This window comes from Heteronotia binoei, chromosome 10 (assembly GCF_032191835.1).
Source record: "Heteronotia binoei isolate CCM8104 ecotype False Entrance Well chromosome 10, APGP_CSIRO_Hbin_v1, whole genome shotgun sequence".
NCBI lineage: Eukaryota > Metazoa > Chordata > Lepidosauria > Squamata > Gekkonidae > Heteronotia > Heteronotia binoei.
This window is the reverse complement of record NC_083232.1, coordinates 79,985,690-80,129,868: the sequence shown is the minus strand read 5'-3', so window position 1 is coordinate 80,129,868 and position 144,179 is coordinate 79,985,690. Positions and strand designations below refer to the sequence as shown.

Sequence of the window (144,179 nt, the reverse complement as noted above, 5' to 3'; positions counted from 1 at the left end):
GGGGCAATAAAAATCACTGTATCTTATCCATTCTCGCAAGCTCCCTTTGGGTCTATGATATTTCATCAAGCGCTGAACACGCATTGCATTTATCATTTTAACCGTATGGACCATTTTTCATTATTTTTTTGAAAAGCTAAACTTTTCAAGATGGTGAATTCCGCAGGATAAAGCTTTGTGGGTCTTAATTGTGCCACTGGACTCAAACTTAATGCCACAGTCAATTACTCATAATGAAGCAAATTTTTGCAGAACGGCACACGCAAAACGAAAACAGAGGATTGAGTCTTGAAATAACTGAACTCCCCCCCTCCCCACACTGTGAAATGTGTGCAAGAATTTTGAAATGTAGGGATGAAATGGCCCAAATAAGTATTTTCTGTTGGTCTTGAAGCTTTTGTTGCTTTTTAGCTTTTATTGTTTTTATTAAGACTTTCCGATCTGATATTGAAACAAAGGAACCAAATTCCACAGGCAGTAGTACATAATCCTGTAATCCACTGCTGAAAACTCACAGCCACAGCTATATTGAAAATATTGTTAGTCCTCCCCCCATATTAAGCTTATGGGCTAATGGGCTAGGGTTGCCAATCCCCAGTTGAGGGCAGGGGATCCCCTGGTTTGGAGGCCCTCCCCCCACTTCCGGGTAAGCAGAAAGTGGGGATGGGGGGAGGGAAATGTCTGCTGGGCACTCCATTATACCCTATGGAGATGGGTTACCACAGGGTATAATGGAGAATTGATCCGTGGGTATCTATGGCTCGGTGTGGGGGGGGAGTTTGCTGTTTTTTAAGGTAGAGGCACCAAATTTTCAGCATAGCATCTGGTGCCTCTCCTAACTCCCGCCGCGCAGCATCAAAAAGACTGGATCAGGGGTCCAATTCTATGAGCCCAGGGCCAGCTCGCCCACTAGGTAAACTAGGAAAGGGGAGCACCGAATTGGGCCCCCCTGTGCCCAAGACAGCCACCTAGTTTGCCTGTCTTCCCACCACTGCCACCAGCCCCCGCCCTTCCCTTCCGCCACTCTTCCCCACCCCAGCTTGCTGCTACAATGCTGGGCCCTACCAGCAAGGCAGCTGCACGTTTTTTGAAGGCAGCGCTGCAGGAGGCTTCTCCCCCCTCCTTTCCAGAAGTGAGGGGGAGCAAAGCGTCCTGCAGCGCTGCCTTAAAAAAACGTGTGGCTGCCTCACTGGTAGGGCCCAGCGTCGTCGTGGCAAGCTGGGATGGGGAAGAGCAGTGGAATGGAAAGGAAGGGCAGGGGCTGGCGGCAGGGGTGGGGGTGGGAGGCAGGCAGGCAGGCAGGGTCCAGCCTCGTCGTGGGGAGGGGAGGAGGAGAGTGGTGGTGGCGGGGGCATGCTCACACATGCAAGAGATAGAGCATGGCGGGGGGTGCTGGGCAGGGAGCCTGCCTGGGGCACCATGCACTCCAGGGCCAGCTCTATATGAGCCCCAAAAGAAGGTGTAAAAGGAGTGTGTGCCCCCCTTTAAATGTGAAGGGCAGAACTCCCTTCAGAGTTCAGTTGTGCTTGTCACAACCTTGCTCCTGGCTCCACCTCCAAAGGCCCCAGATATTTCCTGAGTCGGACCTGGCAACCCTATAATGGGCTCAGCTGAGTTTATCAACCAAAAGACTGTCAAAGTTTACATGATAACTTTATAAAGCAGCCCTTGTGACTCCCAATCCCACTTTTCTTAGTACCAAGGACATGCAAAGGCTGCTAATAGGAGCCAGACCTTGCAAGCAGCAACAGCGCTGCTTAGCAGTATACAGCCATGGACAGCTAACCATTTGGCAGCCCAGTCTGCAGAGACCTGGCCGTTCCCACTAGAAGACTACAACTCCCAGCACCCGTCGCGGCTCACAGTAGATAGGCAAACATAGCGTCCGAGGAGATCCGGAAGGCTGGGGTTCATTGCGCAGCCGTAAACTTCCTTCTGTTTCTTTCCCCTATAGGTTTGTGTTCTGGCATGCCAGAGATGGGAGGGGGGGCGTGTCCTAGCAACGGACGTAGTTGCTGTCCCCTATGTCCCTTTATATGGAGCAGGAAGGAGGGAGGAGAGAAGGGGACCCTTAAAGCAAAGCCAGACATCTCTTCGTTTCTCTGTCATCAGCTCAGCGCATAGTTGCTTGCTATAATAAGCCTGGGTATATCAAACAAAAGAATCCTGTCTTCTCCTTTGCCCCTTGGTTGCATCTACTCCGCTGTCCACGCTGTCGGTGGGCAGTGAAAACTTCAGGTGTCCAAACAGAAATGATGCTTGAGTCCATTCGTGTCACTGGTGAGTATCGCTCTAGGTTTGGAGGGTTTGTTTCTTGCACTGTAAGCAAAGGGGACTGTGTGCAGTGGGCCTTAGAGCAATTCAAAAGGAGCCCAAATGCATCCACCTTAGAAGGACTTAATCAGTTCTTATGGTCCCCCTCACCGAGATCTTGGCAGAGATAGGAGTTAGCTTTATTGAAAATGCTGTGTGTACATTTAGCATGGTTGTAACAGAATTTATATTTTCTGTTTTTAGAGAAATAGACTTTCCCCCCCTTTGTTTTGCAAAGGGCCATTGTCAAAAAATTGCCATTAATGTTTTTGGATGAATATACTTTAATTAATGTGATAAAGACTTGGAATACCCCCCCCCCATATGATAACACAGCTATCAGCAATGTGTTTCGGAATATCTCTTGTCACAAGGAAAGCCCTGAAGGCTTTGTTTGCTGTCTGTTAAAATCAATGGCGTTGAACGATGCAGAGCTGCCTGGAGGCGTGTGCCTTTCAGGAGGTTCTTGCTTTTCTGGGGGCTGTCATTTTTTTTAACATGCCGTACCCGAGCAGCTTGGATATAGAGCAAGAAAATATCAGGCACTGCAAGAAAAAAAATTATAATATTCAAATGAAAATTAGTAATATTACATACAGTTTTGGTCTGGAATCAGTCACATTTGAGGGTTAAAATTTATCAGTAGATCATGCAGGAAATAAAGGATGAGGAACCAGTCTGCAAAATACAAACTGACTCTGTTTGGAGATTTAAAAACTGTAGGTTTTTTTTTTTTAATGTGGTTTCTGATTATTTGCTAGAGTCTCTACATGTTGGACAGATAAACGCCAGAGGTTTAAAGGGATAGATAATTCTATTCCTTCTGTTAGACAACTTTTGTCCAATCTCAGATAGCTACCTGCTTCAATCCATTTTTGCCGCAGTTTTTGGATTCCTTCTGTTTTTAATCTTTAACTTTTTTTAAAAAGCAAGTTGATAGCCCTCAGAGATGTTTGACAGTAGAACAAAGTAGGAGTCAAGTTTCACCTTTAAGACCAACAAAGTTTTGTTCAGAACGTAAGCTTTCGTATGCAGGCATACTTCTTCAGACAAGGGGATAAGGTGTACAGTGGGCTGAAATACATGTAGTTGGTGGATTAGGAATGCAAACTGATACAAAGCTAGGATCACATGACAAAACAATGTAACAAATTAGAAGGCCATTTGGTCTGGATAGCCATAAAAGATAATAAAAGTTGGTGTTGCTGCAAGTCTAGGTAAACCAAAAGGACATGTACGGTATTTCCTTTCACAGCTTTGTGATTGCTTCTGTTTCTGTATGAGCCTGCTTTGCTCAAACCCCTGCCTGGAGGCACCCCGGCTTGTTATTTCAAATAGCAAGCAGACCTGATGTAGTCAGTTTCAATCATGGAAGGGGAAGAGCAGTGTTCCCTTTAAGCTGAGTTAGTCTCAACTAGCTCACATTTTTTAGCCTCTGGCTCACACATTTTTGTTTCAGCTCAGGAAAAAGGGACCCGGAACAAACTAATTTATGCAGTAGGTCGCAACTTTAACGCCAGTAGCTCACAAAGTAGAATTTTTGCTCACAAGACTTCACAGCTTTGAGGGAACGTTGGGGAGGAGCCTTCTGGAAACCCATTTTTTTCCACCCAATTTATGGGTGAAACTGACCAGATTTGCTGGAAGGGATTCCAGCCCATAATGCTAACCCCCCAAACTAAAGTTCCCAGCGAGCAGATCTATTTGTGAGTAAGTACACTCGACTTCCATTTTATGTGGCATACTGGAGTAATGGCAGCTAACAAGACCAGAATGTTTAGATTGGGAATGTTTTCTTTCAGACTTTGTGGTTATGCATACCTACAAGATAGTAAGAATTGGTAATGCACAAGTGGGGAACTTGCAAGGAATTGTAGGGGAGAGTATGCTCTTCTCCATACTATTTACTCTTTCTGCTCACCTGGCACCCTCTCCCTTTCCCTTGCTTCCTTCTCTCCTTCCCACTCACTGACCAACCTTTCTTTGATCTGCCTCCATCAGCTTTATTTATTCATTTACTAATGATTTCCTCCATTTATACCCCACCCTTCTCCCCAATGGGGACCCAAAGCAGCTCTCACAACCAGTAGGCTAGGCTGAGAATGAGTGGCCCAAAGTCACGCAGTGTGCAGTAGAAATTCAAACATGGGTCCCCCCAATCCTACTTCAGTGCTCCCTGTAAGCAGTCTGTGCTACAAGAACTTTCTGGTTTCCCTCCTGCTATGTTTACAACCTTGTTTCCTGAATATCAAGAAAGAGTTAGATAGATTTACAAAGGCCAGTTTGAAAGGTTCAGAAAAAAGAGCGCATTTCTCTTGTCTGCTTTTAAATCCTCTGGCACTGCCTCAGATCTTAGTCAAGCCTAACATTACACTTGTTTCCAGGAAACACATCTGTTTAATAAACACCTCTCAATTCCATTTGCACCAAAGCTTTTCTCATCATGTCAGCCCTTCTTGAACCTGCTGTCCATCGGGGCTATATGATTCACAGTAAAAACAGCAACCCAGAAATGCAGCCTTCCAAATCGTTTTACAAAAAATCCTGGAGAGTTTACACAAATGATTCTAAAATACTAACATCATGATTACGTATAATACACAATGCATAAATACAAGAGCACAGTCAATTCTAAAAATTATTCAAAACCATATAACATTCCTTTAACATGCAATTCAAAATGGATTAATTCTCATTTCCCTTTTTCATGTTCTTAGGTTTTTGATAGACTATCACTTTCACTTGTTTCATGGGATCCCAAATTTAAGAAGTCCTGTTTTGCTGGATGATTGAGTTTTTCAGGTATTAATCAATCTGCAGTTGTCACATCAACGTCATCAATAGATGTAATTCTCAATGTGACTGTCTGTGGCTATTTAAAGCTGGAGACTAGATTCCTGACCAGACAAGTCAGATCTCTGGACAAACCAGATGAAAGCCTCACGTTTTCAGAAAAAAATTGAAATCTAAAAAAATAGACTGAAGAAAAAAACAAAATAAAAACCTTTAAGAAGAAGATATTGGATTTATATCCCGCCCTCCACTCCGAATTTCAGTCTCAGAGTGGCTCACAATCTGCTTTATCTTCCTCCCCCACAACAGACACTCTGTGAGGTGGGTGGGGCTGAGAGAGCTTTCACAGCAGCTGCCTTTTCAAGGACAACCTCTGCCAGAGCTATGACTGACCCAAGGCCATTTCAGCAGGTGCAAGTGGAGGAGTGAGGAATCAAACCTGGTTCTCCCAGATAAGAGTCCGCACACTTAACCACTATGCTAAACTGGCTCTGTGCCTAAGAGTGCTCTCTTGGTGGCCATGGTGGGGTTGCTACGCAACCACAGCAATATTTCCTACCTTCAAATCTTGGTTTCTGTAACTAAAAGGCAGAATGGAGGCCCCTTTCCAAGACTATATTTACCTTCCAGTCCACTCCTGCTCCCCCCTCCCAAGGAGGAACTCATCTGGGCCAGGGCCAGCAGCAGATTTCTTCCACACAATGTGCATGACTCATCCAGGTGCATTGGTGGCTACCAGGCAACTTGATGCCACACAACTTGCCTGGGCCCAGTGGCAGCTTCTGCATATCTTTTGAGTCTTGGCCAGGCCTGGCAGCAGCCACATCACAAATCAGCTGAGCGACTTGCTGCCATGTACATTTTGTAAGTTGGTCAGACATTTTCCCAGGGAGAGGCTGCCAGGCAGAGGGAAGGAAAGAAAACTGGCCACTGTGGTGGAGCAGTGAGAGTGTGAGATTAGGATCTGGGAGACGACTCAGGCTCACATCCCTGCTCTGCCGTGGGAGCTTGCTGGGTGACCTTGGTCCGCTCACCTGTTCTCAGCCTAATCTGTTGTAAGCTGCTTTGGATCCCCCACTGGAGAAGGAAAAGGGGATATAAATGTCTAAATCGATAATTTTCTTGACACTTTGAGTCCCTGAAAGAAAGTTGAACCAGTTTTTTCTTTCTTGACCTTGCAATTTAAAATAGCCGTGGGGTATGTACTTTTGTTTGACTAGTAGCTTTCCCCTTCCCTTCCAGCTCATATGCTCTCTTGTACAGCGGGACTGCCTGGGCCCTGCAAGGTGAGAGATGGCCTTTAGTTTTGCTCCAGGGTATTCTGACTGCCTTGGTCATAGGAGGCTTTCCCGGGTGTTTGCTAGGAAGGCCGTTTGATGCCACTCAGCAAAACACCTTAGGTGAGCATCTCTGGGCCGACACTGATTAAAATGGCGAAACCTGATTTGAACTCTGGTGCCCTGAATGCTCTGCCAAGTACAGAAGGAATGCTTACCAGCTTGGCTATGAAATAAAACCAGCCCAGCCTCATCAATGTGTAAGCAGAAAGAAGGGATGTGCTGTCATAGGGAGATAGTTTTAGAGGGCAGCCATGTTGGTCTGCAGCTGAAGAGCAAGGTTCAAGTCCTGCAGCACCTTTGAGAACTATAAGGTTTCAGGGTGGAAGGTTTCAAGAGTCAAAGTAGGGAGCTTTCAATAGCTTATAGTGAAAAAATGCTTGTCTCGGTAAGAGGTAAGAAGCCATTTTCTTGGCTTCTTATGAAGCCGTTTTCTGTATTACCTTTTCTGTTTACAGAATGGTGCAAGCAGCTCTAAATACATTTGTCTGCCCAGTAGCTTATATGGATGTTCAAAGGGTATGTGAAGGAATAACCTGATTATATTGCTGAAAATGGCCTTTAGCGTTCCTGCACTTGTGAAATTTGCTGCGTATTGTACAATGAAATACGATCCTTTTTAGAGCATGATGGATAACCAGGCAACCCTCTGAAGAACTCCAGTCTAAACCCATTAATTTCAGCGGATTTCAACAGGAATAACTCTACCTGGAATTCCACCATTTGAGGCAGGGAATGAGCTTTCTTCTGTAGTGAGCAGTGACTCACAAAAGCTCACACCTTGCTGCAACTTTAGTTAATCTTTATGTGCATTCACACTACACTAAATGCGTTTTGCATCCGGATTTTTGCTATTCTTACACAGTAAAAATCCAGATGTAAAACACATAGTGTAGTGTAAATGCACCATTTAAGCTGCTACTGGACTCTTGCTGTTTTCTGCTACTGCAGACTAACACAGCTATTCTGGCAAGGTGCCCGGCCCTCTGTTCTGCAGTATTGGAAGGCAGATATAACATAACTACCTACCTGGAAAGACTGCCCTGTCTGCTAAGAGAGGTTGAAACCTTAGAGCACTTCTTTTTAAGCTGCTCGTGCTATAAGAAAGCATGGGATGAGATTATTATTCTGCTTTTGAAAAAATCTCTGGTCTCCCTGAAAAAGTTAGACTTGATTGTCTTCTCTCTGATAAAAAATGCCAAGATTACTCATCAAGTAGCCAGATTCCATTTGGTGGGATGCGAGGGTGATCTGACTGCGACATCCATCACCCCATTGATCACCAAAGTTGATCTGGCGGGCTAGGTGGGTATCTCCAACCTCCCTCACCGCTCCATGTGCTTCCCTCCCAAAGGTGCGCACTTAGTGGAAGAGGACAACCATCCCAGACAGAAGTATACCATTCTTTGGTCAAGGGTATAAGCCGGGCTTTTTTTGTAGCAGGAATTCCTTTCCATATTAGGCCACGCTCTCCTGATGTAGCCAATCCTGCAAGAGCTCACAGGGCTCTTCGTACATGGCCTACTGTAAGCTCCAGGAGGCTTGGCTACATCAGGGGTGTGTGGCCTAATATGCAGAGAAGTTTCTGCTACAAAAAAAACCCCTGGGTATATGATTCTGTTTGGTGATTGTTAGGTCTTGGGAACTGTACTGTAATTAGATCTCAATTTTAAATTGTTTTTTCCCCTGTTTTAATATATGCTTTGATTTTTTTTTTTAAAAAAAACCCTGTAAATGTGTTACATGATTGGTCAGATGACTGTAATAAAGAATGAACGAACCAGCGACCCATCTTGAGCTATCTGGGATTACACAGTTTGCTTCTTTTGTAACTTTCTCCTTCCTTTGCATAACACAGAAAAACTTCACTGGCCGCAGCGGGAGCTCTCCAAAAAGAGACTTTTGACCCCTGAAGAGCATAAACTGATGCTTCAGAATGAGAGCCCTGTTCAGGAGGACCTCTCCCAGTGCAGCGTCCTCAAGGACATGTTCACCACAGGGACCAGCAGCTACAATGTCCTCCTGCAGAGCAAAGAGAGGAGAAAGCACCTGGTGCAGAAGCATCCCTCGGTGTATCCCAAGCGACACCGAAAGGCCATGAAATCCTCCAGCGTGTCGCGAAATAATGAGCGCTGCAAGCTCAAGGCCCCCCTGCCTTTCCTCCGAAGTGGGTGGTGCTGCCTCAATCGACAGCCCTCCCTCTTTATCGCCAGCCTGGCGCCCCCCGGCAGCAAGCCGCCGCACAGCATTTCTGTGACGGGCTGTGGCATAGGGCCCGCCTCCAGGCCCAAGGTGAAACGGCGTTCTTCCTCCAACCTGACCAAGCCAAAGCAGCTGCCGCCGTCAAAAAGTTATGTAAAAGAGGGCGATGCCACAGGCCGAAAGTTCTGCATCCTCACTGCCATCAAGCCCTCCAACGTGGAGAGGGAGAAGACCAAGTTCTTCAAGTCCAATTACAGCTACAGTCCGCAATTTGAATATGCAAGTCCAGCCTTGTCCAACGTCTTGGCGAAATACAGCCAAGCGTCCGGCACGTTTCTAAAGCAGGTAAGCTTCTCATAGACCACGCCACCCTCACTGCCAGAATCTTTTCCAGGTTCTCCTCCCTCCCCATTGTTTTAAGTCTGTTATCTATTACATTTTGAACTTGCACCCCTTTCTAAACTTGTTCTAGTACCTGCTCCCCCTGCAACAAGCGTCAGCTGTCTGTTTGGTTCATGTGTTTGCCATGTGGCATGTGAGGATCTGTGGACTGGGGTGAATTCCTGTTTCTTTCACTGCAGCAGTGCCCTCCTCCTCTGCTGCCCATCATTTTCAGCTCAGTTTCAGTCCCGTTTAGTTGGCCACCAGCAGGGATAGAATTCTAGAAGGAGTTCCTTTGCATATTAGGCCACACCTTCTGTTGTAGCCAATCCTCCAAGAGCTTACAAGGTTCTGTTTTGTAAGCTCTTGGAGGATTGGCTACATCAGAGGGTATGACCTAATATGCAACGGAGCTGCTGCTAGAATTCCACCCCTGACTACCAAATCCAAGCAAAATATGTGGGTGAGGAATCAACCCTGGTGAACAATGGGATGATAGATGTTGCAGCCGGATCGCCTTCGCATCCCACCAAATGGAATCTAGCTACTGGATGAGTAGTAAAATTCCAGATTAGAGTCTGCTACTCTTAACCATGACACCACACTGGCTCTCCTCAGCCTTTCCAACCTGGAAGTGAGCCCCCCAGAGACTCAGGGCATTGTCTCTGACATTTTGACTCAGGGCTAGCAGCCTGTGGTTAATGGAGAATTTCTCTCTGGAAGAGGTATTAATCCTTCTATTCCTGCACTCATTCTCTCAAGAGAAATTCAGGGCTCAAGATTGGGCCTTGCCTATCTTGAGGGTACTCTCGTCCTGGATGGCCCAGGCCAATCCAGTTGCATCAAATCCCAGAAGCTAAGCAGGGTTAAACTTGGTTAATGCTTGGATGGGAGACAGCCAAGGAAGTCTAGGGTTGCTATGTAGCAGCAGATAGGGCTGCCAAGCCCACAGTCCAGGCAGGGAACCCAGAAGTGATGTCATCGTGCCGGTGACGTTGCGCTGCGGCCACTCTAGGTGTTTCTGGGGAAATTCTATGGTTTTTCCGGACGCTCTAGTCATTTGGGAGGGAAAACTCTATGGTACAATAGGTACCATAGAGTTTCCCCCTACCAAATAGCTAGAGCATCCAGGAAAACCATAGAGTTTTCCTGGAAACGCCTAGACTGGGTGCTGCACAATGTTGCCAGCGCAATGATGTCACTTGCTGGTGAGTCTCCAAGGGACTTGGCAACCCTAGAAGCAGACAATGTCAAGCCTCCTCTGTTCCCACAATAAAGGATGTGTTACAAGGGGAACCAAAGAGGAGGGAAGAAAAACACTGGCTTCTTAATAACTTCCAAATCCCTAGAGGTGGCAGCAGCAGGCATCGTACCCAATCTATTCAGGGTTCTGGACTTTGTTTCTTGACGATGCAGAATCATGGGGAATTGGAGAAGTCAGTGGCTCACAAAAAAAAAAAAGGGCAATTGGGAATGGGAGGCTATTGGGTTTTTGGTGATGGTATTAAGGTTTTTTCCCTTTTGCACAAGATCAACTGCTGTCAGAAAAGGGGATCTCTGCTTTAAATCAGACATTGATATGGCCTTTATTTGAGCTTCAGCATTTTTTTTTTTTACTGTGGCATGGGATACTTACTGTTTCTTTTCTTTGGGGCAGCACAAAATTCAATAAGGAAAGCATTATTTTTTGTGTATGTGTGTTTTAATAATTTGGGACCTGCATGGACAAATGCTATCCTGGACAGGGGCCGGAGTAAGGAAGGGAATTGGGCCAAATGGAGTGAAAACGTTGGCTGGACCCAGCCCCATCTATTAACTTCTGTTTGCCCTGCAGTCTCAGTTAATGAATTAATGCATTGATTTCTTGTTTAATTAATGTTGGAGAGCTGCACATGATGTATTTATAGTGCAGTCCTCCAAAGGGTTACAACCTTCTAAGACTATTGACTTCAGTGAGCTTGGAAGATTGCAACTGTGCTTAGGATGTCGTGGTTAGGCAGTGGCCTGGTTTCTTTGCCCTTGATTGTTATACACGTTGTGGGCCAGAGATGAGTGCAAGGCTTGCCTGGCTTTGTTGACATTGGTAATTCTTGAGTTCTTATTTCCTCTTCAGTGGTATTAGGGATCTGTCACATTTTTTTTTCTTTAGCCCTCCAAGGAGTTCAGATCTGTACATCGTTCTCCATTCCTCATTTTATCTTCAAAGTCTGTGAGATTGGGTGAGAAAATATCATTGGCCCAAGTCACGCAGTGAGCATCATGCTGAGTGAGGACTTGATCCTCATCCAACACACTAACCACTACATTACACTGTTGCCTCCCCCCCGCCCCCCGTGTGGGGTTCCATGCTGATATGTTTTCCTCTAATTTCCCTGACACGTTTTGTAGGGTTGCCAGGTTGACTTACCTGGCCAGCAGGGGTCTCCCAATGTCCTTTTGAGTATTTTTGGGCCTACTTCCAATTTTGGGCCTACTTCCGGTGTGTGTGTGTGTGTGACATCCTGGTTTTTGTGCAAAACTCTACAGTAAATTTGGCTTCAAATGATAGAGTTTTGCCCCCAAACCAGAGCTTTGCTCCTGACTGGAAGTAGATCTGAAACTGGAAGTAGGCCTGAAAAATCCAGTTGGGGACAGGCAAGAGTCTGTGAAAGTGGGGGTTCCTGCATTCCCGCTAGGGAACTGGCAGGCCTACACATGTGGGATTCTGGGATTAGATATGTTTTACACTTGTTTAGAAATAGGATATTTAGGATTATAGTCTTAACATATGCATAGCTGTATGTGTTTCAAGTTGTACCTTTTCACCTTAACTCAGGGGCTTGTTCCTGCACAAATGGGATCCATTTCATTGGAGGGGGCAGCTTTGTAAATACAACAGGCACAGGAGTTAAAGCGGATAAAAGGAAGTACTTCTTCACCCAAAGGGTGATTAACATGTGGAATTCACTGCCACAGGAGGTGGTGGCGGCCACAAGCATAGCCATCTTCAAGAGGGGATTGGATAAAAATATGAAGCAGAGGTCCATCAGTGGCTATTAGCCACAGTGTGTGTGTGTGTGTGTGTGTGTGTGTGTGTGTATATATATTGGCCACTGTGTGATGTAGAGTGTTGGACTGGATGGGCCATTGGCTTGATCCAACATGGTTTCTCTTATGTTCTTATGAGTGACCCCTTCCATTGAAGCAGTCAAGAAGGCCCTTGCAACTGATAAAGCCCCAAGCGCAAAGCTGCCTTCCCAGACCCATGATTGCTGGATCTCACGGCATCTGGGCTGGATCCTGGGGAGGATTTCCACATGCACAAGTGGGGGTGCTAAAATTATTCCTCACTGTTTGCATGCATGAACATTTAGTATCATTTCTGTCTACACACAACACAACACAAGGTATTTCCTGAACACATGAAGCTGCCTTGGACTGAATGAGACTTTGGGCCTGGCCTAGTGAGAGCTGTCTACTCTGATGGGCAGTGGCTCTCCAGGGTTTCAGGTGGTGGTCTTTCATGTCACTTACTTCCTCATCCTTTTAAGCCGCAGGTGCTGGGGACTGAACCTAGGACTTTCTGCATGCTTGACCACTTATCCATGGCTCATCCCTCCTTGTGACACAATTGTAAAAGCAAATTAAATGCAACTGTGTCTTATCTATTGTACATTCCATTGGATGATGGGAAGGTGACTTGGTTTCTTCCTGACTTTGCTGGAGCAAATCAAACATAGACTCCAAAATGACTATTCTTCCCAGTCAAAACTATCATCTGATTGACATTCAGAGCCTCTCTGTCTTGAGTCTACACAGGCAGCATGCTCAGTTTACCTAAGAAAACCCTTTCTTCAAAAGAGGAGTTCCTGTTACAAATACTACATGTGCCACTAGATGGCATGATCTCTTTGTTGCAGTCTCCATGCTGGAAGCCCAGAGTGCCAGTAGAGTTATTTTCCAAATGATTCAAGCCTGTTCCTGTGATTTGTGTTACGTTTGCCAATACATTGCGTATCTTTTGCACAAAGCGAAGAGATCCATCTACCACTACTGCAAATTTATGCAAGGCATCCATGATCTCTCCCCTCCCGCTTTTCCCCCCAAGGAAGCAATCCTAAGCAGATCTACTCTGAAGCGAGTCCCATTAGTTTTTCTACTGGGGCTGACTCCCAGGAAAGTTCTTTTAAGGATTGCACTAGTTGTGACATTAGTGCAAAGGTGATTGTTGTAGATGGAAATCATTCATGCCAAGGAGTATCCTGCTTCCTTACACTCCTTTGGGTAGCAGGCCAAAGCATTTATTTTTTTTACCCAGGCTTTTCAATGAGAGGTTCCATTTTTTTAAAGGCTATTCTTATGGTATGCTTCTAGCCTGAGACTGTTTTATGCATATAATTTTGTTTGTTTTTGTGCCCCTGATATTTTGAGGGAAAGGGGGCATGTTTTTATTGTGTGACGTGTGTTTGTTAGTAGGGTTGCCAGCTGATGGCTGACACCTGGCTGGACTAAGGAGCAGGGCATGGAGGCGCTGTGGCCACAACAGTGTGACATGGTTTCCGGAAGGAACTGGAAGTGATATCTTCGTACTCTAGAAATATCCAAAAATCCTATGGTAAAACCACAGAGTTTCTGGAAATTCCTGAAGTGGTGTGATGTGACTGCTGGTTTTCCCCAGAAACTGGCATCACACCATCATGCCAGCGGTGGTTTTCTAAATTGGTTTTTCTCCCGCCAGCTGATGGAGCAGCAGCTGGAAGTGGGGTCAGTTGGTAGGCGGTCTCCCACCGTAATGTGAGACCAGGCAGCCCTACTTGTGAGCCGCTTCAAGCAAGTCTGAGGAGAGGTGGCATGTACATAAGAAATAAGTAAGTTTAGATGTGACAGAAGCAGATCTATCCAAGCAGCATAGAAAGCATGTGGTGGGGCCTGATTAACACCTGGGTAAGCTGAATCCCACCTGCTCCTGTAGTTTACCTTCTTGCATCCCTTTTTCTTTCCCTTCTCTCACGTAGGTGCCAAGATATAAGCTGGGGGGCAGTGGGGTTGAGTATCCCTTGTCTCTTTTGAAGCTAAAATTGGCCTTTCTCCCTGGATGTATAAATACGTTAATAAGTTTTTACTGAGTTATTGTATATGCAGTTTCTTTTAAATGTTTGTTATCGTTGAAATGTTTTGATGTTTGCTTCCTTGGAAACCCGATTTGGGTGAAAAGGTGGCATAGAAATGTTTTAAATAAATAAAACTGGACTCCCGTATCCCTCTTGGAGGCCCTCAGACATTGACAAAAATGGTGCTGCCAGGTCTGTGTTGGGAAATACTTGGAGACTTTGGGGGTGGAGCCGGGAGAGGGCGGGGTTGGGGAGGGGAGGAGCATCAGCGTGGCACAGTGTCATAGAATCCACCCTTCCAAGCAGCCATTTTATCCAGGGGTGCTGATCTCTGCCAGCTGGAGATCAGTTGCAATAGTGAGAGATCTCCAGACTCCACCTGGAGGCTGGCAACCCTAAAAACAGGCTCTGTGTCTCCAAGAGTTTTGAGTTCACCAGAAGCTTGAGCTTCCAGCGCTGACAGCTTGGCCAGTCTTACCTCCAGCCACTTTTTCATACTTTCCGCTTCTCCTTTGTTAGCATTTGGCAGAAGGAAATTCAATGAAGGAGAGGGTCATGCCAGAGAATAAAATATTAAAGGGGACAGTCTGTTAAATGCAATAAGCAATTGTCCAATAGAAACCAGATCTATGGGATGACTAATGACTGTCATGAATGTCTGTCAAAGTGGGGAGGCCTTGTTACAGAACCGAAGATCTATCACTCTGAATTATTTAGGCTGCTTGCTGGAAAGGACACCCTCTTCCTAGCACACAGCTGGGAATGAGCCTTTTCCTGTTAAGAATCTAATATCAGCAGACAACCAACATGGCAGAATCTGCAGCAGCGGAGGGACCAGAATGTTAGAAATATAACCGGAGAGACCCGGCCTCAAATTCTCACCTTGTCACAAGGGTGATTTTGGGCAGGGAGTGTTTCTCCTCCCCTTTAATCTACCTCACAGGCGGGTTGTGAGGATTACAGGGGAGGGGGCTGTGTTCACTGCCCTGAACTCCTCAGAGGTGAAGTGGCATAAAAATCTAATAAGAGCTCATTTCCTCCCAGGTTCTTGTAGGGTCGGAAGGCAGCAGCGTGTGCGCATGGAACTTCCCTGCCTGCAGCAGCCACATTGACCTTAATGGCCAGGGCAGTGCTGTGTGCACCCCCATATTCTTTTGTGGAAGTGGAGGTGTCTTTTCATTTGAAGTGACTGGGGCAAGCCATATAGTCAGGATCTCCATGTGTGCCTTGGGCCCAGGGCCAGCCTAGCCACTAGACAAATGAGGTGATAGCCTAGGGTGCCGCCTTCTGGGGGTCCCAAATTGAGCACCCCCCCATATGACTCAGTGATGTTATCAGTGTGTGTGTGGGGGGGTGATAGTGCCAGAAGTTAGCCTCGCTTAGGGTGCTACAGTCTAGGACCAGCCCTGCTTGGGCCACAGGTGGTTTGAAGATACTAAGGGAATGTTCGTCTTTCCTTTATGGACAGTTCTGAAATGGAATGAATTGGAAGTGGAGTGACATGTTGCTGAAAATATATAAACATATAAAGGTAACCATTGGTGCATCCAGGTTCCCAGTGGTAAACAGGGTCGGGGTGTTTAGGAGTAGGCCAGGTAGACGGCTGCCTAAGGCACCACCTAGTTGCAGGGGGGGGGGAGAGTGTCCCCTCCCCATCTCCGCTCGTGCTGTCCTCACTCATGCCATCCCTGCCCAGACCTGGGTGGGGGCAGCGTGCAGTGTGCTCGCTCACCTTGGAGGCATTTGGAGCAGCTCCAAACATCTCTGAGGTGAGCAAACTCGCCATGCACTGCCCTCGCCCAGCCCTCCTGGGCTGAACAGGGGTTGTGGGGCAGCGCATGCCTCTTTCCTGGGGCACCGGAAGCCCCAGCACCGGTGCTGGCAGTAAATATCAAAATGTAAGACACCAAGTGACTTTGGTTTGGGGGTCCAGGAGATGGCCCGCTCTGTGCTGCACTTTAGTGCCACCACCGCAGGTGGCCAGAAGGTGATATTGCAACTACCCAAGCTGGCAGAGGATCCAAGAGGAGTCCTACCTAGTTTTGTGTTTATGTTGTCTTCAGTCTGCCCGTTCTTTATTACCTGCTTTTCACTGCAGTCCTAAGTAGAGTTATACTATTCTAAACTGCTGACTCTGTTAACTTAGAAGGAGGTAGCTCTGTTTAGGATTGCATCGTTCTGGACTTGCCTGCCCACTGGCTTCCAAACATCTGGCTTCGACACAAGGTGGGGAAACAGCTGAAGGTCTCATAGTTCAACCACCTGGTTTAAAGGTTGAATTCCACACACCTAAGTTTTCATGCACCTTGCATAGCAATCTCTTGTATATTCATCAATCCCTGTTACCCCAACAAGCAAGCACTCCTCTGGAGTGAGCACAAAGCGCCTTGGCCTCTGCTTAGAAGCTGTCACCTTATGTCACTTAACATCTCTGTGCTTTTGTTTCCTCTGCAGGCCATCAAAATTATGGAGCTGACCCTGCAAAAATACGGAAGTTATGAAAATTTTGAGCTGGCCACAGGAGGCAGCCTCCTTTCCAGAAGTCGCATCTGGAGCCATGTCAGGAAATACATGATGAAAGAAGGCTGTCTGGGCGAGGTTGGCTCACTTTAAAAACATCACCTTCCCCCAGGGAGAATACCCAACACATGCCCCAATCGTAGCCTCCCTACAGCGTAGTGCTCCAACAGGTAGCAAACATTTGCCACTGTGGCTGTCCGCCTGACTCTGGAGAGAGAGCTCCAGTGGTGCAGTGAGACGTCTGGGATCCTTGAACAGAAAAGCATATTGCTATATGATAAACAGGAGCTTAGTGGCATTATATAGGTTTAAAAGATTTTATTCCAGCATAAACTTTCATGGTATAGAGCCCACTTCATCAGATGCATGTGTTAGATTTCTAGCTAGCAGACATATACGTGAAAGTGTATTTTTTTTTTAAATTAACAATGGAGACCAGGGGCATGAAATGCAGGAAGTATAGTTGTTGTTCAGTCACACAATCGAGTCCGACTCTTTGCAGCCCCATGGACAAAGTCACACCAGGCCCTCCTGTCTTCCACCAACCTCCAAAGTCTGCTCAAATTCGTGTTAGTTACATCAGTCACACTGTCCAGCCATCTCATCTTTGCCGTCCCCTTCTTCTTTTGCCTTCTGTCTTTCCTAGCATCAGGATCTTCTCCAGTGAGTGCTCCCTTCTCACAGTATAGGGGGAAACGTAATTCTAAAAATATTAAATATAATCAGGCGTTTTCCTTTACTTTTACTAAGCTAGTTGACAAATTTATAAAGATTCTTAATGCCTCTAATTACAGAAGGGTCTCAACTCCTTACTTGAGGTGGGGACAGACTGTGTCAAACTTTCTGATGAGTTCTAATGCCACTGTTCATCCCCTTGAAGATCTCTTTTGATGTGAATTTTAGTTCAGCATTTTCACAATATATGCGTGCTTCTATATGCTGGAGCAGTGACAGAAAAGAAAAATAGAAATATGACATTTTGCTTTGTTCTGAGTCCCTTTATACATAATACCTGTAAGGGCACCTACCTGTAGTCTTCTGAGATGTGCGCTATGCCTCCTCCTTCCCTTCCTTGTCATTTCCTACTTATTGTTGCTGCCACCAAAAGCTCTCGCTTTAAACGTCTCAGTTGAACCCAAAGTCAGGATGGCTTAGTTATATTTGGAAGAATAACAGAACATCTGTTCCATCAAGATCTAACTTGTGCTGAACCATTTGATTTTCCTCTAGCCGATTTACCTGACTGGCCTCCTGTCCCTCTGGAGGAAATAAAAGAATTAATTACACAGCTGAAATTAGGAAAGGCTCCTGGCCCAGATGCCATTTCTTCTGAAATCTTAAAATTAGACCCAGACTGGTGGGCTTCTCCCCTTGCATCTCTGTTTACAATTGTAGATCGAACTGGCACAATTCCCTTGGCATGGTTGAATGCAATAGTGGTCCCGCTATACAAAAAAGGTGATCACACTAACCCTGCCAATTACAGGCCGATTAGCCTACTCTCCATCATTGGCAAGCTTTACTCCAAACATCTATTAGTCAAGCTCAATCTCTAGATGTTGCAGGAAAAAATTCTAGGCCCCGAACAGCTGAGCTTCTGCAAAGGGAAGACCACTTTAGACCACTGCATTACTCTATCCCATCTAGTCAATAAGTACACTGTGCAAAATAACCAGAAATTATTTGTTGCTTTTTTAGATTTAAAAGGCACATTTGATTCAGCTGACAGGGACCTCCTCTGGATTAAGCTAGATAAACTAAACATGGATAAAAGACTCCTTATGCTTATTAAGAGATTACACACTTCTACCACCTGCCAGATCAAATGCTCATTAGCAAGCAACCTAACATCAAAGATTGCTTCCAATAAGGGTATCAAACAGGGTTGCATTTTGGCTCTCTTTTTATTCAATCTCTTCCTTAATGACGAGGCTATTCAGCTGTCTGGTCCTGACTGCCAGAGTCCAAAACTCGGGGCATTACATGTACCCTTGTTACTTTATGCTGATGATACAGTGCTGTTGTCCTGCTCTAGAGTGGGCTTAGGAGGTCTGTTGTCCCGTTATGTTCTGTATTTTACTAGTAATAAGCTCCAGCTCAATTATGAGAAGTCCAAAATCTTAGCTTTCTCAAAAAAGTGGATACTTTACAAATGGGTTACTGATGGTAAAGAGATAGAGCAAGTCAAGTATTTTAAATACTTAGGTGTTTATTTTCAATATAATGTGACTTGGTCTACCCATTGCAAGTATGCAGTGAAGATAGCTAACATCAGTGCATCTGCCATAGCTCACTTTTTTATGGCAGAGGTAACCAATTTGTGCCAGCTGCCATAAAAATATTCAAAGCCAAAGTGATTTCACAACTTCTGTATGGCATCCCAATCTGGATTGGATCTTATGAATGTGCTATTGAACGTGTCCAATCCAAATTCTTGCGTAAAATTCTGGGCATGCCAAAATGTGTCCCATATGCAGTTATCTGCTTAGAAACTGGCATGTCTTTAATGGTTACTAGTGCATGGCTCATGACCTTCAAATTCTGGCTACGCTTGCACTGCAACTCTGAACCGGGGAGCTATATCTCTCAAACGATCTCTGAATTTAATTTGTCAAATTGGTCAGCACATATTGAGAGAAAAATCAAAGCAATGGGTTTATCCCTAGAACTATTGTCCATGCTGTCCTTCACCACCGCAGTTCAACAAATTAAAAACAGTTTGCTAGATATTGAGCGCCAAGACTTATTACAGTCTGGCTAATAAAACTTGTTTCCCACTGAGTTTTGAGATCTCTCTTAGTACTGGGAAAATGACCAAATATCTATCCGTCTTTCAGGTGCCACAGCAGCGTAGAGCTTTTTCCCTTGCCAGATACAATGCCATGCCCTCTGCCATTCTTTATGGCAGATTTAACAAGACAGCCTACTCAGTCAGAGACTGTCTCTGTGAGCAAAAATGTGAGGAGTCAGTTACTCATATTCTTCTTTATTGTAATTTGTATACAGATCTTCGTCACAAGTATTTACATCCTCTTTTAGTTAGCATGGTTGATTGTTCTGATGCACTTAAGGTCTATAGATTTTTGAACGATACGTCATCTAGTGTCACTGAGAAAGTGGCTAAGTTTCTTTATTCTGTTTTAAAGGCACGCCAGAGGATCTCATAGAAATAGTTTATGTTTATGCTTTTCCTGATGTATATGTATGCAATCGTTCCATTTTATCTTTTTTTTAAACAATTTGCTCTGATTGATATATATATATATATATATATATATATCGGCTTGACTTCGCGAACGAAGATTTAAGAAAGGCAAGCCGATATATATATGTGGGGGTGCCCCTGAGGTAAATGGGTAAATTTTACTCAAAACAAAATAGCTGTTCTCTTAACACAGAGCTTATTTAGAGTATAATGGTGTAACGGTTTCAGTATAGTTCATAAGCGTAATGGTTTCAGATAGATACAGTTCTACTTTCTCTAAAATTCCTTAAACAGACTTAGCCACAAACAAGGCTTATTTTCTAATTTGCCACATAGGCTAATAATTTTGACAAAGCTTAATTTCCTCACTTGCCAATTAAGTTAACAACGTCTACCAAGAACATAGATTTCTGTCACACTCCACAGCACTTCACTCTTTGCCCACGCTTTTCTTCCTCTCTCACTCACACTGAAAACAAACTCTCTCCTCAAACCAGTCAACTCTGCCCCCTAGGGCCCAGCTACCATCCAGTCATGACACACTTTAACCACCCATCTCGCTCTCCTCTTTCTGACTCCAGAGCAACACACATATAAAACCCCAGATTAAAACGCACAAAAATTTCTTACATAGCAAAGCACACAATAACGTTCAAAATAATTGCACATGATGTAGGAGAGTGTACCATGTCAGCTAGCAATAACTGTGTGTGCTGGAAGAGAAAAAATGTTCCCAGTAACAAAGGTTTGAAATCTAGCAATTCGTTTCCAGTCGCAAGAATAGGGAGACCACACTTCAAGGGGAGACCTCCTGATCTCCCTCTCTGTGACCTGTTGAGAGCCTGTGGGAGGAAAAAATGGCAACCATCCAGAAGTAACATCATATTGAACATATATGAAGCTGCTTTATACTGAACCAGACTATCAAAGTCAGTATCATCTACTCAGACTAGCAGCAGCTCTCCAGGGTCTCAAGGTTTTTTACGTCTACTTGCCTGGACCCTTTTTAGTTGGAGATGCCGGGGTTGAACCTGGGACCTTCTGCTTACCACTGAGCCACTGTCGCAGCTAATCGCCAGTGAGATGCCAATGAGCCACTCTAGAATTCAGGCAAAACTCTGTGATTTAACCATTTGAATCCTAGCGCATTAAGGTGAGATGATGTCACTTCTGGTATTCCCCCCCACCCCAATGCCTGCGTTCTCTCTCCTGCCATTTGCTAGTCAGTGGCTGCCTATCCTATATAAGGACTCCTCATCCAACAGAAGGAGTGTTCTTCATGAAAGGTAGTCATTGGGTCCAACCCAACATGTTGAATTTTGAATGCTGGGAAGATGTAGTATTACAGCAACAGAAGCTGGAGAGATAACTGCAAGTCACCTACAGGAAATGAGGAATAACTCTGCTTCTTTTGCCTCATAAATAATTATCATCTGGATACGCCTGAAGAAATTGAAGATGGGTTGAGGCTCCGCAACCACCTATTTACAAAGCCCCCTGGGATTATGACTGAGTCTCAGTTTACATTTTCTTGCGTATCTTCGCACAATCTAGGTTCATTTTTCCATCGGCCTCCTTAGATCAGTGTCATCTAGCATGTGGTTTATCATGTATCCCAATTAGCATTTGTTGTTTCACTTCTAAATGTCTCCTATAATTTCTACTCTAGCTATTTGGCAACGAGGAACAGACATTCTAAATTTACCTGGTGAATTTATTTAATTGCTTCATTCGGATCCCACCTTCCTCCCCAATGAGGACTCAAAGCAGCTTACATCATTCTTTTTTCCTTTTTATCCTCACGGCAACCCTGTTTAGTAAGTTATGCTGAGAGTGTGGTGGGTCCCAAGTCACCCAGCTAAATTCTGTGGTAGAAGGCAGATCTGAACCCTGCATCTTCAAGATCCTATTCAATCCCTATACCTCACTGGCTCTCCATTGTCATGTAGCAAGTCAGAAAGTTAACAGCAGAGTAGCAAATTACCAAGGGGCAGGTCATAAATGTGTTGCAGTCAACTAATCTGGTGGCTCAACCTACATTTCATGTTTATTTAAATAATTCATTTAATGTTTTTTTCTTCAGGCAAAATCAATTCACTACATGTAAATTAAAACTAGGAAATAACATGGAACCCATAATAATTTCCGAAATCCATTGCTTCAGTCCATAAATAAGGCCTCTGCTTTCCAGTGCTGTATTTTCACTGTTCACGTTTATTTCTCTCTGGCTGATTAGATGTTGGGCATAGGTGTGTTCACAGCGATAGAGCTGCCTGAAGCTAACACAATCCCCTACTGAAAGAACTCTGGTCTGGATTGCTGTATTTGGCTCCAGGTGCAACCTTATTTGCTGATCATAGTAATCGGGTAACTGGATATTGGATCTAGGGGTAGGTGGGCTAGGATCTGCTTTAAACTTATGCAGTGTGCACTCCCCCTTATGCCTTCTACTCATTTGCTGGACAATAGGTCTAGATCAGCCCCCTGGTGGAGCATTCCCGTATCAGTTCTGGTGTAGCAAAGGACAGTATGATGATTCCATTGTGAAGGTTGTTATAGAAAAGTTGAAACAGCTCACCTGATAAATGGAATATAGATAGCATGATTTTTTTGTAGATATGCCGGGGGGGAACCTTTAATATAATATAACAAGCCTTCTCCCCACCCCCCCACAGATTGTAGTTCACGTCACTGAAGACTTGCTTTCTCGAGCCTCAATGACAGTCGTGAATGGCCGTCCAACTCTGACAATCAATATTGCCACTGCACGCGAGCATTGGTTGGAAGGGATGTTAAGGCACGAAATAGGTATGTAAAGAAATGGTTATGGGTATTCTACTAGCCATGGAGTTTGCAGAGCTGGGCTTTCCTGCTTCTATTGCCTAGTGCAAGCCCACTGAGCCCCTGGAAATTTAGTTTGTAGGGGGTCAACAGACTCTCAGGAACCACATAAATTAGGGACTGCAGTGGGGTGGTGGATGTCAGCAGAAATCAGCGCCACCCTCTTCTGTAAATGGAAATGTCAATCTGTCAATACAAGAGGAACAACCTGGGGTTCCTACCTTATGTTTGCTTTGTAAGGCTCATGCAAGAATAGGAGACATTGGTTTGGGGAATCAATGAGCAGGATGTAAATGCTTAACGTAAATCCCCTCCTGCTGATTCTCCCTACAAATATTCTCCCCACTGTTATTTTTAAATTATTTTCTTTTAGCTGGGCTCCAAGAGCAGAAACAAGCCTGACTTACTTTATGGGGTTTTTAGAAGGTGTGTGTGGGGGAATTTGTTAGAGAAAATCAACCAGCATAGATAGAGTTAGGCATCTCATTCCACTGTCTTTCTCTCCTCCAGCCTGCCCCCACCCCCACACCTCACATCTAGACAATGTACAGAACTGCCTTTAGAAAGTACAATCCAGCAAATGCAATTCTTACACAATCCTCAGATAAAGAAATCTGAGCTGGAGGCAGGAACTCCAACCCATAGTCCAAATTGTTTGCTTTTTAGTTGCCGGTTGTTTCAGGAAGTCCTGAATTTATTCTCTGTCCAGAGGTACGCTGTTCAGGTTTCTACCCTGTTGGTTGATTGACATGGCCTGTGTATATATATTTTTATAGGGACCCATTATCTTAGGGGCATTAACAACAACAGTCAACCATGGTGCAACTGGACTGGTCGCAGAAAGCATGGACTAAAACCCATCAACCCCACAGAGGAAGGTTTGGCGAGCATTCATAGTGTTCTCTTCCGAAAGGACCCATTTCTATGGAGAGCAGCCCTTCTCTATTACACCGTCTACCAAGCTAGCCGAATGTCCTTTAGCGAGCTATTCCAAGACATCGGAAGGTTTGTCAAGGATCCCAATACAAGGTGGGACTATTGTGTTCGAGCCAAGAGAGGTTCGACTGATACATCCCAACCAGGTAAGCTTGCTTTTCCCGCTTCAACTCAGATGTTTTTCTTGAAATCTGTGGTTCGAATGGGGATCTCGAGAGATCAAGAGAAAAACTTTGAGGCTGGATCTGGCCAGCTTTTTAACATTATCTCATCTAAGTAACATACTACAGTCCACATCCTATGTGCCATTTCCATGAAGGCCTTATGATCCCCAGCATAGTCTGTTTATGGAGGATCCCTCTTCCCCTTCTTTTCACTAGCTGAAAAGCTGATTGAATCCAGGTCCAAGTTAGGACAGAACAAGCTAAATCCTTAAAACATGTACTTGTCATGAAATATGGGAAGGATCTTTGATAAGAACGGAGTTGGGGTACAGACCGTATTTGTTATCCAAAATGTGATTTAAAAAAAAACATAATACAAAGAGGACATGATGGAGATATTTGATCTTCAGAATTACAGTTTGAATTTCTCTAATACTCATCAGAATGCTGAGCTAGGTAATCCTTCTGTGATTCATTACTCATTTTTGATGAAATTTTGGGATTTAAGAGGATTAGAATCCCATGTGTAAAGATGTGCATTTGTAAAGTTTCTATTTCAGTGGCATAGCTATTGATTCCCTTCATTTTATATACTTAGATGCTGGTGCAGCAAAATTTTTTTTATCAAGTTTTCACTCCCTTCAGTAGGATTAAGTTGATTTCTATCAAAAATTTGTCAGATAACTTGGTTGGGAACTGGAAACCTGATAAGCAGCCCAATCCAAAGTATGTTTACTCAGAAGTGAGTCCCACTGAATTCAGTGGGGTGGCTTTCCAAAAATGTGCATAGGAATGGAGCTGTTCTCAGCTAGTGTTCTTTTAGCCATTTTTGAATAAAGCTACACAAGATTACAAAGCATTTCTGCAGATTTTCATCAGCAAATATTGTGCTTTCCCTCCTAAAAACTGAACCACCCAGTTTCTGATCTGGTTCAGACCATCTTCAGAGGCTCTTCTTTCTGCCCTCCCAGGTGAGATGGATGGTCACAAGAAGCAGGGCCTCTTAGAGAGCCAGTTTGGTGTAGTGGTTAAGTGCGTGTACTCTTACCTGGGAGAACCAGGTTTGATTCCCCACTGCTCTACTTGCAGCTGCTGGAATGGCCTTGGGTCAGCCGCAGCTATCACAGGAGTGGTCCTTGAAAGGTCAGCTGTTGTAAGAGCCCTCTCAGCCTCACCCACCTCACAGGGTGTTTGTTGTGGAGGAGGAAGATAAAAGAGATTGTGAGCCACTCTGAATGAAGGGCAGAATATAAATCCAATGTCGTCGTTGTCTTTGCCTTTGCATTTGTTATGGAACCCCCGATTCCCTAGTTATCCCTCTGAATCTGTGGAATATTCATCGCTAGCTGAAGAAGCTGCATCTAGCGAAGTCTTTTTCTGGTTGTGGCCTGTTTTTAATTTAGTTACCCAAAGTCCTGTTGTCCATTTAATTTGAGTACTACATTCAATTTCAAATTCCTTCTGCATCTTTACATTAAAATTTCATTTTTAGACTGCTGTTTATCCTGTAATATTGAATATATGATTGTGAACTTTTATACACCAAGTTCTTTCTGCATCTGAGCTTATTTGCTGCACAGTCGTCCCCCCACCCCCTTTACACGCAATATGATTTGCTGGCCATTGCTCTTCTGGTTCTTCTTTGTTCAAACTACTACTGGTCTGAAAAACGTGGAAAAGGCTCAGCAAAAATCCTGTGTGTAAAGGATATGTGTGTAAACAATCTAGTTACGCGTTGTGTAAATGATCCAGTTAAGAAGCTGAAGTACAGCAACAACTTTGTGTGGAAAAGTCCTATGACTTTCCTGGGCTGCCTCGGGAGCATATTCTGCTGAGCACATGGGATAGAAATGTGCTTAATAAAAAGTCTTGATTTTTTTGTTTACAGGCTGCTTCAGTAAAGATCAAGTCTATTTGGATGGCATCCTTCGAATTCTGAGATACCGACAATCCATTGATTTCTGCTTACTGACAGCCCTAGGAAAGGTGGGTGGAATTGCTGGCTGGTTAAACTACTGGGCGGTGTTAACTAATGTGGAGTACATCTTGTCCTTTAAAAGTATGCTATTAAAGAACGGAAAGTGTTGACATTCAGTGTTATGCTTAGTGCCATGGGGGTTTTCAGAACTGTGAAATTAATTGTTCACAGCTCATATTCAGAAATATTGTGTACATTTTTGGTTTCCACTTGGAAGAAGTTTGAAGAAACAACACATTGTACTGATCCCTTTGCCTGAATCTGCCCCCACTATGGTCTTGTGCATTTCTCAGCCTCTTAACCGGAGATAGAACTTTGTGTTAGATTGTACTTTTGTGCTTTTAAAGCAAAATCAATCACTCCAGGCACTTAAGAGAAGAAAGCTGATAAACCATTTCAGAGTAGCTCTACTGATCCTTTGGTGCCGTTTTGCACATCTGCCCAGGACATTTTTCAAGGGTTGCTGTGAGCTGCCACAAGCCATGCAGAATGCTAAGCGTAACCTACACTGGTCTCCAAGGTAATGAGCAAAGGCATGCTCAGGAAGCCACTTAAAGTGGGAACGGTAGGAGACACTTGTCACTTCCCAGCTATCATTTTGAGAGCTTCTTGCTAGGCTCCTGGATGTAGCAATCATGTGCCAAACTGAGATCCCAGTACATGGATTGGAGAGGCCAAGATTGTGTTTGCAGGATCAGATAACCAATACAAGCATGCTTTAATATGGACCCCTCATTTCCGCCCTCACATGTAGGTTTCCTATGAGGATGTGGAACGCCTTAAGGAATTTGCAGTACTCGAGAACATGAAGGTGCCACACTTCTTGCAAGACCACACCCGGTACATGGAGCACTTGGAGAAAATTATGGAAGTCAATGAGCTGTCGGACAAGGAACTCCAGGCACTTGTCCCTTAGGGTGGCCATGTTTTTTTTGCTTCCGGTCTGCTTCAGAGTAGAACCCAGGGAGTGAAAACTGGTAGAAATGGGATGATCAACCTTATTTTGGTGCCTGGCAGCATCTGAATACTTTAACACTGCCTTTCAAAAAAAAAAAGAAACATTAAGAAAGAAAATTGCAGATATCGACTGAAAAGTCATTTGCTTTCGATTTTTTTTTAAACCAAAAAAGCTACTTATTTTCATCCCATTCTTGAGGTATATGTCAGATTTTGTAATTTTTCCAGATTAAATTATAGATTGAGCACAGACAGCTTCTTTAATAAATCCTTTACACAGATTATTTCATAATTTGCTGAGGAATAAGTTTTGGTTTTTAAAAAAAAAAAATAGTCTCACTAATTCAGCCCATCAGAATTAATTTTTAAGAATTCATTTTCCCCAATGGCCTGATGGTTGGGTTTGGATCTGCAGCATTATATCTGCACAGCTTTCAAAGAGTTAAGAAATTTCCATATGATATGCAATGCCAAGCATTCTTTTAACTCACCCTCCTGTGTCCCGTTTCCTTCATGGGAGGATTATATGTACAGATGCACAATGCTATATTGTTCAGGCCTGCTATAAATAGTGGACTGTTTCTCACTATGTGTTGTCGTTGAACCGTATTGATCTGGTGACTGCTCTTACCTGTGGTCAGTTTCAACTGCGAGGGTCCTCCAATGAAAACGAAAGCTTTCTCAGAGCTGGCCCATTGGTGGTATCGAGAGCAAGCCCTTCTTGCTGATGGACTAAAGCCACACCATGCAGTTCTAACTGTTGAAGGCCTCCCACTGGTGACCATGCGTTTCCAACTCTAGGGCTTCCCATGAGGACAAGGAAGCAGAGGGGAGACCTCGTTACAGCGTATCTTGTTTGTGCATCCATAAGATTATCTTAAAATTATCCAGTCTTGTTCGATAGTTCTCAAATTTGGTGAAGATTACTATAATAATTATTTATACGTGGAGAATTCCTCAGGAGTGCCCTAATAGGGCAGTTCTACTGCTGCCGATGGACTGGACGACAAATTCTCCCATTTTGTATTTCAATAATAGTGGAAGTTTATGGCAGTAAATGAAAGGCACTTGGCTCATATTGTTCGTGGTACTGCAAGCAGGAGTTCTGTAAAATAATTCCTGTCCTTCATAAGCATTTGAAGAAATGGAACTCTGGAAAAGAGCATTTTCTCCCCCTCCCCCCGCTTTCTTCACATAACAATATAGCAAGGGAACAGAGGAACAGAGGAAAGAATGGGATTTTCTGACTTGTGTTTGTAAAAAGCAGGGATACCAGGAACCTTAACATGTTGTGGAGCAAAAGACCTCTTTGTTGTATCATGAGCATTATTTATTAGTTAATAATCATCATGGTATAAAGACTGTCCACAAACCTTGGCCCAGATTGATGTCAGAGCCTAACTACAGATTACACTGTTTCTTCACTTCAGTTCCTGTAAAACAAGATATGCATGGGTTGGTCTGTGTTGAAATGTGATTCTTGGGGACCTGATTCAAGGCAAGGATACACAAACGCCAGTTTTTTTCAACCAGAAATGACACCATGGAGCTGTCATTTGTCTCACAGGCAAACTTAAATGTAGCCTGTAAGTATCTCCAGCTGGGTGGTAGCACCGTCCTGAGATCATTTGCAGTCAAGAGATGGGTGACTGTGGTGGGGGGGGGGGGGGGAAGGGGAGGCCTAAGTTCTCCCCACACCCCATGATCCTGAAAATTAAATTTTAAAAAGGCTGAGAATTCCATGTTCATAACTTCTGCTCTGACCAGAAACAGTGTAGTGTGTAATTTGGCCTTCCTTGCAAGGATGGAAGCGGAGGAAGAGGTCACAAGTATGTTCTCATGGTTACCATTCCAGTCAATTAGGAAAGAACTACAAACCTAAACCAGCTTCCATACATATTTCCTTTGTCAGGGGGTCCCCAATGCAGTCCCCATGGGTGCCACAGCACCTGCTAGCACCTTTTCTGGCATCCTCCAAGTGTTTTAAGGAAGTAGGTTGGGCCAGGTAGGGCTTTTTGCCCAACAAGACTTCTGATTGGCTGTGCAGTGTGCTGCACTGTATCACAGAAATTAAACTGCGTCAATTGTTTTGTGGCTGGCTCTTCCTCCTGAAGCAGCCATTTTGTTGCTGCCCCCTCCATGTTGTGTCAGAATTCCAAATGTGCCCACAGGCTCAAACAGGTTGTGGACCCCTGGCCTACATAGACCATGGTTTGTGTGAGCCCTATTGGATGCATTTGTTTTCATGTGCATATCTTTATTCATCACCATGCATTGTTAATGTGCGATTCTGTCTGTGCCTATAGGGTGATCTGGAGTGCCTATAGGGTGATCATTGAACATCCCAGTGCTCAGGCTGCCAGTAAAGAATGTTTACTTCTTTCCAGGATTTTGGTGCTACATTAAAAAAACAAAAAGGCAGAGCACATTCCTCTTGCACATGTCTAAAGCGTTCAGTAAATGGCAGATTATGCAGGAGCTCTTCTCTTGAGAATACTTCTCATTTATAGATAGGAATTTAAGACTTTAATCACAGATGGCATTAGAATGAGCATGCCACCCCCTCCTACCACAATTCCACAAGTAATTCTCCAACCTTTGCCTGTATCTACAAGTTACTGTACTAAAAAATCTAGTGTCCCGTTGATTCAGTAATGGCATACCCACCCAAAGCAAACTGAAGCACAAGCAAAGGCCGTGCCAGTTTTGAAGTTATAAATACAAGTTTGTAACTTGATCATTTGTAGGAAATACCTCATTTGCCGAGGGTTATGGAAAGTATTTAGAAATGCATCACACCAGCTGCCTGAAAATAGCATAGTGCGTGTGCTGCAGTGATTGGTTAAAACATTGTATGCGTCATTTTTTTAAAGGAAAACTTGGGCCAAGAACACCCCTTAATTTTGTACTGGTGTTACAATTTATCCCTTCCAGTTCAGCCTGAACTCACTGTAGCTGAACTGTCAAATGTTTAGGGTGGTGAGGGTGAGTTCCTGCTTAGCTCGGACGAACGAAATGGACACCCCACTGTAAAATACTTATTAAAGCGCTTCCAAAGCACACGCAGCCTAGTTCATAAAACGCAACCCATGCCCATATTGTATAAATGCCTCCTTTTGTAATGAATTGTTTTGGCAGCTGGGGATGATGCTCTTCAAGATAGCATGCCAGATGTTACTACAGCACATAGTGCAAGTTGTCACCCTAGCATGAAAGTATCAGGGCAGGGAGGAGAATAATACACATTCCTGTTCTCTGGTAGGGTCCACTCCTCGTCCTTTGTGGTGGGAAGTGCCCTCAAGTCTCAATCGACTTATGGTGATCCAGTAGGATTTTCAAGGCAAGAGGTGTTCATAGATGGTCTGCCTCTGTGTAGCAATCATGAAATTCCTTGGTGGTCTCCAAGGCCTTTTTTGTAGCAGGAACTCCTTTGCATATTAAGCCACACACCCCTGATGTAGCTAATCCTTCAAGAGCTTACAGGGCTCTTAGTACAGGGCCTACTGTAAGCTCCAGGAGGATTGGTTACATCAGAGGTGTGTGGCCTAATATGCAAAGGAGTTCCTGCTACAAAAAAAGCCCTGGGGGTTTCCCATCCAAGTACTAACAAAGGCCAGCCCTGTTTAGCTTCCAAAGTCTGATGAAATGGGGGCTAGCCTGGGCTATCCAGGTCAGAGTTCTTTGTCCTTAGTCTCTCTTGTTCTACCCTCTGGATTCTCTTGGTTTGCAGTGCTTAAAATGACCAGGGCAAAGGAGTAAGAGGGAGACTAGCATAGCTGCTCATTCATTGTCCAGGGAATGTAATGACTGAACCTGTGAAGATGGAGGGAACAGCCTGTTATGTTTCACTGGTATTGTTGTCACGTCACTATTGTTTGTCATGAATCAAGCTGAAGAAAGGACTTTTTCACAGCACAATACATTTTGTATCTTACAAGTAAAAGTTGTGATCATCCTTTTGGTAATGGCCTTTGAAGACAACTCAAGGGGTGGCCACAGCATTTGCCTTGTGCAAGGAGCTTGACAACCACTGCCACCAGGGGCTGCTAAGAGCTGGTGGCCCTCAGCCCATGCCCAACTGCATGGAGAAGGAAGTGCCCAACCAAGTCCTGCACTTTTCCACACAAGGAAGGAGGGGCCCAGATGGCTCTTTCTCCTTCTCTCCCTCCTGGTGGGGGGCAGGGCCCTTTTCCTCTCCTAGTTGACTCCTGGTACCATTTGCCATAAAAAGGTTACAATGTGGAGCTTCATCTGAAATAAATCCATATTTGCTTATCTTAATTTGGCCCCTTCAGATTCTTCAGCACCACAAAAAGAGCAGCGAGTGTAACTGCCTTTCATTTAGACCAACACAAATTCCCACAAAGTTAGAAAAGTTCACCGTAGTTAATTACTAGCAGCATTTTATTGTGAAAGATACAAATCACACCATGCACCACCATTTGTCATGTGGATGAATGTCACCCCCCCCCCCCTTTTGCACATGGAAGAACTGTGGCTTGTGAGTGTACAGATCCACAGTTCATCGGTTGCAAACATGGTAGTGATGTTGCTTGTCTTTGACGGCAGGCTTTTTCTTTTTAAAGTCTCTGCTGCCATTTAATGCTTAGTATTCTCCACCTCTTACTCTGGCACACCGTGTGAGCGAACATCCCAGCAGGCACCAGAATCCACGTCCGTCACATTGTGAACTGCAATCAGCTTATTGTTGAGCACAGACTGCGTCTCCTGTTTCTACAAGCGCTTTAGCTTTGTAATGGTGGTTTTGTAACCCTTTCTGGATTGTTTCTATTCTTGTGAAAATCTTGTTGTGAAGTCACGGTTAACAAATGTTCTGAAATAAAGTAAAAGAGTGATTCTGCACACCCCAGAGTCTCATCCCCTCAAAATGTCATGATGTTTGTGTTTGTTATCTGAGGTCTTCTGACCAGCTAGCAGCTTGAGGTGGACAGCAGTGTTGAGTTGTTCCTTTCTGAAACTTGGTAACGTATTCTGTGCTTGAAGAGAGGACGAGAATCCAGTTCTAGCAGATTCAGGGACCGTGAGAATGTCTTAGCATAAGGTCAGACTCTGAGGCATCTCTGTCAAAATAACCACACAAACTCACCTGTTCAATCTGTCACTAATGTTGCTGTAGTAGTTCCAGGATATTTTAAAAGGGTTGAATAATAAGAACATAAGAGAAGCCATGTTGGATCAGGCCAGTGGTCCATCCATCCAGTCCAACACTCTGCCACACAGTGGCCAAAAAACCCAGGTGCCATCAGGAGATCTATCAGTGGGGCCAGGACACTAGAAGTCCTCAAGCTGTTGTCCCTCCCAAGCACAAAAAAACAATCATAACAGATGTTCAAAATATACTTTCCTTCCCCAACAGTTTAGTCTTGACTATCCAAAATCAGGACTTTGGGTCTTTGTTGGCTGAATTCTATATCAAAGAATCACCACTGTGTTCTAAGACACTTATACAAATCCAATATATATTCATAAAGTACGTATGGATACATAATTTGTGAATACAGTTACTTAGTTACCAAACTCCAACATAGTAGCAACACAGACATACTAAGACACCTCTAATTATAAAGGAGCAAAGCCGCAAAGTGAAAGTCCCAGCAAATCGCTGTGTTGAGAACTTGTATAATGGAGGGTCCATTCCAATAAGACAAGATTGTGGATCCAATGTGGCTTCCAGAATTCTCTGATGTTTCAGGATCAAGCCCTTCTTCAAGAAATAGATTAACTGCAAAAATAATGTCTCATTCATTGAGGTCCTGTTTTCAAAATTCATAATGGCATAGCTCTCAGCACCTCACAATTTGGGTAATACAGAGTTATGCTGGGACTTTCACTTTATGGCTTTATTCCTTTATAATTGGAGGTGTCTTAGTATGCCTGTGTTGCTACTGTGCTGGAGTTTTGTATCCAAACTTATCAGCAGTTGGTGTCTGGTAATTAATTGGCTTAAACCACCCAGCACTATCCCACTTTTAGCATTTGACAACAGATCAGAAGATGACAGAATCACTACCAATTACTCTGGAGAACAGCAAATAAAAAGAACCATGCCAATGTTCAAGCAATGTCAAGCTATGGAAAGCATGAGCTCAGATGGGAGAAGTCAGGAAGTTTAATATTCTATATAACAGCTGGGCAGCTAAAAAAAATCTATACAGTGGAGTCTCACAGGACTACAAGATGTGTCTGCAAACCCAGGTTTGAAGGAAGCAGGTCTTTTTTTGTAGCAGGAACTCCTTTGCATATTAGGCCACACACCCCTGATGTAGCCAATCCTCCTGAAGCTTAAAGGGCTCTTAGTACAGGGTTTACTATAAGCTCCAGGGGGATTGGCTACATCAGTGTTGTGTGGCCTAATATGCAAAGGAGTTCCTGCTACATAAAAAAGCCCTGACTGGAAAGTAATGTAAAAATAGTGACTAATCCCCTTCAAATCAGTAGCAGTGACACTGGCACACTGAAAGGGAAAATGCTGTCTATGACAAAATGACAGCAAAAATGTGTAACAGGAACATAAAGGAGAGACTGTGGGACTACAAGGAAGGTTAAAGAGAACTGGCAAGGGCAAAGGATGAAAAGAATCAGTGGGAGAAACAGCTGGAGTGAGGCAAGAACAGGAAAGGTGGACAGGAAGGACAATTAGAATCAGGGATCTGGGGGGAAATGGTACTTTCCCTCCATCATGAGTCTCCCATAGGACTTTTCTCTTGTCAGAAGACTACTATTGTTTTTGTAATAACATTAGGCTATGTCCTTAATCCTTGGCAAGTAAAGCAAATTTCCTGGATTTAAGCCATTTTAGTCTTGTCCGAATATCATCCTTTTTTGAAGCAGCAACATGCATTTTTATTGTCCTTTGGTCACATTATGAGAAGACGAGTCCCTGGAAAAGACAATACTGCTAGGAAAGTTTGAAGGCAGCAGGAAGAGAAGACAATCCAACACGAGATGGATTGACTCTACAAAGGAAGCCACAAGGGCCCTCAGTTGGCCAGAGCTGAGCAAGGCTCCTAACAATAAGATATTCTGGAGGTCATTAATTCATAGGGTCACCATAGATCAGAAGTAATTTGACGGCACTTAACACACACATTTTGTGATTTCATCAACTAAGTAACATGCTGCTTGCCCAGGGATGGGTAAACATGAAAGGCTTAAACCAGATATATTTTTAGGCCTGGAAACCATACAGTTCTTAGGTCTGGAAACATCAGGAGCATCTACTGGGGCAAGAGTTCACGACCCAACCCATGCAGGGAAGGTTCTTTTGTATGAAAATATTCCTTAAGGAAAATGGCATAGGAACAAGACAGAACTGATTTGGGGGAACGCACCTTGAATATTAAGCCAGCATCACGGTTATTTACGATCTAACTTGTAAGATGAATCCATGCTCTGTTACACATTTGAACTGCAGAATCCATCAGTGAATTTACACTCATGTTTTCATGTCAAGTTGATCTTGGAATAGCTATGAGATGGCTACCATCTTAGGCACATTCCCAGGAAGTCTACTGCTTTAGCCACCACTGGGATTCATGAGAGAAAGACTGAGCCTTAAGAACATAAGAGAAGCCATGTTAGATCAGGCCAATGGCCCATCCGGTCCAACACTCTGTCACCCAGTGGTCAAAAAACCCAGGTGCCATCAGGGGGTCCACTAGTGGGGCCAGTAGGGCCTTGCTTGGTCAGGCTATTTTAACCTCACATACAACTGCAGAAGCAATTGTGCAGTTCACAGCATGTTTCTGAGATGCACCCAACCATTCGGGGGAGGTTTATTTTACACTTTAGATGCTAGTTTTAGCTTTAATACAGACTTATAATATAGAGCCTTCAAAATAGAAATGTACGATGTGACCCTCAGGAAAATTAAAGCTACCAACTCAGTCTAAATCCACCTTGTCTTTCCAAATCCACTTGGAGGGAACAAAAAAAAGCAAGTATCCCACCCAGCTGCTCAGATTTCTATTTCAGCTGTCTGAAGTAAAGTCACTTGAACAACCTCCTCTTAAAAAACTGAGAGCAGGGTGAGCTCCGAGCTTCACTTGTCAATCAGACAGTAGTCAGAAATGTGAAACTCTGCCCCCCCCCCCCCCCCCCGTCCTGTTCTATTCAAGACCCTTTGGGTTTCATCCTCAAAGACTCAAAGAGGAAGTGCATCATCACAAGCACTGCACTTGGGAATGCTACATTAGAAGAGGTTTCCATGGATCAAAAAAGGGGTTTAATTTAGCCATTAGTGAGTTGCCACAAACAGGCCACAATTCCAACAAAGATGCCAATTTAAATTCTTCATTTCCATTGAACTAAAGAAAGCCAGTTTGGTGTAGTGATTAAGTGTGCAGACTCTTATCTGGGAGAACCGAGTTTGATTCCCCACTCCTCCACTCGCAGCTGCTGGAATGGCCTTGGGTCAGCCATAGCTCTCGTAGTTGTTGTCCTTGAAAGGGCAGCTTCTGTGAGAGCTCTCTCAGCCCCACCCACCTCACAGGGTGTCTGTTGTGGAGGAGGAAGGTAAAGGAGATTGTAAGCTGCTCTGAGACTCAGAGGGAAGAGAGGAGTATAAATCCAATATCATCATCAGCATCTTTTTAGAGTATTCCTAAGTTTATGTAGAACCCTGGCTGTAGGGTAAGCTTGTGCACGTTGTGACGCTGTACCTTTATTCTCATTTCTACTTAGACTTTCATTCAGGTATTTCAAGGGTATTTCGCACAATACATTAGCAAACAACAAGCTGTCTTTTCAACAGGCCAAGAAACATACTTATTCTGCCTTCAAGGTTATTACACACACTGACTTTGCTTCCACGATTATAGGGCTGTGATAGATACTCTTCAGCCCTGACAGCATATGCGGAATTTGCATTCACTCGATTGGCTTGCCATCAATAAAGAAAGCCCACTCACGCAGTGCGGGCAGGCACAAATTGTATAATATAATTGAAAATGGGTTATGTGACTCCATATTTCTGTGAGCGACTCTCTTTTATCCAGTAAGGTGGCATTTTATAAGAAATCACAGAGATCGTGAACATACAGTATTAAAAAGTGCATTTTATTTGCAGTTATCCAAGCACAAGAGTGTCCACCATGTCTCCATTAAAAAAAAAATCACAAACCACTCTCTGGCAATAAGAAGCCCTCAGACGTTCACAGAGGGGCACAGAGCAGGGGAGGTGGGAAAAGGAGATGTTAAAAGCAGAAGCTGATTCTTGGTAAATGAGAAAAAAAGGCAGTTCTGGTTCACAGTTGGGCCTTGGGCAAAGGGGTCTTCCAACCATCTTTTCCAGGCACGGGAACAACGGTTTGACTTTGCACACCATCATCGTTCGTGTTTCACATTTGAGTCACTACGCTCCACCGTCACCCCGTTTCCATTTCGAATTGTGTCCTTTCTGCTCCAGTCTCTTTCTATGTAGAATTCGGCCAACACTGGGCAATGGCTTGAGGCTACTCCGCCCCATGACCAGTTGTCGGGGATCCAGGGGTTAGTAAGACCTTCTCTCACCACCGCCCAATAACCTGCAGAGATGGGAAATGCAGTGGAAAAAGAGAAGGGTAAAATTTTTTTTGGAAGGACCATTTTTTTAAAAAGCCGACACCCAGTGACACACACAACAAAGCCTTTTGCTCTCTTCCTTCTAATACGCAAGGGAATGGCTTCAAAGGATCTGAAATACTGCACTTCTTTTGAAATTTGACAATTGTGAAATTAATCAATGCTTGGGAGCAGCATTAGGATAACCAGGGCTGTTTTTGTAGAAGAAGCCCAGCAGGAACTCATTTGCATATCAGGCCACACTCCCTGACATCACCATTGTTTCACACAGGGCTTTTTTATAGGAAAAGCCCACCAGGAACTTATTTGCATATTAGGCCACACACCCCGGTACCAAGCCAGCTGGAACCGTGTTCCTCTGGATTCCTGCTCAAAAAAAGCCCTGAGGCAAACTACTGAGGTCCACATGTCAGCTGCTGAAGCTTTCAAAAGAACGGCAAAAAAAAAAAAGAGAACCTAAATAAACTGAACTGAGTGGGATAGAAATAATAAAATTAAAACAAATAAATGCACATGCAAAAATGTATCAAAGTGGCCAGAATACTTCTAGGATCTCTTAAAAATTAGGCATGTGGCTCTTGTAGAAATTAAACTTTCTTTTTAAAAATAAAAGCAGTAAAACACACAGAAGAGTCATATCTTCCAACAGCAGACATATGCACAGGGAAAGCTACAATTGGCCACGCATCTCTTCCCATGTTTACTGCAGCAACTATTAAGTATTGCTAAGGAAAACATTCCCTGACCTGGATAGTCTAAGCTAGCCTGGAAGCTAAGCAAGGCCAGCCATGGCCAGTATTTGGATAGGACACCACCAAGGAATACCAGGGCTGTGATGCAGAGGCAGGCAATAGCAAACCATGAATGTCTCTTACCTGAAAACTCTACAGGATTGCCATAAGTTAGTTGTGATTTGATGGCAAAAAAATAAGAGTAAACCATGACAGTGCAGACGACTTTCAGATAATGTGTGGAACAGGTCCATAAGGAAAGACTGGCATGCCGTTTCCTCAAAGTCCCCTTAACAAGAAGTGCCGTTGGAAATGTAGAAGATGATGATGGTATTGGATTTATATCCTGCCCTATACTCTGAGTCTCAGAGTGGTCACAATCTCCTTTACCTTCCCTTCCCCTCCCACAGCAGACACCCTGTGAGGTGGGTGGGGCTAAGAGAGCTCTTACAGCAGCTGCCCTTTCAAGGACAACTCCTAGGAGAGCTATGGCTGACCCAGGGCCATTCCAGCAGGTGCAAGTGGAGGAGTGGGGAATTAGACCCGGTTCTCCCAGATAAGAGTCCATGCACTTAACCACTACACCAAACTGGCTCTCACATGTAGTGATGTGCTTCATAGCTGGTGATTCTCACAACATCATGACAAACTATGGAAGTCTGATTACATATCCATTCTGAACGTTCAACTTCCTACAGAACTGACAGCTCACCAGTGAATATCTTTTTCAAGCTACGACTGATCCAGATGTTGTCCAGTGACTTCGACCCCTGGGGGTTCTTTGTGCTGATGTTTGTAAACGTATTGGCAGGGATCAGATGATGGAACTTCTCCTTCCTCAACAAGTCACAGTCACTACTGTCTGGAGCTTGACCGAAGTCTCCTAAAATGATCACATCTTTTTCTCCTGTGGGGAGGAATAAAAAAAAAATGGAGGGCTCAGTGATCAACTGAGGAGCAGGGACTTCCCTGTTCACAACCTTCCTGATTCAACGCCACTTTCCTGTTCTACTCACTATCCTTCTCCATACAGAATATTTTCCTTGAACATGGTACATGTTGACTCCTCTCTCTGTATCCTCAGGGCCTCCCTCAACACACCTCTTCTTCAAGGTGTACCCCTTTAATCCTTGATCCCAACTATAACCAAGATTAAGTACATGTAACACAATTTGGTTGCTTTCATATCTCCCTGCCTTCTGGATTCTTCCCCATTGTCGGTTTTTAGACTGTAAGGCCCTTGGGGGCAGACACCTGTCTTTTTCTTTCCTTGTATGGGACCCAGATGGTGCAAAATAAATCATACCAGGTAATATGGAAGAGACAGTGTGATATAGTTGTTAGAGCGTGGTGTCATATTTAAGAGGGCCAGGCTTGGTCTAGGAGGCACAAGTCCACATTCCCACTTTGCCCTAAAGATCTCTGGGTGACTGTCTCTCAGTCTCTTAGCCTAGCCTACCTCAGAAGGTTGTTATGACGATAAAGTGAGGAACAGAGAATGATGCACGCTGCCCCACGCTCTGTGGTAGGATACGATGTACTTGACAGAACACTGCTGTTGACAGTACGTGCAGCCGGATTTCTTCACTTATGTAAAATTATGCAATTGGCTTCTGGTCTCCTTTCACAAATATGCCAAGTACATCCCTCCATTATTCACCATCCTGCAATTTAACAGAAGGCTGGTCCATATTTTGCTTTTCTTCCACCAATAAAACTCTCAAACTCATGAGAGACCCCAAGGCAGAGGGAATGGCTGTGGCTCCCTGGTAGAGCATCAGCTTTGCACACAGAAGTTTCCAGGTTCAGCCCCAGCATCACCAGGAGGTAGCAGGTGATGAGGAACTCCTGCCTGAGAGAGCTTCTGTAACAATGCTGACCTTGATAGAGTTGTGGTCTCCTTCAGTAAAAGGCAGCTGCATGTGTTTGTGAAAGAACATCATGTCTGCAGGGCTCATTTTGTTGCAGGAGCTCCTTTGCATATTAGGCCACATCTCCCTGATGTAGCCAATCCTCCAAGAGCTTACAGTAGGCCCTGCCATAAGAGTCCTGTAAGCTCTTGGAGGACTGGCTACATCAGGGGTGTGTGGCCTAATATGCAAAGGAGCTCCTGCTACAAAATGAGCCCTTATCATGAAGATACAATATTGGGATTGGGGAAAGAAAAGAAATACACTCAGAGAATTAGACAAACACAGAAGGGCAGAATATTGCTCATAAAGAGCATTTTTTAAAAAAAAATACTGGGTTGCTTTATTAAAGGAAGTGGACAGTGTAGAAAAGTTGGCTGCCTGTCGCTTATCACTTAAACAGCACTCAGGCTACTGAATGGAGTTGCTGCAGTATCAGAATGTTCAGAAACATTCCAACTGCTTGAGGAGGAAGGGTCAGTGACTGAATGTTGATGATCAGGCCAGGGGCTTCCCACAAATAATTTTGCAAAAGATAACACCAACCAAAGCCTAGCAGCTACCTTTTCAGCATCTAAATAATACTGTCTCATAATGGCTCTTTTTTTGAAATGTACTTTTTTTTTTTAAACAAGTGATTTTCCCCCTCCCCTACTTTACATTCAAAACCACAATAGGTAACATTAAAAATATATACAGGGGGAGCAGTTGAGATTCTTACTTTTCCCCAGGGTTAACTTTCTTTGATTCAAAAGTCTGGATTGATTTTTTTTTCTTAGCTTAGAACTATAAGCTTCTCTTCTAATTCCTGTACTCAGCTCCTGCCCTTTGGCTATGCACTGCCTGGATTTTTATTTCCATTATTTATGTTGATCTTTGCTGCTGCCTAATTCATTCCCAACATTCTCTTTTGGGCCAAGTTTCCTTATTTGTTCATGAAGCTGACCATCTGAGCCATGAGGATTCTTGGGCTCGCCTACCAGATAAACCTTTGAAGGATATGCTCAAAGGGAAAGCAGAGCCTCAAAAATCTGATAATTTTTGTCAATTAATAAATTGCTACAATTCCAGAAATTTTTTGTAAAAGAGAAAGAAATATTTAACAAGCACAAAAGCAGCTGCCAAGATCCTACTGACTGAAACATTATTTGTTTAAGCTGGCATTTATTCTTCAGGTGTGGGAGAACATTGTTTTTAATACTTGCTGTGAACTCTTAAGACTCATCATTGCTATGCAAAGAGCCAGCCAGTAGAGGGAGCCCAATATCAGTCACAAACCTTCACCTCCGGTACTGACTCAACAACACTTTAATCTCAACTCAAGAGATGTCACAGACAGTACACAGCTAGAGCTTCTCTGCCAGAAAAGGCATTTGAACCCTATTTTGTGCAGCAAGCACCCCCATCTGCAAACATGGGGCATATACTGCGGAACTGACAAGCTGCCAACCTCTATGTGCCCCCTGGAAATCTCCCAATATTGCAACTGATGCCCAGGTGACAGAGATCAGTTCCCTAGGAACAAATGGCTGCTTTGTCTCTATGACATTATACCCTACTGAGGGTTCTGCCCTGCCCCAAACTCTGCCCTCTCCTGAATCTCCAGAAATTTCCCAATTCCGAGCTGGCAACCCTGCACATGATCTACGCAGGGGTGAAATACAATGGCACACAGTCCAGTCTCCAACACAGCCATTTTCTCCAGTGGAAATAAGGCACCGCTTCACTAGGCTTGCACCTGGGTTATGGCCCGAACAGAGAGCCGCTTCAGGTTGTACCAGCAAGGCCTCAAGGGGTTTCTTATACAGAAGGAGGGAAGTGTTATGGTTCTTTCTTGGTTGGTGATTGAGGAAAGCCTTGTGGTATCTGTTTGGTCCCTGATGTAAGCAAAGAAGATGCAGCTTCGACAGTCAGTACAGCCAATTAGGTACATTCCACACCCCAGGGGGGTGTTTCCAGCATGGCACATAATTATGTGATCTTCCTTACTCATATGTAGACAAAATGATATGTGAGCAGAGTTCCCTCTAAGCTGAGTTAGCATGAGCTAGCTCACAGATTTTTAGCCTCCAGCTCATGCATTTTTGTCTTACGAACACAAATATATATATTTTAAAAATTAAAACATGCATAAAATGTTAGCACTCATTGGTTTTAAAGATGCTTCCTATGTATTTCTCCCATGGGATACAGGGAACTGGGCAAAGGAAACTCTGGCTCTTTCTTTCCTTCCCTAGGGGACAGGGGGTGGGCCAGTGGGGAGAGCTTCATCCAATAGAAGGAAGAGAGGCTTGGTTCAGTAGCTCTGCCTTGCGATTGAGAGAGCCTGGCAAAGTAAGCTCTCCCCCCTTCTCCCCAAGGGAGGAGCCTCAGCCAATGGAGATAATAGAGGTTTTGCTCTGTAGCTCCTGTGTGATTGAGCAAGCCTTGCAAAGCAAGCTGAGATGCAGAAGGAAGTGAGATAGAAGAAGAAGGAAGCAGATGACAGCCAGTTGCTCAGGGGTCTGATAGGAGCCCTCTGGGGGCCTGATTTGGCCCCCGAACTGCATGTTTGACATCCCTTCTCTAAGCTGAGTTAGCGTGAGCTAGCTCACAGGTTTTTAGCCTCCAGCTCACACATTTTTGTCTTAGCTCACGAAGGATGACCCCAGAGCACACTCATTTATGCAGTAGCTCACAACTTTAATGCCAGTAGCTCACAAAGTAGAATTTTTACTCACAAGACTCTGCATCTTAGAGGGAACAATGATCAGGAGTGTGTGAACTAACATGCAAATGAGTTCCTGCTGGGCTTTTTCTACAAAAAGGCCTTGTGTGAAACAATGGTGATATCAGGGGGTGTGGCCTAATATGTAAATTAGTTCCTGATTATTGTCCCCCCCCCCCAGTTTGAGGTGTGTGTGTGCCGGGCTGCAGAGGATGAGGGACTCTACTTTTGCACTGATGTGACAAGCAAGAAGGGGGTTGAGAGTCAAGGGGTGGTGCAACATTGTGCAGTGCAGGGACAGGGCATATAAATGCCATCCCTGCTTGCCTTGAGCCTATTCACTGCTGCTTGCCCAGCTAGGGCGGCTTTCCCATCCCTGTTTGTTCCTTCTGTGAGCACGGTATGGAAACTGCCCTTGGGATGCCCCTAAGAATGCAAGTCAGTGGGACTGACTTCTGGGCAAACACACTCGCAGTCATTCTGCAGCTCTCCCAAGAGTGCTTCTCTCAAATGAAGCAGCACAATGCTATTTTCAAGTCCATTTGCATGGAAAGGAAATCAATACCTGTCTAATGGAGAACTATTCTGGAAGCGATTTCCTAGCTCTAAAAATATGCATTAACGTGTTGGGGGTGGAGGTGGAGAGAGCCAACTAAATTCTGACCCAACAGATCTAACGTCTGCTCCAGTAGCTTTCAAGTATGAGTCTGGATCAGGACAATACTTCATTTCCACCCTAAAGGTCGGTGGTCCTGACCAGCAGCACACAACTTCCAGAGCCTTGCAGCTTGAACACATACAACAGACTGTGTGTAGTGGCTTTCTCTCTCTGCACTCCTCTTCTGAAACTGGAGAGGGGTGCTGAATTCCAAAATCAGGTTGAAGCCACTGACCTTGAAAAGCCATGCTAAATCATCCAGCGTTTTACAGCCTGCCGCATTTTTAGCTTTGGTAAACAGTAAATAGCCCTGACCTGGCTGGCCCTGGCTAGACGGATGTCATCAGATCTTGGAAGCTAAGCAAGGTCAGCCCTGGTTAGTATTTGGATGGGAGACCTCCAAGGAATACCAGGGTCATGACACGGGGGCAGGCAATGCCAAGCCACTTCTGAACTTCTCTTGCCTTGAAACTCCTATGGGGTCGCTGTGAGTCAGCCACATTTGACAGCAAAAAAAAAAGTAAACAAAAGGCTAGATCAGGGGAGGCCAAATTGCGCCTTGGGAGCCACATGTGGCTCTTTCACACATATTGGTGCGGCTCTTGAAGCCCTCACTGCCCCCATCAGCAGGCCTGGAGAAGGCATTTCTCTCTTTAAATAAATTCTTCAAACCAAGCCAAGCTGGCGGCTTGGAGAATGCATTTAAAGTTGCTTTCTTTCCACCTCTCCTTCCCCCCAAAATCTGTTTTCCTTCCTTCCTCCCTCAAACATCTGACGTTCATGTCTTGCAGCTCTCAAACATCTGACGTTTTTCTATGAAGCTCTTATGTTAAGCGGGTTTGGCCATCCCTGGGCTAGCTGCTCCAGTTCCCCAACAGAGGCCTGATAACAATGACAATATAAATTATGAGTAAAGAATCTGTCTGAATTTCACCTTCAAACAACAGAACAAGGGAGGGCAATAACGAAAAGAGGAAACACCTTCAAGGGTCCATTTAGCCACATGCAGGTGACCAGAGTCAACTACACTTTCACCTTAAACAACATTCATTCCTGAAGCCCATGGCATTTCTCAGAAAAAAACCTCAGTGTGATGTGCTTCTGCAGAGCCTCTGGATGTTGGGTGAGAGGGATTGCATAAGCACTTCCCTTCCCTGTACAGCTTGCAGCTGCTGTCTTAGGCAATAAACTGCCTAATGTCTACCTACGATTCTTTTTGAACAGAAAAGGCCCAGCAGGAAGTATTAGGCCACACCCCCTGACATCACCATTGTTTTGCACAGGGCTTTTTGCAGGAGAAAAAAAACCCAGCATAAATTCATTTGCATATTAGGCCACACCCCCTGACACAAAGCCTGCTGGAATGGCGTTCCTGCTTGAAAAAAGCCCTGTGCCTATGAATTCACCGAGGGAGTCCAGCACGGGCCCAACATAGAGCAATCCTTGAGTCTGAAAATGGGCGAAGGCTGATGTAGGTTTTTAAATCCAAGCGGACACAAGACCCCCACACTAAGTTCTTTTGTTTTTCATTTGTTTTAACTGCACAGGTTGTGTTTGAAGAAAATTACGGTCTTACCTTTCAGTGTTTCCTGTAAAGTCTGTGCAAAGGCTGCTAATTTGTGGCTATCGTAGTTTTTCACAGCATTTTCTCCCGCGGAGGGCAAGGGGGCCAGATGAATGTTAACCAGCGTTAGATCATTCATCCCCACCTAGATAGGTGGAAGAAAGCAAGCATGAGTGCACAGGCTTTTCAAAGGACTGTCCATAAAGCCAGCCACAACCACCAAAACTTAAATCACCAGCTTAGGTCACAATGAATCACTACAACAGAATTTCTCCTACATCATTGCTCCCCACCCAGAGTCAATCACGTGTATTTTGACATCTCCAGCCCACACTTCTCTAACCTACAGCTCCTTCTTCTGCATGAAAGGCGTGTTTGTTTTATCATGCTGACAGTTTTCATTGAAAAAGAGTAACAATCCATTTGGAACTCTAAATTTAGATCTCTGCATTTACATTTTAAATCTAGAAGAATTCGGGAGAGAGATTCAAATCTCAATACAGTATCCTGGGGCCAATTACTTTTTTTTTTTTGCCTGATCTTACTGGATTGTTGTGGAGATAAAGTTAGGGATATATCCTAAGCCTTTGGAGAAAGGGGAGATACAAATGTGACGGAAAGACAGGAGACCTAAAATCTGTAGTACCAGATTTCTTAAATTGTTTGTCACTAATTTGTCATTTAAAAACACACCCCTCCCCAGTTATTCCCAGTCTTCTGCAATCCTTTTCTGCAACAAAGTCTAACAACTTTTCCATCTCCTACCATCTTTTTGATCTGTAGTTCACTTTGAATGGTCCCCATACTGCAGCTTATGTGAATAACACGAACTGTAACATGATTGCAAACAAAATGTTCATTTAAAGAAACAGCTCCTCCAAGTTCCTGCCACAGCAGGATTTTTTGTTATCAGTCAAGCTCTGTTGCTTTGCTTCCAAGAATTTTTTCCCCCTATAAGGATACCATGATAACACTGCATATAAAACTCATATATGGTCTAAATGGGCCACGATTGCTAATATTTTATTTTGTAAACAACCTGCATAGGGATGTCAACCAAACAGGGCATATATTGAGCTCAAGACCCTTAGTAAAAATTCCCTCTTGCCATCTCTGTCTAGCGCCTTGTTACACACAGCAGTTGTGATGGTGATAATTACATGGCACATTTGAAAAAAAAAATTATTAATAGCCATGGGAGAGCTGAGATTTGTTTATATATATCTATGAGAAATTGCTTTGAATCACACATTTTATTCTGCAGGAGAGGCAGAGAGAACAAGGCTCCTCCCATAAGCCTGCTTGGCCAACTATCACTTGCCCCCGTACTTCCTCTCAGACACCACTGGCAGCCATTTTGGGAAGGGAAAGGAAGTGAGGCCTTCTAGTTGGCCTGGCCAATCCAGCCACTCCCAATCTCTCCATCAATGGTTAGTTACCTTGCTGAAGCCCATCTTTTACGGATCTGCTCTCACTAATTTGGACATAATATTTATTAGCTGCTTTGGATTTTTCTTTTGAAAAATCAAATGAGGATATAGTGATATCAAAATAAATAAATATCACAGGATACACTGTTCAGCTATCTGATTGGCTACACTCTTAAAATTCAAAACATGTCCATGTTTTTTAAATGTACAACTATTCTAAGAAGTTTTTACTCTGGAAATGCAAGCCCCTCCAGTCTCACACATGGTTGGGCAGCTCACAGATTAGATTACCACAAAAACTGTCTACATATAGCCACATTTGAAGATGGCATGGAAATGTCAACTTATATAAAACACAACCACTTAAATTCTGACTGGGGACCAGTGTAAGAAACATATAAATGCACTACCTTATGAATGGCACGAGCTCCCTATTTGCTTTCAGGCCCAATTCAGAGCTCTGACCTTCCAAGCTTGGGTCCAGAATCCCTGAAACTCCACTTATGCCAAGTTAGATAGGTCTCTTCTAAGAGTTTGCAGTGCAAATTGGAGGCCAATCAGGGAGCCTGGAAAATTCTTTTCTTCCTCCTCTCTGGCTATGGAATTCCTTTCCAAAGTACAGCACCATCCCTGCTAAAACTTAAAAGCTTGCTCATTCTGTATGACCTTTCAGAATTGACTCCCCATTGGGATTTAGATTTCTTACATTTTATTATGCCAATCATTCTTCTTTGCTGCCCATTGTTTGCGCTTCTGCTGTCTCAGCCAGTACCGGGCCACGGAAGCCTCACTACCGGGTCACAAGAAAAGTCAAAGCTAGCCCCACCCCCAGCAAAGCTAGCTCCGCCCCATCTCTGTGTTGTGCAGAGAGGAGCTGGGTTGCCTCTTCTTCCTTCTTCCCTGCTCCCAGAGTTTGAGAGAAAAGATAGCATCCACTGGCACTTTAGACCCATGAAGTGTTCTTCAAGGTATGAGCTTTCATGTGCCTTGCAGTACATTCTTTTGGGGACATTTCCCCAGGAGGCCTGGGCAGCAAAGAAGGGTGTTTTTTTTTTTTTTTAGCTGGGAGGGGCAGGGAGTGGGCACTCTAGTAGCTATTTTTTTAATCAAATGACCCCTGGGCAGAATTTTTGCTAGCTGGGGTCATCTGATGGTGAGGAAGGCATTTTTTTCTTTGTCCCTCCCTGTTCTTTCTTTCTTTCCCTGCAAGTGATGCTCTGTCTGTATTCTTGGTGCTGGGAGGGGGGGAAGCAACAGTGGGAGGGCTTCTAGTGCCCTGGCCCCACTGGTGGACATTCTGGTGCATTTTGGGCATTGTATGAGAGAATTTTGGACTGGATAGTCCACTGGCCTGATCCAATATGGCTCCTCTTATGTTTATGTTTTTTCTTTCCATGTCTTTTCCTTTCCTTCCATTTCATTCTTTCCCTTTCTCTTTCTTTCCTTCCATTTTTACTTTTCTGTTCATCATACTGTTGTTGCAGAGATAGGAGCTCTGCCAAAGAAAAGTTGGCATTCCCCAGTTGTAGCCAGGTGGCCTTCTATGAGATTTCTGAGTGAGTGAGTGAGAGTAAGAGGTGTGGGGCAGAAAAAGATTATTGGAGATTACTGCAGTATATCTCAACAGCACTGGAAGAGATGGTACTATGAACTTGGCACCATTTTACTGGTCCTGCTTTTAACAGCTGTCTGACACCAAAATTAAACTCCTCCTGTAGATATTAAAAAGGATGAAAGTAGTTCACTGGTTAAGTATCTGCACAACAGGTTGCTTTTAAAGGCATGGGAAACACAGCCAGTAAAAAGCTGCAAGTCCCTCATTAATATCCTTTTTGGGATAACTGCAGAAAAGCTTGTATGAACTTCATATAACTTGAAATTAATTCATTAATTGCAATACAATTCTCTGCTACCGTTCACAGCAATTTCCCAGTGTTTCAACCAAAGAAAAGTATGAAAAATGGCTGTCGAAAGATTTTATTGAAGCCAAGCAAGCTTGGTTGTAGCTTGAGGCAGGGTTCCAGTAGTAGCAGCTGAAGGAAGGGCCTACTAAATGTGTCAGCTGCCAGGGCCCAGGGTGGGTGGTACACAGTGCTGGCATTCCTGATGTCAATGGCAACAGCACTCCCAATTGCATACACTGGCCAGTGCTGTTGAGGAAGGGATGTGTAGGTGGTGCAGGCAATTGAACATGGGCATCAGGAGTGCTTGCAAGCTGGAGAAGAATACACAGATAGGTGCATGCAGGTGTGGGGGTGAAAAAGAGGACCGCCCACTTTCTACCCCCATTTTGGCTCAGCATGAGTTTCAGAGAGATTTTTCTGAAAATGAAGTTACTTCAAAAGAGGCAGGTTTGGGGGAGTGCCCTGGAAGTGACATCACTTGGTCCTTGATACCACAGGAAATGACATAATTCCTGTCTCCTGGCTCCACCCCCAGTCTTCTGGCTCCACCCCCAAATTTTAGTAGGCCACGAAGGAGAAGTGTAAAAATAACCGGGCCACGGGAAAGAAAGGTTTGGGAAACCCTGGTCTAGGCCATTGTTCTCACCTGCCTCTTCTGAGGTTCAGTTCTTTTATTATGTTTATTAGTTACATGCCTTATATTAATGTTAGGCCCTTCATGAATTGATGTGTTTGTATTTATATCAGTTTATATCCTGCCTTGTATGCTAAGGAAGCAGCAGCTTTGTCCTTCAGCATGAAAAGCCTTATGGGGTTCTTTCTTTCAGCTGTAGAACCTTTTGCATTGAAGGACGGCTTCTTGTGCCAAGAGGGATGCACTGTACACAGTTGAACAGAACGAGCCGCTCTCTTTGTAAGCCGCACTAGGTATTTTCACAAAAGAACGCTGGAATATAAAATCTCAGAAGTAAACAAAAATAAGGCCTCTCTTGAATACATTACCTTGAAGTGTGCAACATACGGTTGAGGATACGCCTGCCTCCCATTCCCATTTGTGTGCATGTTGTCATAGGTGGTGGCATCCTTCAACTCTACACCTGCAGTCACATCCCACAAAAAGCCCGAATATTCCACACCCTGGGAAGCAAACGAAAAAGCTGATAAAGAAAGACTGTTTTGGCTGCTCAAAAAATATTCACTTACACAACTAACCAAACAGCAATTGCGGATTACCAAAAATGAGCAATGCTCTAGACGTTCTGTTGAGGGATCCCACACCAAGGTTTTGAGGCACAGTCACCCATGGACCTAGCTTGACTCTCCAAAACTCACACATTGGCATGAGAAGGCACTGCCAGAGGGAATGGAATTTTAAATTATATCAAAGGGAATTATGATGACTGGCCACTTGCATTCACTGTAAAGGTTACTCAAAGACATTCTCTGCACCTGTAAGGGATCCAAGACCCATTAAGACCAGCTAGACGCTCCTGGAAAATCCACAGAAAATGAAGACAACATCCTTTCCCCACAGTTTGGTTCCCAGCAGCTGGTGTTCAGAAGTATGGCTCCATTTAATTACTGTGGCTAACAGTAATGGATGGACCTATCCGCCATGACATCATGTAACTCCAATATAAATGCAATGGATGGGATCCTGTGCTGCAGAAATGACCTGCAAAGGCAGATGTTTGCTATCTTGCCCTTCAATCAGCAGCCACACAACCAAAAAGGCTATGGGTTCCAGCATAAAAATGAAGAGAACATAAGAACATAAAGGAAGCCATGTTGGATCAGGCCAATGGCCATCCAGTCCAACACTGTGTCACAGAGTGGCCATAAAAACCAAGTGCCATAGGAGGTCCACCAGTGGGGCTAGAAGCCCTCCCACTGTGCCCCCCCCCCCAAGTAGCCACTGATGGACCTCTGCTCCATATGCAGACATCTGCTCCATACATAGACATCCCTGGAGGGTAGCGGGTAGACATAAACATGTGTATGGTTTAAATAAAGCTCTTAACATTTTTTGGACAAAAACTTTCTGCAATCTGAGCAAATAAATGCAAGCATTACCAAAATCAATAACAAAGTCCAGGGGAAAGTCAATTATGAGAAGTCAGCTCAAAGCAGAGGAGAAATATATTTCTTAACCACCATTCTCTGGGTGGGGGGGAAGTGCAGAAGATTCTAGCACAAACAAATTAAACTATGCCCTTGAGATGGGAACCGCCCCCCCCCCCAAAAATCACATGGAGTCAGGATGATTAGACATACCTTTTGGGGCTGCCCTGAGGGTTTTTCAGAAGTAACTCCCTTCCAGCATCCTCGAGGGCCTCTCCACTTGCGAATGTTTGGCAGAGTCGGCTGATTTAACTCCATGCAAAACTGTAAAGATCAGCAACAAAAGTCAAAATACAAGAGCATTTGTGGGTCTTTGCTAATGTCAACAATTCTTTCTAAGATCTTGGTCTGCAAACATTTCAGAGTAAGAGGTCCATTTTAAAAGAAATGGGACTAAGAGATTAAAGAAAAATGGGGGCAGGGAATTGATGTTTCCTAGAAAAAGTTTCAGTTTTAGAATTTTTCCAAAGGACTCGAAAATGGAATTAAATTCAAAGCACAAGATGGAGGCAAGGAGATTCCCCCACCTCTTGAGGATTCTGAAGCTGCACCAGAAATTAGAACAAACTTGAAGAATTAAATGTCTATTAATAAACGATGAAACAAATGCCCTTCCCCAAAGAAGGGAGGTGGGGATGGCTGGCTGCCCAGCATTTCAGTGCCACATTCAATCAGAGTCACATCCCACATGAGCTTCTTAAGGAACAGGCTGTTAGCTGATGGCAGGTGGCGTGTTGATCAGATTTGTCTTAAAGATGGGATCCTCCGGGGAAGTTTGCCGGGAGCAGGCTGCGTGCCACGTGAAGCATTATACTTTCAGCGCAAAGCTTTCCGCATGCTACTCTGGCAGCCTTACAGAATCAAAAATGCCCATTTTGCTCGGTTACCAGGATTAGACCGCTGTCGAGCTAGGCCTCTTAACTTGCAGCGAAACAATTTACTCATTCATTGTATTTGTTATTATAATACGGTTTCAGAGTACCCCATGCTTTACAGAGCAACGCTAACAGAAAAGACAAGAATGTCTTGTCCCAAAATGTTTACAACTTGTTTCGTTTTGACAGAGAGGGAGATCAAAGGAGAAGAGACCTTGAATGAATTCTGTTATGCTGATAACAAGTACGTATAGTTTGCATTTCAAGTATGGTTTCTAGAGATTCCTAGGGAAGCAAGACACCAGCTTCTGGGTTTTCTCTAAAAGTGATGCTGCATCATCACCAATGGTGCCCCTATGTCATATCCCCCCCTCAATTTCTGCCAGTGGCCAGGTCATGCATGATGGCTCTTTCATATGCTGTATGATTCCATAAATGGTTTCCACCTTCAGAAGTCTAGACCAAGCCAATGTTAAGGGCTCCTCCATCTTGGAAAGGTGACACCAGGGATACATATACACTATTTATGGAAGGGACCTCCTCCAGTTTCTGGAGAAGTCATCCTTGGAATTAGATGTGCCCCCCCCCCGCCCGCATCCATTTGGCCCAGTAACATTCTGCTAATCATTAAACACCATTGTAGCACATAAGCACAAAAGGGGCGGGGAGACTTAAGGCAGGGCAGCTGAATTGTAAACTGGAACAAGGATAGTTCTTATCTTTATGGTGCAGGTGCCTGAAACAGCAAACCAGAATACAAAATGAGAAGCATTGGACAGGATTAATATTTTATAACAGATAAGACAATCTCCAGTTCCAAATTTTCTCCCTGGTTTAAACTGATTAAAAAGGACCACATTAGCACCTCCTACTGATCTCATACTACACTCTACAATCTCAGCATTTCCATCTTTTTGGTTCCAGACTGTGCCAATAACTCTACTTGCTGGTCATTTATTTTCCCAAACCCACTGATTCAGGCTTATGTATCTGTGGAGCTCTGGTTGTGGAGCTATCCATCTTGCCTCCTCTGCATACACCAAGAACCAAATTTTTTTTGATGCATTTCTGAAGGCATCTCTCCCTCAATAACAGGGAAGCTGATCCCCCCCCCCCTCTCAAGATACTGATCCATTCATTGCATAAAGGGCTGCTTTTTGCCTGGACAGACAAGAAACTACGAGCTAAAGCTGTATCTGTAAGGTGGGACTGCTGTTTTTAAAATCAGCTTATCAAGTTAAACCATCTATGACTACTAAACAGAAAACCAGCAGGCCACTGCGTTGAGCATCTGGGTTTGAACAATGGGCTGGTTTTTTGCTCAAAAGGGAGAAAAACAAAGGTTTATTTGGTTCCTGCAGAAAAGAATATCGACTTTTGTCTGAGTATCAAAGAGAACATTGCTCAGCAGATGGCTGCTTAGATGGGTGGCAATTTCCTAGCAGTGAAGACACTTTTTAAAAAAGGGCAAACTGATACGTGACATTCTCCTTGCCATGTGCCAGAGTGCTGCGGAATCCCATCCTGGACTGAAGGTCCTCCGACCCAGTGTCTGGGCTCAGAGCTGATATGCCGCCAACCAGGGCTGCTCCGTTCAAAGGACTATTAACATGGAGCTTGGCAAATCCAGAGGCTTCACACGGCCTGCCAATTGCACATTCTGATACTCCAAATTTGGGGGGGCGGGGTTGTAGCAGGAAATCCTTTGCATATTAGGCCACACCACCTTATGTGGTCAGTCCTCCTGGAGCTTATAGTAGACCCTGTGCTAAGAGCTCTGTAAGCTCTTGGAGGATTGGCTACATCAGGGGTATGTGGCATAATATGCAAAGGACTTCCTGCTACAAAAAAAGCCCTGCTCCAAGTGCCGTTTCCTTGTCGGGATTCTGAAGCCTGAGCACATAAATTCCTAGGCCCCAGCTCTGAAATTTATACTGGGAACTCTGGTGCCTGAACCATATTTTCTAAATAAATATGGAGGGGGGCAGGGAAGAATCATGTTTACAACTGCATATGATGATCACAGCGATACAGTGTCATGTGCATATGGTTGCCAAGACTAACTCAGATAATATCTGGGGACTTTGGGGGTGGGGCCGAGAGACTTTCCCTAAAATAAATAAAGAAAAACACAGCAGTGCAGTTCCCTTGAATAGTTTTCATTTCCTCACCCAAGCAGCTGCAAATAATCTCTCTCTCTCTCTCTCTCTCTCTCTCTCTCACACACACACACACACACACACACACAGAAGCAAAAATAAAACTTGTGTGGTCTCACTCCGGCAATTTAGTCATGAGCTGCTGAATTTCCAATAACACAGGGAAACCAAAGGTTCAAGTTTACCCTTTACTAAGCAAACAATCTCTGAAAAGCTTGTATAACAAATGGAGGGTCTGGTCTGCTTTCACTCCTATTGGAAGCAGCCACGTTGTTCTGCCTGCTCATCTCGCCCCCATTCAGCCTTAAAGATACAGACACATCATCCAAAAAGGAAGCCTTTGCAAGTTTTCTCCTAGCGTTCTGAAGGGGAAAGGCACATGGTAGCTGTGGGGGCGGAGCTTCCCCCTGCTGGCCAGCTGACTGGGGGCTGGAAGGTGGGAGAACCCCCGCTGGGACCTGGGGATTGGCAAGCCTACATGTGCATAATTACAACTTTTCAGTGTAGCGTCATTCTCAAGTGCCAGACTAGAATCTAGGAGACCCAGGTTCAAAGCCCCACTCTTCCAGGGTTACCTTGCTGGGGGATCTTGGGCCAGCCATTCTCTATGACTCAGCTGCTACTACTACACAGAGTTGTTGTGAGGATACCATGGAGAAGGGCTTTTTTTGAAGCAGGAACTCCTTTGCACAATAGATCACACCACTCTGATGTAGCCAATCCTCCAAGAGCTTATAGTAGGCCCTGTAAGCTCTTGGAGGATTGGCTACATCAGGGGAGTGTGGCCTAATATGCAAAGGAGTTCCTCCAACAAAAAAAGCCCTGCCATGGAGGAAGAGAGACCAATGTACACTACCCCCTGAGCAAATTGGAGGAAAGGTGTGACAAAGTGTACTAAATAAAGGAACTGTTCTTCTGGGCTTGCAGCTAAGGCAGCAGGTGTCCAGATTTCCTGTTCTTGGCCTCCCCTGCTGATAGCTCTGGCCATGCAGTTAGTGGCTTAATACCCAATCAATGCCACTCAGAAGGCTCCGTCTGAGCATTGCTACTACCGAGGCAACTTTTACTCTGGTGTTTCTGGCACAAAATTTTAAATTTTAATTCTCTGAACTTTATATTGCCTGAATTTGATATTGTTAAATGTCATGATATTTCCGTGTGACTTTCTAAGCTCGCCCTGAGCCCACTTGTGGGGAGGGCAGGATATAAATTGAAGGAAGTAAATAAATATATATATATGTATATTCACATATGGCAAAACGAGACAAACACAATCTTCACAACAGCAGATGTTTTATTCCTATACACACATAAACTTTGTGTATAACCATGGGTCAACTTGGTTTCCTTTCAGAACTTGTGAACAAGATACCGTATTTCTCAATCCCAAGGCATACGACTGATTAACAGTCAGTATCAGGCCAAGCCCGATCTCATCAGATCTCAGAAGCTAAGCAGGACTGACCCTGGCAAGTATTTGGAAGGAAGACCTCCAGAGAATACCAGAGTCTGGAGGCAGAAGCAGGCTATCGAGACACCTCTCTGAATGTCCTCCGTGCCTCACTAGAAGTCGCCAGAAGTTGCCATGACTTCCAGGCACAGGCACACACACACAATGCAAACCCCATTCCCCCTGAAAAAAACCACAACACTTATTATCAGAAGGCAGGTGACTTTCCCTAAAGTTCTGTCCAACGTGGAAATATTGATGTTTGCTCAGTTCTCAGTCAGAAGCCAAATCTGTAACTATTCAGATTATGTATTAATACTGCATCAAGGAAGATATGAAGTTGAGAATGCCTTTAGCAGTTAATTATTCATTAAAGAGGAAACAAAAAATAAAATAAAAATCAATTGTAACTGACCTCACTAGTTTCAGGGGAGAAACATCTTTAAATAATTAAGAAGCAAATACATCTAATTATTGTTCTTAGCTTGAAGGACAGAAGTCAATGAAAACAAAGCACTAAAGACAAAAGGAAGAAGGTTACGGAAAGTGAGAAAACATCAGAACAGAAAACCAGCACAGGAGAACAAGCAAAGATGGAAGAGTGAGCAATTTGATCTCCTTCCCCCTCCTCACTACAGCCCACCAACCCACACTGCTGTTACCCCCATGTAAGCCCATTAACCCTGAGAGTCAATTCTCCAGCTGTTGGAAGGAACTGTTGTGGGATAGGGAACACCTGCAATCCTTGAGTGAGAGGATCATTGCATCCATCTAATAGCCCTCAGAAATTAAACAAAAACCTTAAACCCACCAATCTGTTCTTTGGCAGAGAAAATTATGTGTGGAATCATAACCATCTCCTGGTTCTAGAGAAGGAAACTGAGTTCTTTCTCCTTGTCCCCTAACATCTAGCGCAGTGTTTCCCATTTGCAGGGTCATGACCCAGTACCGGGCCACGGAAGCCTCACTACCGGGTCACAAGAAAAACCAAAGCTAGCCTGCCCCCAGCAAACCTAGCCCCGCCCCCAGCAAAGCATGACATCTGCTCTGCTTCCTTCCTTCCCCTGTCTGTTGTGCAGAGAAAAGCTAGCCTTGAAGACTGACACAGGCTGCAAAGCCTGCACTCTATTTGGCTTCCTCCGTTCTCCTGTCTCTCTGTGGTGCGCAAAAAAGCTAGCATTGAAGACTGACACAGGCTGCAAAGCCTGAGCTCTGTTAGGCTTCCTTCCTTCCCCCATCTCTGTGTTGTGCAGAGAGGAGCTGGGCTGCCTCTCCTCCCTTCTCCCCACCCCCTCCCAGTGTTTAAGAGAAAAGCTGGAGTCCACTGGCACTTTAGACCCATGAAGTGTTCTTCAAGGTATGAGCTTTCATGTGCCTTGCAGTATGCTCTTTTGGGGAAATTTCCCTGGGAGGCCTGGGCGGCAAAGAACGGTGTGTGTGTTTTTTCCAGCTGGGAGTGGGCATTCCAGTAGCTTTTTTTTTTTTTTTTTACCAAATGACCCCTGGGCAGAATTGTTGCTGGCTGGGGTCATCTGATGGTGAGGAAGGCTTTTTTTCCTCCCCCCCCTTCTTTCTTTCTTTCCCTGCAAGTGATGCTCTGTCTGTATTCTTGGTGCTGGGAGGGGGGGAAGCAACAGTGGGAGGGCTTCTAGTGCCCTAGCCCCACTGGTGGACATTCTGGTGCTTTTTGGGCATTGTATAAGAGAATTTTGGATGGGATAGTCCACTGGCCTGATCCAACATAGTTCCTCTTATGTTCTTTCTTTCCATGTCTTCTTTTCCTCTCCTTCCATTTCATTCTTTCCATTTTTCCTTCCATTTTTCCTGGATTAAACTTTTCTGTTCATCATACTGTTGTTGCAGACATAGAAGCTCTACCAATGAAAAGTTGGAACCCCCAGTTGTAGCCAGCTGGTCTTTCTATTAGATTTCTGTGTGAGAGTGAGAGTGAGGGGTGTGGGGCAGAAAGAGATTATTGGAGATTACTGCTGTATATCTCAACAGCACTTGAAGTGATGGTACTATGAACTTGGCACCATTTTACTGGTCCTGCTTTTAACAACTGTCTGACACCAAAATTAAACTCCTCCTGTAGATATTAAAAAAGATGAAAGAAGTTCACTGGTTATATATCTGCAAAACAGGTTGCTTTTAAAGGCATGGGAAACACAGCCAGTAAAAAGCTGCAGGCCCCTCATAAATATCCATTTTGGGATAACTACAGAAAAGCTTGTATGAACTTCATATAACTGGAGATTAATTCATTAACTGCAGTACAATTCTCTGCTACCTTTCACAGCAATTTCCCAGTGTTTCAGCCAAAGAAAAGTATGAAAAATAGCTGTTGAAAGATTTTCTTGAAACCAAGCAAGCTTGGTTATAGCTTGAGTCAGGGTTCCAGTAGTAGCAGCTGAAGGAAGGGCCTACTAAACGTTTCAGCATATTTTGAGGTGGGTGATACACAGTGCTGTCATTCCTGATGGCAATGGCAACAGCACTCCCAACTGCATACACTGGCCAGTGCTGTTGAGGAAGGGGTGTGTAGGTGGTGCAGGCAATTGAACATGGGCATTAGGAGTGCTTGAAAGCTGGAGAAGAACACACAAACAGATAGGTGCATGCAGGTGTGGGAGTGGAAAGAGAGGACCGCCACTTTCCACCCTCATTTTGGCTCAGCATGAGTTTCAGAGAGATATTTCTGAAAATGAAGTTACTTCAGAAGAAGAGGCAGGTTTGGGAGAGTGCCCTGGAAGTGACATCACAGGAAAAGATGGAGTTTTGGTTCAGTGTGCCCTGGAAGTGACATCACTTGGCCCTTGACGCCACAGGAAATGACATAATTCCTGTCTTCTGGCTCCACCCTCAAAGTCTCTTGGCCCAACCCCCAAATTTTAGTGGACCATGAATGAGAAGTGCAAAAATAACCAGGCCACAGGAAAGAAAAGTTTGGGAAATCCTGATCTAGTCAAATTGTAGACTTTAGAAAGGACTACATTGACTCCCTCCCCAGATTTCAAATCAAGAAGAAAAAGTCCATGTACAGCATTTGCTTCTGTGCACAGTTCCCCACCTAACTATAGTTGTATTGCCAACCTGGCTGGAGATCTCCTGGGATTACAACTGATCTCCAGGTGACAGAGATCAGTTGCCTGAAGAAAATGGCTGTTTTGGAAGGTAGACTCTGTGGCATTCTATCTCATTGAAGTCTCTTCCTCAAAACCTCCAGGTATTTCTTAACCTGCTATTGGCAACCCTACTAGCTAGGGGTATGTGGCTATGGTTGGTGGGTTGCACATGGAGAAGCTGAGAAACATTAACAGATCTTTGAACTGCTAGCCTTTACAACAGCATCAGTTCCTTCAAAAACCATTCTCACACTTCCACATAGCATGCTTTTACCCAGCTATGTTCAAGACTCAGTCTCCCAGCTCCATTACATGGCTACACAACTATCTGTCAAAAGTGTTCTGCTCTCCCAGAAGCAGGCTGGCTGGTTGTGATAAGTATCTCATGCCCAACAAAGAAAATCTGTTTAGCACAAAGACCTCAAGATACTTACCTCTTCTCTTGCTATCAAAAAATAGCCTTCCCATTATACTGCCATCATTTGCAATAATGTTCTGCTACAGCAGAAATCAACATGATCTGTCCTTTTCATTAAGTGCAGAGTGTTAAAGCTGCAGTACTGCAGTCCTAAACTCTGCTAATGACCTGAGTTCTATCCCCGGCGGTAGCTGGGTTTTCAGGTAGCTGGATCCAGGTTGACTCAGCCTTCCATCCTTCCGAGGTCGGTAAAATAAGTACCCAGCTTGCTGGGGGGGGGGGGGAGTAGATGACTGGGGAAGGCAATGGCAAACCACCCTGTAAAAAGTCTGCCGTGAAAACGCTGTGAAAGCAATGTCACCCCAGAGTCGGAAACGACTGGTGCTTGCACAGGGGACCTTTCCTTTCCTTGTTCCCCTAGGGAGACTCAAAGTGGTTTACTTTGTCCATTCTCCCTCCATTTTATCCTCAACAAAACACCCTATGAGGGTAAGGTTAGGCTGAGAAAGTGTGACCGACCCAAGGTCACTCAGTTTGAGTCTACAGGCAAAATGAGGATTCAAACTTGGGTCTCCCATATCTATGACTGCTATCTCTGGGGTGGGAAATACCTGGGTATTTTGGGGGTAAAGCCTAGTGAGGGTGGGGTTTGGGGGAGAGGAGAGACCTCAGTAGGGTATAATGCAGTATAATCTACCCTCCAGTAGCCATTTTCTTCATGGGAACTAATCTTGGGTTGCTCGGAGATGAATTGTAATAGCAGATCCCTCAGTGCCACCTAGAGGGTGGCAATCCTCCCCAGATCCTAGTCCAGTACTCTAACCGCAACACCATGTCAGATGGCACAACTCTTACACTCAAGCGTTTAAGAAGATTTATTGCAGTTCTACCATTACCTAAAGCCAAGTCGGTTCAGTTTACTCCAATATGCTTTGACTTTGATAAATCAGCAAACAGCAGGGCTCAAAAGCAATGTGTACTAATTTGATTATTTTAGCTATCAAGTCAAAATGAAACAATCTTGACCCAAAGAAAAAAGCTAAGCACATCAGCCAGGAATGTAGCTGATGTAGGCATCTGCAGTGTTTGCAAGTTCTTAAGTTTTATAATGTGCTGCAAGTTTCAACATTTTGCCAAAACTAAGCATCTCTCTCCCTCAGATATAAACGAGGGTGGAGAATGATTTTGGAGCTACTGCCAACCATCTGCTGAAGAAGCAGCTATAAATTCAGTTCTTCAGGAACCCAGCGGAACTACCGGGAAATACTAGAGTGTGTGTGTGTGTGGGGGGGGAGGTTGCATGCCCAGAAAACTTGCTTATGGGTTAATCAAACTGTTTTATGTGGCAGTTCTTCTCTTCAGTAGAATGAGAAGGTATGGGATACATACAGGGTTGATAGCTGGGGGATGAGGGGACAAAACGTGGGGACAGCCTTGGTCACACTGGGGCTTACGGTGCCACGCAGGACAGCTGAGTTTTTTGTCAGATGATGCTTGAGTTGGGTCTGACTGATAAGAAGGGGCAGAGGTAAAGACGTGAATGCCCAGAAAAGAAACAAACAGAAAAACTCAAGGAAGGGTCCCCTCCTCTTAGGGCTTGGGGTTGTTTCCTCCAAATTTTCAAATAGATGTATACAAGAAGCCCCAGACTTCCATATATTACTTCAGAAACTGACTAATATGCTTATTACTGCTAAGTCCAAAAGTACAGCCCAAAATGAATCCAAAGACGAAGATTCCAGATTTATTTTCTCTTCGTTTTGGAAATTCTTAAGTTAAGGACTGTTATTGAAGGTTACTCAATTCCAAGTGGTTGGTGCCTCTGAGGACCTTAAATCCTTCTATTTAGTGTCACAATAAAATTTAGTCACTCTATTTCTTCCTTTGCTTCTACCCATTGGAAAAGCATCCAGACCACTGCGAGAGCTGTAACTATCAGGGAAACGGAACTGTAGCAAGCAGAAACTAAACAATATTGTCAAGAGAAGGCATCAGAGAAGCTGACTCCTATAAAAGGCACAGATCAATTAAATAGGAAATGTCTGAAACCTGCAGCTTGGAAAAAATTAGAAAAAAACAAACTCAATACACTTGAGACTTTTCATACACTGTGTGTCTTTATTTACTTTCTCTAGCAAACTGAACTCCTGTGTATGACGTATATACACATTATATTACTGCTACCTCATGCAAATTCTGAAAATAACTTTTGTTTATTCTAGAGCCTGGCCATTAGCAAACAGCCTTTTAAGATGTTCAAGTACCTAACATTTATGTTACTTGTTAATGTAACAACTATAAGGTGTTTCCTTTTGCTCTCAGCCTGCAAAGGAACTGTATGTGCCAGTTTGGCATTTGAGAGGAACGTGGTTAGACTATTTCTGGTTTCTGTATTTCCAATGAGCAGATACCATCAAAATGCCTCTTCCCATAGAATGTGCTGCTGTAACTTAAAACCAGCAATAAAGTTAAGCGTTTTGCCTGCACGCATTTCACAGAGGATGCCAGTAAGATCAGGTTATAACATTATGGCCTGAAAATGTTCTTTAGAATTGCCTGTTGAAGAGTTCTGGTGAACATGGAAGTTTGCACAGTGTTTTGTTCAGTTTGGTTGATTCTAACTGCATGAAATTTTGCTTTTGGACCAAGCACTTTATGTACATTTTGCCAGTGATCCTTACAATAACCCTGCCATGGAGGTCAGCATCAGCTCCATACAGCAGACATGAGTGGGGAGAGAGAAACTTAAACGAAGAGATAGTGGTTTCCCCAAGACCAACGACATGCGTCGATAGCTAACAGACATTTAAACCAGAGAATTCTGGCTAACAACTCACACAGTAGGCCACGAAGACACTTTCAATCTCGTAGGCCACAGCACAGAGAATAGTGTGCTTAGACTGCTGAAGCAGGCAAACTCCCGCACTCAGATCTGGGTCAATAGGGCAGTGGAAATTAGCATCTGTAGTGAGAGAAAACCCCTATTTCTCTATTCAACCCGGGGGAGGGGTGTCCAGTTTTCTGAATGTGTGAAACTCGCCCTGTAATTTCTTCGCTATTTATACAATACAAGTGTTCAGAATAACTTTTATTCCCATGTTAATTTACAACAAAGCTTGATTTTTAATTTTTTTTTTTAAATACAGGATTTTGCTCCCCTGGTGTTATCTCAGATTGCTCCACATCAGTCTCAGCTTCAGCCTTCTCAGCTCTACTTGATCTCCATTAAACACATTTCTAGAACTTTTAAAAATCCATTTCTTAGAATACTATTCAATTACCACAATGACTCACCACTGCAAAAAGACACAATTCTGACCATTTATTCTATGGCTAATTCTTTTGGAATGCCTTAATACTTCATTCAGAAAATCTGTTGCATTTTCATACAGAAATGTAGTTTCACAAACATGCCCCTAAGTGCCAACTGAAATCTGCTCTCCCTGAGCATGGCACGCATACAAGCTATGCAAGGGCCACTTTAATCTAAAATAAGTAATTTATTCAGTAAGCAACTTAATTTATTCAGTAAGCCAACGGTGTGAACCAAGGTCATGCATCTACCACAGTCTTGCCAAACTACAAGCTTTTTTTCCTTAGACCTCTCTGTACAAAAATTAGGCTTACAGTAAAAAGGAAATACTTTTCTCTTAATGCGATTGTATGGATCAGGGATAAAATTAAGTAATGTTTTCATTTAGAATTAGAGTAATGACTTGATATTCTGCTTCAGTGTGGACTTTTCTCCCTGTATTAATGTCATTTACCCTTCTTCCTAACGGGGACCCAAAACAGTGTACCATCATTCTCCAATCTCCTCTCCTTTATTTTATCCTCACCCAGTGAGATAAATTAGGCTGAGAAACAATGGGACTGGCCCAAGGTCACCCAAGCAAGTTTCCACGGCAGGGAGAGTCTCCCAGATCCTAGTCCAATGCCAACCACTTCACCACATTGGTTCTCATTAACCAGAGGGCCAGGTGAGTAGTAAGAGCCCCGTGGCACAGAGTGGTAAAATTGCAGTACTGCAGTCCTAAGCTCTGCTCATGACCTGAGTTCGATCCCAGCGGAAGCTGGTTCAGGTAGCTAGTTCCAGGTTGACTCAGCCTTCCATCCTTCCAAGGTCGGTAAAATGAGTACCCAGCTTGCCGGGGGGAAAGCGTAGATGACTGGGAGAGGAAATAGCAAACCATTCCGTAAAAAGTCTGCCGTGAAAACGTTGTGAAAGCAACATCACCCCAGAGTCGGAAATGACTGGTGCTTGCACAGGGGACTACCTACCTTTACCTTTTACAAGTGAGCAAAATGACTCAGCTGGTCAGCAGTTTAGCTGGACTGAATAGAGGGAGCTTAGAATGAGCTTGGGAGTCAGGAAGCCTTATTCAATGGGGCATCACTCAGCTGCAAAATGTACAGTTTGCATGCATAAAAATCAAGAGTCGGTCAGAGTAATACTCTGTTAATGGATCTGGGGACGGGGATGAGACAAGGTTCTCTTAAAACATGTCTGAAGTCTGCCATGTATCCCTGTATGGATCAGGGATAAAATTAAGTAATGTTTTCATTCAGAATTAGAGAATCCCTAAATCAAGATTTGAACAAAACCCCACAGAGATGAGGTTTAGGGTTGCCATCTCCAAGTTGGGAAATTTGTGAGTAATTTATATCATAATGACTCACTGCTGCAAACTTCATAATGCAAAAAGACACAATTCTGACCATTTATTCTATGGCTAATTCTGACTGATTAATTACTGATTAATTTTGACTGAATAAATTACTTATTTTAGATTAAAGTGGCCCTTGCATAGCTTGTTCTGAATTAGCATAGCTAATTCTGACTAGACTGATGTGGAGTAAGACCCTGGGGAAGGCAGGGTATAATAGCCATAAAGTCCACCCCTCCAGCAGCCATTTCCTGCTGGGAATCTGATCTCTAGAGGCCAGTTATAATTCCAGGCGATTTCCTGGACCCACCCACCTGGAGGCCAGCAACCACAGTGAGCTACAATGGGGCTGTGGGTGCCCAGACCTCATCAGGCATGGAAGGAAGCAGGATCTGTGCAACATCTGGCCTTGTGATTAGCAGCAGCATGAAGCTTCTGGCTTGGCCAAGGACTGGTATAGTTCATGGAAACTACAGTTTCTGGCTCTTGCCTGACCAAGGTGGTTTTGGGGTTGGCACGTTTCCTTTGTTTTTTACTACCATAGTTCAGCTTCTCTGAGTCCCAGTCCTGCAACTGACCCTGTCAGCAACTGACCTGACAGACCACCCAGGAGAGACAAACTTGCTTTCTGAATATCGATTTGAATGTGCCTCCCATCCTCTTTGGCTCAAGCATTCAGTCTTGATTAACACTTTGGAAAGTGGTACATTCCATGCAGCGCTCTTTTTGTAGCAGGAGCTCCTCTGCATATTAGGCCGCGCCCCCTGATGTAGCCAATCTTCCTGAAGCTTACAGTAGGGCCTGTACTAAGAACCCTCTAAGCTCTTGGATAAACTGGTAAAGGAGTTGGCTACATCAGGGGGGCATGGCCTAATATGCAGAGGAGCTCCTGCTGGAAAAAGAGCCCTTTCCATGTAGATAGATCCAGGTGGCTAGCCATGTTGGTCTGAAGCAACAGAACAAAGCTGGAATCCAGTGGCACCTTTAAGACCAACTTAAAGTCTTAAAGGTGCTACGGGAGTCCAACTTTGGCAACCAGTCAATGGGAATCTATGGCCTGGCTGGAAAGAAAAATGTTCATACAATTAAGATACTTGCACTTGAGTCTGCAGCGGGGGTTGGTTGGTAGGGGCTTCAGCTATTAGTCCTGCCTCCCCAGCCCAATCACTCCCCAAATCTACAAAAGACAAGCAGACCAGGAAGTGAACATGACACTGGAGGAAGCTGAACTGAGTGGTCCCAGAGGTGTTATAACAAGCCAGCGGTGCAGGGGCTGCTCAGCTCTGCAGTGCTCACCCACTAATTCCTCTTGCAAACTGAGAACAGTGTGTGAGGAGACACTGTCTCTTAAGAATTAAGAATCTGTGAGAGGAACTGGAGGGAGCCGCGCATCAAAATGCACTCACAGAGCAACTGGTGGGAAATTAATCACTTGCACTGGGGAGGGGGGGAACAGAAGCCTGGGGGCAGAGCAACGCTAGCGAGAAACTGGTAAAGGAGTGAGCTGACCCCAACTGCCACTGCCTATCGTCTGAGCCAAGCAGCATCTGAGGCACTGGCAGAACGGCTGGGGCTTGGATCGCCTGCTTCTGGCCACCACTAGTTCTCCAGACCAGCAGTGCAGCAGGAAATTTCATCCTAAATTAAAGGACCAATCTGCCCCTGCTGTGAAGAACTCAATTACTAGGGAAAGGAGGCCAACAGGTAATGAGCCTGCTCACGTTTGCATCTGTATGCAATGCTGTGTACACAGAAGACTACATGTTAATCAGCTTAATTCACATAAAAGCAGCCATCTCTATGCTTAAGCCGACAGAATGCTGGAATTGTACTTGGGCAGTGCATACCCTCTGCTAAACCATTGTGCCATGACCAGTTTGCTTTGCTGTGAACATGAATTAGAACTGATAAAGGTAACAAAGGTTTAATTGTGTGGAAGCCCTGATCAGGCTGAAATACACTTCACTGCAAGGTTGGGGTGGGGAAACCACTGAAAACGTTTTAAAAGAAAAGTTATTTTATTTACTACAGAACTTCTGTCTGCTGTTTTTAACTTTTATTTTACCTACTACCTGGATGGCAAAAACGATGATAAACATACGAAACAGAATTAGGCACAGCAGTCTGTGGTTCTCTTTTTCTCTCTGGTGTTGGGTGTATTCACTATTTTGTTTTTTTAGAAAACTAAGGCTTTACACTTTTAAATTTCATAAATAGGCAAACGGTATCAATTTACATGCTAAGTTATAAATGATGCATTTTATGTCGTTAAATTGTAAAATAAACTTAGGTTCCATAAAGTATTGCATACAGCTCATTCCCCCTCCAAAACAAAGCACCTATTTCCCCCAAATAGCTTCAAAAATTCTGGAAATCTTACATCTCTAGGTGAAATAAAAAGATACTTGGAACAAAATATGGCATCTTCAAAATCTTGGAAAATATAAAGACACACACACCTCCACATACATTTGCATGCAAGTATATGGCATAACTTAGCAGCATAATGCTCTTTTGTGATATTTTCCAATTTAGTTAGTGAAATACAAAAGGCTGCCAGAGGGAGAAGGCAAGACTCAGTAGAAGAGCACAGATATGCACTGCATGCCAGACTTCCAAAGGCCAATCCCTAGACATTTAGGTAGTGCATGATGAGAATTACTTTTCTCTGCCCAAGACTGTGGAGAGCCACAACCAGCTATGATAGAAAATGTGCTACACAGACCCACGGTCTCTCTATAAAGCAGCTTCATCTACTCAAAATTAGCTTTTGCACCACACCATCTGAACGGGGCAGCAGCAAATTAGGCGATTTCCCTGATCAGGAGCCAAAGAATTACTCAAGGCACATGCAAGCTCTTCAATGTGCCTTTCCACCCCTCCCCTTTGAAAGGACACGTTTTAATCCTATACAGCCCTGCAGTATCACAGATTGCTTTGAAACAAGATGGTTTACCACAGCACTATTCAAGAAGCACAAGTGCCAAACAGCTCTTTGGATCTTGGCCTAGTTCAAAAGCAGATGTGAAGCTAGGGTTGCCAGATCTGTGTAGGAAAATACCTGGATACTTTGGGGGTGGATCCAGGAGAGGGCAGAGTTTGGGGAGGGGAGTTGCTAATCCTCATACCCAATAGAGAAAATAGCAGAGGGGCTTTTGTCTCTGTTCCACTGACAATGGAGCTTTCTTTTGACAGAAAAGAGACTCTTTTCGTTGGCAGAAAAGCTCCACCATCAGTGGAATGCAGTTACAGGATCCAGGCTTTGAGGAACTATCCCATGGCAATAAACAGAAAGAGAGCACCTTCAAATTCTGTTTCTCTGACATGAGGCCATCTGAAGCAAGAGTTTCAGGAATCACATCTTTGTGTGGCACAATTCACAGTAAGCAGGGAATCCTGCTGCCAACAGCAGAGTTGTGCTTGTGTTGTTTTATAAACAGATTGAAAATACCTTTTCCAGTGCATCTCTGTCAACCAACTCCTGCACAGCCAAAAGCTTGATGCTACAAGGGAGAGAAACACAGAAAATGTGTCATTTGAAATAACATTCAACAAGGACTTGGAAGCACAAAAACATTATGCAGTAAATTAGCCAACCTCTTATAGAAGCCTAGACCCACCACAATCAACAGATCAGTACAACCAGTCACTGATCACCTTTGCTTGCTCTACCTTGCAAATGTTTGTGGTACTTTGTGGAACACATATAGTGCTGCTTGTTCTATTTAAAGTAGATAGTGGTCATGCAAATTAACTTCTGCCCAGTAGTTGTTCTACTAAAATAGATTATGTTACAAATGATACCAGGAGAAGTCTGGTATAGTGGTTAAGTGTGCAGACTCTCATCTGGGAGAACCGGGTTTGATTCCCCACTCCTCCACTTGCACCTACTGGAATGGCCTTGGGTCAGCCATAGCTCTGGCAGAGGTTGTCCTTGAAAGGGCAGCTGCTGTGAGAGCCCTCTCCAGCCCCACCCACCTCACAGGGTGTCTGTTGTGGGGGGAGAAGATAAAGGAGATTGTGTGCCACTCTGAGACTCTGAGATTCGGAGTGGAGAGCGGGAGATATATAAAACCAATATTAGAATGGTAACATCCTATCTACTGCCTTGCAGACCCAGGATAAGGTCCACCTAGTCAGGCACTTAGTAACCAATCAGATATTACTGGGATAATTACCAGCATTTCCTGCAGGTGGTAAAATCACCTGGAATTTGTGCAACTCATCAGGTCATCAAAGCTACGTTGCCTCTGAACACAGCAGTGCCACTTAGATGTCACAACCAGGGCTCACTTTGTAGCAGGAGCTCCTTTGCATATTAGGCCACACACCCCTGATGTAGCCAATCCTCCTGGAGTTTACAGCAGGCCCTGTAAGAAGAGCCCTGTACGCTCCGGGAGGACTGGCTGCATCAGGAGTGTGTTGCTTAATATGCAAAGGAGCTCCTGCTACAAAAAAAAGCCCTGGTCACAACTAACAGTTATCAATACACCTGTCTCCCATGAATGTGTCTGAATGCCACCTAAGCTACTGGTCAAACACATCATCTTGTGCGAGCGAAGCATATCAGTCAATCCCAAATATCATTGTTATTAGAAATGCTTCAGTGGCCAATAAAAAACCATGGAAGGATGGAATCATATCCATTGTTACGTCAACAGTGTGTGTGTATGTGTAAAGTGCTGTCAAGCTGCAGATGACTTATGGCAACCCATGGGGTTTTCAAAGCAAGAGACTAACAGAGGTAGTTGGTCATTGCCTTCGCCAGCATAACAACCCCAGAATTACTTGGTGATCTCCCATCCAAATACTAACTCGGCCACACTTCAACAGACCATTTTGTAAAAGGATTACTGCCCAATTAATCAAAGTCAATCAATGTTTTGTTGAAACCTGAGCAACTTGAAATATGCACAGGTGACTATAAAAAGTTTGCTTCTGTGATAAAGCACAAACTCTGGAACAAAAATTGAGTGCAAGATGGGATTTGGGAGGGCAAAGAGAGAGAAGAGTACAAGGCAGGTCTATTTGGGTTCTATCAATAAGGAGATTAAAAGGTCTGCAAAGCTTGTCTGAAAGAGAGCTGGGATGGTGCAGTGGTTAAGAGTAGTGAACTCCAATCTGGGGAACTCGGTTTGATTCCCCATTCCTCCACATGAAGCCAGCTGGGTCACCTTGGGTCAGTCACAACTCCCTCCGCTCAAAAAATAAACCTAGTTCACCATAAAAAGAGCTAGAGTTTCAGGCTGCCAGACAATTTTTGGCTCTCCTGGCTATACTGCACCCACTGCAGTACAATAATAATAACTTGTGTGTTTGAAGTTTATTTGTAATCTTCAGCTTGATTGTATATAGCAATACTCTGGAAAACATGGGAGAAAGGAGACAGAAACAAGATGGCCTCTCAGTTTGTTGATCGCTTTAGCCAAGCTTCTGTGCTGACTAATAGAAAGCATGAGGCTTCTAAAGTCAGGATTTATAGCACTGCATTGTGAAGGAGCGATCAATTTGTCTAAATGGTAGCTGGCAACCTGGCACCAGTGCTTTGTTGTAGAAAGCAGAACTGATTGGACATCTTCCGTGGTTTTTACAGGACTTGAGGTGCAATTGCTCTAAAAATAGGAGGCAGTTATTGCTGCCTGTTCGGTATGCTGCACTTTCCCAAGGTCTACAAAGGTTGCTGTTAAAAGAAACAAAACAAATATTCTTAGTGCTGCTGCTTCTTACAGCCAGCCACAGAGAAAAAAAATGATCACCCACAGAACAGGAACTGCAGGAAATGAAACCTGCACTGAGAAACTGGCAACCTACAGGATATTGGGCATTATTGCCCAGGACTGGCTAAAGAAAGAATCTGCAGAGAGACAAGGAAGTCACAGTAGCCCAGATCAGATCTAATGGTGCCTCTAGACCTTCTGGCTCATCTGGTTGTTGTATTTTTTTCTTTTACTTTGTTTTAAACTGTGAATTTAAATGATGATTGTGTTTTACTGTGAGCACTGCCCTGAGCCCTGTTCTACAAGGGAGTCTAAAACTGGATGGATGTAGGGATGGATGGTTGCCAAGTCCTCTGAGCAACTAGCAGACGGTAATCGCTACTAAGGCCTTGTGCATCAGACATATTCTGTCAAACTTGGGCACCCGGGGAGTTGATAAAACATTCCATAATTTCCCTGCTAAACAAATATCCAGAAAAGATGGGATTGGAGTCAACTGAAGTCAGACGTGTAAGGGTCCTCCACAGTGGAAATTTCAAACACTGTAGCCTATTCACTTTGGATTTTTCTTCATTTGTCAATTTTATTTGAGTTGGGAGGGGAAACCAAAAGATGATTTTGGGTGGTATGCTTTAATGCAATCTCCTGCTTGTCTCTGCAGGACCACAGCCTTGGTCTAGACTGCAGTTTTGATATATGGATTTTCCCACACCTTCTCAAGCCTGTTCTATACGTTTGTTCTGTATCTCCCAACTAAAGAACAGTATGTACCTTCAATGCACCAGGGACTCCACAGTGACCCTAACACAGCACAATATACTTGTTTGTTTCACCCTAGCATGAAATTCTGACATAGTGAGAATTCCTCAACCAAAAGTCCTGGGGAGCTTGGTCAAGTACTTCTCTAAACTTAATGACAAAATGAAGACTCCTTAGTTAAACTTTGTCAGGACAAGCCCATCTAATGAAGAGGAAGCAATCAGAGACCTCTGTACATTTCAAGGGGTTGGATTCAACCAGCTCTTCTGCTAGTGAAAAAAGGTCACCAAAAAAGGCTAACCTAGGGATCATGGGACCTGCTTGGACAAAAGCCATGCGAAGTGGGATCTATAGTGAGAAGTGGATTTGGGGGAGAATGAATGAAAAAAGATGGCTGGACTCAATCCAAAGGGGCCCAAGATATGAGAAAACCTTATTAGGAATGATTTAGACAGCCTAGGGCTGTCAGAACCTCCAGTGGAGACCGAATCCCCTACCACCAGGCCCTGGTCCCCAGGAACTGATCAGCTGACCAGTGAAGGGACTCAGCAATAGAAAGAAGAAGGACTAGGCCACATTGCTGGCATCAAACAGGAAGTGACATCACCACGCCAGTGACTTCTGGGTGATGCTCTTGTACTTGGGCAAAAAACTATGGTAGAAGCTAGCTTTACCATGGAGTTTTTGTCCAAATATCAGAGGGTCACCTAGAAGTCACTGCCATGATGACATCACTTCCTGTGCAATACTGACAATGTGTCCTGGACCTTTCTCTTCTGGTAAGTCCTTCTCATCCCCCACCGGTTGCCAGGAGGGACCTGGCAACTTTAAGACAGCTATCTCAGGGTAGACCAATGTTTGATTTGGATTAAAATTCTCTTTGCAGGTCGGCAGGACAACATAGAGAACCCAACATCTATAAGCACATCATGGCTGTCTCCATCCCTCTATGGTCAATCAGGTAGTAGAAAGACATATCAATCAGTGTTGTATGAACTACAAAGAGAGTCATTATGAATCAACCTATATAGACAAGAATTGGACCCCAATCTTAGCAACTGCATGTACTTCCTCCTCTGCCTTGCAATCTGGGAACAATGACTCTCATGGCTATACTAGGTACAAACTGAGAGAAATTTTCACACAACACACAAGACACTGTTCTGGGTTTTTTGGCTCATGAGAAAAGACCGCTCTAAGCACAGCAAGGGAGTCTTACTTCCTGCGCAACACAACCTGCTAACAAAAGCCTAGGGCACTTAGGGGAAATTAGACTCTGATCAATCTGTAGAATTTGTAAGACTGGGTATGGGGGTTACCACCAGTGCATTAGTACACCTATGACATGGAAGAGAAAGGAGGGCTCATTATCTTTCTGCCAATTAATGAAGAATTCCTAGCAGCAGCAAATATTGCATGGAAGACCAGGGCTGCCAGGTCCTACCTCCAATCCAGCAGGGGGCTCCCGAGTCCTCCCGGATGTCATCATACCAGTGATGGTCTAGATTTTGAGCAAAACTCTATGGTTTTCAGCCCAAATTTACCATAGAGTTTTGCCCAAAATGTACAGTGTTGCCACAAAATGTACAGTGTTGCCGCAGTGTGATGACATTACTTCTGGGTGACATCATTGTGCCATGTTTTGGGGCATTTACAGGTGGGGAGGAGCTCACAGAAGCAAGGGAACTCCTCACCCAGACAGGAGGGCTGGCAACCCTATGGAAGATGTATAGAAAAGAGCTAAGGCTTCCATTGAGGTGTCATAAAAAAATGGAAATAACATCATCCACTGGAAAGAAGATGAGGTGGATCTGAAAGAATCTTTGCTGCTCACACAAGACACTTCTGTCAGCAGAACAGAAAATTCCCACCTCTTCTCTCTCCCACTGATTCCCCCAAATTTCTAGTCCTGTTGGTGGAAAGTTCATCAGGAACAGTGTGAGAGGCAAATTAGGAATCTGCAACAGAAGAGAGAACTGGTAGAAATTTCCCCACCTCCTTCTACTAATAGAAAACAAAGTCTGGAACCAACCCGATGCTTTGAAAATGATTCCAAGTTTTAGCAAAAGAGTGTAAATAAAACTCACAGATTTGCTTTCAGTCGACACTGTGGCTTAAAAAGTTGCAATTCTGACAACTTTTGCAAGGAAACAAACTGCATAGAGCATGCTTAGCAGAAAAACCTGGGTTGTGTTTCATTATAGAAACATAAAACATACAGCATTAATGGGGTTCCTCTACCAGACATGGGCACATAACATTCTCTAAAATGAAGAAACATGTTGTGATGGCTTGCAAAAACAGGGATACAGGCCACACTCCAACTGGCTTCCTGTGTTATTTTGGCGCAGCATACCACATAGTTAGTTTTGCTAACAACTTCCGTATCTTCCCCTCTGCTCTCAGCCTTTAAAAGGATGTATGGGTTCCACTCAGTGCTAGAGACACATTTGATCAACTGGTGCTGGGCAGCCATTTTCTCCCATTCCATCTTCCCAGAAGGCTGAGGTGCAAACTGATATCTGCACCACTTAATTGAATCAAGTCTACAGTACATCCTGCCTATGAGGCAGACAAGAAAACATGAACATCTTTTCCCTACCCTTTTACACCCAGCCTGATGAGGAATTTTGAGAATTCACACACCACTTGTGATATTTTAATTGGTCCTACAAAAAAAAAAAGTGTGTTCTGGGAATGTTGGTTTTTCTGTGGCCTTCCTAGAAGGTAAATATTTTTCTGTGGCCTTCCTAGCAAGTAAAAAAACTTTTAGCTCTTTTAAATAATGCAACTGCTTCAATGAAATCACCAAAAGCAATATCTTTCAACCGCTGCTGATTAAATTTGCCTCTCATGCTAAAAATAGATGGCTTGCAGGCAGTTAATATAACAAAAGGATATATATATAATATTGCATCGATGGAGAAACACAATTGGCTTTTTTGGCTGCATGAACCAGGAGAACGTTATTGCTTCTGTGAGGTGACTTTCAACATATTTTGCCCCCAGGCGAGTAACAATGAACTTCTGTGCCAGCTACCTCACTTACAGAGAGGTTCCTCCCTGGTTATTGCTTCACCATTTCTGCCTAGATCCTGTGAGTATTTCCCTTAGGAAATGATAACAAAGATACCTTTAATTTTGCTGCATGCAATCCCGATCTGGTTTATGCTACTATAAGCACTGTGGAGGCCACTTTAATGAGATTATGAAAGCGGACTGACTGTCAGAATGATACCTAATGTTAAAAAAGAAGAAAGAACTGACTCTTCCGTTGGCACCTTTCAAAGCACTACCTATGAGGCTTGCTAGGTTGAGAATACAGATGAATTAAAGAGAACGTAAAGGAAACCATTATATCTTACCACCAAACTGCCTAGAGTAGCATTTGAGAGGGTGGTACAGAGGCCTTAACAAACAAAATCGATCTCTTGTTTCTCCACCTAGAGAACTTGCTTGGTGGCTAAAGGGAACAAGAAGCAGGCAATCAACTCTGTTGGTTGAGGAGTTGGAACGCTGTGGTTTGAGGGCCAATGGCATCCTCATGTCTGCCCACGGGGATCCTGCCACATCTGAAGTGGTTTAAAAATGCTGCAAGAGCCCAATCCCAATCAAGCCTGCAGCGTGGCAGAACCAGGCTCTCTTGTCCCCTCCCCCTACACCTTTTCAAGTGCCAAAACAATTGCAGAGGGCTGTTTCAGAACTTGAAAAAGTGCAAAGGAGGACGAGATTACCTCACCCTGCCACACTTAAGATGGTGTGGCCAAAAAGGGAAAGGAACACGGAAAGTAGAAGACTGGGAGAAAACGGTGTTACAAGTGAAAAATTACCAACATTAAATCACTGTTACTCACGAGAAGTACTGATTACACATTACTCACAGGAAGTACTGATTACACATTGCTTATTATTAATAATGCCTAGAAAAATCATTTAACACTCATACATTGAAGAAAGCATAGACTGAAAATATGAACACACATATCAATCTACAATAAGTCCATGTATAGTCCTCCTGCACAGAAAAAACGCTTTACATGAAAATTATAGGAAGGTGCCAGAATTTTCTCATCCAGAAGAACATGTGAACGTGACATGATTCCGGTAAAGTTCGTGTTTCGAATGCGATTCTTCGTCTGACAAAAGAAGGTAGTTTTCTGGAACCACAGCTCAATTTATAATATGCTTAGGTCAATTTCATTATGCAACAGTTCTCTACGAGTGGCCAATGCCACAAACTGAGAGCAACTAATCTGGAACCAGTGCTCTATACTCTATAATGTCAATGTTGCTGACCAGTTTACTCAAGGCAGGCACTATCGGTTCCCACTCGGTTCTCACTTGAGTATCGGTTCTCAGAAAAATAATACAGCTCAGTAAAATTAAACATGCTGTCCTTTGTAGCCAGCACATACAGGGGCGCATAGCCAATCATATGTTTCTCCTGGTGAAGCAGCGTTTCTGCTTGCAGAAGAGGAGGTGGGGATTTCTGCTGAGACTCCCTTGGCTGCCCCGAGGGTCCGCTGAATGCCCCTCTCCCAAAGAACAAAGTGGACGGACTTAACTGGCAGCAGGAAGAGAAATCAAGAGAGACCTGTGCTACAACACCCACAAGATGGTTAGTTATTTCTCACCAGGTCTCAGCTTCTCTGAATTCAGTGCGGCTTACTCTTCTCTCATGCGAGATGACAATCACAGCCTCAAACCCAGGACACATGTGCTTACTTAAATCAGAAACCAGCCTGGGAACCATGCAATCAGTTTACCATTGGCGTGAATTTCCACCTTCCCCTTTCATTGCTGGTCACAGCTATGATTTAGTAGGGAGGGCAAACAAAAAAGCCTTTTTGATCCCGAAAACAGAGACTCGATGTGGTTTACAAATAAAAAGCTACATAAAAACCAAGTTGTGTAAGCATCGGCTCGATTAATAAGTGCTCAGTATCACAAGCTGAGCCTAATTAGCAGGAAACCGGTGTTGTATTTGCACTGGGCTTGATTCTAATTATAGTGCATCCTCCTATTAAAACAAAGCCCTACAGTTTTAGCTAATTTAACTCCAATTTGTTTGCTACTATATTAACACAGGGAGTGAATCTGATCCCACTGGGGTGACTTATTTTGTAATTATGGAAAATGCACTGCATTGTCAAAGTGCTATCGATTTTGTTTAAATCTTCAGGGTGGGTTGCTGGAGCCAGCAGGTTTCTTAAAGCTTTTCTGTTGCGATGGGAATATCATTCTCCACCTCTCTCTTTACAGAGCCTTTTAAATTTTGTTTGGGTGACTCATACCATGGATAAATATTCTCTCTACTGAAAGAAGTAAGGCTAATATTGAAAACAAAGACCTGGGCCCTAGGATAACAATAGCTGGCTTACGATTTCCAAATAAAGAACATGGTTGTTTTGCAAATAAACAAACTTGCATGTGCTTGGCTCCTTTGCTTTGTTTCCTCCCCTTAATTTCCTCCATGGATTCCACTTTGATGCTTGAAAAACACCGTTTCCTCTGTCTGATTCTGCCTCACTGCTACAACTGAAAGACTGGCTAGCCCTTTATTTGTACGTGTGCGCGTGATATATATAAATGCACCAAAAAGCAGTCAATGGATTATCACCATTTCTTGACACAAAACGAAAGCTACAAATAAAATTAAGGGGCTGTGAGAGGAATTCGGAAATAGAAGGGGGTTGTTGCTCTTAGGGATTTATCATCCAAGGCGTTTAATCCTGCATCCCTGCCAAACGGCTTTAAACCATAAGCAATCAAATGTAATTTAAGGTTGTTTGATTTCCTGCTTTCACAGAGTCCTTCTGCCAACTCCTACGCAGGGTTTTCAGCAAGAAAACTTTCATCTCACGTTCGTTTTCAACAATGTTATGCTCCTTTGACTACCTTTGGACACTCTTCCATGTTCCTGTGTTTCAAAAATTGTGTTCTAGGATGCAGTAGACTGTTGAGCTAGGTTTTATATCTGAAACGGAGGACATCAGAAGGCACATCTTTGGGCTGCTTCCTTACACAGAAAATGCTTTCATGTACAAAGCAGTGTGAAACCTGCTCCGGGTATGATGAAGGCAGCTGTGCAGGTTTTGTTCTTGTGTGCTCATGGGACAGAGGCACAGTTGACTGTTGCTTCAGTGTTATTACACAGAATACACATGCAGAATTGTCAGTTTTAACAAAAATCTGACGCAGCCCATTATTAAACCAGAGAAAAACGTTGGTAGCAGCATCGCACCATAGCGGAATCCCAAACCAAAGTCACACAATCTTTTTTTTAAATTACAAATAACTAGAAGACTAACACTGCTGCTAGGGCTGCCTATCTCCAGGTGGGGACGAGAGATCCCATAGAATTATAACTGATCTTCAGACTACATGGATAAATAAACAATAAGTAAATAAGCTATTTAAAGCATTTATTCCACTTATTCTGGAGAAAACCAGTTTGGTATGATGGTTAAACGCATGGACTCTTATCTGGGAGATCTAGGTTTGATTCCCCACTCGTCCACTTGCAGCTGCTGGAATGGCCTTGGGTCAGCCATAGCTTAGCTGTCCTTGAAAGGGCAGCTTCTGGGAGAGCTCTTTCAGCCCCACCTACCTCACAGGGTGTCTGTTCTGGGGAAGGAAAGTAAAGGAGATTATAAACCGCTCTGAGATTCAGAGCGAAGGGCAGGGTATAAATCCAATATCATCATCTTCTTCTTCTAAAATGGCTGCCTTTGAAAGTGAACTGTGTGGCATTATACCTCACTATGGTCTCTCCCCTTCCCAAAGTTTGCTCTCCCAGGCTCCACCCTCAAATCTCCAGGTATTTCTAAAACTGGAGTTGGCAACCCTGGCCTACCTTTTTTTAGAATAGTGGCATTCAGCCACCAGTTTAAAAAGGAAAACCACAATTACAGATGAGGAACCTGGGAGGTATCACTATGTAATACTGCAACGATTTGACTCATGTTGGCCTCTATGCTTACTGTCTAAAATAGAATATAAGGACTACTATGTTATCCTCTTTGCTCTCAGCATCATAAGGGATCGGTATATTCTGCTTGGTATAAGAAAGGCATTTGATCAACTACTGGTTGGATGGCTTCCATTTTTTGCCTTTTTGTTCTCAGCATGACAAGGGTGTAACTTGAAGAGCTCATATCAACAAACCACTGCAACAAAGGAGGCTGACAAGAGGCCTTAAGATCTTGGCCCAAAAGATCCTTTTATTCCCTTCCTCCTTTTGTAAAAATATCCAGACTGATGAAGAACACTGGAGAGCTTGAAAAATTGAACTCTGTGTTCTGCTATTCTGTCAATCTCACTGAAAAGTATTGTGCGGCTTTTGATTTTGGAGCATGTTAGTATTTCTCCAAGAGCTTTCTTGTATGCTATGTACAGTGAAGTTCTACTTCTTTCATGTAAGCAAGCGAGGGTAAGCAAGTGAAGCTGCTATGGGTTGGGGGCACAGCATCTGTGTTGAATGCAGAAGATCCCATGTTCAATCCCTGGCACCTCCAGTTAAAAGGAGCAGGTAGTAAGTGGCATGAGAGACTCCCGCCTGAGACCTGCTGCCAATTAGAGTAGACAAGACTACTCTTGTTAGACAACTGGCTTAACACAGGATGAGACAGCTACACATATTCAAGCTTTTCTGAAGAGGGAGGTAAAATGAGCCAATAGCACTCTATAGGTTCAAATCCGCACTCTGCCACAAAAACTTGCTGGGTCATCTTGGGGCCAGACACACTCAGTCTAACTTAACTCACAAGGTTGCTTGATGAAAAAAATGTACACTGCTGTCTTCAGCTTGGCCTGTACCAGGATGGCAGACCAGCTGGTAATGCTGAGCACACTATTCCAAAATCCATCATGAAGAAACTGCAAGATGAAAATACAGCTAAATACACAAAATAAAGGAGGCTGTAAGCTGACACACCTGAGTTCAATCCCAGCGGAAGCTGGGTTCAGGTAGCCGGCTCAAGGCTGACTCAGACTTCCATCCATCCGAGGTCGGTAAAATGAGTACCCAGCTTGCTGGGGGGAAAGTGTAGATGACTGGGGAAGGCAATGGCAACCCACCCCGTAAAAAGTCTGCCATGAAAACGTTGTGAAAGCAACGTCACCCCAGAGTCGGAAATGACTGGTGCTTCCACAGGGGACTACCTTTTTTTCTTAAGCTGACACAAAATGAGAGCTGGCATTAACGTTTTTTTGCCTGAAGCATCTGTAGAAATAGAAATCAGGAACACAAATCCATTTCTTCCTTCTTTTTGCAGGCACTTTTAAAGAAACAACCGGAGCCATACATGTAATTTTTAAAAAATGAGACAATGATTCTTTAGATAGAACTTTTTAATTTCACAAGCGTCATATTTGTTTCCTATGGGAAGCTTCAGGGCCGCACAAAAAAACACACTGGGGAAAAATTAAGCTTGCGGCCCATTCCCAATGCTCTATTATAACTTTTTAAAACCACACAGTAAATAAGATGATTTTCTCACTGGGATGCACCTGTTCCTCTTGAGCTTCAGATCAGCCACAAAGATTCTGCTGTCTATATTACGTCACTGCCACTACCACGCTAATTCAAAAGTGCTTCGTATTTGATGTATAATTCAAGGAGTTGGTTTCGTACAGGGGTGGCCAAACTGAGGCTTGGGAGCTACATGTAGCTCTTTCACACATATAGCGTGGCTTTCGAAGCCCCCACCACCCCATCAGCCAGCTTGGATAAGGCATTTGTCTTTTAAATCACTTCTCCAAGCCAAGTCAGCTGGTGGCTTGGAAAATGAATTTAAAATTGCTTTCTTTCCACCTCTCCCTCCACCTATTTTCCTTCCTTCCTTTCTCCCTCCCACATCTGATGCTTATCCTATGTGGCTCTTACAATAAGCAAGTTTGGCCACCCCTGGTTTAGTATCTGTAATTCTAATCCAGAGCACATTAATTCTGAAATAATTTGAGAGCCATTTTGGTGTAGTGGTTAAGTGCGTGGACTCTAATCTGGGAGAACCAGGTTTGATTCCCCACTCCTCTACATGCAGCTGCTGGTGTGACCTTGGATCAGCCACAAGTTCTCTCAGAGCTGTTCCTCTCGAGAGCAGTTCTGGAAAGAGCTCTCTCAGCTCCACCTATCTCATAGGGTGTCTGCTGTGGGGAGGGGAAGGAAAAGCCACTCTGAGACTCCAAGTGAAGGTCAGGATATATAAATCCAATCTCTTCTTCCTCCACCTCAGAATCTAATTTACACCTGAGGCAAATCATGTCTCTAAAAACCACATGCTGGGATTTGCCAACAACTCCCCACAACCACCACATACACACACCCGTAGAACTCTACAAACTGAATCAGCAAAAATACTCAGAATTGTTACACCAGGAGCATAAAAATGATCTGCTTTCTAAAGTTTTCTTCCCATATGCACAGAAAACACCCTTGGGGGAATGCTAGAAACCTAGAAAGCACACTAAGGAAATCCAGAATAGATTATTTTTTTTTGTTGAACAAGCAATAATTCCTAAAGGAGAGTAGTTTGCACTTGGAAGAACATAAGGAACCTGGATGGAACAGCAGCAGAGAGACGCTGTGAACAGAAGGAAGGCTGATGGCAGAAATCAAAACCTCCTGGCCAGGGGTGGAATTCTATCAGGAGCTCCTTGGCCCATCAGGCTATACTGCCCTGATGTAGTCAGTCCTCCATGCTCCTGGCCCTTTGGAGGTTTCATAAAGCCAGTTACAGCACAATGGTGTGGAAATCCAAGAGACTGATCCAGCAGAAGGCCAGGGCTTAATGAGATAATTTATGGATCAAAGAGAAAAGCCCACTCCAGTCTTGAAACTAGCACTGCAACAGTTAAATGAGCCCCATACAAAATGGTTTGCACCTTCTCATTCTGGCACTGGATTATGTCCCAGGAGAAAAGCAGAAGTATGAACGTAGCACCCTGGATGGCCCAGGTGATCCTGATTTCATCAGATCCCAGAAGCTAAGCAGAGTCAGCCCTGGTCAGTATCTTTTTTTCAATTTAAATTTTTTATTAATTTTCAAAATTGCAAACAAACAAATAAGTCCTTCTGGTCAGTATTTGGAATGGAAAACCACCAAGGAAGTCCAGGGGGGTTACGCAAAAGCAGGCAATGGCCAACCACCTCTGAACGCCCCTTGCCTTGAAAACCCTACAGGGTCTCCATAAATCAGCTGTGACTTGAGGGCACTTTCTACCACCATGAACGTCGTGGAGTAGCTATTTGTATCTGCCAACTGTCTGACAAGAAAGTCTACATGTACCATAGGAGGACTACGATTTGAAGTACAAGAATAGCTGGGGAGGGGGACTTTTAGAGACTGGGGAAGTTACTGACAGAACAATCTAATAGTCACTCCTTGTCTTCTGTGAGGTGGTCTGGAGACTTTTCAGCACCCTCAACAGAGAAACCCACCCATCCCCGAATTCTCTAGGCTAGGGGAAACCTAGACAATAAACAGTTAAAACAACCGTAGATCATTTTGCTGTGTAGCTAGGTGCTTGGTTTCAGGACTGACCTATGCTCTCCCTGGTGCCAGTCATGAATCATCCTTAGTCCTGGCACCACCACATTTGATGGCTGCACTTATTGCTATAATGAGGGGAGGAGATCCTTCTAGTGACAGTCTCCAAAAGGATCGATCAGATAACATTATCAGAATGAGTAATGAAGGACGGGCACAAATTACATACAGCCTCTCTGCTTCATAGTCTCAACGATACTGTTGAAAACAGAGACTCTGTTGAGAACTAAAGCATATATTAAGCCAAAAGTTTCAGGTCTGTTAGTAGATCCAGGTGGGCAGCCGCGTTGGTCTGAAGCAGTTGAACAAAGCAGGAGTGAAGTTGCACCTTTAAGACCAACCAATGACTGCTTTAGCTCAGCAGGATTCTGTTCCCTGATAAGTGACTACAATGGATTTCATCGCTACTCTCTTGACAAACCTCTGTGGGCAGAGCAGCTTAGCAACCCAAAACACAACAATGTCTGGTGTGGGCAAAGAGAGAGGGAAGGAGTTTCCTGTAGTGGCTTTGTGCAAACTGGCACATAACCAGTTTCAAATTTTAGGCTGCAGTCAAACACACTATATAATGCACTTTCAATCCACTTTCAGTGCACTTTTGCACAGTGCATTTTGCCAGTTCACACAGTAAAACCTGGCTGGAAAGTGTATTATTTAGTGTGTCTGATCACAGCCCTGGTCCTATTGCCAAGGAGAGCTACTGCCACAGGTTACCTCTAGCACCCCCTTCACATTCAGAAGAGCACATGTAAGCTGTTTGCTTAAACCAGGGGAAATGCTGCTACCGCCACCCCCCCAAAAAATCTTGTCCTGCTCCCCGGATTTCCAGGGCAACCCACATACCCCACCCCCAGATTTTGAACTTTTAGTCTTAGCACCCTTAACTGTCTCTCTTAGGAACCAATCTGTACACTCAGCAGAATCAAGCAACAAAAAGCTTTCCCCTGGACTTTATCGCTTCAGGCAAGAAAGGTTGTTTGTATATTTGAAAGCTGCCTCTCCCCATCCCTGTTGCTACTTCAAAACACACACACACAAAGGCTGTGATCGCATACATTAAACAATGCACTTTCAATCCACTTTCAGTGCCCTTTCCAACTGGATTTTACTGAATGAACTGGCAAAATCTAGTTGGAAAGTGCATTGAAAGTGCATTATTTAATGCATGTGATCGCAGCCTGATAGCAGGTATGTCAGCCTAATTTGTTATTATTTAAAGTGTGGGTTTTCCTCCCATTTTTGGGGGGGTCAGGGCAGCATTCAAAAAAGCAAGCCCCTTCCTTCCAACACTTGAGACAGAACACATCAAAGGGGGGGGGTGGACAATTTCACATGCCTGATTATTGTATAAATACATGAAGTTGCCTTATACTAAATCAGATCACTGGTTTATAAAGGTCAATATTGTCTGCTCTGGAATAGTTTGAAACAAATACATTATTCTTGGTAGAATATTCATTTTAATTGTAGCTATTCTACCCAGCAATGACAAATTAAGTTCATTCCATTTTAACATATCTTCATCCATTTTACGCCATAGCTTCTCATAGTTATTTTTGAACAAATCAATATTCTTCATTGTTATCTCCACACCCAAATATTTTACCTTGGAGGTAACTTCACATCCCGTCAGTCTCTGCAAGGCCTGTTGCTTGTTTGTTTGCATATTTTTACATAAAAATTTTGATTTTCTTTGTTAATACAAAGTCCCGCTAACTCCCCATATTCTTGTATTTTAGCTAACAACAAAGGTATAACTTGCATAGGATTTTCATTTATAAACATTATATCATCTGCAAATGCTCTGTATCTGTAAGTAAATTCTTTTATTTTTAATCCTTCTATTTCTTTATCTTCTTGAATCTGCATCAATAATATTTCAAGAGTCATTATAAACAACAATGGGGAAAGCGGACAGCCTTGTCTTATACCTTTGCTAATTATCATATCTTCTGTAAGCTCTGTATCTATACATAGCCTTGCACGTTGTTCAGTATATATTGCTTTTATCATTCTTATACAGCTTTCTCCCAACTCCATTTTCTCCATTACTGCAAACATAAAGTCCCAGTTTAAATTGTCAAATGTTTTCTCTGCATCCGCAAAGAATAATGCTACTTCCTTTTCTGGATGTCTTTCATAATATTCTACAATATTTACAACAGTTTTAATATTGTCTCTTATTTGCCTTTTGGGAAAAACCCCCGCTTGATCTTCCTTTATAAAATTTATCAAATGTTGCTTAAACCGTTCTGCCAAGATTCTTGTATATATTTTATAGTCATTATTTAATAACGAAATTGGTCTGTAATTTTTTACATTTGTGACATCTCTATCTTCCTTTGGAATCAATGAAATAACAGCTTCCTTCCATGTGTTTGGTGTTTTCCCTTTTATTCTTATCATGTTCATCAACGTCTGCAATTTTGGTATTAACTCCTCTTGAAAGGTTTTTAAGTATTTAGCTGTAAATCCATCTGGCCCAGGTGCCTTTCCATTTTTCATTGCATTAATTGCTGCTTCAATTTCTATTTTTTCAATTGCATCATTCAAAACTTTTCGCATATTTTCTGTTAAGGGTTCTATTTTTATCTTTTGTAAATACTCATCCATCTTTTCTTTCTTTATTTTAACACCTTTAAACAACTTGGCATAATACTTTCTCTTTTTATTCCCTCTTGGGTAGCCACCTCTCTTCCATCTACCACAATTTTATTAATAATTTTATTTTCTCTCTTTTTCTTCAGTTGCCAAGCCAAATATTTTCCAGGTTTGTTTGCACCCTCAAAAGATTTCTGCTGCAATCTTTTCAGATTCCATTCCAATTCTTTATTTAACAAATGTCTCATTTGCATTTGTAGTATTGTAATTTCCCTTATAATTTTCTTTTTCCCTGGCCTTTTTCTCAACTCCTCTTCTTTTTGTCCAACAACTGTTTTTCTTTTGCTCTATTATCTTTATTATTTAAAGTAATCAATATTCCTCTCATTACTGCTATATAGGCATCCCAGACGGTCTGAAATTCTATATCCTCTTTGTCATTCATTTGAAAGAAAGCTTTAGTTTCATTTTCTAGGGATGTCACTATTTCTTTATTCTGTAGTAAATCTTCATTCAACCTCTATCTTCTCAACTTCTTAGACAATTTTGTAATCCACATTATTGGGTTATGGTCAGCGCCAATTTTAGGTAAAATTTCTATTTTCTTTGTTATAAGACCTAAATCTTTAGTGCCCCACAACATGTCAATTCTGGAAAAAGTTTTATGTCTTGCTGAAAAAAAGGTATGGTCCCGCACTTCAGGATTAAATTTTCTCCATATAGCCTCCAAATTTTCTTGTTTGACCAATTCAAAAAAAGACTAATTTCGGCTCCAATTTTTGTTTAATATAAAAAATCACTCCCCTTTTCTTCTGTTCAGCCAATGAATAAAATTCTAGTCCCAATTGTTTATTCCATAAAAATTTATAATCCTTTTGTTTAATATGCACTTCTTGTAAACAAACAATATTACAATTTTGCTTTTTAATCCAATGAAACGTTGCTCTTCTTTTTTGTGGTGAATTTAGTCCATTTACATTCCAAGACAATAATTTTTAATTCATCATGGTGCAAATTCTTTATGTTCTTCATAAAATCTATGCAGTTCCTGTGCGTTTGTAATTGTGGTTCTTTTCCCCTGAAGTTCTAAGCTCAAACCTTCTGGTATTATCCATCTATACCTTATTTCATTGTCCCGTAATTTTTCTGTCAGTTTTTTATATGTTCTTCTATCATTTATCATTTGCCTTGGCAACTCCTTCATAATTCTTACTCTGCTGCCTCTCACTATCACTGACTTTTCAAAGTTTTTGTTCATGATCTTTCCCACCATTTCTTTTGTCATATATCTTATGACAACATCTCTTGGTAAAAAATTTTTTGGCATAGTCAATTCACTCTATACATATAATCATACATGCTTTTAGTCTCTTCAGGATCTTCCTCTAAAAATTCTGCAATTATTTTTATTATATATTCTTTCAAGTCACCATCTTCCTTTTCAGGTACTCCTCTCTATGACATATCTGAGTTTCCATCAATTTGCAGTCATGGATTGCCACTTTTTCTTATATTTTCAACAAGGTGGAGTCATGTACTTTCATTCTCCCTTCTACCTCCTGCACTTTCTTAGATGTATCCTCTGTCTCATTCCTGAGATCTTCAATATCTTTTTAAATTTCTTCTGTAATTTCTTTTTTAGATGCAGTTATCATCTCTTTCATGCCTCTCATCATTCTGGGCTCCATTGCCTCTAATTCATTTTCTCCAATGAAGTAGCCTTGCACGGGTTTGCTTGTGTTCTGACATTTAAAAACACCGAAAATTTTGATCTCACCAATTTCAGATTTGACTATCAACTTCAAAAGATTAGAGCCTGCTTTTTACAACAAGCCTAATTTCGCCGTCCTCAGAGCTTCCCAGACCGAGATATTAATTTTTAAAGTTTTTAAATCCTTCAAAATGGCGGTCGCGACTTTTTGCTTTTCTTTAAAAAAATTTTTTTTCTTTTAAAGGCTTCTAAAGTCCATTATAAACAATATGTCCAATAGTATTTAATGATGAGTCTGTGTATAGGAGGGAAGTTCATCAGCTGTCCCTCTGGAGTAAAGCAAATAATCTTATTTTTAATGTAAATAAGACGAAGGAAATTATAGTGGATTATAGGAAGAGTAGTCTGGACATTCAGCCGTTGTTTATTGATGGGGTTATGGTAGAACAGGTGACGGAATGGAAGTTTTTGGGAATTACTATGAAGCAGGATCTAACATGGGGAGCAAATACTTTAGCTCTAGAGAAAAAGGCCCAGCAACGACTATACTATTTAAGACTCTTAAGATCACAACAACTGTCAGGGAGTCTGCTGGTTGCCTTTTATCGTAGTTCCATTGAGAGCATTTTATCTTATTGCCTCTGCGTGTGGTTTGGAAGCTGCACAGAAGCAGAGAGAAGGGTGCTCCAAAGAGTGATGGTGAGAGCACAGAAGATTTGTGGATGTTCTCTCCCCTCATTGGTGGATCTGTATGATATGGGATGTAGAAGGAAGATACAAATGATCTTAAGGGACCCTTCACATCCGGGCCACTTGCTATTTGAGATTTTACCGTCAGGTAGGCGATATAGAGTGTTGAAGGCAAAGACAAATAGATTCAAGGGCAGCTTCTATCCAAGTGCCGTGGTTAAGCTAAATGCAGGGTTATGAATGGTTATGTGTTTTTAGATGCATTTAAATGGTCTATGTATATGTCCTTTTGTGGGTGTTGATGTGTCGGTATGTTTGTGGAAGAGCACCACATTTCATTGCTCTCATTTTCTTTTTTGAGAACAATGACAATAAATTTATCTATCTATCTATCTATCTATCTATCTATCTATCTATCTATCTATCTATCTATCTATCTATCTATCTATCATCACCTCAATTATTTCCAACAATTTTAATGTCCCAAACACTTTTAAAATATTATTTTAATTTTAATCATATGTTACCAAATAAAATTGTTTTAACCCAACATTGTCTGCTCTGGCTGGCAGTGGCTCTCCAGGTCTCAGGTCTCCTCGACATCACTTTGTCTCTACTCCTTTTAATGGGAGATGCCAAGGACTGAACTTTCATCCTTCTGTATGCAATTAAAGTACTCTATAACTGAGCCATGGCCCCTCCCTGGGGGCACAGAGACACGGATAATACCCATGTAGGAATTTAGTGGCACGTGTGAGCCATACCTGAGGTAATTGGCAGCAGTTAGGAATGCATGCTAGCATCCTTATCACCTGTTCGTCAGATGTTAATAGGGTAGGGGAATGATCATGTGTTAGCACACAGCAGTGAGCTGTTTTACATGACTGAGGTAAGTCACCAAATACATGCTTATTTGTGGTCATTCATCACAACATAATTGAGCCGGGCTACTCTTGAATAACTAGAAAACACTCCCTTTATGTTTTTGCTCATCAGTTTTTTCTTTGAGGAGGGACATGGGGGTTGGGGTGGAGGAGTACTGGCTAACAAAACAGCACAGGGAGAATTAATGCCCCCCTCCCCCTGGTCTGTGCATTGCTTGCATGAGCATTTTAAAAACACTCCAGTCACTAACCTCCCATGTCTCTTCTAAATTGACTCTTATTTAGGTATTTCTCCCCAATGGAGGACCCAAGGCTCCACCTCTTCCTATCACATGATTCAGATGTCACATAACTTCCCATCTCATGCTTGCAATTTGGTGGGTCTTTTAAATACAATGCGCTTGGGGTCATTGTGGAACAGGGAAAGCAGCACTGAGTTTGGCTGTGGGAAACACATATTTACAGGGCTGCCAAATCCTAGGTGGTTAAAAAATACAGGAGAAACACGGACAGGAGAAAAATATACTACCCAATACCATGATTAAACAAAACTGCCACTCTCTTACAAATTATTAATACTGTTTATAATACTGTTTATAAAGCTTGAATCTACTCACATCTCACAATTTATGTTACTAATCAAAACCAACACAATTCATAACAATATAAATTATTAAATATTCCATGTCCCCAAAAATTCTCTTAAAGTCCAAATTCCATACTTGAAAGACAAAAGGTGCTTGTACAAAAGTGCTTTTAACATTCAAACTTCCATTTTTTACAGGGTAGAGAGACTCCTTGTCCCTCCTGTAACGGAGATGCCAGCTTCAGTAGAACTGTTTCCAAGAAGATCTTTATCAAGGAGGGGTCTAGAAGAAACTCACAATTCCTACATAAAATGGTTTTGTTTAATCACGGTATTGTGTAGTAAATTCTACGTAGTAGCTGGAGACCTTCTGATTGATCTCCAGGTGACCAGGGCCAGTTCCACTGGAGAAAGTGGTCACTTTGGATGATGGACTTTATAGCGTTACAGTCTACATATTGAGGTCTGTGATGACCTTTGAAGTGTGCTGGGTGCTGATGCTCAGATGCTTGTTCTGTGTTTACAGAGGAATGTAAGAAGCTGACAAGCACAATGAATGATGTCGAGGGAAATCTGCTACATTTCTACTTAAGTTCTTTTAATTTTATTCTTATTGCTGTTCTTAAAATAGTCCAGGAGCTGGGTGGAAGCACCTTTTTCTCAGGAATCTCAACCGGCCGTAGCAGACGAGGCCTGGACTAGCTGGGAACGTCAAAGGAAGGGCCTTCTCAACCATTAAACCAGCTAGTTTTGGCAAAGTGATGGTGCTCGGAGTCATTTTGCCAAAGCAAGCTGATGTAATAGTTAAATTTATACTTCAAAATCAATTATAAATCCATTAACCCAGCAGGACTACGATCTGTAGCCTCACTTAAATTCCTCACACTCATCTCTGTGGGAAGCTTTGCAAAGTCGTTAACACTTCACTTAAAACCAGATTTTCCAAAAAAATCAAAAATGAAGTCGTCTGAAGATACTTGGCTTTCCCTACAACGTCACAGCGTGCGAGAGAGCAAGTCTGCAGATTCTCCCTCACTTTGCCCTCCTTTGCCTTCACGGTGCCTATTCTGCACAAGAGAGCAGCATGAACTTTGTGAAGAGTGAGTTCGTTGAACTCAAGTAACACCAAGCTGGGCAAAAAGCCAAGCAGACATCTTAGAGGTTACTAGGATTCCTTGCGGGGAAAAAGGAACATGTTTTTAAATCAGTGATAGAATAAAAATTGCTGACAGCGGATGCGCCACAACATGGCTAGAAGAGCTATTTTGGTTATCAGCATGACTTGTGCAGTGGTGCAGCTGAGATGGCATCACTGAAATACAACAGAGAAGTTTCCCAATTTGTTTAAGTGGGGTTTGTGTCTGTGTGTGGGTGTAGAAGCCCAGACTCTTGCAGACATCACAGTAGCATCAGAATCTCACAGTTCCTCTCATTGGGATACAAACCGTCATTACTTTCAACAGTTCCCAAATCCAGATCTCCAGTGGGGGAGATAACAAGATTTTTAGAACCACTTCCCTTAAGAGAAGACACCGGTATATCAAATCTGGAATATAATGAATGCAAATGTTGAGTCTAGACATGGGAAATCTAGGAGTAAAAACACATGGCCAGCTGCATCTCACTGTGTTTTCAGGTTAGGTTAAGAGATACAATTTTCACATCTTACAGCAGGCTTGTTTTGACTCTAAAACCAATGTGGGCAGAACACAGATTGCGATAGAATAGCCAAGCATGTGCTTAGTTCTGGCTGATCAGCTACTGCTCCTGGCTTGGCACGTGTTTGTTGCCCCAGCAATGAAGTCAACACCTGCCCAGCACTCTGCCCAAAGCTCTGACCTCTACCCTGGTTCTCATTCATGCAGCAATGAGGCAACTCACCAAGGCAACTAGGCCAGTAGCTCTTCCCCTAGTGCTCTGTGGGAGCCCAGCCTCCACACCTGCAAAAGGTTCTGCGGTGGTGGTGTTGTCATCAGGGGTGGAATTCTAGCAGGAGCATCTTTGCATATTAGGCCACACACCCCTGATGTAGCCAATCCTCCAAGAGCTTACAAGGCTCTTTTTGGTAAGCTCTTGGAGGATTGGCTACATCAGAGGTGTGTGGCCTAATATGCAAAGGAGCTCCTGCTAGAATTCCACCCCTGGTTGTCATTCATATCCAGGTGGCTCTTGGATTAGGTTGGCTGCTGCACAGACACAAACCCATGTTGCTTGAATTTGCTGAGCTGCCTCCCCTAAAACTCAGGAGAAACGGCAGTGCTGGTGCCAGCTGGAGCCTGGAAATTCCACCGTGAGCCTTGCTCGCTCGCAAGTCTGTCCGCACAAATCCTGCTGATCTTGTTTGTAATCTGCATACCTCCCTTTCACTTAATGGACATGGAAGCAGGCTATTGTCTACTGTCAACTATCTCACAACCTAGGGCAGCATTTTTCAGCCAGTTGGTCAGGTGGACACTCAGGCAGGTCACACAGTCCCTCTCGTTGGGTTATGAGCTTCTACAGCAGGGGTGGCTGGACTGTGGCTCAGGAACCACATTGGTTCTTTCACACATATTGCATGGCTCTCAAATCCCCCACAGTCCTGTCATCTGGCTTGGAGAAGGTGTTTGTCTCTTTAGATCACTTCTCCAAGCCAAGCCAACCAGCAACTTGGAGAATGCATTTCAAGTTAAAGTTGCTTTCTTTCCACCACTCCCTCTCCCCTCCCCATCTAGTTGTCTTCCTTCCGTCATTCTTTCCTTCCTTCCTGTCTTGTGACTCTCAAACATCTGACATTTATTCTATGTGGCTCTTACATTAAGCAAGTTTGGCTACTGCTGTTGCACAGTGATTTATTTATTTTTTGGCTGTGTCTTCGAAGGACCTACTGGGTAGATAGCAAAAGCGCCATTGTACTCCCTCTCTCTGCATGCGTACTGAATAGTGAGGTCATTCAGAAGCAGATTCCTCCAGGGCTCTTGGCCTGTTCCTTATTGCAGTATCTTTATTGGCACTTGGCTTGTGTTCCCTAGCCCAAGCCATTTTGGTTGGCTGATCAGTGAGGTTATATATTGGCTACCTTATCACATGACTGTTATGCAACTCCTGCTTGCAGCTCAGTAGGTCCCAAGTTTGGTAACAGCCCTTTTGCAGAGGCAGTGCTCCCCCCTCCACCCCCAGAAAAAGAGGTGCCAGAACACTGGAGAGGGAAATGAAGGAGAAACACGAGTGCCCCTCATGAACTTTTAAAAATGTTTTGCGAATTTTGTTTCCACAAAGAGGTTCTGGAACTCCATTTCACTGCAATCCCCCAGGAAGAAAGCTCTGGTGAAGACCACAGCAGATTGGAGGGAGGGAAAGTAGCACATTAGACAATGAGTAGCTGCCAAATCAATATGGCCAATCTGTGGATACTCAAATACAGAGACTCAGGCCGTGAACAGACAAGACACATCTTACCACAAACTTAAAAAAAAAAAGCCTCAGGTTTGCATAAAAATCTGAAATATAAAGCAATATACATGGGGAGAGAATTTCCCAATGACAGAAGTAGTTCCTGTACCTTTAAGAAATAAATACCTTCTGAAATCTTAATGGCCATTTTGGGAGGTTGCTATGCGAGCTGCATTGGATACTCACTGTGGGGGGGGGGAAGGTGGGCTATTATCGAAGTAAATAAATAATAAAGAAACCTGAAGACTGGGGGTGACAGATAAAAGGTTGGTTGATGAGCAGGAAGGAAGCAGGGAAAGGGGAGAGGGTATGGAGGCTTCCAGGAGAAGAGACAGAGAAAATAGTGTGGGGAAGAAGATAAAGGAGGAAACAGAGCGACTCGTGCTTATGCATGCCTAATTCCTTGACCTAGAATGCTTGCATGAAATTTGGCCTGTGGCTTGGCTCACTGCCATGAACGATCTTCTCTGCATGTATGCTATTCATTCTTGCTGTTTTACTGTGGCACAGCCATCCAAATTATATGCTCATCAGTGGAAGCTTGATGTGGGGATGTGGTATTACACAAAATATTACTCAGATCCAGCAGGAAGTACCAGGCTCTGCCCCCAAGGTTCCTGATTTTTTAAAAAACCAATCCTAATGAAAAAGGAAAACATGATCTTCTACAGCAATGATCAATGTTTCCATTTCTCCTACTAGTGTTCCTTTTCCTTTCTGTCTTTATTGTCTTAAGTGGCCTCTTCTTTCTTCTGAGCAAAATCAACACCACTCCTACCAACTCAGGTCCTCCAATTCTCAGACTTGTGTAGGAGAAGCAACTAAAAATATCCTGACTGTGAGCTTTTACAAGCCAGATTATAAAAAGCCAAGAGATCAGCTAACAATAAAACCTTTAACTCAGGAAAGTTCTAGAAAAAAGCAGTAGACAAGTGCACCTTTAAGGCCAACTAAGTTTTATTCAGAATAAAACTTAGTTGGTCTTAAAGGTGCACTTGTCTACTGCTTTGTTCTATTGCTTCCTACGGCAACCTCCTGGGATCTGTCTATCAGGAAAGTTATAGCCATGAACGCAAACTGCTATTTCAGAACTAAAGTGTTCTCTGCTATGGATTCAGTGGTCAGACTTTGTAGAATACCTTAAGGATCACCTACTCCCATTGCTTTTTTTGTAGCAGGAACTGCTTTGCATATTAGGTCACACACACCTGATATAGCCAATCCTCCAAGAGCTTACAGGGCTCTTAGTACAGGGCCTACTGTAAGCTCCAGGAGGACTGGCTACATCAGGAGTGTGTGGCTTAATATGCAAAGGAGTTCCTGCTACAAAAAAAAGCCCTGCCTACCCCCATGTGAACCTAGCTGTCCCCTCTGGTCATCTTTGTAGGACCCACTTCAGGTGCCCCTATTATCTGATGCCAGACAGGGGCAATCCAAGAAAGGGCCTTCTCAATCATGGGGTGGAACCCCTGGAACTCCCTCCCCCAGGGGGTTCCATCTGTATCCCTCTATCGCTGTCTTCTGCCAGTGGTTGAAAGATTTTGATGTCCCCCCACTTACTCTTATTGGCCCTAGTCCCTGGTTGTGTTCTCTGTGTTCATATGTTTTATTGAATTGTTTAAATGTTTTATATATTTATATTTTAAAAGCCATTTTACTGTTTTGATGTTTGCTGTCTCAGGGACCCTAGTTGGTTAGAAAGGCACCAAAGAAATGTTTTATATTTGTAAAACAACCTGCACTCTCTCAGTCTCAGTTTTTGTTAGTTGTAAAGCAGTAGCACTGGTTGCTTGTGATCCTAGCACAGATCTCTGATTAGAGTTTAGACTTCACAGTCTATGGCTGTGATCCTGCACACTTAATAATGCACTTTCCCACTGGATTTTGCCAGATCACACAGTGAAATCCAGCTGGAAATGCACTGCGAGTGCATTATTTAGTGTGTGTGATCTCAGCCTATAACTCAGAAGCTGAGCTGTACAACAAAAGCCAGGAGACTCTGACTTGATAGTGTACCATTAGGGAAAGCCTACACGCTGGAAGGAGAAGACTTCTGCTAATTTCTCACCATGCAGCCACTCACGCCTCTCCTCCACTGGCACCCTTGATGTCATCTAGCCATACATGGATGGAAATGGCTTCATGGTCTTGCTCAAATGAGCTGGACTAGCTTAGCAGCTATGCAGCATGGTGCTTAATCAATTCAGCGGTTCATGTCCTTCCGAGTACATCTGTGTCACTTTCTTGCCTTTTTTCTCTTAACGCTGTGGTTATATAGCTGCTTTGCTACAGCATGTTTCAACATATATGACATTGCTGGCAAGGTACTGAAAGGGGAAATTCTGCAATCACTTCCAGGCTGTCTTGACAAAGCTATCAGCTGGACCTTTTTGCCAGTTTATCTGCCCCACTGCCCCACCCTGGAATTCACCTGAGAACTTTCCCCCATGACTTTGACTTTCAACTACACGGAATCAAGTTCTGGGGAAAATAAAATGAAACAAGCCATCCACCATTTTGCTATTCACTGAAGATATGTTTAGAAATATTATTTTACTCACAAAAAGACTGGAGAACACTTATGAAACAAACACTTAATATAATACAGGGGGGAATTAATGTTTACGGCTCATTCTTTAACCATGACTTAAGGAACAGATGATCCCAGCTTGGCTATGGTAGGAAAACTCCCACCCTGTTGATGACAAGACTTCAGCAGGGAAGTCAGCTTTTAGATATCAAGTGACAGAGAAATCAAGACACAGAATTCTTTTAAAAGCCAAAAAAGGGAAGGCTCTCTCTCTCTCCCCTGATCAAAATCTTCCATGGAATTTAGATCACAATTCCCTACTCAGGAAACAAGGGGCAGAGAACCCTCTTCATGCAAAACAAGATTATAAGAAGTTGTGCTCCAAGAGGAACACCCAACTCACCACTAAATTATGTCTTCTCTACACACCCACACCCACACACACACATTCAGTGTTTCAACATCCAATAAAAGCAACTGAGGAAAGCAGAATCAGGTGTGCAATTGCTGGTAGTCAGTGCGGACTCTTACCTAGGCAACCAAGAAGAAGAAGACTGCAGATTTATACCCTGCCCTTCTCTCTGAATCAGAGTCTCAGAGCAGCTTACAATCTCCTTTATCTTCTTCCCCCACAACAAACACCCTGTGAGGTGGGTGGGGCTGAGAGAACTCTCACAGAAGCTGCCCTTTCAAGGACAACTCCTATGAGAGCTATGACTGACCCAAGGCCATTCCAGCAGCTGCAAGTGGAGGAGTGGGGAATCAAACCCGGTTCTCCCAGACAAGAGTCCATGCACTTAACCACTACACCAAACTTGCCAAGAGGCAATCTGGAAAGAAGGGAGGTTAAATGCTTTTTGTAAGACTTATTTGCAAGGCTTCTGTTGCCGATCTCTCCAAGCATGTAATCTTTCAGAGAGCAACCTTAACTGCAAAAAAAGTCAGTCAGAGACACCCAAGAAACAAGGAAAAACAAGAGCAGTCAGTCTCTCTCTCTCTTTCTCTCTGCCTGGTTTCTATTGGAGCTAATACTGGATTTGTCTTCCTCCCGAGTCATATATTGACAATAAAGAGCTAGGACAGGAGACCTCCACTGTGTTTCATTAACAGCACAGACCCTGCTGAGGCCCCTAGGAGTACCAAAAGCAGATATTCTACCTTAGTGATGTCTGAACACCAACTGCTTTCTGCGCCTGTTGTCTTATGTCACCTGGATTTTGAGGAAAACTAATAATCAAGTAGTCTTTGCTCCAGAAAAGTATTTCAAAGCATGTTTAAAAGGCAAAGTTCATGCAAGTTGCATTAGTTTGATTGTTGTCATTAGGAAAAAAAAAAAGCGGGGGGAGAGACAGAATAATGCATGGAGATATGGCAGGCAATTAAAACGCCATCCAATATTTATCCGTTAGTAGAAGAAACTGGTAGAAAGCTGCAGTATACAAGTTCTATTAAGATCACAGCAAAAATTAGAGAGAATGATATGGAATACTAGCCACAGGGATGGAGCCTACGTATCAACAACTTGCATATGTATTTTTCTATGTTGCAGAAAATGTGCATGAGCAGGGGGGTCAAGGCCCTTGGCTCTTCCTGCCTTCTGGGCATGTTAACCCTGCACATCAAGAGGTCTTGTGTACATGGTCTCCACTGCCAAGGATAACAAGATTAAGCAGCACAACTACCTGGTAGAAGCTTCCTGCTCTGCCCGCAAAGCAAGTATGAGCTAAGAGTATTGGTGAAAGGAAATGCAGCAAGACTGTCCCTCCTGACCTGGGTGTGTGTGAGAGAGAATCCGTCTGTATCACACACATAAGGGAAGGGAATACAACTCCCAGGAGGAGAAAACATTTGAAAGCAAATTTGAAGACAAGGTTTCAATCTTGAAATAGGGAATTTTGAAGCAGTTTGTTTGTGAATGGCGTGATAATTCTTGACTAAATGGATTAAAAGACTGGAGCCTAACCACCCTTTTCCTGGCCACATGTACTCTAAACCGATTCAGTTAGGAAGGTTAAAGACTAGTAATTTTGCATGTTTATATGGAAGGAGCAAGTATATGAGGAGGAACACTGATATCTCTTTATGCAGGGAATTTACTGCAGTATTTCTGTAGAGCTATCCTTACCCAGCCCTGACCTCAATAGCCCAGGCTACTCCAATCTTGGAAGGTAAACAGGGTCAGCCCTGGCTAGTATTTGGATGGGAGACCACCAAGAAATACCAGGGTGGCGACAGAAGCAGGCAATGGCAAACTCCTCTGAAACTTCTCTTGCCTTGAAAACCCTACAAAGTGGCCGTAAGTCAGCAATAACTTGACAGCCAAAACAAACAAACAAACAAACCCTTACCCAATATAGAAATTCACAAGAAATGACAGCTCTTCAGATGCCTTAATCAAAACAGTTCAGTTTTTCACTCAATAACACAACAGGAGAAATGTGAAAATAGCATTTCAATCATGCTCCCATCCAGATGGTTCCTGCTTACTGAGGAAAATGGAAACACTGTCTGAACTAACATCATCCTTCAAAAGAAAACATGGAGAAAGTATCTCACCATCCACAACTAACATGCATGATGAAGAATTCTAAGGAGAATTGTTAATTTTCTCCAAAGACCATTGTGGACAACTGCAGAATGAAAGATGACCCTGATTCATATGTTCAGTTGAAGTGGTCTGGAACTAGGCTAGAATATCTTCCCCTGTCACAGAAAGTCACCCGTTTTCTAGCACTGACTAGCTGAACAGATGGTGGTCTAGTTTGTGTGGCCTCTCTCTCCACCAGTTTTTGGAAGGAGGGAGATCATACAAACAAGGCCAGTACCTGACCACTGCAAAAAGTTTTGCTCATGGTGGAGGATATATGATAGAGGCTTTAACAGGCCTTTATGGTTTTGGTCCCATATGGATTTAGTTTATTCCCTAGTTTCTACACACATTTTGAGCCTTTTGTTGTTGTTTTGACTTCTTTGTTATTGTTGTTGTTTTCTGGGGGGTGGTTCAAGGTTCTTTTGGGGCCATTTTTACCACAATATTTTTTCTGGAAGCCAACATTAAATCATCGTTTCCCTTGTATGCAACACTTCTTTTATATTTTCTGTCTTGTCTGCTCTCACCTACTTTTCAACGAATGGACTGTCATCACCATCAAGCCCCCCACCCATCTCCACCACTGCCTGAAAATGGGTGGTTCCATTCCCAATTTTTTAAAACCCTTGCATTGGTATAAACAAGAGAACAAGGTTGCAGCCCAGTAGCACCTTTAAGACAACACCCCACTTTGAGATTGGTAACAGTAAGAGAGGGAGGTGGGGGAAGCGAGATGTGACCCAGTCCAGGGTAACCCAACAGCTGCTAAAACCCTGACTAGGCAATGTGTCAAACATATTTCTGAAGTAATGTAATTGTGCAGTACAACTATCTTTGCTAAATTCAGTCATGTTCGGACTATCCAAAAACACATCAAAGTTCAGTCACTAAACTAACATCAGCTTTAGCAGAAAAGCTCTTCATGAAACCTGGAGGAGAAAAAAAACAACCACTTGCAAACTGAGACCAAAGAATCCACAGGATCTTCCTTGAGCCTGGTTTTCAAGGAAGATAAGCAACTGTTCACATCTCAGAACTATTTGCAGCTTATATGTTGCAATATTCATGCATAAAAGTGTTTTCCTAAGGATTTCTGCTCCCAACGCCGTACAAAAGGCCTCTCAAACACAGTGATGGATCCAAAGGTTCAACTGTAATCTCTGAACTATTTTAACTTGCTGCTAAGCAAATCTCCTGATGGTGTAAAGGTTCTTTGCACTGGGACAGCCAAAATCAAAATATTCCACTCTGCCTGAAAGACAGGGGTGTATTTCAATGTGACAGAGGGAGAGCAGCCTTTAAAAATAGCATCTGTCAGCATTGAGAATGGACTGATTCATAAAGCTGAAATATGCAGTACGTTAAGAATGCAATGGAGCAGGAATTCAGCCAAATTGTTGCTTATTTGTTCCATGTGATTGAGAGAGAGAGAGAGAAAGACCATGGTGATTCTTCCCTTACTCTATAAAACACAAGAAGCAGCCATATCAAAAGACTGCTCCATCTACCTTGATACACCATCTGGCAATGGTTCTCCAAAATGTCAAGCAAAAGTTTTCCCTTAAACTTGCCACTAAAGATCCTTTGAATGGACATGAAGGCAAAGCATTTGGGCTCTAGGGAGCTGCAGCCCTGCTCCCAGTTAGTCAATTTAAGATCCTGGCAGCTGATATTGTACAAGAACTTCTTTTGTGTATCTTGTTGTCAGGTATTTAGATATTTCCTGAATAATGCTACAGAGTTTCTAACAATTGTGGTATGGCTGTTACCAAATTCACAGGGAAGAATTTCCAGGGTACCAGGCTGCATGGCAAGGCAGGTTATTGTAAATTAGGTGGAAATCATATGTTCTGAATAGAGGAGGCGGAGTTTGCTTTCAAAGAGGGTGTGGTTTCTGTTTACAAGATGCAAAGGAGCATGTCCTGAAAGCAAAAATTTCATACATCATCAGAGGCCAAGCAATTTGTCATGGATAATTCTACAATATATGAAGGACAGTTTCACAATTCTTCTCACTGAAAAGCAGCCAAGAAAGGCTAAAGCAAGGCAGAAAACTACTCAGCCCTTTCCTTCCCTGCCATTTTTCTGTCCAAGACTGCCCATCCCCAAAGCTACATTTCTTCCCCACAAGTGATTAAATACCTGGGAAGATAGGGAGACGAGAGAGACAGAGTATACAAAAGGCAGGAATGGAAAAGGTTTAAGTAGCCTGTTCCCTGGACCTCCTTTCCTCCTAAATTCCTGCAGCAGACAAAAGAAAGCAGCACACAACTGCCCATCACGTGGTCCTTAATCAACTGAAGCCAACAATATTACATGGAACTCAAAGATGTAGACAAGGCTTTTTTTTGTAGAAAAAGTCCAGAAGCACTCATTTGCATATTAGGCTACACCCCCTGATGTCACCATTGTTTCACATGGGACTTTTTTGTAGAAAAAGCTCAGCAGGAACTCATTTGCATATTAGGTCACACCCCCTGATACCAAGACAGCTGGAAATGCGTTCCTGTGTGTTCCTGCTCAAATAAAGTCCTGGATGTAGAAGAACCAAGGCATGTCCCAACACTTCCAGATTGGTATTCCAAGATGGACTAATTACCATTTACAACATCACAGCCACCCCCAGGCCTTATGCAAATAGGGAGCATCAAATCTCTGAATGAACTCTTAATTCAGTAGCCTGAACTCACTGTCATACTTAGTACACTTCTTTTTTAAAAGCAAAATGCAGTGATATTAAAGATCAGAAATCAAACAGCCAGGCAGAAAGATATTGCTCTCAGATGAGAATATAGATGATGCTAGGCGACAGGCAAGCCAATGAATCCTTCATATCCTGCCTGATTCCAGGAAGGGAATGTTTGTTTGTGTGTGTGTGTGTGTGTGTGCACATGTATCCACTTACTGATCCGAAACAGTGGGGCTCAATTCAAATCTTATGATTAGTGACTCTCCAGACTATGCTATGGATAGGGGATATAGTTTCCCCTCCCTGCTCTACTTCCTGATTTCCTCATAAAAAAAGCAATGTCATAACCAAGCAAATTATGATTGGTGCTAACCACAGTCTACCTCCTAAATATGATTTGATAGCAATCCTGGTATTGAACAGATCACAGTAAATATGGCAGTCATGGCAAACCTTTACATTCCTACCCACAAAAGAGAGGATGACAGCAGAGCTGGCAAAGGAATAAGGAATATATGAGCCAACAGCAGTTTCCTGGTTCTTTAAACCAGGAGGCCCTGTGGTGCCTGGCAACACCTTTTCCATGCCTACCAAATTTTTGTAGAAAGTGGGCAGGGCCAGATGAGGCTTTTGCCCAGTAAGGCTTTGACTGGCCCCTGGGGATTTCATTGGCTGTGGATTTTTTAAAACACTGCTTTGGCAGCTGCCACCAAAGCGCAAAGATCCTCACTGTGTGACACTAATGAGGCAAGCTGCTGCAATAATTTCATGCCTGGTTGCGCCTCCTGCAACAGCTATTTTGTGGCAGCCATTTTGAGGCTGTACCCGCTATGCCAGGGGTGGTGAACCTCTGTCCCAAGGGCCATATGTGGCCCTCCAGGTCACCTGGTGTGGCCCTCGGGGATTGCTGGGCCGAACCAAGCCATGTGGCAGCCTCTCTGGGGCCCAGCCGCGCTGTGCAGCAGCCTCCCCAGGGCCAGGCAGGGATCACAGGGCCCAGATGTACTGTCTGGCAGCCTCCCTGGGGCCTGGCTGGCCGGCCAGAATTGCTGCAGGGCCTGGAAAAGTTACTGACACAGTTCATTTTGCACTTGATTATCCCAGATGGTGTGGCCTAATATGCTAATGAATGTGTGACCTAATATATTATTATTAGGGGATGTGGTCTAATATGCTACTGAGTTCCTGCTGGGCTTTTTCTACAAAAAAACCCTGGACCTATGCATTTGCCCAGGGCAGCGGGCCGGGTGTGTGTGTGTGTGTGCGCCAGATTAGACTCTCCCCACATGACTTCAAATAGAAAAACAATTATATGTATTAATTTTGCCGGTCCGAATCGTTCTCCCTTGGCCCGTGAATGATGTTATAAATATCCATATGGCCCTTGGCAGAAAAAAGGTTCCCCACCCCTGTGCTATGCCACGTCAAAATTGCAAAGGTGCCCGCAAGCTCAAAAAGGTTGGGGACCCCTACTCTAAACCACTGTTAACATGATGCCTGACCTGTTTCAAATAGAGGGGGGTGGCAGTCTATAAGCATAGGCAAGCTTATCACTTCAGGGATGTTGAAGTGAGACATCAGGACTGGATCCCTGCATATGCACGGGAGAGACCAAGGAATGTTCCTTCACTGTACTGCTACAGATTCTGTTATGTGATTCATGTTCAGTTGGCGTGCAATTTCTATAGGTTGGTTTTAGAATTTCTACATATTTATCATGGTTTTAATTGTTAATTGTTACACTGTGTAATAAATGTTTTGTTATTTTTTTAAGTTTGTTATTCTCAACCTTATGAGAATTCACCCTGTTTCTGTGCTTGGGTTTCTTCCTCCTTTGTTTTTTTCTTTCTGCTACAGATTACACCATAATGGTCGGCTGTAGACAACACATTGTGCAATGAGCACTCGCCGGTAGCCAAAGGCATGCACGTTGGATTTTCAGGATGGTATTCAGATAGCCATTGCATAGTTTTTTAATTGAGGAGCCGGAAATGGACCTGTTCTGTGCACTGATTGCAGATTGTGCTACTAGTGAGACAGATGTTGCTGGAAATCCTGGAGGAATTTCTCAGAGGTTTGTTTCACATGGGTCCAGACAATGATGTCATTGATGCGCTTCAGATACAGAACAGGAGGAGAGATACGATAGAAACTGAGGAAACATTACTCCAGGCCAAGCTTGATTAGACTGGTGAGATTTGGAGGCATGTGAGCCCTCAAAACAATGCTGCTCATATAAAGCTATACTTGAAAATGAAATGATTGGGGACAAATAAGGAAACCCAGCATCTAGATGTGGTGTGGCATCATAAAGAGATTAGCTTCCAAGGAATATAGTCTAAGCCCTGTAGAATTATGCAAATCAGTTTTCCATGATAGTTAAATGGAACCGCTGAACCCAGTGGTGGGATTCAGCAGGTTCGCACCAGTTCTATGGAACCGTTACCTAATGTGCTATCGGTTCTATAGAACCGTTTGTTGGTCGGGCACCCTCGGATCAACAGGGACTTTCCCCTCTAAGTGCCTAAAACTCACCAGTTTCTTTTCCCCACCAGACTGCAAAAAAGCCCAAGCAAACAAGTTAGACGCGCGCCCTGCCAGGAATTGCGTCTCACTCCCTCCAGCCCCTTCCAGCTTCACCACTCCCACGTGTGATTAAAACCCAGGCGCCGAGGAAAAAGCAGCTCAAGCTAACCACCGCATGCCTTCTGGGACTCGTAGTCCTTGCGCTCGGTAGCACAGCAGGCAGGAGGCTCGAAAGACTACCAGACCCGGTATGACCCTCGGCAAAGAAGGGCTCCGTTCGCTCGCTCGTGCGCGCTCACAGAGTCAGGAAGCCCCGCCCACTTTCATTCCTGGAAGGATGAGTAGGCGAAGGTCTGTGGGCTGCAAACGCTTGTGGGGGCGTCGGGCTTGTTTGGTTTTTTTGCAAATGGCAGTCAAATTAGGTGACAGATTTTTCTTTTTGCAGAGAGATAAATATTGGAGCGTGTTGCCATGTATGCAAAACAATGCAAAAGAACAGTGGCAGCACAATATATGAAATACAAAAATACAAAAATACAAAATATTGTGCACAAATACTCTTAACTGGTGTAAATAAAGTTCTATTATAATGAAATGAACAGCCTACAACAGTGGGCATACATTCATACAGTATAAATAGAAATAGAAAACAACAGTCTCAAAACAATATTCCAAGGAGGACCCCACACAGTCACAGAGTTTTCAAAATGAGTACAATGACTCAAAAATAAAGTTCCACAGGAGTCCCTCCGTTGTTTGTTGACTTCTGAAGGACAAATTCTAGCCAAGTTCTTTCTCAAACGCCCATTTTGATAAGCTGCAAATTAAGATATCAAAATGGGCGTTTGAGAAAGAACTTGGCTGGATTTTTCAGTTGACTTACGAGGAAGCTGCAGGAGCAGCGGGACGCAATCAAATCCGGGGTTTGCGTGAAGGCTAGAATTTGTCCTTCAGAAGTCAACAAACAACGGAGGGACTCCTGTGGAACTTTATTTTTGAGTCATTGTACTCATTTTGAAAACTCTGTGACTGTGTGGCCCTCGGAGGGCTCCTATCAGGCCCCTGAGCAACTGACTGTCATCTGCTTCCTTCTTTCTCCTTTCTGTATAACAGCTTGCTTTGCAAGGCTCCCTTAATTGCACAGGAACTGCAGAGCAAAACTTCTATTTTCTCCATTGGCTGAGGCTCCTCCCTTGGGGAGGAAGGAGGAGGAATAGCTTGCTTTGCCAGGCTCCCTCAATCGCACAGCAGAGATACTGAGTGAAGCCTCTCTTCCTTCTATTTGCTGAGGCTCCCCCCCCCAGTCCCCTGGGGAAGGAAGGAAAGAGCCAGAGCTTCCTTTGCCCAGTTCCCTGGATCCCACGGGAGAAATACAAAGAAAGCACCTTTAAGACCAACAAGTGCTAATGCTTTTAGCATGTTTTAAGTTTTTTAGGAAATATATTTGTATTTGTGTCCTTTATAAAGTTTGTATCTTTGCTACCTAATCTTTAAATAGGAACACACATGGCCCAGCCTGACATGGCCCAGCCAGACAAGGTCTCCTTTATGTCAGATTCGGCCCTCATAACAAAATGAGTTTGACACTTCCATAGCGGTCTGTACACTGGTTGTAACAGGCTTGAACCTCCCACCCCCACCCCGCTTCAGGTTCCACTGCAAGATTCTCTGGTTTGATTTTGGTTCTCTGGCTTGACACATTGGTTTGTGGTTCCTCTGGGATTACTGAGTTCTGTAGAAGTTCTGCTGAACTCGCTGTCTGTCAGTGATTCCTACTTGCAGACATGGGGGGGGGGTGGGGTTGCCCTGGAAGCAGCTTGCAGGGTTTTCTGTCCCGCCTTCTCCTCTGAGACTCTTCTGAGTGGAGGGCGGGATATAAATCCAATATCTTCTTCTTCTTCTTCTTCTAAAAACAACTCCCCCGGCCACCTGGAAATCTTTCAAAACAACTGTTCCATTTCCCCAGCCATTCCCCATTCAGAATAATGGTCCTGAAAAAACTGGAAATGGGGGGGGGGAACCCTCCAAATCCAATTACCATACAGGTATCTGGAATTCAGGAATATTGGAATTACCAATATATTCCCAGTCCAATATACCTGAACCTGAAAAGGTACTTTTTTGGCACGTCCCACCCAGGACCCTGGGAATTATATTGTTATGGACAGTTGTTGGTATTTATGGCGAGAAAATGGTTGGATCCAACACTGAAGAGGGAAAAAATCAAACATTACTAAGGACATAGGTGTATTAACAGCAGTTAGTGACTAGTTTACCAGGTTTCTATCCTGTTTATCCTTTCTATCAAGAGCCAGTTTGTTGTGGTGGTGAAGTGTGCGGACTCTTGTCTGGAAGAACTGGGTTTTATTCCCCACTCCTCCACTTGCAGCTGCTGGAATGGCCTTGGATCAGCTATAGTTCTTGCAGAGGTTGTCTTTGAAAGAGCAGCTTCTGGAAGAGCTCTCTCAGCTCCACCTACCTCACAGGGAGTCAGTTGTGGGGGAAGAAGATAATGGAAATTGTAAGCCACTCTGAGACTGATTCAGAGAGAAGAGTGGGGTATAAATCTATGGTCTTCTTTTTTTTCTTCTTCTTCTCTTCCTCAAAATTGTTCAAAGCAATTGTTCAAATTGTTCAAAGTTAGGAGCAATCGTGTTTTATTTAATTGGCCAGAAGAAGAAGCCAAGATTTGTTGCAATCAGAATTCTGGACTGGGAAGACTGAAGGTCAGATTCCTGCAAAACTCACAGGCTGATTTCAATCAGTCACTATCAGTGCAATCCTAAAGCCATTTCCCTCTGCAGCCCAGTTGCATAGACCTGCGTGAGAGTCTGAGTTAGATCTCCTAAGGATGGTGCTGTGTCTGTCAGCCCCACCTACTGCACAAGGTTGTGCGGATTTAAAGGGAAAGGCTAGTAAACCATGTATAACATCATGAGTACCTGAATACAAAGATGGGCTACATCAGGGGTAGGGAAATGGCTGAGAAGTTGAATGCATTTTTTGCCTTCACTGTGGAAGACGAGAAGTGTTTGCCCGCTCCAGAACCACTAATTTTGGAAGGGGTGTTGAAAGACCTGAGTCAGATTGAGGTGACAAGAGAGGAGGTTCTACAACTGATAGACAAATTAAAAACTAATAAGTCACCAGGTCCGGATGGCATACATCCGAGAGTTCTGAAAGAACTCAAAGTTGAACTTGTTGATCTTCTGACAAAAATATGTAATCTTTCATTGAAATCTGCCTCCGTTCCTGAAAACTGGAAGGTAGCAAATGTCACCCCCATCTTTAAAAAGGGTTCCAGAGGATTTCCGGGAAATTACAGGCCAGTCAGTCTGACTTCAATACCGGGAAAGTTGTTAGAAACCATTATCAAGGACAGAATGAGCAGGCACATTGATGAACACGGGTTATTGAGGAAGACTCAGGATGGGTTCTGTAAGGGAAGATCTTGCCTCACTAACCTGTTACAGTTCTTTGAGAGGGTGGACAAAGGGGACCCAATAGATGTTGTTTACCTTGACTTCCAGAAAGCTTTTGATAAAGTTCCTCATCAAAGGCTCCTTAGAAAGCTTGAGAGTCATGGAGTAAAAGGACAGGTCCTCTTGTGGATCAAAAACTGGCTGAGTAATAGTAAACAGAGAGTGAGTATAAATGGGCAGTCTTCGCAGTGGAGGATGGTAGTGCCTCTCCCCAAAATACCCTCCCAGTTTCAAAAAGATTGGACCAGGGGGTCCAATTCTATAAGCCCCAAAAGAAGGTGCCCTTATCCTTCATTATTTCCTATGAAAGGAAGGCATTGAAAAGGTGTGCCATCCCTTTAAATGTGAGGCCAGAACTCCCAATATGGAAATATCTTCAATAAATCTTTCTTTAAACATAATCTAGTTGTCTTTACCTCTTTCACTGTTCTTATTGCAGTATTTAATGCGTGAATTATTAAACTACCTTTGGGTATATCTTTTGATATAGTTAAAATGGTCATTAGGACATAGAACCTGTTGTTAATTTATTTGAATCCCACCACTGGCTGAACCTCAAACAAGGAACCTACTTGTGGGTTCTTATTATACTTACTTCTAGTCATGGCCGTAACCATACCATAAAGCAGCTGGTGTTCTTCTCCTAGTACTCAGTAGGCCAACTGATTATTTTAAAAGGCTCCTAACTTTTGTGGAATTGCCAACTGGAGTCCATCTTCATGTGGACAGACAGGTTCCACACCCATGGCTGTCAGGATAGCATTTCTTGGTTGAACTCGGAAAGTCTGTGATGCCACTCAGGTAACTTGGTGTACTGATGACACAGAGTCTGAGGACAGAGTCCACACAGTGCTACGTTGTTACTGCAGATTATACTTACATCCTAAATTATTTTGTTTGTAAATTTGGGAAAAGAGAAAAATGACTGAAGGTCCTTGAGGATTGTCTGCTGATTTGCTGTCACTCAACATCTCATACAAAATCTTTGATGACTGGAGTAAATACAAGAGTGGCCTTCTCAATATTGCTTTTTTCCGGGTGCACCAATTTCCACACACCCCCTAAAAACTTGGGAGATCCCTCCTCTGCAAATGTGCTAAAACTCAATATCAGTGATTACTCTCCCCCCCCAAAAAACCCCCCACCAACCTGGTCCTTATACTTTGCTTGAGCTACACACAGATCACTGGCTTTACTGACTGCTTGTTTTTATGTTTTCAGGATTTGATCAGTTTTATATCTACCCTATTAACTGAACTGCTATTTACAGCATTTCTAACTTACACCCTTTTAATGGGACAGACTCACGATGCATTTTCACTTTAATTTTGCAAGTCACCTTGAATGTCACTTAGTGGCCAATGCAGAGGGTTTTCTAAAACAAGCCCATTAAAACACTGTATTTTGAAACTGGCCCACTGCAAACGCTTTGCCAACAGCATTGCTGGTTTGAGTTGATCACGGCAATAATGTTTACACGTGACCAGCAAAACAGGTTAGACGCCTCACGCATAGCTGGATGGCTAAGAAGCCAGGTATATTAAAATGTTAAATTCTCCAGGTGTTTTATCATCATCTCTGCCAAAGCTTCCCCACAGCTACTCATGGGCTCTTTATGAAAATTATGCTAAACACTTAGTCACTGCTCACGCCGACAGAATCCCATACTTCAACGGGACATATTTTCACACCTACATGGCGGCCTTATGACAAGATCTGCTGCTGAGCTGAAAGGCAGGTGCTTGATGCATCCCTGTTTAGAATTCAAATAGCGCTCCATTGTCGAGAGCCATCCATCTTTTCCATCCACATTATTCCCACAGTGCTAATTTATGGCAGCCTACATTTCTGCTGCCAATAAAAGAGACCAAAGTGCTAAAAGAAATGTGTAGAGTTACTGAAACTAACCGACTCTTTTCAGATGTTCAAAATAGGTTATCTTCCTCCCTAAAGCAACAAATCTTCCACCTCAAAGAGCCAGAAAATTCCCTGCTACAAAGAAACGGGAATTCAGAAGCTGCGATAATAGGGATAGATTTGTCTCTGTGTGTGTTTTTTTTTTTTTTAAAAAATTGCAGTTTTTCTAAGTCAGCAATTGCTGTGCACATGACGGCAAGCCACTTCAAGTTCAGCAAGAATGCACTGAAAACTCTCCTATCAGCAAACCCCTGCTGAGGTCAATGACCAGGAATTACTCTGTGGGAAGAGCTGGAACAGACCCAGGGAGGGGCGTGGACGGGAGCAAAGCGTACACCCATGTGGTACGTAGCAGCCGCAGGCATATGACGAAGAAGGGGAAATGAGATCTATGCAGCAGCATTACTGTGGCAATATTTCAGAGCATCCTCCTAAGATGCAGATTTAACAGATCAACATTTTTCCTCCTTCCTTCAACAAGTTGGAGAGAGTTATAATTCCCCAATTATGTCTACATAAAGACGGCTAGTCAATTTTGGCGCACACATATAATAGCGGCGGTTTGCTATCACTTTTCAATTCCCTTTGAAAAAAATAAACTAGTACTTTAACTTTCATTTATTCTCTTCAACTGCACAACAGTGAAACTCGAACAGATGTAGCAACAAAAACTGTGTCTATGGTCTTCTTTGGTAGTAACTTTAAGGAGAGGCCTTCCCACAAGTATCCTCTTTACAAAATCATTCCACCTATTCACTTGTTCTCAGAGGTCAGGAAAGACAATACAGCTGGGTTTTAAGACACTGGCTAATTCTCCAGCTACCGTGACCAAGCCCTAACCTGCATAGCCCAGGCTAGCCCAATCTCATCAGACATCCGAAGCTAAGCAGGGTAAGCCCTGGTCAGTATTTCCATGGAAGGCTTCCATGGCATACCAGGGTTGCAATGTGAGGGCAGGCAAAAGCAAACCACTTCTGAACATCTTTTGCCTTGAAAACTCTATGGCAGGGGTGGCCAACGGTAGCTCTCCAGATGTTTTTTGCCTACAACTCCCATCAGCCCCAGCCAGCATGGCCAATGGCTGGGGCTGATGGGAGCTGTAGGCAAAAAAAATCTGGAGAGCTACCGTTGGCCACCCCTGCCCTATGGAGTCACCATAAGTCAACTGTGGACATGAAAAGTGACCAAAATAAGCACCTTCCTTTCGCTTGTTCTTTGCCCTTGTCTAGTTGTAGGTTCTGATTCTCCTTGCCCTCTAAATAGGAGCGGGGGGGGGGGGGGACGACACCTTACTGTTTGGAGCACAGCTGCTTTAAAGGGAAATGTTAAGGTCAAACAAAATGAGAGGTTGGGAGTTTTGTGACTGGGTTTTTAGGCACTTTAATTTCTATTTCATCCTTTCTCCAAGGAGTCCAGGGAAGTATACATGGCTCACTCCCTACCCCATTTTAACCTTACAACAAATTTGTGAGGTACATGAGATCACAAGGAAATTGTTCACCCAAGGTCACCCATTAAAAGTTTCATGGCGAGCAGGGATTCTGAATTGAGGTTTCTGCATTCTTGAGAGCTATACCACAAGTCACTCTCAAGATTTCTTTTAAAAGCACTCAAAAGATCTGTGGTGTTGCTGAAGCAAGGGGGTGGATTAGATAGGTATGTAAATAAAACATTACAACACTTAAATGGTAAAATAATTTTTATGTCTATAAATGTTTAAATAATAAGGATGATGAGCAGAGGAGTTTATTATTCACAGCAAAGAGAAGCAAGAGGGTCTCTGGAGTTTCTTTCGGCATCTGAGGCTGTTTCTACTTGATGATTAAACTACCGGTATCTGATTTTTAACAGTTTAAGTGACTGCTTTTTAAAACAAAATTTACATCCATATGTTAAAACCTTCCCCCTAACATGCTGTTTTCCTTCCCCCAAAATGGCTGCCCCCCACTGAGGAAAAACTTATGAGTATTGGTATGTTTTCCCAGCATGTCAAATAATGGTCCGGCGGTTGGGGGGGCACCAATGCATATCAAGAAGATGGCAGGGGAAGGGGAGAACAACACAAAAACCCTTCCCCAATCCTGCAGTACTGACCCAATCTGGGCCTGCCATGGCTACTTTTGGAACACAGCAAAAGGATAGGAGATTAGATCATGGCTCACCAATATCCCCTCATCTGACTTAGGTGCTAAGCTTTCTGTTTCTTCAGGAGGAACAACATTAGAATGTTTAGCCAGTTATAAAAAACAGCACATGATGAGTTGCTCTTTAGGCAAATGAATTTAAGGATTTACCTAGATCAGAAAGAAGAGATGAGGAGGACAAAGAGATAGTGTATGGTAAGGAACTACGGAAGGGGATATTTTAAATTTGAGAACAGACCACCATGTACTCACTACAGTGTAGAGGGTAATGTATAACTTGTTCAACCATTATCTGGAATATCTGAGCCATAGAGGCTGACATAAGAGAAATTAAAACTATTGTAGCCTTTGGGTATATATACAGGAGAAAATTTCTGAGCAGTCAAGTCAAAGTGTATTCCTTGTGAGTAAAGAATTACAATTCCCTGTAGAGCAGGGGTGGCCAACGGTAGCTCTCCAGATGTTTTTTCCTACAACTCCCATCAGCCCCAGCCAGCATGGCCAATGGCTGGGGCTGATGGGAGTTGTGGGCAAAAACATCTGGAGAGCTACCGTTGGCCACCCCTGCTGTAGAGGGATCAAGCGCAACACAAAACTGGTTCTGTCAGTTTCTGGCCATGCACAGGACTGATTGGCCAGTGCTTGTAAGGCAAAAAAAATTGTCTTTCCATAGTGCAGTTTTTAAAAAGACTTTCTTCATACCCCTTCCCCCCCCCTCCACCCCCAATAGACATGAAACCTATTTGAAGATTTGGGTGGAAAGGTAAAATAGATGATGAAGACCAGTGCTTGAATTGATATCTGTCAAGGAAACTGTGAAATGGCAGGAGGGGGCTCACTTTCTGGAAGAGTGGGGAGTCCTGTTTAAGGCGTGAATCTACATATACCTTCTGAGAGGAGAATTCTGAAAGAAATTTTGTGATGACTAGAAATATTGTAATGAAGGAGCAAAGATTTATAACCCAGTCATAACTATGTTCGCTCATAAAATTCACTAAATTCAATATTTGCTGGTAGGTATGGTTAAGGCTGTATATGAGGCAATTGTCCCTGTGAAACAAATGAGAGCTGCTCACTTATTGGCCTATTACACATTACATGAACTGCTAATTCTAGCTGCCTTCATTTGGTGAGCTAAATATCAAGGGCAGTTCAGAAGTTACATTGCAGTCATCTTGTTTGGCTTCCTCACACTTTCTGGGCACCATCAGAAACAAATGGAAAACAGACATACAGGAGAAATAATAATACCCTAAAATGAAATTAAATCTCTGTTCAGCTTTAGAGTTCGTTAATCTAAATGGCTGATCTACTACTTATGCTCAGAGACTTGACAGGCTTTTCGCTTCTTTGTCACCACAGAAGGCCAGTAACTCTTTAAAGAACAAAACAGAAGCCACGTTTGCAATTACAGCACAGGAGATCAATATTAAGCAATGTGCTACTAAGGTTGCAATTTTTTTAAAAAAAAAAATACTGGTCCATCAAGCTGCCTTTTTAACAGCAGTTTTCACCTACAGCAATTATCAGATTATTCAGGGGTCCATGCCATCCAAAGATTCAGCTGCCCATTTCTGTGCATTAAACTTCTATTAAAGGGACAGTACTTTGTCTTCCTTGTACAATTGGCATCTATTCCTGAAACAGGAAAGTCCCCCCTGGTTGCCTGGAGTCATAAGGGACTAGGTGCCTTGAATCACAAGGAAAGGTGGTGAATATATGCATGCTTTAATAAATAAAATAAATAATACATTAACTAAACACAGGGGTGGAATTCTTGCAGAAGCTCCTTTGCATGTTAGGCCACAACCCTCTGATGTAGCCAATCCTCCAAGAGCTTACAAGGCTCTTTTTTGCAAGCTCTTGGAGGATTGACTACATCACGGGTATATGTGGTCTAATATGCAAAGCAGCTCCTGCTAGAATTCCACCCCGACTAAACACATGGAGTTTTGATTACAGTCGTGCAGAATGTCAATGAGATGAACCACTGACCACCAGACTTTGTCTGCAGTTCTGGATGACTTAGTGCCAGTGGGTGTGGCCTGGGAGACCACATTATTTGATCTATGGGGGGACTCAAGTGCACTGAAGGCTAGTATATGCAACCCCAGTGGGGCTGCTAATAAAGGGTTGCCAAGTCCAATTCAAGAAATATCTGGGAACTTTGGAGGTGGAGTCAAGAGACTTTGGGTGCGAAGCCAGGAGACATTGGGGGCAGAGCCAGGAGCAAGGGTGTGACAAGCATAATTGAACTCCAAGGGAGTTCTGGCTATCACATTTAAAGGGACAGCACACCTTTTTAAATGCCTTCCTTCCATAGGAAATAATGAAGGATAGGGGTACCTTCTTTTGGGGCACATAGAATTGGACCCCCTGGTCCAATCATTTTGAAACTTGGGGGGTATTTGTGGAGAGGCACTAGATGCTGTACTGAAAATTTGGTGCCTCTACCTCAAAAAGCAGCCCCCCCCCCAGAGCCCCTGATACCTCCGTATCAATTCCCCATTATACCCTATGAGAATCGATCTCCACATAGGGAATACTGAAGTGCCCAGCAGACATTTCCCTCCCCCCCATTTCTGGCGACTCTGAAGCAAGGGATTGGCATCTCTACTCAAGAGTTGCTGCCAACTTCTTCAAAGTAACACAGACACACCATCCCAAGAGGAAGCCTTTCCAATCGGAGACTGAAGCCTTCGGAGATGGAAAGTCACATGGTGGCTGTGGGGCGTGGCTTTCCCACTGGCCAGCTGACTGGGGGCGGGAAGGAGCCTGGGAAAGCGGAAGAACCCCCACTGGGACCTGGGGATTGGCAAGCCTATGCTAATGCCCCCTGTATCATTTTAGCTCAGAAAAATGGTATGAGGAGGAAGACAGGATCCCCTCCTCCTCCATGCCATAGTCCCAATCTGAACTGGACCCCCATGGTACTTTCAAATGGAGGTCCCAGCAGGAACTGGCATGTGCAATATGGCCGTGAGTCCCCAGGGCTGACTCATATACATTGTAATGTGTAGTCTGGCCCTCAGATAACAATCTTGCTGCTTCTCCGGACCGCCTGTATGCAGCATCCATTACAAATACATTGTCTGGATCTGAGGAAGACTCAATTAGAGAACCCAGGGGCAGGCTCAGCTGCAATGCTGAAACCACAATAACATTTTGCGTCCTTCCAGAGCTCAAGATATCTCTGTGTACTCAAGTTATTAAGGTTGTGCTTTCCCCTACTCCTCTAAAGCAGGGGACTTTATCTTGGAACTACTCCAGTATATTATTAGAATGGGTACAGGAAAATATACACAGCGATAAAAGAAAGAGATAAGGAGCAAAACAGACACACCTTATGGCTCTGCCAAGCCATCAGGAGCTGAGCATACAAAAATAAACCAACAGAAGCATATGCTATTTGCTGATGCTTTGAAACATTTGCAGATTAGCAGCAGAGTAATATCAGTACAGATGCTTGGAAGTCATTCCGCTCCAATGCAAAAGCAGGAGTTTTAATAGACTAGTCCGAATAAAACTCTCCGTGGGCTGAGAATTTTAGCCTTTGCGCTGAGAGAAGAGAATGTCTACCTGTTTCTCGGCATCATGTTTGCAAAGGGAAGTCTGGAATGTGTGGCCACCTTGTTTCCTCATATCTTCTGAATGAACTGGCCATCCCAGGCCCTTCTGGAAACCACCTCCTTTCAAAAGAATACAGGGAGCAAATGGCCTTTGCATTTTCCCCTTTCAGCCTGCTCCATGAGCCAGGGCAGTCTGGTGAGCAGAGAGCTGACCAGCTCATGCTCTCTCAGTCCTAGTTCCTCAAAGTACCTACCTCACAGGGGTGTTGTGAGGACGAGTCAAGGTAGGAGATTGTAAAGCACTCTGGGAAAGCTATTTAAAAATAATTCCTGCCCTACTAACAAAAACAACAAACAAATTAAAAACTGTTCTGCAAAACTTTTTTTTAAACCACAAGCTGAATGGAAATAGGTTTTTGTAAACAGACTGAGCTGTGCACTACAAGGCTGGCACAACACAAAGCATTTACTCTTTTAGCATGCTCCAGCAAATCCACAAGTACAGCAATGAATTCAAAAGTCAAAATACTGAGAATTCCTCTCTCTTTAAAAATTCTCTTTTTGTCTATGAATTTAGATGGGAAAGGGCAATACCTGGTACAATCTCACATGTGGTCCCGATGAGCATTATCATTAGTTACACTGACAAACATTGCACTTTCTACAGCATCATACTACAAAAGACAAAGTCTATGCTCTGCAAGCTTACAGAGTGATTTTCAATACATAGAGGGCCACAGAAGGGGGAAAGGCAATGAGTGACCAGATGCTCAAAATTTGCCCATTTATCCTGCCTCTCATGCAACCTGGTACCATTCGGCATCCTAACTTCTGGACAAAAAAGTTTTTAACTCACAAAATATACACTTGAGATACACGCTACCCCCATAATCTTCACAATAACCACCAGATTCAGTAAATAATAAAATAGAAGCCTCAATCCCAAACACGTGCATCTGTTTCCACAAATGGAGGTGCTGCCACTCCAGATCAGAGATGAGTGTATTAAAGAGTCTGACACTTAAGAAAGACCCAGACCAATTCCCCATTAGCCTTATGTTGCTCTCCCGCTCCTCTTTTCTGGGGGGCTTCCATCGGATTTCACACTATCTGCCCCGGGGCTGCAACTTGCTTCACCTTTTTTGCACGGCAAATAGGAACTGGTTTTTAGAGGACATTGTTTGCTACGTGAAAGAGAAGAAGCTAGCTCCAGGGCATAGTGTGAAATCCGACAGAAGCCCCGCGGAGGAGAGTGAGAGCAACATAAGGCAAGTGTGGAATTGGTCCCAAGTTTCTCAGGTGAGAGCTTTGCTGTTTTACAACGTAAGGGACAGTCAACACCTTACACATTTTAAACTAATTTCAAACCTGCTTAAGTCCCCATGATCCAAGCAGGCCTTGGAACAGCCATCTGAGAAACAAGGTCAATACAAGCTTTCTCTCAGTGCTTACGCAGAACTGCAATTCACCGAGGAAAGCAAAACATGCAATGCTGATGCGCCCTGAAAGGGCATGCACACCATTCCTGTTGGAATGTGATCACCCTGTGCAACTCACTGCAAAGATGTGAGACTTCTCATGCCCTGTCCAAACTACTTTCCAACTCACAAGAGTCTTGTCAACGCCAGACTTGCTGTGCGGGAAGGGGTTTTTTTTTTTTTTTGCACCAAATGGACCCTTTTCAGGGCAAATACAAAAGGCATTAATGGTCACCTCTGAATAATGAAGAGAGCTTGTGGGAAAAGGAGGTTTGCTAGCCATTAAAAATTCACATCATCAGAGGTTCAATAGTATATTTACAAAAGCGACAGTCCCAGGAAGACCAAACACTTGCGGCGTGTTAAATACTGAAACTGCAATTATAAATACAATGAAGCAAAGCCAGCCCTCCTGCCATTTTAAATGTGATTCATTCTTTTTAATAAAGAAAAAGAAAAACGTGCAGATAGACTGTGACAAACTGATATAGAAGGAGCTTTGATTAACGGCTATAGAAGGAGCTTTGGCTCTTGGCTAATGTAAGTCATGCGGAACACAGGTGGATTAAATCATTACGTATGCAGGACAAAATGGACCTTGCTTCCCCTCAAATACTTCTGCAGGCCAAGTTCAAAAAAGTGAAAGATTTGATTCTGACAGTGGCTATCAGTTTTATCATTCTCTATGAAAATCCCTATAATACTGCAAACTCCACTGCCTGTGGTTAAACAAGCAGGGCAGGTACGCCGGGGAGGTTTCCTGCTTAAGATGAGGGAACTCCCGCAGTCTGCCTCCGCTGCTGCTACCTGGGACCAAGTCCAAGAAGATAAAGATCCCAAGTTAACTCACATTAAGGCAACCCAGCAAATACATCAACCGCTGCCAGGAGGGAAGCTGACTTCCTGACCCTGCCTGGCTCCAATGGTGCCCTTTCGCTTAGAGGGAGTGCCCTGCTGGAGCCAAATTCCTTAAAAATAGCAGTCTCAAGATATTCATTAGCAACATGCTCTTCTCAGGAAGCACCTAGGGGGAAAGGCCAAGGGCTAAATACACTACTGATAAGCCAGCAGAGTGCAGTGGTTAGAGTATAGGACTCTGAACTTGAGTCTCCCAAGTCAAATCCTCACTCTGCCAGGGAAGTTTGCTGGGTGTCCTCAGGCCATGCCCACACTCTCAGACTAACCAACCTCAAAGGGTTGCTGTGAGGATAAAATGAAGGAGGGGAGAAGGGTGGAAACTGCTCTGAGTCTCACAAGAGGAGATGACGACGACATTGGATTTATATTCCGCTTTCCCCTCAGAGTGGCTCACAATCTCCTTTATTTTCCTCCCCCACAACAGACACCCTGTGAGGTGGGTGGGGCTGGAGAGGGCTCTCACAGCAGCTGCCCTTCCAAGGACAACCTCTGCAAGAGCTATGGTTGACCCAAGGCAATTCCAGCAGCTGCAAGTGGAGGAGTGGGGAATCAAACCCGGTTCTCCTAGATAAGAGTCCACGGACTTAACCACTACAACAAACTGGCAGGGTATACATTGAGCAACAAAAGTAAATTTAATGCAATTGGTCTCTAGCAGGACTGCACGAACGCCAATGGATTTAGGGCGCGAACACTGCAGGAATAAACCAGATAGGTTCCAAATTCTCGGTGTTTGACGGGCGTTTGGAAAAGGTGACAATGGTGATCACTGTCCTTTATGAGTCACCTGAATAATCTGTCTTTCTAACCTCACTGATACGGTTAGAACAGAGGATTGTTAGGAATTCCCTCTTGCAGCCCTGCGTACATCTCCAAGCATAACAGCAAACTGAAGTCTACAGAATAAGACACTGGAACCTAGCAGGAAGGTTGCCCATTTTCTACCATGCATGTTCCTGCAGTTTTACTTCAGTTTGACAAGCGCAGGTTAAGCAGTAAAACTGATCCTTTCACTGTAGCGTCACAGACTTCATCAGCTGAAGTTGTTGCATTTCAGGATCTCTCTGTTTATATCCCACCCTTCCTCCAAGGAGTTCAGAGCACCGTATATTGTTCTCCCTTCCAAACCGAAACCCCAGAAGAACCTTTTGAAGAAAGTTTAGCTGTGTCTGACCCGGGTTTCATGAGGAAGCCAAGAAAGCACTTAATCCAGTGTTGCCCTGTCAGCTTTAGGGAGAAGAGGGATTTGGAACCAAATCTCCCATACTGACTTCTTCATGGAATACTAGCACTTTTTATCAAATACTAGGAAAGCCATGGGGGGGGGGGGCAGGCCCAGTAAAGAAGTGAGAATCTCAAAAGCTAAGAAAAATAAAGAAGCCTTTTTCGCCTTTGATCAAGCTGCGCACTGAACATTCCTGCCAATTATTATCAGAACTTAGGCTGCAATTTCTTCTAGGTACAATTTACCCAAGCCTATATCTCACCTGAAATGGAAAAACCCTTCACAGGAGAATGACAAATCTGGAGCTATTATGCAACGGAGAAGTTCCTGGAGTACAAAGTTTTCAAACACAGATGAGGGGAGGTGTTGGGATGCTCCCCCATGTGAAACTTCCTTTCTCTCAGAAAGCTAACATATTACAGAGAAGGATTCTGGCTTGCCTTCTCCCTGACAGACTAGTTTTCTAGATGCTGGGAGTTTCTAGTGTCAGGGAACAAATATAGTTGGGACAGTGCTGATGGGACAATGCCAGAAGGACTTTGTCCCATCCTTTTTCTGAACAAGTTGTTCAACATTCAGGCTACAGTTCTGAATTGTGGAAGTCCTGCTGATTTCAATGGGATTTATTTCCAATGAAAAACATGTATGGATTAGTCAGATGGTCTGCAGCAGCAGATTTTTCAACTGAATAGTGGTACGTGAGAACTGACACTCTCAGTCCTAAATGCAAGTCCCATTACTTTCCACTCAGAGTGTAATAGACAATTGTTTTTGGATGTTGCTTTTCCCAATGCAGCTATTTGCAGTTTCTCTGTGGGTAATGCTATTGCACAGTTTTTGTTTAAGGATACAAAACAGGCTGTCAAATTTGAACAGTGTAAACAATACATTGTGCCTCACCTTCCCCTACTTTTACAAGCATGAAATATGAATTATTGAATCTGCAGATCACCATGAAATGAGGCAGTCATCCTCAGTTCCAGAACCACCTTGGGCTGTGTTGGAATCCTACCTCGCATTTGTTCTCAGCATTTGCGAGCGGCACCAGGAAATCTGTTCTCCGAGGGGCACCGTCGAAATGCTTACAACAAATGAATAAAAATAAGACTAGCGGTTTTTAAGAAGCCATGGCCTTTCTCTGTTTCCCTTGCAAGATTTCAAAGCCAAGAGCGCCTTCTGCACAACCGCAAGCCTCTCATATGCTCTGGATCATTAACAGAGCGGCATTACAAGAGAAGAGGATTGCAGCACGGTTCTAATTACAGAATAAGAGAATTGCCCATTAGTTCCTATAAACACAACGGCAGTGGAACTTTATTGCTCCATCACACTCACATTTGTGAGAAAAAAAAAACTCCAAAGAAAACATGCCGCACAGGCTGCTCTCTGCACTGCAGGCGCATGAGCAAATACCCTTTGCTCAACTCGATGTTGCAGCGCAAGAAAAAACTAAGAAGGATATAGGCGTGATTACACGTTGATCTGAAATAGCTTATTTGCTGTGTGTTCTTTTCTCGGTACAAGCACAAACTGTTATAGCACCATATTCAGCAACTCGCTTTGTTTGAAGCATAGAGAGAAGTAACTTTTTCTTGTGGAAGTGGGAAGAGAGTCAAGCAGGAAGTTCTCGCCCTGTGATGAATCGCATGGTCACTTCTTCGAGAACTTCAGATGCACCACAACACTCATTTCAAATAAGGTTTGTCATGGAAACGAACACATCTTCAGGCACAAAAGTGCTTTTCATCTAACAAAAACGCTAAAGGGGGGTGGAAAGTGTGACAGCATCTCTTGCTCACCCACCACCCCTAAATTGCATCATGGTGCAATGCTGCTAACAACCCTTCAAAACTCTTGACCCCACAAACAAGGCTGTGGCCTGAAGCCTTTGCCCTGCAATCCCATGGACAAAGTATTGCTAAGAGGATTGAAATTCTGCCGGCACAAGCTCAGCACACAGGCAGGCCCCTCTCGCTTGCCAAGCTAGCACTGGGGCTGATTTAAACATGGGCACGGATATGCAGAGGCCTCCCAAAGGTGCTCATTTGTATGCACGAGCACCCAAAACAGCTGGTCCATTCCGTGGTGACCACGCAACGCAGCATTTGCAAAACACTTATGGCCACAGAACAAGTTGCATGCAAACAGACCATGGGTTGGATCCAGCCAGTCTCACCCCGTTCTCCTTTCTTCTATAGCCCTCATCCCACATGGCTTTTGTAAACTCAGGTCCCATGAGCCCCATCACAGCCTTTGAGGGAGGGGTGTCAGCCATTCACAGTCACAGAACCTTTACTGGCATAACAACAACAGTATCAAATCAAGGAAGCGGGGAAAAAGTGGTTAATTAAACATTCTAAACAGACTTCTCCTTTTATAAGCACAATAAAGGAAGTTTGCCACCACTTCGATGGTTTCAGCCTTATTTGAGGCTAGTAAGCTTACTATCTTGCTTTCATCAGATTTACCCTCCAGGGATTGCAATATAGGATCCAGATAAGATGCACGTAAATCAGAGTAGAATCTACACACGATAAAAGGACACGGTCTGTTCCTTCAGCCCACAGGGACATAGTCAATCAAAGAACGGGTATTTTTTTAAACCTCCCGTATAACATGGCAGAAGGAAGCACATTAAAATGGGAGGAGTGTCAAAAGGGATCCCCTCCTTTCTTTTTCATGCGCAGAAAAGTTGGTAACCCCATGTGTATGGGCCATCACCTTTTAAAATGCTACAGCACAAACATCTGTGATATTCACATCAGTTCTCATGTGTAGAAAGATGCCAAGAAGCCCGAGTCCTTTGGACTCCCAAATCTATACTTCGTAACTCTAACAATAGGACTCGACATCTAGAAATTTCAATGTCATGCACAGTATTTTCAGCAGCCATTTATTGTAAGTGCCTCTTTGTAATCCTCTGTAGAGTTACAAAACTTACTTAGGTGACAGATAGTAGCTTTTTCTTGTGATGACAACCAGGGCCTACCTCATATTTATTTATACGCCACAACACTTTTGCTGCAGCTTGTTAAAAAGTGACAAGAAACTGAGAAGGATTTAGGTTTGGCAGTATCCAAAATCAGAAAAGTATGGTCATTAAAAAACACAAAACCTTGAAGGCTGAAAAATAAGTCTGGCTCCTAAAGGTTTGGGATGGCTCCTAAAACCAAAGATAATTGGACACGAAAGGCTCAAACGGATGGTAGAAAGCGACACCAAGTCACAGCTAACTTATGGAGGGTATGGCATGCAAGGCAAGAGACAGAAAGGGCTGGCTTGCCTTTGCTTTCCTCTGCAGTGCATAACGATCTCCATCTTCCTTGGTGGCTTCCCATCCAAGTACTGACCCTGCTTAGCTTCCAAGTTTGGATAAGATCAGGGTGATCAAATGCAAAAACTACAGCAGCAAATATGTGCAGTTGAACCTGGATCTGCCCCAAGCCCATAGAGAGCAAGAGCTCAATGAAAGCAAAAGACACATACAAACAGATTGGCAGAAATACATGATAAACAGTATTTGAGCATCACGCTTCTTCAGGCTTAAACCAGAGCAAAGCAACTGAAACTGCTCGAAACTGTCAAAAGGGAAAAGGACGGGAAGACTGGGGGTGGGCGCCAATAAGATCTGCGAGGGAGTGTGTCTTATCTCTGCCACAGAATATAATCTCCTGAGTAAACCAGTTCTCTTCATCCTGCCACAACCTGACAACCGCAGAGTGCAGCTAGAACCACCAAACCTGTCAACTTGGTCCTAATACAAGCAAGACGCACTGGGAAGAGCTGTTCTGACTACTCCATAAGGAACATTTAGTACCTAATGCTATTTTAGTACCTATTGTTCTCTGTAATTTTAGATTTCATATATTTAAAAAAAATTTTTTACTGTTGATCGTTTTTATAATGTAACCCGCTCTGAGCCTGTTCTATGGGAAGGGCAGGCTAAAAATCAAATCAAATAAAAAATAAATGTGCAATGCTGAGTTGGACGCTTGGGCAGAGGAGCAAGTTTCTGAATGAAATGTCATATACGGTTTTTGCTATATGCGCTTGGGTTCAAATGATACTGCAAGTGTAACGCAAGGCAGACATATTCATTGACTACATACAAAGGATGGTACAATTGCACAGAAATGCTTCCAGGACTATAGATAAGGCTATACCTGCAAAACAGGTAGCATCTGCTACAGGACAGCAACTTCCCATTCACAGATGTGGAAGAACTGAAGTAAGAAGGGGGGGATTGTAAATATTGCACCAGAAGTCAAGCCGGAGCCTCATACCTGTTTTCCAGAACGGTCATGCACACAACCTCTCGCACGCCAGGGTTGTTGGCTTTTTCGACTGAGCAGCTCTGCAGGTTCCAGGTGGCCACCCTCAGGACAGGCTTCCCGTCTCTCATCCCGCCAAACATTTCCACGCTGGGCCTGGTGGAGATAATCTGAGTGGGCCCGCCAGGCGGGAAATCCAAGTCCTCACTCTGGAGGCTGAGGGAGGTGGGGCTGGGGTGAGGCTTGACGGTGAAGTTGAGGCCGCCGTTGGTGTTGGTGGAGGGGGGCCTGGACCTCTCGGCGAAGATCTGGTGCCGGATCCTGTCCAAGAAGGAGGAGTTGATGCAGTCCATCTTGACCAGGTCCTCGATGCTCTTGAAAGGTCCGTGCTCCTTGCGGTACTCGACAATGCTGTTGGCAATCTTCTCGGTGACCCCTCGGATGCTCATGAGCTGGGCCGAGGTGGCCGTATTGATGTTGATCTTGGCGGCCGACAGGTGGTCGAGGAGGGCCTGGTCTTTGCGCAGGGAGCTGGGCGAGTGCTGGGCCGAGTTGCCTTTGCTGCCCACGCAGATCTCGAACTTCACCTGCTCCAGCCTGGCGGCGCCCACCCCACTAACCAGGGCCAGGTCCTCCACTTTCTTGAAGCCCCCGATGTACTCGCGGTACTCCACGATGTTCTGGGCCACGGTGCGGGTGACCCCCGGGAGGGTCATGAGCTCCTCCTCGGTGGCCGTGTTGATGTTCAGCCTCTCCTGGTTGACCAGGATGTTGCTGAAGTTGCAAGCCGCGCTGAACTTGCGGCTGTGGTGGCACAAGTCCGAGGGGTCCCGGGGGATGGAGCGGTGGCACCCCAGGTTGCCCCCCATCGCTCGAGGTCCGAGGAACTCCCGCCCGCGAACGCCCCTCTGGGGAGCTTTACCAACCTCGGTCTTCTAAGCTGGCCCCGTCGGGGATCCCGCTGGAGGCGGAGACGACGACTGGAGGCGAAGCAGAGCGAGCCGGGGAACCTCTGGAGGGAAAGGGGGCCCCCCGGCCGTTCATCCTGCGAGGGGACGGGCTGCAACTCTCCAAGCTGCAACTCTCCAAGCCGGCGACGGCGGCACTTCAGCGGCCCAGCCGAGTTAAAAATACGCCGCCCCCCAAGAGGCCGCCCGGCGGCTCAGCGGGACCAGCCGCCTCCCGTCCCGGCTGCCTGCGTCCCACGTCGGAAGAGGGAGGGCGAGGCGGAAAAGCGACCCGGCGAGGCGAGGGGCGGCGACTGCAGCGGGCTCGCCGTCTAAGGCTGGAGCATCCCCGCCGGGGCTGCCTGCATCGGAGCCCGGGGAGCGCCGTGCGGTGCCTTTTCTAGCCGCGGCTTCTCCTCCCCTGCCGACACGTGTGCGCCTCTGCCCTGCCTCCGCCCCGCGGATGATGTCCCAACCTTGGCAAAGCCAGGAAGAGGAGGGGAGCCGCCGCCGCCGCTGCCTTGGCTCGACTTCCTCGGCTTTTGGCTTGGCTGCGCCGCGGGACCGCAGCGGCTGCGTTCGAGGGGGTTGGCGAGAGCAGCGCCCCCTGCAACCGAGCTCCCTCACTCGCTCCCCGGCCGCAGCTGCAGCAACAGCAACGACGCCACGCTCTGGCCGCCCGGCCCCAGCGCTTGCGAGCCCCAGTCTGGAGGGCGCAGCAGCAACAGCGGCAGGCGGCGGCTTGGCTCCGCCCTCTCCGCACGGCCGGGGCGGCGCCTCAGCTGCACTGACCCGCTCGGCCGCCGGCTGGCTGGCTGGCTGCTGGTCTCTTGGACTCGAGGCCCCCACAAGCGGAGGGGTTGCCTCTCCTGGCGTAGGCCGCTCCCCTTTTCCCTTCCAGGCCACACGTGCAAGGCTTAGTCAGGGGGGCGGGGAAACAGGTCACCGTCTGTCACATTCTCAGCCTCGCAGGGTTGTTGTTAGGGCCGGCCCTAGACTGTCTGACGCCCTAGGCAAGGCTAACTTCTGGTGCCCCCCTCCCACTGATAACATCACTGGGGTTACATAGGGGGAAGGGAAACCCAATTCAGTGGCCCCCAGAAGGCCAATGCCCTAAGCCAGTGTCAAACTCATTTGTTATGAGGGCCGGATTTGACATCAATGAGACCTTGTCGGCCGGGCCATGTGTGTCATAAAATGTAATGCCACTTAGCGGACATATAAACTGTATATAGGGGGTGCAGACAAACACATTTTTTTTTCTTAAAACATAAGCACTCTTGCAATATTTTGTTTTATAGTCTGATAAATGTCATCTCTTGCTATGAATTATTGCATCAAAAACTGCAGACAGCTACAACTTCTATGTGGCAGTGCAAGAACAGAAGAAGAATTGCAGATTTATACCCCGCCCTTCTCTCTGAATCAGAGACTCAGAGCGGCTTACAATCTCCTTTATCTTCTCCCCCTGCAACAGACACCCTGTGAGGTGGGTGGGGCTGAGAGGGCTCTCACAGCAGCTGCAACCTCTGTCAGAGCTATGGCTGACCCAAGGCCATTCCAGCAAGTGCAAGTGGAGGAGTGGGGAATCAAACCAGGTTCTCCCAGATAAGAGTCTGCATACGTTACTACACCAAACAGAGAGACAGCCGTGTACAGTGGTCAGTATCAGCCTACTATCTGGGAAGTCTAAGTTCAATATCACCAATCAAAGGAAAATGTGAAAGAAAAATCAAGGGAAATTTGTTAAGTAAACCTGGGCTGGACACACTCAGCCTAACCCTGGCTTGTTGTTATTGCTCTTTTAAACAGTTCACATGCTTTCCTATTGAGAAAAAATGGAGGGCATGAATACAGGAAAAAGAGAAGGGGAAACTAGTTGTACCCATAACAAGCTCAACCAAACTCTCTCTCTCTGTAGCAAGGCATAAAGCTCATACCTTCAATGAAATGTTGCTAGTCTTAAAAGTGGTTTCTTTGTATTTCTCCCGATGATGGGGAATGGGCAAAGGAAGCTCTGTCTCTTTCTTTCCTTCCCCCAGGGCACAAGAAGGAGGAGCCTCAGTCTGGAAGGAAGAGGGGCTTGGCTCAGTAGCTCTGCAGGGTGATTAATTGAGTCTGGCAAACTTAATCACCCAGCAGAGCTATAGAGCCAGGCTCTTTCATTGGCTAAGGCTCCTCCTCTCTCCTCCTCCCCTTGGGAAAAGGGAGGGGGAGAGAGAAGGAGCCAAGAAAGGCTGCTTTGCTGGCCGACTGATTGCTGCGGAGAAACACAAAATGGCGACCGAACGCAGCAGGCAAGGTAAAATGAAGCAGACAACAGCCAGTTGCTGGAGGGCCTAATTAAAGCCCTCTGTGTGCTGCATCCGGCCCGCGGGCCACATGTTTGACACCAATGCCTAGTTGGCCTAGTTGTTGTGAAGACTGAAGGTGCTATCATGTATAATGCCATTTCAACACGCATCCAAACTGGAATTTGCCAGTTCACACAGTAGATCAAATTGGTAAGTGTACTGAAAGTGGATTGAAACGGCATTATTTAGCATGTGTGACTGTAGCCTGAAAGGGTACTTGGGAGAAAGGATGGCAAAAATGCAGTGGATATCCTGTACTAGGCTCCAAGGATCCAAAGGGGCCTGGGGCGGTTGACAACCCATTATGCTATTATGGTCACCATATGTCATTTCAGAATGAAACATTTCATTTTAGGATTCATGTATAGGATTTGTTTTGGTGTGTGTATGGGATGCCCAGGCAGGCCCTGCATGTGTGACTTCCCTGTCATAAGCACCTCCTTTGTCTCTGCATCTCACTTAGTAACTGGAGATCTCCTGGGATATCCAAGCAACAGAGGTCAGTTCTCCTGGAGAAAATGGCTGTTTTGGAAGGTGGACTGTACGGCATTATACTCTTTCCCTCCCCAAACCCCACTCTCCATAGGCTCCACCCTCAATATCCAGGAATTTCCCAACCCACCGCTGCCAACCTTAATCTCACTGGTTCGCTGATACAAACTGTGTGACTTTCTAATACATGTGCATGCCAAAGGCACAAATCCACTCTCTTCCAGAAGAAAAGGGGGGTTGATTTGCCTTTGCTATTGTTATTATGAAGTACCAAAATAGACACACAAATGACATAATATGACGCCACAGTTTTTGCAGTGGTTTCTTGATATATCTAAGCGTCTGTAGCCCTCGCTGAAGGTCTCGCTTCCTTTTTTTAAAAAGCAGAAATGTCATCCCAAAGGAGACATCATCCCCAGAAACATCTTCCTGATGCAAAAAGAAGTGAATTATGTTCACTGACTGGAAGAACTTTGTGTCGTTGAGCTATTACAGCCAGTTTGGTGTAGTGGTTAAGAGCACGGACTCTTAATTTGGGAGAACCGGGTTTGATTCCCTGCTCCTCCACAGGCAGCTGCTGTTGTGACCTTGGGTGGGTCACAGTTCTCTCAGAGCTCTGAGACGAGAGAGAAAGAAGGTGAAAGAGCCTTCTCAATCACCACTCCTTATTGGTGGAATCAGCTCCCAGAGGATGTCAGAGCTTTGCAGGACGTTGCCCCGTTCTGCAAAGCCTGCAAAACCACACTATTTCAGCTAGTATTTGGCAGTTAATTATTAACTAGAATTAACTGAAATGACTGCCATTGCCGAGGACATTAGCTCTGAATGGATGGTTTAAGACTACTGGATATAGGGGTGTCAAACTCATTTGTTATGAGGGCCAGATCTAACATAAATGAGACCTTGTTGGGTCAGGCCAGGCAAGGCCGTGTCAGGCTGGGCCAATTATGTACCTATTTAAGATTAGGTAGCAGAGATATAAACTTTGAAAAAGACATTTTTTTAAAAAAAAACCCTTTAAAATGCTTAAAATATTAGCACTGTGGTCTTAAAGGCGCTTTCTTTGTATCTCTCCCATGGGATCCAGGGAAACGGGCAAAGTAAACTCTGGCTCTTTCCCTCCCTCCCCAGGGGATCAGGCGGGGGAGGAGGCTCAACCAATGGAGAAAATCAAGGTTTTGCTCTGTAGCTCCTGTGTGATTGAGCAAGCCTTGCAAAGCAAGTGAGATGCAGAAGGAAGCAAGAGAGAGAGAAGGAAGCAGATGACAGTGGGTTTCTCATGGGCCTGATGGGAGCCCTTCGGGGGCCTGATTTGGTCCTTGGGCTGCTGTTTTATTATGAATTGTTGTTTTGTTATGAATTGTGAGCTGCCCTGAGCCTGCCTTGGTGGGGAGGGGAGGGTATAAATCGAAAAAGCCTAAACCTCTCTCAGCCTCACGCACCTCAGAGGGTGTCTGTTGTGGGGAGAGGAAGGGAAGGATATTGTAAGCCACTCTCCCAGTGAAGGGCAGGGTATAACTCCAATCTCCTCCTCTTCTACACAGGTGTCCTCCCTATTAGAACTTGATGCCACTACACAAACGCCACAGAAACAGACATTAAAAAGAGCTTTTTAAAGAAAAGATAAAAGTAATTTTTTATTCCCAACATCCCCTTCATTATAATTTTAAAGACATTTTCTATAAGATCAGTATTGCATATTCTATGTTATGTATTTCATCATTTCTGCAGACTAGCCATAACTTTAAATATACCAAAGCTTAAACAAAAGTCTATTATATATCTCACATAAAAGAGAAGAAATAGCAGATATTTTTGTTCAAAATCCATTTCTTCATATATGTATATTCGAAAGTTGTTCTCATTCTAGTTCTGCATTGTATTATATTTATATGCATACCAATACATTTATATACATTTTAAAAACTATTTATCATTCTGAATTTGTATTCTGCTTGCATAATAAACATTCCATCTCTCTTCAGATTTCAATATTGATCTATTTTTCAAATAAGTTGTTAATTTTGCCATTCTCACATTATCAATACGTTTATTTTCCCATTCTTCTAAGCTTGAACAAATGTCTGATCTGCTGTGTAGATGATTCTCGCTGCTGTCACCATATATTTGAATATATCTTCCAAAATTTTTGGTAAGTTGTCAGGCAATATTCCTAATAGGATGTTCTTAACTTCCATAGGGAATTTAATTTTAATATGTTCTGCCTTTTCCTGTGTATTGTCTTTTGATATTTTTCTGCTTGTTTACAAGTTCACCACATGCAGTAAAAAGTTCCATCTATACATTTCCAGCATTTTCCTTTGTAATTTTCGTCTGCTTTTTCAACATCCTTTGGAGTTATATACCATCTGAAGAACCTTTTATGCCAATTTTCTCTTAACACCTGGCTGGCTGTGAACTTAATTTATTTTTCCCCATACCTATTCCCACTGATATATTGGTATTTGGTCTCTGAAATTCTGCAACCGTGTGATCATACTTTTCCCTACTGTTCTTCTGTTTCTAACTAGGGCTGCCAAGTCCAATTCAAGAAATATCTGAGGACTTTGGGGGTGGAGCCAGGAGACCTTGGGGGCGGAGCCAGAAGCAAGGGTGTGACAAGCATGATTGAACTCCAAGGGAATTCTGGCCATCACATTTAAAGGGACAGCACACTTTTTAAAATGCCTTCCTTCCATAGGAAATAATTAAGGATAGGGGCACCTTCTTTTGGTGCACATAGAATTGGACCCCCTGGTCCAATCATTTTGAAACTTGGGGGGTATTTTGGGGAGAGGCACTAGATGCTGTACTGAATTTAGTGCCTCTGCCTCAAAAAACAGCCCCCCAGAGCCCCTGATACATTCATATCAATTCCTCATTATACCCTATGAGACTCGATCTCCACATAGGGAATAATGAGGTGCCCAGCAGACATTTCCATCCACCCCCCACCATTTCTGGTGACTCTGAAGCGAGGGACTGGCATCTCTACTCACGAGTTGCTGCCAACTTCTTCAAAGTAACACAGACACACCATCCCAAGAGGAAGCCTTTCAATCGGAGACTGAAGCCTCTGGAGGTGGAAAGTCACATGGTGGCTGTGGGGGCGGGGCTTCCCCCCGTTGGTCAGCTGACTGGGGGTGGGGAGGAGCGTGGGAAAGAGAGAGAACCCCCGCTGGGACCTGGGGATTGGCAAGCCTATTTCTAACTGAAATAATAACTTGTATATCCATTGTAATAAGTCGTTTGAACTCAGTCATATCTTTTATAACTCTATTTTCTGTACTGATAATTGTCTTTAATCTGGAAGCTGACTGGTGATAGAACAACCTTTAATATTAATTCCTTCATCTCTGTTGTTTTGTCAGGACTTTAGTTTCCTCTGAGCATTTGCCATACTGCTGTATGTTAGGAAATCACTTTTATTTCTCGTATTCTTGCCGTAATGGGCTTCTACTGGGGACATAAATGGAGAGTTTGGAGGGCTCAATACATTCCAGTATGTAAACCATGTTCTCAAAAGCCCATCTCTGATAATATGACTTCTTTCTTGTGTTGTAATCATTTTGATTGATTTCTTTATCCATAAGTAATTGTGTAAACCTTCATCTAGGTCTGCTGATTCAAGTTTAACTATTCTTTTTCTTGAATTATTAATTTTGATCTGTTATATTTCCTCATATATGTTGATCTATTTTATTGATCTATTATATTTCACCCAGAGAAGACCAAACAATAAAAAAAGAGAGAAGAAAAAAATAGTCCAGAGTTCAAAGTTTTTTCATTATTTTTATATGCTGAGGATTATCAAAGATGATAATGTGCAAAATAAAATACTAATTTGTATCTTTCTGTTAAGCTGTCTATTTGTCCAATCTCCCAGGCTCCCTCCCTCCCTCCCTCCTTCCTTCCTTCCTTCCTTCCTTCCTTCCTTCCTTCCTTCCTTCCTTCCTTCCTTCCTTCCTTCCTTTCCAACTCTCTCCCCCCTTTCATTCATTCTTTCTTTTGCTGTGTCACACCAGAGCTGAAGCTCCAGTCCTTTTAGATAAACATTTTTCATCAGGTAAAAAGGAGAAGAAGGGGTAGCCAATTTATTGATCCCTAGAGAAGATAATCCACAAATATGTGCAATGAGATAAAGTTTATCCAAAAAGTGAGAATAGCAATTATTTTCTCTGCTTCAGATATTTCTGCCGTTTTAAATTCAAGCCTTCTTGAAGAAGTGATTAAATTAGGCACAGTTCAGCAGCTTATCTCAGCAGTCATAAATCTCTTGTTAGATCTCTGCACTTTGTAGTCTGAGCCTACTTTGCAGTTAGGGTGGGATATAAACTGAATAAAATAAATTTGACCATAAATTTTCAGAAATTCTTTTACTGGTGAAGTCAGACGTTGCTAGAAATCTGGAAATCTGCCAGCCTTCTGAGTTAGTTGTAATTCCAGAACATATCTTTAAAAATGAGCCAAAAGATTTATAACATTTATTTTTTCTAAAAATTCCAGATTTATCTTATTCTTCTATCCTATGCCAGCAAAAGCCCCTTATTCTTTGCTGACTGGAGTCTGAATCAATCAGTCCCACCATGGATTCACCTATCAGCTGGATCTCCCCCATAGGGGGAGATACAAGAATAGGAGAATAAATTCTCTGTATCTTGGCATGATACACATACAGTGAGATAAATCTGGAGTTTTTAGAAACGCTGCCATTCAGGTTGCCATTTCCCTGGATGACATCTTCCTAGTCACAACAACAACAACAAAAGAGCTGGCACACTGGGGAAAAGTCACGAGGAGCTGAGGGAAAATGTTTATCTCAGATGTGACCTGTGAATAATGGGGCTTTGGGTTTCACTGCAAATAATCAAGAGCCAACCCAGCCATCAATCTTTCCCTCAGGGGTGGAATTCTAGCAGAAGCTCCTTTGCATATTAGACCACACACCCCTGATGCAGCCAATCCTCCAAGAGCTTATAAGGCTTGTTTTTGTAAGGTCTTGGAGGATTGGCTAAATCAGGGAGTGTGTAGCCTAATATGCAAAGGAGCTCCTGCTAGAATTCCACCCCTGCTTTCCCTTGCTATGCTTCAGGCAACCTGCCTGTTTCTTTATTTTTAAAAATATCACATTCATATTTATCCATTCATTCATCATTTTACTTTTTTAAAAAATAAAGGACTGAATATCTGCACAAGCCACTGTGAGGACTGGTGGGGAGGGGGCTACAGAGGTGCCAGCCAGTCATCCTCTGTATAGAAAAGACACGTTTGGATTGAATGCAGTGAGGAGGCTTCTCAGTGGAAAAGTTACCTCTGCTTTCCATGCTAGATCCAAACTCCAGCCTCAATTACTGCATGGGCCTGCAACTTGCAGGCTACAAGGATAAAATGGGATAATCTCATACAAGCTGCCCTCAGCTTTTTGGAGCAGGAGATAGTTTCAGAGGCTGGTTGGCTGTGTTGGTTTGTAGTAGAAGAGCTAGATTTGAGTCCAGTTCACACCTTAGGGACCACCGAGGTTTCCAGGGTAGAAGCTTTCAAGAGTCAGAGCTGGCGAAAGGAGCTTGGGCTCTCCAAAACTGATACCCCCCAAGGATCTTGTGCGTCTGTAAGGTGCTACTGCTCTTGGAACAGAGGCTCATCTGACAGATAATAATTATCTATTAGCTAATGGCAATGATGAATTATAGCAATGATGTAGCAGTGTCTCCCCACTTTGAAAAATAGTGACTGTGATCGCCCACTGAGACGTTTGTGACAGTATCTAGTCTAAGATTGCCAGCCTCTAGATGGGGGTGACTGGAGATAAACCCAAGGTTTCCATGTACACCAGCCTCAATCAAGTAAAACAACTTCAAAGGAGACTTACAAATATATCAAATGTAATAATACACTCTCATCAATTCACAAACTTCAATTCATCCATTCATAAACATACCCCTACAAAACAAAACTATTCATTTGCAAGGACCTTAGTGTATAAAGAGCCCCATGGTGCAGAGTGTTCAAGCTGCAGTACTGCAGTTCTAAGCTCTGCTCATAACCTGAGTTCGATTCCCGGTGGAAGCTGGGTTTCCAGGTAGCCGGCTTGAGGTTGACTCAGCCTTCCATCCTTCCAAGGTCAGTAAAATGAGTACCCAGCTTGCTGGGGGGAAAGTGTAGATGACTGGGGAAGGCAATGGCAAACCACCCCGTAAAAAGTCTGCCATGAAATTGTTGTGAAAGCAACATCACCCCAGAGTTGGAAACGACTGGTACTTGCACAGGGGACCTTTCTTTTCTTAATGTAAATAATTCAAACAACAAATTAATGTCCAACTTCATAACACCAGGTTCAAAAGTTCACTATAACCATAAAAGGTTTCCAGACTTCCAAAGCACTTCAAATTGTGCAGTATCTCATAATCTGTAGACAGTATGGCAGTTTTGCCAGCAACAAGGCAGTATTTCTAATCCCTCCTTTCACTTTTGCTTTCCAAGTGACAATTCCAAGGGTCTTGCAAATGCCACAGCAATTAGACTATAAATGGTAACCAGGATGTGTAATGCAGCTGTGTTCTTGTCATACCCTAAATAAGTTATTGCAAGCTGGATAAAGAGTGTGTTTATGAGTTTGTGAATTGATAAGAGGGTTGTTTTACTTGATTGAGACTGGTTTTCATGGAAACCTTGGGTTTATCTCCAGTCACTCTTTGCCGTGATTCTCTATTGTGGTTGCAAAGTCTCCAGATGAGGCCTGGAGAGTCACTGTGGCTTAGTGGTTAAAAGCAGCAGACTCTACCCTGGGGAACTGGGTTTGATTCCCCACTCCTCCACATGCAGCCAGCTGGGTAACCTCGGGTCCATCCCTGTTCTCTCAGAACCCTCTCAGCCCCACCTGCCTCACAAGGTGTGTTGGAAATGAAGGTGCTGTCCCCTGTGTCAGTCTCTAGACGTCACACTGATCCTTCCTTCCTACATGTCTACTCTTCTGCCACTATCCCTTTAAAGTATAGATTGTTTTCTCAGGGGACTTCCTTCCTTCTGCTCACACTCTCACACAATGCCAATGCCCTTCTCCCTGCACATACCAGGAGGGACAACATGCTGTCTGCACTTGGCACCATGAAATGGATGGCCCTCTTGCCATCTGCTTCCATTCTTAGCTAGTAAATTAGTAACCTATCCTGTCTCTACTCTTTCCTATCCAAAATGTACTTCTCAAAAAAAGAGAAGATTATTTTCTCCTTTTAAACTCTGTGTAACTCTGTAAGTTGAGTAACATGGTTAAGTGACACTGCTGCGTTTGTAGTTTTATTTAAGCATTCTGCTAACTAGTGGGATCTGGTCTAACTATACCAGTTAATCCCAACAAGGTGCCTGTTGTGGGGAGAGGAAAGTAGGGCTGCCAAGCTCCCACTGGGGAGTGGGGGATCCCCCAGGCTGGGGGGGGCCCAACCTGTCAGCACAGAGCAGGCTACCAAGGGGATCCCTACCCCAAAGCGTCCCATTGTTGTGTGGTGTGCCCTGTGCAATGATGTCACCCAGAAACGACGTCATGCCAGGGACGCTCTAGGATTCGAAGTAAAACTCTATAGTACCATAGAGTTTTATGGCAAATCCTAAAGTGCCACACTGGGGATGCACTAGATTTCACAGTAAAAATCATAGAGTTTTTACTGCGACTCCTAAAGTATCCCCATCATGACATGCCCAACACGATGACATCACTTTCGGGTGACATCATCATGCATGGTGTGCAAAGCACGTGTGAGGGAAGTCCCCCACCTCAGCAGCGGAGGGACTTGTCACCCCTAGAGGAAAGGAAGGCAATTATAAGCTGCTTTGAGACTTCTTTAGGTAAAGAAAAGTGGGGTATAAAAATCAACTCTTCTTTTCCTTCTGGAATCACAATTGATCTCTAGGCTGCAGAGATCAGTCCCCCAGTTCCCCTGGCTGCTTTGGAGGGTGTACACTACAGCATTATATCCTGCTGAGGTGTTTCTCCTCCCCCAAACCACCAGGAATTTTACAACCCAGAACCAGCAACTTTATTCCAGTCCCTCCTCACCTAACAAAAGAATTTCAGGGAATGAGATGGGCTGCTTGTTTAAATCTGAAGTGGCCTTCTGGTGTGGATCTTTCTGCCCCGATTACCCACAGTCGAAGAGCATAATTTCATTATACATTTCCTTGTTCAGGACTCTTGCCACAGTCAAAAGAAGAAAAGGCTTGGCTCTGACAAAGTGCAGTGCAGAAGGTGGTGGTGGGGGGACAGAGCAGAGGAGAAAGTCGCAATACTTAACGCTTAATTATAGAAAGCTCTTCATTTTCAAAGTGCTGCTGAGCAGATACCAGCTAATGAATATGATTCTGAAGCCATGCTGACTGCATCTGGTATACCCGGTACTTAGTTACTGTGGGCGGGTTTGTGTTTTATATGGTTTCGGCTCTTCCCAGCAGCCCTCAGGCTAGCCTATCTCCACACATCAAGATCTTGAAGTTAAGCAGCTGAAAGGAAGGTTTAGGAACTGGTGTGCTTTCCAAGAACATGAAGAAACATTGGTTGAAATTGCAAAGATAGACCCTTGGCCTCAGGACTCACGCATGCCTATGATTTATTGGTGCCCTTCCGGGCTTTTTTTGAGCTGGAACGCACAGGAATGCAGTTCCAGCTGGCTAAGCGTCAGAGGGTGTGGCCTAATATGCAAATAAGTTCCTGTTGATGGCTTTAAAATGTATACCCTGCTTTTCAGGAGGGAAAGCATCATGGTATAGCCCAGGGGTGGCCTAACTGTGGCTCGGGAGCCACATGTGCCTCTTTTACACATATTGAGTGGCTCTTGAAGCCCCCGCCACTTCATTGGCTAGCTTGGGGGAGGCCTTCCTTCCTTCCTTCCTTCCTTCCTTCCTTCCTTCCTTCCTTCCTTCCTTCCTTCCTTCCTTCCTTCCTTCCTTCCTTCCTTCCTTCCTCCCTCCCTCCCTCCCTTCCTTCCTGTCTTGAGCCTCTCAAACATCTGAGGTTCATGTCTTGTGGCTCTCAAACATCTGACGTTTATTCTATGTGGCTTTTACATTAAGCAAGTTTGGCCACCCCTGGGGGGGGGGGCAAGGGAAGGAAAGTGCAGGGGAAACTGCCACATGGATCCTCCGTTGCTACTGGCACTGGAAGCTACACAGAGAATCGATGCTGTGTGGAAGCAGCCAAGGTTTTTTTGGTACACAGAGTATACCAGATGAAGTCAGCATGGTTTTAGAATCATATTCATTAACTGGTATCTGCTCAACAGCACTTAGAAAATGAAGTGCTTTCTATAATTAAACCAGGGCATTTAGGATTCCTGCCACCATTCCTCCTAGTGGGTTAAGGAAGATTTCTTCCCAATGTCCCGTTACTTGTTAGCAGATTTTGCAATGAGAGCATTTTAACTTCTCTCCTGAAAAGACAGCTCACAGGCAATGTTCCCTCTAAGCTGTGGAGTCTTGTGAGCAAAAATTCGACTTCATGAGCTGCTGGCGTTTAAGTTGTGAGTGAGCCATTTGGCTACTGCATAAACTAGTTTGCTCTGGGGCCGTCCTTCCTAAGAGAAAAATGTGTGAGCTGGAGGCCAAAAAAAGGTGAGCTAGCTCACACTAACTCATCTTAGAGGAAACACTGCTCACAAGAACAGCACACCTTTAATGCCTCAGATCCAGCAAAGTTCTGGAAAATCTCCACCTTCTGCTGCTCTGGCTTATCAGTTGGCTATCAGGACAGATGCTTTGCTTGCTTAAGCCTTTTTCCAGTGCTCAGCAGTGTTAAAACAAAAAAAGAGAACAAGGAACTTTAAACATTACACAGTGATAAAGTGTCTGCAACTTATCTTTGCAGTTCGTACTGCAAGCTAAACTAGAGTTTCAGTCTTGATGTCATGAACTGCTGTGCTGCACCTCTGTATCAAGGTGGCATCTTGGTTATACAAAAACCCCCTTCTTGCTGACAGCTACAATCCTGAGAATGCCCCCAGATCCCAGGGTACCATGAGGATCTTGCTTATGCGAGGAACAGGTGTGGTGAGAATCCTGCTTGTATCAAACCACAGAATCATGATCAAAGCTACAGGCTATGAAAAACATCTCAGGATGACACAGCCTGATTCCCATGGGAAGGCCGTTGTACAACCTAATCAGGGGTCCTTTTCATACTAAATGATTGGTGTTTTCAGCCTTCCTGATCTTCTTGTTGATTTCAGCTGGAAGGCTCCATCTGTCTCCAGGGTCCCCATACCTCCCTGTCTCGCATTCTGGGGCAGGGCTTCCTTTCCTCCTTCCATAATCCCACCCTGAACCCATCCTCCAATCTTCCACATACCTTCAGGGAGAGACACACACCTTCCCCTTTCTCCAGGTGTTTCTTCCCCTGAGACTAGCTACCTGGGAGGAACTCATTTTGAGGACGAACTCTGACTAAACAGGGCACTAGGAATTTGGGATTTATCACTGCTATTATATTTGGCAATTGTGTGGAGTAAGTTGTTATTACATTGTTTAGAGCTGTTCTTCCAAGAAATATCTCCAAATTTAGGATTGTTTTGCTATCTAGAACTACCTATCTTCTCCTGCTTATAATCTGTGCCTTTGGTTAGGTCAATAAAGGTAAAATTGTTTAAGCTCCTTTTTCCCTCCTTCTCTGTAGACTTCTGAAGGAATATCAAACTGAAGCCAGATCTGTACATACAAGAGGCCTAAAATTCCCTGGACCTGGGATGTGTACATGTGGGGGTCACCTATGCATCTATACCCTTTCTGGTGCAATAAAGCACCAAGTCCCATGTCTATACCCTTTCTCGTGCAACTTGCCAAGTCCCATGTAGCTGTCATACACCAGCATCACATAGATAATCAAGATTTGCAGCAGCTAATATTATCACAACGACACCACCGCTTGTTCAAAATAACACTGTGCAGAGCAATCGCTCTAGACCCAGGGCTTTTTTTTTTGTAACAGGAACTCCTTTGCATATTAGGCTACATAGTAGGCTCTGTAAGCTCTTGGAGGATTGGCTACATCAGGGGTGTGTGGTCTAATATGCAAAGGAGTTCCTGCTACAAAAAAAGCCCTGAGAAAGACCCATGCACAGTGAACAGCCACTATCTTGAAGATGATTCCCTTTAAGAGAATCATTGAAGCCAGAATATAAAATCGTCCAATTGCTTATCTCCAGAGCTGGGCCATTCAGTACACTTCATTCTTGGAGTGACATCGTAGGAGCATCATGGTAATTGAATGGACTCCGTGGGTGCTATTTCTGAATTTCTGTTGTTCACAGTCCAGTCATGCAGGGCATTTCAACTGCTCCATTTGGGTGGTAAGAGATTACCAAGGGATGGACAGTTTGTACAGTTGTCTCTATTTGATGAGCATGAAAAGATACAGCCAATCAAGATCAGGCGGATGCTGTCCTTGGCACGCCTGAACATTCTTGACACAGCAGTACTGAGTGGCCGTTTCCACAAGATCCCGTTAGAAGACAGGATCTGTCCGTGCGGCCTGGAGGAGGTCGATACGGTTCCCCATCTCATTCTGAACTGTCTTTTCCACACAGAGGCAAGGTACAGACTTCTGCGGAACCATCTAATGCTAGCTAAATCTTTGAATCAGGCCCAAGTCATTTACTTCCTCTTAGGGGATGGGAGTGATCAACTTTCTCTGGACCTTGCTAAGTTTCTATATGTTGCCGACCTTGACAGGAAGAAACTTAATGCTGTTTGTATTTGAAAGAAGGTGCCCTTAGTTAAGTGTTGCCTACGTCAGATAATTTTATTACTATTTTGATGGTTGTACATAGTTTTATATTGTTGTGTTATATTTTGGCTTGGTGTTGTGTTGTACTGTTATTGATGAGTTGTTGTTGTTGTTGTTGATTGGCCTAGAGCCGCAATAAACTGACTGACTGAGAGTGGGTGTGGCTCAGTGGTAGCCCATCTGCTTTGCATGCAGAAGGTCCCAGGTTCAGTTCCTGGCATTTAAAAAGGACCAGGCAGGAGGTGATATGAAAGACCTCTGCCTGAGATCCAGAAAAGCAGCTACCAGTCTGAGGAGACAGTCCTGACTTGGATGGATCAAGGGTCTGATCAGGGCCGGCTTGCCCACTAGGCAAAGTAGGCATTTGCCTAGGGTGCTGGGAGGGGGGGCCAAATTGGGCTCCTCCCGTGCCCAAAACAGTGGTGGCAGTGGGAGGAGCGGGGGGCAGGGAGCCTGCCTGGGGCGCCATGCACCCTAGGGCTGATACTGGGTCTGATTTAGTAGAAGGCAGCTTCATGACGGCACCCTGGAAACAAGCTAAGTCTTAAGACACTGCTCAGGCTCCTGACTGTGTGCTATAGCACTCAGGCTGAAAGTGCTGCTGTACAGATATGGTTTCCAAGCAGATCCCATTGCTCTCCCAGTTTGCAATATGCCCTGCATTGTGTCCCTTATAACCTCAGCAAGTTCATTTCAGTCCTAACTCTGAACAACAGTCAAAGTGCATACAGCAAATGCATTCTGCAGAAGTGGATGCTTTTATGCATAGCTGCAAAAAGGCTTGCTCTACCATCCCAGAGTAGAAAACACTCATTGTAGTGTTTTAGAACATGTTAAGATTTCCAAACTGTGCAAAAGAATACTTTTAAATGTACATATCTCCTAGATCTCTGTAGAAGAATTTTCGGGTTTTTAATGCCACCATCTCTTTTACCCACCAAAAAAGAGAAAATAATTGAGACTTGAGTCAGAGTTGGCGTTTTGGAACCAGAATAAAGGAAAAGTAAGTTCTGCCTAATTAAATTTCTCTTTATTGTGGCTTCAAGGATTAAGGCATGAAGTGTTAACATTGTTTTCCTGACAGAACCATTCATGGTGGTCCCCCCTCCCCTCCAAATGACTTTTAATGTAATATGAAATTTCTGAGCCCTGCATTCGTTTTCTCCCGTTCCCTGTAAAGAAGGTGCTGCTCCTAACCCCCATCTGATTGGATTTAATGCTCCATCTGTCACAAAGCAGGATCAGCCCAAAACCCAAGGCTGAAATATCTGTGAATGAAAAAGAGCGGCTGAAGCAGGAACTAGGCTTGGAATATGGTTCTCTGCTACAGTGAAATCTGTGGCAAGGGCAGCTGGCCTGTATATGTTTTGCAAGCAAAGGCTTCATTCGGCAATGTTTCCTGTTTCATGTTAACTTGCTTTGTTTTCACTCAGGACTAGGGTTGCCAAGTCTGACACAAGAAATATCTGGGGACTTTGGCGGTGGAGCCAGGAGACTTTGGGGGTGGAGCCGGACGCAAGGGTGTGACAACTATGATTGAACTCCAAAGGGAGTTCTGGCAATCACATTTTAAAAGACCACATGCCTTTTAATAATGACCTTCTTTTGGGGCTCATAGAATTGGACTCCCTGGTCCAATCCTTTTGAAACCTGGGGGGGGTGTGTGTGTGTTTTAACAAGAGGCACCAGATACTATGCTGAAAATTTGGTGCATTACCTCAAAAAAACAGCCCCCTCGGAGCCCCAGATACACATGGATCAATTCTCCATTATACTCTATGGGAATCGGTCTCCATAGGAAACAATGGAGCACCCAGCAGACATTTCCCTCTCCTCCTCCGCTTTCTGATGACCCTGAAGCGGGGAGAGGGCCTCCAAACTGGGAGATCCCCTGCCCTCACCTGGGGATTGGCAACCCTTCTCTGGACTGAGAGGCTGCTGATCTCTGGCCCCTGGCAATGATTTTCAGCTGTTCCTCTGGCTTTAAATTTCACTCTGCATTCTCCACACACTTTGAAACATACATTTACAATCCTAATGGCTGTAGGATGGTAAAGCAAAACTGGGGCATTACCACTTCAGACTGTCGGGAGTGTGGAAGCACTCACACAATTGAATTCTCCTCCATACAAGAAAAAAAAGAGCTAGAAGGCATTGAGCTTAATTTACTCCATTCCTTGACATGCTTGCTTTCTCTTAGGGTAGATCTGAGGATCCCCTGGAATTACAGCTGATTTCTAGACTACAGAGGTGGATTCATCTGCAGAAAATGGATGCTTCGGAGGGTGGACTCTGTGACATTTACCCACGGAGATCCCTGCCCTCCTCAGGCTCTATCTCCAAACCTCCTGGAATATCCCAACCTGGATCTAGCAACCCTGCTCCCCCATCTCCTGCCAGTGCTGAGGGGGGACCTGGCTCCAGTGATTGGGGTAGTGTAGAGAGCCAATTTGGTGTAGTGGTTAAGTGCATGGACTCTTATCTGGAAGAACCAGGTTTGATTCCCCACTCCTCCACTTGCAGTTGTTGGAATGGCCTTGGGTCAGCCATAGCTCTCATAGGAGTTGTCCTTGAAAGGGCAGCTTCTGTGAGAGCTCTCTTAGCCCCACCCACCTCACAGGGTGTCTACTGTGGTGGGGGAAGAAGATAAAGGAAATTGTAAGCCACTCTTAGAGAGCACAATACAATAATCAAACCAGAAAAACAATAAAAAAAATTGGATAATTACAAAAACATTGGTACATAAATTTTACTGATGTAATGATGTTTATATTTGTATTCTACGTTTTTGTAATGCAATAAAGTTTAAAGAAGCCACTCTTAGACTCTGATTCAGAGAGAAAGGTGGGGTATAAATCTGCCGCCTTCTTCTTCTTCCCTCTAAGCCAAGCTAGTGTGAGCTAGTTCAGTTTCTTAGCCTCCAGCTCACACATTTTTGTCTTAGCTCAGGAAAAAAATGGCTCCAGAGCAAACTAATTTATGCTGTAGCTCACAACTTTAATGCCAGTAGCTCACGATTTTAACGCCAGTGGCTCACGAAGTAGAATTTTTGCTCACAAGACTCCACAGCTTAGAGGGGGCACTGCCTGGCAGCCCTGTTTTGGATATGCAGAGAACGTGCTCCTCCCCGTAGTCTGAACTGAGGACCAGGCCTCTGTTAATGAGATGATCCATGAAGTAACATTGCAAATGAGCAACGCTGGTACTGTCAGCCTAGAGGGCTGGAAGGTATATCCGTTCCGAAGGCTATTATCATTTTCACCCTTCCCAGCATGCCAGGAATGATTTCCTGGAAATGAAACATGACTTAAGAAACAGAGGGCTTGCATTGCATGCACATGCACACACACATATTTGCTCTGAAAATCTTTTGCAAAGACATTTGCTGGAGTCCTCCCATGGCCAAACTAGATAGTAAGTTCTTGGTGAGTCCTGGTCTTGACCTGCTTTCTGCACGACCACACAGCAGTTGTGGGAATGTAATTTAAAAAACTGGTTTGAGGCAGCTCCAAAGTGATGCAAATCACCCCTGCTGGAGATATTCAGCTTAGGGAAATGGTGCTGGAGGGGGAGGCAGAAGCCCATCCTCCCCACATGCTGCAGGCCTAAGGAGAACTGGGCTCCTGCTAGTTTTTAAATGAAGTTCCCTGCAGCAGCTGTATGGCTGCAGGGAGAGCATGTGAGGTCCTCGGAATCCAGGGCCAAACAAGCTAAAATGCATATTGTATAGGCTGGCCCTCTGTTTTCTAACTTAAATACATTATGTTGGTGAAAAAAATACACGTAAGAGTGACATCTGTTTTATTTGTCTGATGAAGTGTGCTTAGAGCACACAAAAGCTTACATTCTAAATAAAACTTTGTTAGTCTTAAAAGTGCTGCTTGACTTTTGCTTTGTTCCTCTGTTTCGTTAGTATGTTAGCAGGCAAGTTCTCATGGTCACTTTGCATGGAATATGCGACTTATTTTTCTACCCTAGTTGCTTCTGGCTAGTGGCTGTGGCAAATGGGTCAGGTAAAGATCTAGACAGGGTAAAAACTGCAGTTCAACACTCTCTGGCTCAACCCAGTTTTTGAAGATTTATAAGGAAGTACCCAACTGCTGTCTCAGCTTCTGAAGGAAAACTATTGTATATATTTCATTTATTATTCTCCCCGATGGGGACCCAAAGTGGCTTAAAACATTCTCCTCGTCTCCATTTTATTTTCACAACAACCCTGTGAGGTGGGTTAGGGTGAGAGTGTGTGACTAGTCCAAGGACACTTTGGCAAGCTTCCATGGCAGAGTGGGGATTTTAACCTGGGTCTTCTAGGCCCTAGCCTGATGCTAGGATTCCCAGCCTCCCACTGGTGGCAGGGTTTCCCCCAGTTTTGGGGGCCCCAACCCACCAGCATGGAGGTGACCAGCAAGGGGGATCCCCACCCCCAAAGAGCTGCATTAGTGCCCAATGTGCCTAGTGTGATTGTCATTGTGGCAGGTGCGGGGTGTGTGTGTGTGTGTGTGTGTGCTCTAGCATTTGGATAAAATCTCTATGGCACCACAGAGTTTTTACCCCAAATGCTAGGGCACCCCTGCTCAATGATGTCACTTCCGGGTGAGGTCATCACTGCACACACTTTGCACACATGAGAAACTTCCCCCATCGGGATCAAGGTAAGACCTGGCTACTCTACCTGACACTCTTACTCCTACCCCACACCCGCTCTCAAGACAGCAGACAAAAGATAAATCAAATGGGGCGGGGGGGAGACCAACAAAGCAGCACTGCATAGCTCTATGATCATGAGAAAATCTTCGCAAGGATTTAACTGAGATAGATCTAGTGACTATATTAAAAGCATTCTCTTGTGGCATCACTCTGGAAATTGCACAAATGCCATTGGAGGAAAAAGGCAGCTCATGCATCCGTCAATCATGACTTCATGCTCAAAGCTGTCATTCAAACGACACAAAGAATGTTAATTGTTTATATGCTGACGATGTCATTTAGCTTCATCACTGTAGCTCGTGAGAGGATTTCTGTGAGGGCTCTCTGATGTGTCCAGTCATGTTGTACATGAAACATCATCAGATTGTTTGCTGATTTTATGGTGTATTTTGCTCTGTTTGGAGAATGTATGCCTACAAGTGGGAGGTGTGTGGGGGGCAGAATCAACCAGTCTTTAGTCTCTGTGGTAGCAAACGTATTTTTTGGACACTGCACGTTTTATGTTGGTTAAATGTTTTATCATGCTGAAATGAAGAAGACAAAGGGGTGGATTTCCCTTTCCTCAGATAACCCTGATCTCCTAAACATGAAAGACTAGAGTACATCATCTGAGATTATAATTCAGTTGATATTTAAAAGCTCAGTGAATATCTCTGAATTCTATTTTGAAGCATAAGGACCATAAGGAAGGCCGAGTGCAGAAGAATAGATGCTTTTGAGCTGTGGTGCTGGAGAAGAATCTTGAGAGTCCCTTGGACTGCAAGAAGATCAAATCAGTCAGTCCTAAGGGAGATCAACCCTGACTGTTCCCTGGAAGGTCAGATGCTGAAGCTGAAATACTTTGGCCACCAAATGAGAAGGGAGCACTCACTGGAGAAGATCCTGATGCTGGGAAAGACAGAAGGCCAAAGAAGAAGGGAATGGCAAAAGATGAGATGGCTGGACAGCGTTACTGATGTAACAAACACAAATTTGAACAGACTTCAGAGGACGGTGGAAGACAGGAGGGCCTGGCGTGACTTTGTCCATGGACTTAACAAAGAGTTGGACTCGAAAAAGCTTACAGGGCTCTTAGTACAGAGCCTACTATAAGCTCCAGGAGCGTTGGCTACATCAGGGGTTGTGGCCTAATATGCAAAGGAGTTCCTGCTACAAAAAAAGCCCTGTAGATTTCCATTTCTGTGCTAAAAATGCTTTTGCAGAGGTCAATAATATTAAAATCAAGTCTTTCTGGATATGATATTGATATATTGTCAGTTATTTAATAAAACTGTATCTGGGTTCTCTGGAATTGTATATCCTGTCCGTTTTTTAATTTCCTGTAGAATTTGGCTTCAGAAGTTTTTGATCACTGAACATTGCCGCAGACAGTGAATAAGGGAGGGACCCTGCACCGCCACAGTTTTCCCAACAAACAGGGGAGAGTTGTTTATTTGAATGATGTATTTGTTGAGGTGTTATCTAGTCAAGCTTCTTACATTTTGCATTGTACCTTGGGGCAGGGACGGTGGCTCAGTGGTAGAGCATCTGCTTGGGAAGCAGAAGGTCCCAGGTTCAATCCCTGGCATCTCCAAAAAAGGGTCCAGGCAAATAGGTGTGAAAAACCTTAGCTTGAGACCCTGGATAGCCGCTGCCAGTCTGAGAAGACAATACTGACTTTGATGGACCAAGGGTCTGATTCAGTATAAGGCAGCTTCATATGTTCATCCTGATTCCTGACTCCCTTCCCTGCAACCCCCGTCCCACCTTTTCCAATCCAGGCTGCTAACCTTAGCTGAAGTAAATAAAGAATGAAAGCTGGTTGTTCAAGCCACCTATTTAGAACTGGACCTACAGGCTGGTTGTCCTATGACAGACTGATTCAAACATCACAGGTTAAACTTGAATACCACCTCAAGCTCAATGCTTTCCCACTAACTCACTTCCCACAATCAATAGTCATCAGTCACAGAGTGACCGGTGAGAAATCAAGACATGTCCATGCGTGAATGATGAATTAGACCTTAAGCACAAAGAAAGAAATGAAAAATGCCCTGGGCTGTATTACGGTGCTTGTGACAACTCTGTTTCTTTCATCCAGGCAAGTTTCAAGACTGTCCTGGGTTGTCCAGGCTGTGGCTCACTCCAGGACTAATTGTGGGCTAGGTGAACAGATAGGAAGCTGATGCTGCAATGTGCAGGGAAGGACCCTTCCATATTTTTGTTTTTAAAATAGGCTGCCTCATTTGGATGCCTTGTCTTCAGGATACAACATTTAGTTCAGAGCCTGAGGGTAAGGAGATACTAGAAAAGAAGACAACTTTTAGCCAGTCATGGTATTTGGTAAGCACCATCTATCCAAGTTGGAATGCAATGACACGTCACTACACGGGAGCTACTGAATGAAGATGGTGTTCACTACCTACAATAATATTTGTATGACTGAATAATGCAACACCAATCTTTTTTAAAAACTCAAGTCTACTAGAAAGTGCCTCATTATCCTGGAAAGAAGAGACATGCAATCTTCAGGTGAAGAATAGGCATCGATTAGATTGTTCTGGATACAGATGTAGCAGAATGGGTTGGATCCAACAAGCTTTTCTGCTGGTGAAAACAGAAGGATGGATACTCTTTGACCACCATCAAAAGCTATGTTAGAGATCATGTTAGGGTTGTCAGCCTCCAAGTCCCAGTGGGACTCCTCTCTGCCACGGACCAGCTGGTCAACAGGGGAAACCCCTCCCCTAAACAGATACGTTGCATGGGAATTGATATCCCATCAGTGATGTCACACAGTGGATGCTCTGGTATTTGGGCAAACTCTATGGTCTTGAGGGCAAAAACCCATAGAGTTTTGCCCAAATACCAGAGAATCCTTGATGTGATGATGTCACTTCCAGGTGATGTCATCACATTGGGAATGTCACATAATGTCCCTGCCCACCGCCAGAAAGCTCTCCAAATTCCCCTGCCCGATGGACAAGGGGATCTGGCAACCCTAGATCATGTACAAGAGGACCAAGGCATACAAGTCAATGTGTGACAGTTCTGTGCAGAGCACAAAGCAGTACAAAACTGGTAAAGCAGGGAGTCCAGGTAATGTATGCCCTTTCAGTAGCTGCTGTGGTGGAAAATGCCATCAAGCCACAGCCAGTTTATGGTGACCCCTGAGGATTTGCAGAGTAAGAGAATTATTGCTTGATTCTGTGTAGCAACACTGGATTTTCTTGCTGGTCTCCCATCCAAGTACTAACCAGGGCTGACCTGCTTAGTGTCCAAGATCTGACCAGATCAGGCTAGCCTGGGCTATTCAGACCAGAACTCACTAATGACTTTTATCAGGCTGTTCTGGATCTTGCTCTGAAATGTACACAGAGTACTCCATCAGCTTCAAACCAAGAAATCATCAAATAGCTCAAATTTGCACATCGAATACAACAAAGAAAAGAAAAAGCCTTTAAGTGCGCTGTTAGCGGAGGACCTAATTCACATGGTTAACATGATAGACGCCTCATAGAAAAGTGAATGTAGACTTCACTAGAAAAGGCTCTCAACTTCAGAAGTCCCCATTTTGTACATCTAATACTGGGAGCTCAGGGTGGTCTCCTCTGTTTTCCCCTCCTTCGCTTTATCCTCACAACAATCCTGTGAGGTAGGTTAGGTTGTGAGGTAAGCAGGGCTTTTTTTGTAGCAGGAACTCCTTTGCATATTAGGCCACACACCACTGATGTAGCCAATCCTCCAAGAGCTTACAAGGTTCTTAGTACAGGGCCTACTGTAAGCTCTTGGAAGATTGGCTACATCAGGGTTGTGCGGCCTAATATGCAAAGGAGTTCCTGCTATAAAAAAGCCCAGAAGGTGAGTTAGTGCATGACTGCCTAAAGTTCACCCAGTGAGCCTCCATGGCAGAGCGGGGGTTCTACTCTCAGTCTCCCAGATCTTAGTCTGATATTCCAGTCACTACATCATACTGAGGATTCTCCCACAACACTGACCAATGTTCCCTCTAAGCTGTAGAGTTTTATGAGCAAAAATTCTACTTCATGAGCTACTGGCATTAAAGTTGTGAGCTACTGCAGAAATTAGTTTGCACTGGGGCCATTTTTCCTGAGTTTAGACAAAAATGTGTGAGCCAGAAGCTAAAAAACTATGAGCTAGCTCACACTAACTCAACTTAGAGGGAACACTGCCACTCACCCCAGTGGTTCTAGCAGCATTTCCAATGCTTGCCTCATTGCTGAACAAAATAGTCTGGTGTGCCACCGTTTAACATACATGCCAAGAGTTGCCTCCCCCTTTTTGTATTTTGTCATTTCCATGTTCCAAAAGACCCAGAGTAAAATGAAAGAACACATCTAGAAGACTGTGACCCTCTGAAATGGGAGGCACTGTGGCAGAACTAGTCATCCATTGGACATGGCGTAGTTGGACCACATGTTCATATTGTTGCTTCAGCTAGCACCCAGATTAGATTTCCCCACAATACACTCACATTTTATACCACCAGTGTGTTTCCTTTTCTGCACTGCAGTAAATCACAATCCAGGCAGCTGGTGAAACACTCGTTCCCACTTCCCTGCACACTTAAGGGAGCTAAGTAAACTCCCTTCAGTCCACCCAAATCCAAAGTGTCCGTATGTTTTGGTCTAGAGACAAGCAACCGTCCTAACACTTTGCAATGACTGAGCTCCCCCCCTCACCCCACACACAAAAAATCTGATTTCTTGTAGTAACTTTGATTTATTCCAACTCAATTTGCATCTCAGCGGAGTCAAAGACTGCTTATAAACTACTAGTTTGCAAAGTGTTAATTGGGTGTCAAAAGCTACGGCAGACTTCTTGGGTAGTTATTAGACACCCAATCCTGTGCTCAAGCTATAAATTCTGCATCTCTTTCTGAGCAACTGCAGATTTTCAAACAAATAACAGTGGCCTTAGTAGCACATCTTGGGTATTGCTAAGGTAACGAAATACAAACACTGATTTAAATTACCCACAGTTCCTGGCACATAGATCATCAGTTTCCATGCACACTCTCTAATTTATGTCAGGTTGAAATTGGCCCTAGTTATAAATAACACCACGTTATTTATAAATCTCTTTTACATACTTCAAAGAAAGGGATGGTTGACGGAGGGGGGGGGGGAAGCCTGAGAATAGCAGAATGGGCCAGCTTACGGGCATCTGATTAATAAGGAACTGGCTACCTGCCTGAAAATCTGCACCCACCCATGTGAGTTGGCAGGGAATATCAGAAGATCCCTGCTTGGTCCCTCTAGTTCAGCATGCTGTTTCACACAGTGGCCAACCAGGGCCTGCAAACAGGGCATAAAGGGAGAAGGGACTTTTGGGGATGGAAGAGTGGACCTAAAAACTGGTTGTGGAGCTGGTTGAGGAAGATATGGGTGCAAATTCTGAGAAGCCAGTTTGCATACATTTAAGGTGTTGTTGCCTGTGAGGGCTTAATAAGAGAGGGGACCTGGAATCATAGAATCACAGAGTTGGAAGGAGCTACAGCTAGGGATGCCAACTTCTAGGTGTGACAAAATGAGAGAGGTCACTCAAGACTGTGTAACAAAAAGCAACCAAAAGGTTATAGTGAGCAAAATTACTAGTATATAATGTACTCCAAAGGCATCAACATTC

The 144,179-nt window shown here is 43.9% G+C and overlaps 2 protein-coding genes across 2 annotated transcripts; one reads left to right on the top strand and one right to left on the bottom strand.

Moving 5' to 3' along the window:
* The first annotated feature begins 1,734 nt into the window (after positions 1-1,734).
* Positions 1,735-27,009, top strand: MATCAP2 (microtubule associated tyrosine carboxypeptidase 2). The gene is made up of 7 exons (XM_060247646.1): positions 1,735-2,280; positions 8,302-8,990; positions 16,571-16,714; positions 22,517-22,649; positions 23,459-23,764; positions 25,671-25,768; positions 26,515-27,009. Exons 1-7 carry the CDS (start codon positions 2,253-2,255, stop codon positions 26,674-26,676), a joined length of 1,560 nt encoding a protein of 519 aa, XP_060103629.1. The 5' UTR covers positions 1,735-2,252; the 3' UTR covers positions 26,677-27,009.
* Positions 27,010-35,774: 8,765 nt separating this feature from the next.
* EEPD1 (endonuclease/exonuclease/phosphatase family domain containing 1) lies at positions 35,775-119,902 on the bottom strand. Its single transcript, XM_060247644.1, has 7 exons — positions 118,300-119,902; positions 65,470-65,521; positions 49,478-49,588; positions 48,206-48,340; positions 43,882-44,014; positions 37,743-37,937; positions 35,775-36,262 (listed from the first exon to the last, which is right to left on the bottom strand). Exons 1-7 carry the CDS (start codon positions 119,154-119,156, stop codon positions 36,063-36,065), a joined length of 1,683 nt encoding a protein of 560 aa, XP_060103627.1. The 5' UTR covers positions 119,157-119,902; the 3' UTR covers positions 35,775-36,062.
* Positions 119,903-144,179: the final 24,277 nt, after the last annotated feature.

Coding starts and splice junctions, on each gene's coding strand:
- EEPD1 (XM_060247644.1), bottom strand. CDS start 119,156: ATGGGGGGCAACCTGGGGTGCCACCGCTCCATCCCCCGGGACCCCTCG. Junction 49,589..65,469: donor ACAGAGATGCACTGGAAAAG/GTATTTTCAATC, acceptor TGATCTTTACAG/TTTTGCATGGAGTTAAATCA. Junction 44,015..48,205: donor CGTATGTTGCACACTTCAAG/GTAATGTATTCA, acceptor CCACCTATCTAG/GTGGGGATGAATGATCTAAC.
- MATCAP2 (XM_060247646.1), top strand. CDS start 2,253: ATGATGCTTGAGTCCATTCGTGTCACTG. Junction 2,281..8,301: donor TGAGTCCATTCGTGTCACTG/GTGAGTATCGCT, acceptor TGCATAACACAG/AAAAACTTCACTGGCCGCAG. Junction 22,650..23,458: donor GATGTTAAGGCACGAAATAG/GTATGTAAAGAA, acceptor ATATTTTTATAG/GGACCCATTATCTTAGGGGC.